Raw genomic sequence first — 133,081 nt, forward strand, 5'->3', positions numbered from 1 at the left:
CAGGGCGCTGGCCTCTCAGGGGTGCCCCAGCGAATGAGGGAGCTGTGTGGCTTTGCTGACAGCCTCCCCTTTCCCTCCTGCATGCCTGCCAGCTGTGCCCTGTCAACCATATGGCTGGTGGGCATGAAGCTTGCCTCCCAAGCCTCCGCGGGAGGAGAGCTATCCCTGCAGAGGCTTAGGATGGAAGCTGCACCCCGCCAACTATATGGCTGGTGGGCATGCAGCTTCCTTCCCAAGCCCCCACAGAGGCTTGGGAAAAGGTTGACAACTCTGGGAAACAGGGGGTGGGGCGCCGGAGGGATCTTTGCACCAGGGCGCTGGATATGCTTAAGATGGCCCTGCTTCTCCACCCTTTTCATGCCTCTCCTGGTTCTGGGAAACCAGGTGTCAGGATCTGGCCGGCTACTGGCTTAAATAATCAGCATGCAGTCATTGTTAGTTACAAGTAGAATTATTGTGCACAGTAATTAAGCTCAGAGACGCTCACACTAGCGACCGTCCATCATGATGACGTCGAGGCATCTGAATTCAAAGTGCGTCTCCAACAGGAAACACGACAGCGCCCCCCTCGTTCTTCTTTGATTCGACACCTTTCTCTGACCTTTGCTCGTCTGTGAGCCCAGGGACTCTCAGAGTCATCTCCCACCTCTTCCTTTGATGAAGAGTCCCCCGTCCCCCTAGAGGCTGCTCTTCAGAGAATTGGCCTCTGTCCAGCCCACTTTCACTGTCCTGATAATTTAGTCTCTTCTCCTCTAGAGAAGGGGGTTGTGGCCTACTACCTTCAGCTGGCTGGGAAAGATACCAGTCTTTTTCTCCCTCTTCTGACTGACTGCCCCCCCCCCCTCAGAATCCTCATTGTGGCTGTGGGAAGTCATGTCCATGACACCGGGGCAGAGGAGGGGAGCTTGTCACAGCAGAAGGGGGAGACACCTATGGCTTTTCAACAACTGGACTCATTGCTACCTCTTGGCTTCCCTCCTCTCTTGCTTCAGCTTCTGCCTCTAATTCTGGACTTCTCTCTGCCACAGACTCTCCCAGCTCACTAAGTCCTGTTACCTCTCCAGCTTCCAATACCTCCTCCTCCCATTCTTCTCCCTCTGACCTCTCATGGTTCATCCCACCACCACTCCCTCTGCTCTGAACTTTCTTCCCTTGGGGGTTCTCCAACTGGTTCATCCCACTATTCCTCTGCATCCAGCCAGTCCACGACAGGGGCTTTCATTTGTTTAGGCTGGTGCACCAGCTCGTCCCTGTCTTAGATAGAAATAGCCTGACTACAGATATCCATGCTCTAGTAACCTCTAGGATTGAATATCTTCATGCATTGGACTGCTGTTGATGTCTGTTCAGAAACTGCTGCTGGTTCAAAACACAGCTGCCAGGCTATTTACTGGGACCAGTTGAGGGGGAATATACATTGCCAGTATGAAAAGAACCTCCATGGCTTTCAGTTTGTTTCTTACCTTTGAAGCCTTATGCAGATAAGGTTCTAGGCTCCCTAACAAACACCTTCTCTTATACCAACCCAACCACATATTGATAAATTTTCCCTCTGTCTGCAGCATTGCATGCTATTTGCATAGTCAGCCACTAGATGGAGGTCAATAGCGGCTTATGGTATTCAAAAAATTATTAGACTGAATAACCAAGTTGATTTCTTCACAACCCTGTAATAAGCAACAAGAGGAAGCAAAATAGCATAGCGTCAGATTAAAACTGAATCAACTGATTACATAATTAAAAGACTTTTTGAAGCAGGTTCTCTTGACTCAGGGTCAAACTGGAATGTGTGCAGAGGAGGGTAACCAAGATGATCAAGGGTCTGGAAGCTAAGCCTGTTGAGGAATGGTATGTGCTGGGCATGTTAGCCTGGAAGAGAGGAGACTGAGAGGAGATATGATAGCCATCTTGAAATCTCTCAAGGGCTGTCACATGGAAGATGAGCAAGCTTGTTTTCTCCTGCTCTGGAGGGTAGGACTTGAACCAATGCCTTCAAGTTACAATACAAGAGATTCCAACTAAACATCAGGAAGAACTTTCTGATGGTAAGAGCTGTTTGATATGGTCCTTTCCAACTCTACAATTCTTTGAATCCATGATTCATGTTTTTTCTCTTTCTCTTCACTCACTTTTCCCTTTCCCTGGTTAAATTTGCACACCTGTAAGCACACACACATACACACACACACACACACACACACAATCTAATAAATCAATTTGATTCACGATATAGTGCCAACCTAGCAGTTTGAAAGCACATCAAAGTGCAAGTAGATAAATAGGTACCGCTCCAGTGGGAAGGTAAATGGCATTTCCGTGCGCTGCTCTGGTTCGCCAGAAGCGGCTTAGTCATGCTGGCCACATGACCCGGAAGCTGTCTGTGGACAAATTCTGGCTCCCTCGGCCAGTAAAGCGAGATGAGCGCCACAACCCAAGAGTCATCCGCGACTGGACCTAATAGTCAGGGGTCCCTTTACCTTTATAGTGCCAAAGAGAATGATTTTTTAATTTAAAAAAGGACAATAAGACTCAAGTTGAGTAATTTCACTTATTTCTTGAATCTATTGTTTCGTAATTAAATCATTTCTTTATTAAATAAATATCACACTCTAGTACGGGCCAGCATGATAGGAAACACACAAATCAGGATGCAATTCAACTGCTTGGGCAGTTTCATGGTTTTCATGACCTCCTATTATGGTCCCTGATGCCTTTCTGTGTTGCTTATTTCGTGTTAAACCAGGAAAGGTGAAACCTGGCAGCATCTCCATCTTATCAGAATTGAGTCTCAGTTTGTTGGTCCTTATTCAGTCCATCACTGACCAGAGACAATTGTTAGAATCTTCACAGCTTCATCTGCATTTGAAATAAAGAAGTAATGGATTCGGGAGTTATCAGCATACAGAAAGATTTTTATTTTAAGTCCTAGGAGTCACACTTTATGTCCTAATTAGAATGGTCAGTGCTATAGATGGGAAGAAAAATGAATTCAGTCCACATTTAAAGGTGAATCTACCCAATTCACACTTTCTGAAACAGTATGTAAACCAGACAGTATGTAAAGACAGACAGCGTTCAAAATACACACTCCTCCGAATTTCGAAGTAGAGTTCTCCAGTCATGTGTGCAAGACTGCACATACCCTATTAAAATGTGCATGAAAATATTTGTGAAAATAGCATACAAAATGCATTGAAACAGGAGGAAATGCTTTGCCCCCAAAAGGTGTATAATATGAAAAATTAACACTAAAATAATGATGAATTTTCATGACTGCTTTTTTTATAAAAAAAAAATCACAAACTAAGGTAGAAAGGTGGAAAACTGGGCTTAAGACAGGAAAAAATGAAAAATGCAAAGAAACAGAAATTGACAGATTCGCCCAACCCTAGTCATCACACAAAGCAACCCGATCATCTCCGCTGGCACGAGAGCCAAAGTGAATGTGTGCATTTTTCATTTGCTCCTGTGTAAACAGATAAAAATTAGAGTCAGCTGTCAGAGTAGCCCAAATTAAAGGCCACATGTTGCTTTAATGTCAAAATTGAATCCAGATCCTTTAAAAAAAAAGCTAACGAATGTAAAGGAACAAGTTATGCCTTTAAAAGGTCGCAGGAAATGTATTACAAAGTACAAATACTATGGAAACCCTAAGTCTGGACTCCGGATGCAATGGATAACATTGGTTTTTCAGTTAGGATACAGTTAATTCTGATGGATATTAATCCCCCACTTTCAATTTGGCATAAGCCTTTCCTTGTCTCAGGACTGGGAAATGAAATATAATGTCATATAATGTCAGCAACCTAACTCATGGTAGAATTTTGAAACAGATTTGAGGATATACTGTATTTTTTCATCTATAAGATGCCCCCATGTATAAGATGCCCCTGTTTTGGGGAACTCCTATTGAGTCCCCTATTTTGGGGGGCTCAGATTTAAGAAAATGGGGGGAGATATATCCATGTATAAGATGCCCCCTAATTTTTGACATTATTTTTTAGGTAGGGAGGGGACCTAATATTATACACGGAAAAATACGGTACATTCTTGTCACCTTCACCTTTCCCTGCTGGTGAATTAATTTATGAATGACGAGGAAGCTATTAGGTGGATTTGACTGACCAAAGTCAAAGAGTACTTACTAATGGTAAAAGGGGAAAAGTGACAAGTTGTGTGGTGCAGGGTCCTATCCTGGGTAGAGATGGGAAGGACCGGGGAAACAAATGGAAAAATGGGCGGGGGGGGGGGACGAACGACCATTTTTTCAGGTTTTTCCCAGGCCTTCCCATCTCTAGTCCTGGGCCTGTTGTTGTTCAATGTCTTTATAAATGGTTTATCAAATCTGCAGATACAGAGTGGTAGCTAATGCTGCAAAAGACAGAATCGGTATTCAATATGACCTTAGCAGATTAGGGAACTGGACCCGAATTAACAACATGAATGTAAGGTTCTACACTTAGGCCGAAAGAACCAACCCTACAAATATAAGATGGGGGACACCTGGCTTGCTGGTAGTACGTGTGAAAAGGATCTAGGGGGTCTTAGTAGATCACAAACTTAACACAAGTCAACAGTGTGATGCAGCAACAACACACACAAAAAGCTAATGCTATTCTAGGCTGCATCAACAGAAGTATAATGTCCCGATCAAGGGAAGAAATAGTCCTGCTCCATTCTGCCTTGGTCAGACCACACCTGGAGTACTGTGTCTAGTTCTGGGCACAATAATTTAAGCAGGATATGACAAGTTGGAAGCTGTGCAAATGAGGATGACCAAGATGATCAAGGGTCTAGAAACCAAGTCTTATGACGAACACTTGATGGAGTTGGATATGTTTAGCATGGAAAAGAAGAGACTGAGGTAAGAAGAAGCCACTGATGCTGGGAAGTCAAGTAAGCATCTCTGTCTCACCCTGACCATCCACTACTATACCAATCAGATGCTTCTTGGGAAGGCATCCATATAATGGATTCCCCCCCCCCCCTTTAAGTTCCTCAGTGACATGGCATCCATATATAAACAGATGGACCTTCTCTTACTATGTCCATCAATGTGCCTGTCATGGTTGGAAAAACAGATCCAGTTCATCTTGATTTGATTTATTGGGCTATATTCTACCAAATCCTACCCAGAACTGACTCACTGAAATGAATGGGTGGTGTGTTAGTCATGTCAATGAATTACTGCTTGGACTACTGCAATGCACTCTATGTGGGGCTACCTTTGAAGGTGACTCAGAAACTGCAATTAATCCAGAATGCAGCAGCTAGACTGGTGACTGGGAGTGGCCACCGAGACCATATAACACCGGTCCTGAGAGATCTTCATTGGCTCCCAGTATGTTTCTGAACACAATTCAAAGTGTTGGTGCTGACCTTTAAAGCCCTAAATAGCCTCGGTCCTGTATACCTGAAGGAGCATCTCCACCCCCATCTTTCTGCCCAGACACTGAGGTCCAGCGCCGAGGGCCTTCTGGCGGCTCCCTCACTACGAGAAGTGAGGTTACAGGGAACCAGGCAGAGGGCCTTCTCGGTAGTGGCGCCCGCCCTGTGGAACACCCTCCCATCAGATGTCAAGGCAATAAACAACTATTTTACTTTTAAAAGACAATTGAAGGCGGCCCTGTTTAGGGAAGTTTTAAATGTCTGATGCTGTATTGTTTTTAATATTTGGTTGGAAGCCACCCAGAGTGGCTGGGGAAACCCAGCCAGATGGGCAGGGTATAAATAATAAATTACTACTACTGCTGCTACTACTACTACTACAGTGGGCCTACCCTGAGAAGAATGAACATTGGATGCAGCCCATTATTTTTACCCAGCTTTTCTGTTCATCGACCTATGAAGCAACTTAGAAGGTTTTTTAAAAATAACATGTTAAAACGAAAATAACCAACTATCATAAGTTAGACAGCAGCTGATGAAAGCCAACCATTTTTCACCTAAGCTACTTTTGGTAATGGTCAAGTTCAGCCAGGTTCTTAGTATCACCAACTGCATTGTGACATTTGGAGGAGGGCAAACCTAGGTAGCTAGGCAGTTTTGATCCATACATTAATCTGAGTGTTGTGTATTCCATCTAGGAATTTGCATTGAGTGGATCCCTTGGCAGAAAGGTCTTTCTGTACCCTGAGTTACCAATGTAAAAAATGACCAGTTTGGCTTGATATGTGTTCACTTGACTGCTCACATTTCTTATAGCACTGAGTTGTAAGCCTTGGCCAGAAGCAGGAAAAGGCCAAAAACAAAGGAGAATAGACCTCTCCCAGTTTTGTTTCTTTTAAATAAAAAATTCTGTGCTTGATGGTGCCAAAACTAACTCCAATTTAGAACAGAAACCCAAATCTAATTAGACAGATTTTCAATTCAACTTGAATTACATCTATAACCTGGCCTGTTAAAGGACTCAAATTCATTTTCCCCTCCAAACCTACTTGTTGAGGCTTTGGAATCTAGAAAGCCTGAATTCAGGGTCAAATCTTTTACCTTGCCAATAAGAAGGTTCTTTTTTGTCTATCAAAAAAAGAAAAGAAGAAAGCCAACATTTGTGAACAGTGCCATGGATTTGATCCACTGAAAACAGAATTGTAAAACTATGATAGACATAACTTTCCACATCGTGCAACATGTGTGTGAGCATTTCTAGTGATGTTGGGAAAACAGCTAGAAGAGATGCAGTCTGGTACTGCCAAGAGTTTGGGAACTGGTCTGAAATTGTTGGCCAAAGGTTGAGTTCCATCACTCCTGCAAAAGAAGAAAGCCCACCTCCATATTCATTCAGTTTGTTTGTAAAGAACATAAGAATGTTACAAACACCGCATTTGAACTGACCTTCAGTTGGTAAAGTTCCTGCATGTAGATTATACCACCTCAAAATCATCCCTTAGAGTTATGAATGTTCGGACATTCTAAACCACGGATAGGGAACACTTAACCCTACAAAAGTTGGGCTCCAACTTCCATTGCCCTGGATCCATGCTGGTGGGAGCTGATGGTAGTTTGGAGTCCAGCAGGTTCCCCATTCCCTATCTAACCTAAATCCATGCTTTAGAAATAGGAGATCCACTTTTTATATTTAGTAATCGGGAACAGACTGCCCAATGCTGCATTCCATCTACAAGCAGAACCATCAAATGCTTTTTCACCTTCTCTTGAGAACATATTTGAACAGGAAATGGCATCTAATGTTCTCCTGGTACGAACACACACAAGGCCAACTGAGGGGGAAATGTCTGAAGGTGAAGACAGGGTATTGTAATAATGTATCTAAAAAATAAAAAGACAACCTCAAAACTCAAAGCCAGCTTTTCCAACTGTGGTGCAGCTCTTTTAATAATAAAATGTTTTATGAGCTCCAAGTTCTGATTCTATTAGAAGCTGGGCAGATAATTCTCCTCTGTGCAGGAGATGGAAATGAGTACAATTAAGCATCATCTGTACTGCACATTTAAATCAGTATTGTGCCACTTTAAACAGCCATGGTTTCCCCCAAAGAATCCTTGGAAGTGTGGTTTGTCAAGGGTGCTGAGTTATTAGGAGATCCATTTTTTCCTTGCCAAGGAACAGTTCCCAGAGTTCCATAGGAAGAGGGATTGACTATTAAACCACTCTATGCATGTTTTATTCAGAAGCAATTCTGGCAGTGTTTGATGTGGCTTACTCCCAGGTAAATGTGCAGAGGACCGCAGCCTTAATTGAGCATATGAATCCCTGGATAGTGCAGTCCGTTTCACTTTTTCATCCCTGATTGAGGTTGACAATTTGTTCCAGTTTAACATCATCTGCTAATTTAATTTACTGGTTAATATTTCTACCAGATCTTGAGTGAATGTAAGGGGGAATTGATTCCAGTACTAGTCCCTGTAGTGGCTTCATGGTAGAACCGAGAGAGAAATCCAGGAAATATATGTTCAGGTTTAATCCATTTTAGCTCCAACTTTTTTGGTGCCGAGTATGTATGTCTGAAATGTCAGTATCCCATCAGTAATGTTATTCTAAACTTTGCTCGGTACCTTTTCAGTTGCATTTCTGGAACATTCTAGAACAATTGACACAACCCAGGCCAAATTAAACTCTTTGCAATCCCAGGTACTTAAGGAAGAAGGAAAAAATTTGGAGTTTTTCTTATGGACCAGCACAGCTTCCCTTTTGGTTGACCACAAACTTGACATGAGCCAACAGTGTGACGCGGCAGCTAAAAAAGCCAATGCAATTCTGGGCTGCATCAATAGGAGTATAGATCAAGGGAAGTAATAGTGCCACTGTATTCTGCTCTGGTCAGACCTCACCTGGAGTACTGTGTCCAGTTCTGGGCACCACAGTTCAAGAAGGACACCGAGAAACTAGAACGTGTCCAGAGGAGGGCAACCGAAATGGTCAAAGGCCTGGAAACGATGCCTTATGAAGAACAGCTAAGGGAGCTGGGCATGTTTAGCCTGGAGAAGAGGAGGTTAAGGGGTGATATGATAGCCATGTTCAAATATATAAAAGGATGTCACATAGAGGAGGGAGAAAGGTTGTTTTCTGCTGCTCCAGAGAAGCGGACACGGAGCAATGGCTCCAAACTACAAGAAAGAAGATTCCACCTAAACATTAGGAAGAACTTCCTGACAGTAAGAGCTGTTCGACAGTGGAATTTGCTGCCAAGGAGTGTGGTGGAGTCTCCTTCTTTGGAGGTCTTTAAGCAGAGGCTTGACAACCATATGTCAGGAGTGCTCTGATGGTGTTTCCTGCTTGGCAGGGGGTTGGACTTGATGGCCCTTGTGGTCTCTTCCAACTCTATGATTCTATGATTCTATGTGCCTTGAATAATATTGAATCTAGCAATTTGGAGAAGATTCTGCAACCAGAGGAAGATACTTTTCTACAACCTGGAGATGGACTTTATAGATTTTGAGGGTTACATCCCATCCTTGGCTTAATTGACTCTTTTACATATTATATCATCTAAAATTAGTATCTGACTTTCACTCTATTGCTGGCCTCCACCTATCCACAAACTTCTGTGTTTTGTTTAAGGCAGAGGTGGGGAATCTCAAACCTCTGTTCCAAATGTGGCCCTCAAGGCTTATTTATCTGACCCTTGCAGACCTCCCTAGGTTACACCTCCTCCTCAACCACATACCCACCTTTCACCCTTCTTCAGTAAGTTGGCTGAGTGGAATATGAACTTGAACTGTGAAAATGACTCCGGCTTGTCTGGCTGGAGGATAGGGAAGGCTGTGTGTGTGTGTGTGTGTGTGTGTGTGTGTGTGTGTGTGTGTGTACAATGTTTCTGAAGGGAACATTCAGATTTGTTGTTCCACCCACCACCAGATGTGACCATCAGAAGATTGTCCAGAAGCAAATGAGGCCCTTGATCTGCAAAAAAAAAAAGGCTCCCCACTCCTGGCTTAAGGCATGGGGCAGCTCTGGGTTACAAGCAGGGGTGTAAGGAGTCAGCAATCTCCATCCTGTCCTGTGTTTGTTGCATTCAGCACTGTTTCCATTGCAATTCACCTTCTGCTAAAACCTACATTCTTTTGTCTCGCTTTCCATTCAGTGCATTTCAATGGAAGTGAAATGTCAAAAACAATGCAGAAAGTGTCATGAATGTTAAACATTTATGGACTAACACACACTCTGTATAATAAATACTGCTCATGTTTGCTTGTGTGATTTCCACTTCTGACCTCGGGCAAGCTTGGGAACTGTGGCCATTTCCACTCCCATTTCCATTTCTGATGGAGTTCTCCAACATCTCTAGTTCCAAACCAGGCTTTGTATTCCCAGAAATTAGAAGCCATGCTTGCTTTCTTATCCCAGTTCCAAGGTAACTTGTTAACTCTAGCACCCGAGAAAGACTACAGTCTCTATCTCAGGACTGTGTCTCCAAGCTGACCTTATGGCTATGAAGAGTTCTGTGGAATTTGAAAGCTTGACAGGAGTCCATGACATTTTAATTTGTTCTACATAAATGTATTACCCAACTGTGGATTTCAACCAATTTATGGATTGGCACTGCTATCTTTGCTTTTTATGTTACTTGGGAGTAAACCTGATTAAACTCTGCAGTATTCATTTCTAAGTAAACATGTCCAGAATTGAGCTCTTACTCTTTCCTACAAAGTCAATTGGTGTTACTTACAACACAGCCCACTCTGCACTCTGAGTGTGTATTGGGAGGGGGCTGGATCCTGGCCCTATATAAGGGATAGGTGGTAATTACGTAAAGCAGCTATCTACAAAGCCAACATGGCATTTTTGTAAAGCTTAAATATTTACTCCACTTCCATATGCTTCACACTCCAAAAGCATTTCGATACCAAAACATTTTTCTGATTTGCTCTGAAGTGGGTCTTTAGGTCTCTGCAATTTCAAAAGGGATTTGTTGACTGACAGGTCTCAATCTCGACCCCGCTCTGGTTAGCGAGTAGCAATCAAACGTGCTTGCTGCTCTTGCACGTCTTGGCTTTGATTTGTTTGCCTGAGCACACAACTATTTCTTTCAGTGCAAGGGGGAAAGAAATGTAGAAATTAAAGGCTTGTTGAGTTCCTGAGACCCAAGCAACAATTATCAAGGTCACGGTGATCTAAAGAGTTGCTTGCAATTAGGGATGGAAGGATCTGTCAATTTTGGGTCTCTCCGTTTCTCATTTTCCCAGCCTTAAATTCAGTCCTCCACATTTCTGCAACAATATCGTTAAGTCAAATGGACTTCCTAACAAATTGAGGCTTTTTTAAATCACAGGGATGAGAAATGGAAAAGACTGCTTTAACCTCCCCTCTTGGTAGAGAGGACGCCACCCCCTAAACCTTAGTAACATGGCTATCAAACTGTGTGGGTTGCAAGAAGAGCCATTTTGAAGGCCAGCATATTTTAGTACCACGCCTGAGTGTTTAGCGTGTGGAAGAATGTAGCCAGTGGTGGTTTAACACTTCCAAATGGGAGAACTTTGAATCGAGGCTCTGAAAGGTTAATGACAAGGCACACCCTAAAAGCTGGTCGGGCTAAATAGAATGAGTCCTTGATATTGATGGTTTAACTAGAAGGCATGCTTCCTAGTCATCCATTTTCTCTTTTGTGATTCTCCCAAACGAGCAGCAACAGCAGTTTAAAAAATAAGTTGAGGTACACATTGTTAGTCTCTATGTTGCATTTTGAAAATGGTACGGATATGTCTGTAGCTAATGGGGGGATGTATATGCTATGCAGATTTTAAGCTCTATGCTGCCGTCAATGGTAGAACAATCCCACTTGGATGGAAGTTACTTGTTTCGCTTTGCTCTTTTCATTAAACAGATGGGATCAGTTCATCCCATTTCTTCACACATTTGCAGACATTGTAAACAAATCATTTCTCATAATTCTACACATTTGTCCACTATACGCATTGCTGCACATACTTTTCACCAATGTACACATTGTACAGTGGTGCCTCGCAAGATGAAATTAATCCGTTCCGCGAATCTCTTCGTCTTGCGGTTTTTTCGTCTTGCGAAGCACGGCTATTAGCGGCTTAGCAGCTATTAACGGCTTAGCGGCTTTAAGAAAAAGGAAACAAACTCGCAAGAACTCGCAAGACGTTTCGTCTTGCGAAGCAAGCCCATAGGGAAATTCGTCTTGCAGAACGACTCAAAAAACAGAAAACTCTTTCGTCTTGCGTGTTTTTCATCTTGCGAGGCATTCGTCTTGCGAGGTACCACTGTAATGCATGTTTTGGTCAGAGATGTGCATTGCAAAATTCGGAAAGCTGGAAATTCCAAAGTGTTTTCGGCTGCCCTGCTGGTTCAGGAACTGCAAATTTGGTTAGGTTCACATTCCACCACCCCACCCAATCCCTAACTGGAACCAAAGTGACCCGACACTGAAGATGAGTAATGACTTGCACATACAGAAAAACAGACACAGGCGTATTGTAAATAGGTTTATTTATACGTAGACAGCATAATATGTACACATGGGAACTGCTATGCTCCAGAAATACTAAGCAGCAGCTCCTGTGATATATCAGTCGAGAGCAGTTTGACTATACAACTGTTCCAATACAACAGGTGCTGAGGACAAAAAGTACATTATCTATGAATATCTGCTTAGTGTTATTTACTCTTGAAAAATGTACAAGATGAGAAACGAGAGGACATATATGCAACGCTAAACTCCCCCGAGTTCCTTTCCTTATATAAATATGCACAAGTCCGTCATCACCCAGCGATGATTTGCAGCCCGAAGCTCCTGCTGCAACATTCCATGCCAAGACGCTGGCTGCCTCCATCTTGCAGGCACCGACTGAAGTCAAAACAGAAAACGAAACAAAAAGAAGAGCTTTTTGGATACCCACACTTACTGATTCAACTCAGTGCGCTTGTTCTGTCCCTGGAGTCTCCAGGGGTTTTTTTTTGGGGGGGGGGTAAACCAACGACGACGGCAATAACGACAACGACAAAAGTATAAATAACACACATACAAACAAGCTTGTGGACATATCCTCTCTCTTTTTTCCCCTCCACAAGTTATTTGCAAACCAATACTGTCAAAGCAGCAGCTGAATTGCAGTGCATCAGTGTGCAGGAGCATTTAGCAGCTTCTGTGCATTTTGCAAAAAAATAAAAATAAAAGAACAACAGAAACACATGACCAAAGTCTCTATTGGCCGGCTCGGTCTGTAGCTAAGAAGAGGCTGTGCTGCTTCTGTGCTCGCTCCATTAAATTCTTTTTCTTCTTCTTCTTGTCTTTTATCTTCTGTGTCCTCGTTCCTATAAGAAAGAGCGCACACACATCGTAAGCCAACTGTGAGCAATTAGAAAAAGACATACCTTTTTGAGAGACTGGGAGAAGAGAGAGAATGACTACAAAAAAAGTTTGTATCAGGCAGCTGGAGCCCATGCCCAAAAGAAAAGAGACAATGCCAGCGACAATGGACTCCTCACAGCAACTGATCCTCATCCATAGCTGCTATAATGAATGGAGTTGGGGCATCACGTGGCAATCCTCTACACTCCCTCCGATGGGCACCAGGAATGTGGAGAGGGAGGAGGATCAATAAGGTCATGGTCAAGTTCCATGCAGCGCTTTTAAAACGTTGGGAAGCCACATGAAAACCAGTCACCGCAGGGAGGTCATCTTTAGCAGCTTTCAAGTGTGCTCCAACTAGGAATGGGCACATCTGTCCGTTTTGGTTCCACCAGTTTCTTCCCATCTTAACTTAAGTTTTCAACATTTCTACAACCATTTGCATTTTTAAAAAACCCATCAGCATTTTAGTACCCATTTCTCCTTAAAAATACATTGTTGTTTTGATTGATGTATATACATTTATGCAAGCAATTTCCCTTAATATAATGCCTTTTTGTGGGAGTGTTCCATGGACTTGTCCCATCAACACAAAGTTTTCCACTTGCATAATGGGACTTTCCCTCCTCCTCCTCCTCTTGCGCATCCACTGTACCCTCCCTAAATCTGCTCTAGAGGGTTTGGGGGAACCCCTAGAAAATATATATATATGGGGGTGCATAGGAGAAGGAGGAGGGAGGGAGAGAGAGAGAGAGAGAGAGAGAGAGGGGGGGGGAAAACCCCAGTGTACTAGTAGCAGTCCTTGCACTGATAGGACCCTGCACTAAATACAACCCACTGTTTGGTTGGACAACTGCATTGCAACATTCAGCAAAAGTGCAATTTCCAAAGGATGGCTGTGTTTTGGGTCATGTGTTGCTTCGAGAAGTGTGCATTTGTTAGCATCTCAATAAAATGCAAACAAGGCCCCCACCATTCCTAGCTCCAGTCCTGAATGGTATTACTGGTTTGGGTGGGAACGGGGCCAGATGATGCAGCACAACAATGACTGCTCTTCCCAGGAGTGCCAACTTGAATAAAATATGGGGGGGCAAGGTAATCCCCACCCCACATTGATTATGCCAGGCAGGGCTTACATGCCCACCCCATTATTATTTTTCAAGTTGCCACCTCGCCTGGGATCTTCAGATAGGGCTGGGAGAGCCCCCTGTCTCAAAACCCTGCAGTGCTTCTGTAATTTGGTGTAGACAGTACTAGATATGACCAATCGTCTGACTTGGCATCTTCCTTTTATGGGAAGGGCCATAGTTCAGTGGAACAGCATCACCTTTCCACAACCCAGGTTCAATCTCTAGGTAAGGTAGAGATAGCCTCCCATCTGAAGACCCTGCAGACCTGCTGTCATTCCAAAGCTGAGCTCAGATGGACCAACAGGCTGACCCAATATAAGACAGCTTCTTCTGTTTAAAAACGCATCAAGCAGAATTTTATGGAGTAAAGAACAAACTCCGCTTTTTCCAAGGCAGTCCCTTGAACTAATTAAGCCAGCAGTTCAGAGCACAGCCCTCCATTTTTTCCAAGGGGAAGCAGTCTAATGTCATTTGTTCCTCCTCTGAGTGAGAACTGGATCAAATTGCCAGCATGCTTTTGAAAATACGTCATGTCCCCCGTGAAAGGGCAATGAAACGCAGTAGACTTAAGAGACTCTAGATCACAGGCTATCCCAGCAACCCACAGCAAACACTATTCTGGTGGTGTTTCCCTATTCCAAATGCACCCTCAGCAAAGGCATATTTGAAGATGCTAAGACTGTCCAAGCTTTGAGGGCCTGGGATGAAAGGGACCTCCTTTTTGCAATTTGGCACAGGGATGTTGTTAGAACTCAGCTTAAGCAGAACGGCATAAAAGGACAATGAAAGGGGAGAGAGGAGAAATAAGCAAATTCAGGTTTCATGCTGCTCCGTAATAGTCACACAATTGGGGGCAGAGTCATACAAACTCCTTTACACACTGAAAGAATTTGTAGAAGACGCTGCTGGACCATGTGGCCCAAGCCCTTCAAAGGCCACATTCACACATTTAAAGTGGTATTATACCACTTTGAACAGTCGTGGCTTCTCGCAAATAATTTTGGGGACTGTGGTTTGTTAAGGGTGCAAGGAAGGTGGAAAAATAATAGATTGCAGCAATTCAGAGAGTGGATGGATGCACCAGAACAAAAGGCTGGTGCATATATTTTATAATGTTGTTGGACAAAGCATCTCACACTTACATAACAATTCTTTATTATAGTACAATTCAATACCATGCATGGGCAAGGCCTTCATCTGCTTGGCAACCTGTAGTTTCTTTAGGTTAGAATATGCACCCTTCAGCCACATGAGGGCACTAGATATTCACATTTAAAATCCGGAGTGGTAGAATTAATTTATTGCTCTCTTATTTTGTTGTGGTGGTATTAGTTGAAATGATTTGGATCCCATGTAAAGTGCTGTATCCAACTAAGTTTGACTCAGAGATGGCCCAGTGAAATTAGTGCCCATTAATTTCAGTTGATCTGCAGCATTGCTAAGTAATACCCACAATTTTGGAAGGTGCCACACAAGCTATTTTTCCTACTAGATTTAAAAAGAAAAACATGTCAAGGGCATGATCCAGCCAAGCCTATTCTGTTGGCAGGAACGGGAGCTGAAGTGCATCCTTAGCTCTCCCACAGAAAATTAAGAAAATGTGGCTACGCCTCATTAAGGCTCTGTCGGACCCCATTTCCCTTCCTAAAAATCCTTCCTAAACACTCCTATCCTTCATGCTAGGGCTACAATTCCAAGTTTCCTTGTGGAAACTTGTTCACCTTTGATCTTTTTCCATCCTCCCCATTTCTACTTCTCTTTTCTACAAAAGGTAACTAAACCGCCATCTCAGTTACAGATGCAGGAAGATCTCAAGTTGTTTGTTGATTTGCTTGTTTGACATTCTCGGGCTCCCAAACTGGCTTCCATATAGCAGTCCAAACAATTATCTATTAAACACAGGGTATAATGTGAAACATCAGCAGTAAAAGAGCAGGCCAAATAATAAAACAGTGGAAGCCGGGGCTGAGGCTGACGATAATCTAGACATGGCCTCTGAAACCTCGAGGGATCACAACAGTATTTCCAATAGAATGGAATCCCATCAATATTGGGACGTTCAATGCCTCTAAAGCAGGTATGCAGTCCTCTATATGTTTCTGAATGACACCCCAATATTTTGGGTCAGGCTTGCTGGGGCTGATGGGAGTTGTAGTTCAGCAACATCCAGAGAGTCAATGTTTCCCCCAATTTTATCTGGACATTGAGCAGAAAACTGGGAGGTGGGCTTATTTTTCAAATGTCAGATTGGCTTAGAAAATCGATGGAGCTATTCTAATTTATTTTGTGAATAACTCGGATCATTTCTCAATCAGCCCAACCTAAGAAGGGTCAAAGATGCTCATCCATCTGTACCTGCAATCCACCTCTGATGTCTGGCTCTAAGCAATGCCTAGGGGACGGGGGAGAATTTCGGTTTGGTTTGCATTTCCCATTCAGAACATGCAAAGTGAAATTGGCAGTTCTCCAAATTTTGCAATGCAGTTCTCCGACGAGTCAAGATTGCTCAGAAAGGTGTGCATATTAGGACAAAGGGACACGTAAAACGCTGGTGAACTTTTGAGAGGGTTTCTTTTTTGTGTGGGGAAACTGATGTGGAGAACTGAAGTCAATATGGGGAAAATGAGAAACTGACTTGCTCATCCCTATCTTCACCCACGTTCAAAATATATGGAGTCCTGGAACTTGATTGGGCTCCTTGAAGACGAGTTTCCATAGGACAGGAGTCCCAGAAAGAAAGCCCTGTTACTAGAAGAAGCCAATGTAATATATGAAGGGAGTTGCATCAGAACAGGGCCTCTCCAGATCTTAGGCTATGGGGAAGCCAATGCAATGGGCTATGCAGCTTGAGAGCAGGTTCATCTAGGTCCTTGATATTTCCAAAAGGGCAAAACCTGCTCTCCACACTCGACATTCCCACATTTATTCAGTTACTGAACTTCAAAATCATTGCCTTCAAATTCCTGTTACTCCCACCAAGAGCATCCACACACAACTCCTTAAGTGCAATTATACTACAAAGCCATTCGGTGCTTCAATGGAGATCAATAAAGTAAAGGATGGAGATGAAAGAGCTCCACACCATGAAAGGGTTTATTAGCCTACTTTGGGTCATTACCTCTAGGAAACTACCAAGGTGGATAAGTGGGCTGTTCAAACACAAAACAATGACCACCAAGGTGCTTTGTGATTAACAAGCAGAGCTTCGGGGTGCTTCTTTGAAAGCAAAGTAACTACTACTTAACAGCTGTGAAAATGTTCGGTGCTCGCAGCGGACCACTAAATTAAAAGCAACTTGCAGCTGATGGTTAGGGATCAGTTAAACAGGTCTTTAGACAAAACATCAGGAGAGCACAAAAAAATGCACCACGTCCCGCATTCTGGCTTAGATTTCGCCCTGCTTAACGTTTCAAAAGCAGATACTTTGCCTCCCTGTGTTCTCACCAGGCTCTGCTTGGCATACCTTCTCTCTCTCTATTTCTCTCTCTCTCTCTCTATTTCTCTCTCTCTCCCAATGCCGCAAAGAAGGGGAGGGGAATCCCGTGATTGTGGCGCCGGTAAAATTTAATTTCCACAATGTAAATCAGATTATGCTCCATTAAGGACCTTTTCTACGAAACATCAAAATGTTGGGAATGTATTTGCTCATAGCCAGTTTTTCATTTGCAGAGTGCTACTCGTTAGAGAGGTGTGCGATAAATAAATAAGATGAAGGACACACACAAAAACCCCTTCCTCCTGCAAAAGCGCAGAAAAACAATACTATACTTGTAGTCAGGGACTTTTTTCCAGCCGTAACTCACCGGAACTAAGTTCTGGCACCTCTCATGTGGGCGCCATTGCCATTATAAGAGAACAAGGGAGGCGTTCATGGTGAGTTCCAGCACCTCTTTTTCTAGAAAAATAGCACTGCTTTATCATGTACAGTGGTACCTCGGGTTACATACACTTCAGGTTACATACGCTTCAGGTTACAGACTCCGTAACCCAGAAATAGTACCTCAGGTTAAGAACTTTGCTTCAGGATGAGAACAGAAATTGTGCTCCGACGGCATGGTGGCAGTAGGAGGCCCCATTAGCTAAAGTGGTGCTTCAGGTTAAGAACAGTTTCAGGTGAAGAACAGACCTCCGGAACGAATTAAGTACTTAACCCGAGGTACCACTGTATATAGAGCAACTGACACATTCTGCACTCTTGTAGTGCTTCAGAACACTTTAATTCAGTGCTGTCCACTCTGCAAGCAGACAACTCTTCAAGGTCTCAGGCTAAGGTCTGTCCCAGCCCTAAGATGGGGAACCCCGTGTTCCTCCTAATGTCATTGGACTACAACTCCCATTCAGTGAGTCCTAAGATCCCTTAAAGCTGGCCAGGACAGTCTGTTGTACATCCACATGTTGTTGGAACTCACCAGTTCCCCATCGCCCTTGGCCACTGGTCATGCTGACCGGCTTATGAGAGCTGGAGTTCAACTACCTTCAGAGGGATGCAGGCCACCCACCATTTAAATACAGGTACTTGCCATACACAAATCACTAAGCTATAGCTCCTGTCCAAATATACACTTATACCAAAAGAGACCCATTTCAAGTCTTGCACGCTCAACAATCGCTAGCTAGAAGCTGTCATGCAACTTACAATGCAAACAGGAAAAAGAAGATCATTTGTACCGCCAGCAGCTATTTGTATTAGTATTTGTTTAACTTAGAAGTCTATCTTTATTCCATATGCCCTGAGCCTAGAGCTTTGCTGTACTTCTGGCCCGGAGTCTGCAGCTATGTCTGGCGCAGAGACACCGCCTGGGGAGGTTCACGTCATGTTTGGATGGGTCAACATGAAGGTATTCATCATTGCTTCAGAGTTACTAAACCAGTCATGCTCACAGATTTTTCCATAAAATATAAACCTCCAACTTGATGATAATTGTGCAGACATAGATGTCCACAATCACAGGTGAAGTTTACTAAGCTTTGCTGCTGTGCCATTTTAAATTCATTGTGGTTTCTGTGGAACTGAAATACTCTCATAAAAACCCAGGTTGGCACAATTCAGGAAAGCAAATCATTTACTATCAGTTTTTCCTAGGAAAGAACATTATTTCCAGACTTTAATGTCCAGCAAACTATGGTTTGCACTAGATAATGGAAGAAGAGTACCTAACAAGCTCATCACTTGCTTGTTCTCAAAATCACCACCACCACCATAGTTCATCCAGCAACAATACTCAGATCTGAACCAGGTCACTGGGACTTTGCAATATGCAACCTTGGTTTGTAGGGAGTGCTTAAACCAGCCTTCCCTAAGCAGATGTCCTCAAGGTGTTTTGGACTGCAACTCCCATCATCCCTGACCATTTGCCATGATGTTAGGGGTTGATGTGAGTTGTATTTCAGAACATCTGGAGAGTACCACATTGGGGAAGGCTGGGCTTAAACCAGAGTTTCCTGGTCTGGACATCATTGAGAAACTGTGGTTTAACAAACCAGAAAGTCTTCTCTGCCATTTGGTGCATGAGCACCTGTTCTATCAAATCATTTCTGAACTGAGCATGTATCAGTGTCTTAAAAAAATACTGAAGAAAGTGCAAGGAAGTTTAACAATTTACCAGTACTAAAAAGGAAGCTGCTACTCATTGTCAGCCCAAAAGACCACCATTAAAATTGTTTTGTTGTTGTTTTTTTTAAAAAACTGCCTCATATATTGTAAAACCTGAAGTGAAATACATATTTTTGCTTTCAGTTAAGCCTAGGCGCATCTAACTTAGTCTGGAATCAATGTCTCCTTCAATCTGTGCTTTAAAGACAGAAAGAAAGAAGAGAGAAAGGATACCCAGGTAATGTTATAGTTGGCATAGCTATTTTTATTCGTACAGATAAAGACAGGTTTGATTTATTCAAATTGTAATGTATACTCAGATATTTCTGTCTTCTGGCAAAAGATTTAGCACACGTATTAATGTCTCTGCTTTAGTCTCCAAGAAGCAGCCTGTTTCCTCATCATCTGTGGACTTCAGGGGACCTTGAAAATGAACTTTGCTAGGTTACTGTATTTTTTCACTCTTTTGGATGCTTAGTCGATTCCCAGATTTTATTCTGAACCGTGCATCACCCACTGAGACTAGGGATTGCAGGGGATGATTCATTCGGTCAGTACTTTTTTGCAAAACAATATAACTGGTACCTCCTGAACCCATACACGAACTGAGACTCAACTTCCTTCGAAACTCGCCCCTCTCCAGATGCTGTGAGGCAGTCCTGAAACCGAAAAATGCATGCAAAAAAATCTTATTTGGGGGAAAGGTTCACACGAAAACCACACTCACTGCTGAAATCAATGTACAAAATGCACTACATGGGAGGGAATGCTTGCAAAAATGTGTATATGAGGTAAACATGCATATAAATGTGTATATTAGAAGAAAAGTGCAGGAATGCGCATTTTGTCGGGGGAGGGGAAATCACAGAGTGAAACAGAAATGGGACAAATTGAACTTATGATTGGAAAAGGGAAATGGAAAAAGATGTTGAAATACACATTTTTAAAAAAAAACCGAAGCATTTTTACTTGGTATTATAGGAGAGGATATTAATACGCAAGATGTTAAATTTTTTTTATACGCAACAACAGCGGCAAGAGTATTGTTAGCCCAGAAATGGAAACAATAAGAGATGCCGACGAAAGAAGAATGGCAAACAAAATTAATGGACTATGCAGAATTGGATAAAATGACAGGAAGGATTCGAAACCTGCGGGACCAGAGATTTACAGAAGATTGGAACAAATATATGAACTATCTGAGGAACACTTGTAACCAACAAATTATGCTAGTAGGACTACAAGAAGCTGTGTAAGGAGAAATGTATGAAACATTGCAAATTAGAGAAAGAAGAGTGATAATAGTTATGAATTAAATGTAATTGAAGAAGTGGGAAATGTATATTTAGATATTAGACTGGAAAATTTTCAGATGAGATTGATGGAAGTCAAAAAAATTGTATAAGACATTAAAATATGCTTAATTACCGTTAAATAATGATATGCTGAAAATTAATTTTAAAATTATATTTTTAAAAAGGGAAAGGAGAAATGGAAAGAGATGGAGACTGACAGGTTTCTCCATCCCTAACTGAGACTGATGCTGCTGTTGTTTGCACATCACCTGCACTGAGATTCTTCCAAAAGAAGGTGGTCAGAAGAACACCTCAGAAGGTATTCACCTCCAATATTTTCTCAGTGTGAACGAGGAAGTGACCTAGCCAGGCAATGGAGTGGCATTTCTTACCCTTGACTAACACATTCTAGTCAGGCACAACCACTCAAGGGGGACTCTGGTTAGAACAGGTTCAGGATGAGGCATGAAGCGGGGACTTCACCTGGGCAGCATCCCAAGGACTAGAGAGGCTTGGGGTGGAGCACATTTGACCCCTGAAGTTCTTCACCCTGGCCCTAAAACAATCTAGCAACTTGAATCGTTGAGGTGACTGAACTCAATCTTGCAACTTGAATCGTTGAGGTGACTGAACTCAATCTTGCAACTTGAATCGTTGAGGTGACTGAACTCCAACCCTGTAGTTGGAGAGTCAGCGTGGTGTGGTGGTTAAGAGTGGTGGACTCGTAATCTGGTGAACCAGGTTCGTGTCTCCGCTCCTCCACATGCAGCTGCTGGGTGACCTTGGGCTATTCACACTTCTCTGAAGTCTCTCAGCCCCACTCACCTCACAGAGTGTTTGTTGTGGGGGAGGAAGGGAAAGGAGATTGTTAGCCGCTTTGAGACTCCTTAAGGGGAGTGAAGGGCAGGATATCAAGTCCAAACTCCTCCTCCTCCTCTTAGCGCCAGACCTCAAGGTAAAATGAGACCCACTGGATTAAGCCAGTGGCCCATCTAGTCCAGGATCCTGTTGTCACAGTGGCCAACCAGAGGCCTGTGGGAAGCCTGCAAGCGCAGCAGCATTTCTGTTCCTTTGGGGGGGGGTGCTTGGCAGAAATCTGAACTGGGGTGCTCTAAGTAAGTGCTCCTCAATCATGGAAGGATGACGCAGGAAACAGCAGCTATCATGTGGAGTCTTGCCTCACACCTTTCTTTACAGAGAAGAACCAGCAGGCAAATGCCCTGTGGAGATAGCTGGACAATTCTAAATTGTATTTACACAAGAACGGATCACCTTAATCTACAGGATGATGGAGAGGGGTGATGTAAGATATCTTCATGAATAACGCCATTAAAGGGTTTACTGCTGACGAGATATCCATAAGCCACAAGCTCATCTGTAAAGTTGGTTGTTGTTGTTTTTTAAAAAAAATGAAAATAAAAACCTGGCCTTGATCTACTTGTATTTCATCCCCCTTGGCCCTAAAATTCCATGTGGCAGTTGCTATTTGTTGCCAGCTTCTGAAAGCGGATCTGTTTTCTCATAAATGCAATGTTTACTTGCTAGGGAACTTAACATCCCATAGGCTAGAGTGGATCACTCTCAAATTCTTCGCTGATACAAACGCTATGTACGATCTCTGAACGCTGCTTAAAGCTAAAATAAAATAGATAAAAATACAGTGGTACCTCAGGTTACATACGCTTCAGGTTACAGACTCCACTAACCCAGAAATAGTGCTTCAGGTTAAGAACTTTGCTTCAGAATGAGAACAGAAATTGTGCTGCAGCGGCGCAGTGGCAGCAGGAGGCCCCATTAGCTAAAGTGGTGCTTCAGCTTAAGAAGTTTCAGGTTAAGTACGGACCTCCGGAACGAATTAAGTACTTAACCTGAGGTACCACTGTAATAAATAAATAAAGGGGGGGGAGGGGAGTCAGCCGGCAGCTGCTTCCAAACTTGAGCCAAAACCCATCTAGCTGATCCAATCAGAGGAACCACAGGCTGCAAGGATGGCTCTGGCCGAAGCAAAGTAAATTAATCATCTCGCAAGCCACATCTCACAGCCAACAAAAATCACTTTACTTATGAAATATGAAATGAAGATTTGAACTTGGCTCTTGGGAAACATAAGGTTAGCATAACAGCCCACCGCACCAGCGATTCCGGCACAGGACCCAGCAGGAATCTTAAGCATCACTTCAAGAAACATTTCCCTGCCAGCATGTACAATTTCAGTTTCACGACTCAGTTCCTAGAGCTGCACCCAGGTATGTGCCTGTTTAAGCACCGCAGGTGAACCTCATAAGGAAAAAATACCACCACCAACCATAACTTCTTTTTAAAGTTTATTGTTAGAACAATTGTGGTTGGGATTTGGAATTGCAGGTCAATAATGAATTAGTTTTTAACCTACATTGCAGCCTAACCCAAAACATGGAACAAGGCTACAGAAACCTAGCTTTGATTACTGGGGGGGGGGGGGGGACAGACGACATACTTCTAATTTTTCACATGTTTCCTTTCTTTTTCCACTTTGTCTCAGTATAATCCGTGCACATCCTCCCTCTCAAAATTGCTTATGCAGGTTTTTCCTAATTTCCTTTTAAAAATACTCACGTTTGCTGAACTGTTACAAATTAAGCAGACATCTTTTCTTTCTAAAATGCTCCATTTGTTGAACTGGTACAAATTAAGCAAACATCTTTTTTTCTTTCTTTCTTTCTTTCTTTCTTTCTTTCTTTCTTTCTTTCTTTCTTTCTTAAACCAAGTAAGATGCCCTGGGAGCTGTTGGCTAGAAGAAAAATTGGCCAGAAACAGCACTGACGCAGGACGATCTACATCAATCACAGAAAACTTCTTTTTTAAAAAAATCATTTGATTTTTTGCAGAGAAACCAGAGCAACAGTTTTCGGGCTATAATGTGGAACTGTAGCGATTCCTGACACCCACAGCAGATTGTACAAAGTGCTACAAAAGCAGGAGCATGACCTGACAGGTTTGGCCAATGGAAAGGCTTCAGCGGTCCTTTACGGCCAGGAACTATCACAGATAATGGATGGGGAACTTGTGGTTCCCCGGTGCTGTTGGACTCCAACTCCTATCAGCCCCCAGCCAGCATGGTCATTTATCAGGGGTGTTGAGTGTTCTAGTCCAAGAACATGTTCTGCATCCTTGCTTTAAGTTGTTGAGCTATATTATACCAACAATTGTATCTTCCAAGTCTACAATTCTATGATTATAAGCATTTGGTAGACAGGAAAATCAAAGCTTGATTGAAAATGTTCAGTAAGGTGCAGGCGAAGATTCAACCGTACAATTTAATAATAATAATGAATAATAAATTTTATTTATATCCCGCCCTCCCCAGCCGAAGCCGGGCTCAGGGCGGCTAACAACACTAAAACAGTGCAACATTATAAAAACATTATAAAAATTAATTAAAATCAAAATTGATGGCAACCATAATAATAATAATAATAAATTTTATTTAAATTTTATTTATTTATTTATTTTATTTATTGGGAATGCTATAGATTAGGGAGAAGAAGAATAGAATTGAAGAGTCGGAAGGGTCTTGCTATTGATATCATATGTGGTGGTCGTGTAAGGTAATAAAAGATTTATGGGAGATGATATACAGTATAATGAAATAGGGAAAAATCTTTAAAATAACTTTTGTTAAAAAACCAGAAGCTTTTTTATTACGAATTATTAGGTACCAACATTCCAAAGGAACAGAAAATACTTTTTATGTATGTGACAACAGCCACACGGATGCTACTAGCCTAAAGATGGAAAGAAGAAAGAGTCCTTTCCAGAGCTGACTGGATAGCTCAGGAACCAAGAGGACAAAAACGTTAAGAAAGAATGGGAAAAATTCATGATTTATTTAGGTGACCACTGTAAGCAGATGAAAACATTAGAAGGATTTTAATCATACTTGTAATGTAACAAATACGATGGATAATATGGATAGATATAAAATATGGATTATGATATAATATGCAGTTGAAAATGTTGACATTAGGACCCACGGAGGGGATGTGGGGAAGTTGCGAGATTCAGAGAAATCTCTGTATATGGGAATGTATTTGGTTTTGTTATAAATTGATATTTGAAGAATCAAATAAAAAAGATTATTAAGAAGAAGAGTTGGAAGGTTTATCTAGTTCAAGCCCCCGCAATGAAAGAATCCTGACCACAGCTGTCCCTGCGTGGGCTCAAATCACCAATCTTCTGGTTGACAGCCAAACACCCTGACCCACTGCTGCCAGCACAGCAATCAGAGTTACGGTGAAATACCAAGGGAAATAGAAATATGAAAGACTGATAGAAAAGAAGGTCGCATAACTATACATAGCTGTTCCATCTTGGAAGAAGATCACTAAAAGGATCTCTGGTTATAGCATCAATTGTCTGTATATGTGCAATGCATAGCTGTCAACCGTCCCTTATTTGCCGGGAAAGTCCCTTATCCCAGCGCCGTGTCCCGCTGCTGTCCCTATAGATGATGTCCCTTAAATTTCCTGGGTTTCAAAGGAAGCAGCTCCTCTCCCTCCCTCCCTGCTGGCCAGGGAGGGAGGCTCCAACTGTGTTGCTTTGCTCCGTTGCTCACCCAATAAGGAGTCTAAGAAAGACTGGGGGGGGGGGGAGCTTGCATGCCTTGTGCCGATCAAATCGGCCATGTTGCCTGGGGACTTGCCTTTGCTCAGCGCTTCCCAGCGGAGAGGTGACAGTGGTTTTCCTTGCTGCATCCCCTTTGCCGGGTTGCTGCGCTGTGGGAACCACCACTTGAAGCTTCATTTGGCTGCTAGCTGGGCTTTCTGCCTTTGGCTTGGAGGGGCTCAGAAGTTGAACATACCTGTGCTCTGAAAATGCCTTATTTTGGCTGCTGATCCCTTATTTTGGCTGCTGGTTCCTTATTTTCAAATCTGTAAGTTGACAGCTATGGGAATGGATGGATGGGTAGTGTGGTCCTACCATTGGACAGAGTGAGGCAGGTGCCTCAGGCGGAAGGTGCTGGGGGACAGAGAGCGGCGGTGAGGCATTTGAGCACAGCGCCTTCTCTGTGTTTGACACAGCTTGCAATGCACTACCTAAGCTAGCTGCTGCCCTGAGGGGAAGGGAGGATGCCTTGCCATTGCCAGGGTTTAAATAAGAGTCATCTGCCAGTCCAGCTGGCTTATGTAGTTATGTGGAATAAAGGGGCGATCTTGTACTTTGGCGGTCCCTCTTTCTTTGGCAAGAGAGGGAAGCTGCTAGCCTCACAACTGGCTGGAGCCTTCCCACATGCAACAGTCCCACCCTAACCCTGACCACGTAGAAGAAAAAATATGTCAAATGTGATTACACATTTAATGTAACATGTAGCTTGGCCCTAATGGTGCTAGCTCTAGCCAGAGTAGATCCAGAACTGACCTAGATTGCAATGGGTCTACTCTGAGTAGAGCTATCATTGCATACAACCCAATACCATTTAAAGTAATTTGATTGTGTGGTATTCAACTACGTTTTCTTCAGAAAAGACGTCTGGAAATTAATGGGCCTTAGTCATGGGCATTCATTTCAATGCATCTGAGAAAGTTAAATACAACCCACTGTATTTAATGTAAAATGAAATTTAATTTAATTTTTAAAATGTCAAGGAAGTGTACATTAGGGTTGGCTGAATCTATGTATTTGTGGTCTATGTCCATTTAATTTTAAGTCATATGGGTGTTGTTTTTTAAAAAAACTGTAGAACATTTTGAATATATATTTCATCATGACAGACATAATATAATAACTATTTTTATCTCAACGTGCATTTCTAAATTATTTTATCTTAAAATATTCATTTTAATGGATTTTTTGAGAAGAGAACTATTTTACAAAATTCAGTTTTGGGTTGTTTTTTTCTAATGAAAACCCAGTATGTTTGAGGAGTCCAGGATTCCACCTCCCTCCCCTTACACTTGCGGTCCTGCAAACATCATTGGAAGCAAATATTTCAATGGGGGAAGTTTCCAAAGGACAAAGCACTAGCAATTATCTCTGGAAACTTGGCTTGATCCCCGCCCAGGAAAGTAAAGGTCCACTTTAATGAAACTAGGAAGGTCCTGAATGGTCCCGAGCAGCTGCAACAATTCAAACATGCCATACAACAGTAGCTCTTTCTTAGATTGCACTCATTTCTGAAACAGGCCATGCTAGGTTCAGGCAGGAGCTTAGAAATTAGGTTAAAAACCCTCAGCAGTTCAAGAAACCATGCAAGTCAGCAAATGCCTTTCGAAGTCATTTTCACTTAAAAAATGTCTGCAGTAGAGATGCATAAGCCAAATGTGTTGGGGACTATAAAAATCAAAAGCCGATACGAACCTTGGCTCATGAAACAAAGAAACATCTCCAAATTTCAGAATTATGTCCATAATTAAATACTCAATTTCCTGCTGTTTTCCTCCCCTTTAAAAAACAAATCTAGGCGGTTATAAACAGGGAGCGATGCTTCAAGGAGGAGCGAACCAGATCTAATTATTATTCCCTGCTTTTATTTTCCAGGGAAAGTCCTGGCATGAAAGCACAGCAAAAAGTCCAAGAGAGGCAGGATACTGCTTGGAGTTATAGCTTACATTTAAAAAAAGAAGAAGAAGAAAAGACCTCAGTAAGGTCATTGCTAGCTCCTATTTTTAAAAGGGAAGTATGATTGTTAGGGGAAAATTTGATTATAAAACTTGCCTGGTATTAGCTTCGTCCAAACTAAGCATAAACAAACTTTTTTTTTAAGAAAAAAAATTAGTTACTGAACCATGCAACCACCAGCAGTAAATGTTATCACTTCATTTTCTGCAAAATAGCTCAGAAACTTTAAACCTCCCCTTGCTTAACCCATCCAGCTATTCTCTCGAACAATTATGTGAGCTGTTTGCATTCCCAAAAGGGAGAATTTGGTGGCTGGATGGCCCACGTGACCTGTCAAGAGCCCTGTTGAGCAAAAAATGCTGGAAGGTGAAGCTTGTGGCAACAGCTTATTAAATTGCAATGCTGGGCTTGCATGGAATCTGCTTCTTTTGCTTTCAGCGCTGCCATCTTAAACACACAACGGATGGTGTCCCCTTGAGCCCAGTGGGACTTACTTCTGAGTAAATATGCACATAGTTTACTAGTGAGTTTTGTAATAGGCCTGCTCAGCTGATGGACCAAGAAAGCCAAATGCAACCCAACAGGGATTCCACAACTGGGCCAAATCTCAATGGCAGTGTATGGTGGCTTTTTTGTGCAAATAGTCCCAGGTTCAATGTCAGGCATCTGCAGAAATGGCTGGGAAAGACCTCTCTGAGGAGCCCCAGAAGAAAGCTCCCAGTCTGTGTAGAGTGGACAATATGGAGCTAAGTGGACTACAGTGGACTCACAGGATTGTAAAGTTGGAAGGGACCCTCAAGACAACCTAAGCCAATGCCCTGCAATGCAGAAATCTCAACTGAAGCATCCATGACAGACAGCCATCCAACCTCTGTTTAAAAATCTCCCATGAAGGAGAGCCCACCACCTTCTGAGGGAGTCTGTTTCACTGTCAAACAGCTCTTTCCACCAGAAAGTTCTTCCTGATGTTTAGTTGGAATCTCCTTTTTTGTAACTTGAAGCCGTTGGTTTGGTTCCTACCCTCCGGAGCAGGAGAAAACAAATTTGCTTTATCTTCCATGTGAGAGCCCTTTAGATATTTGAAGATGGCTATCATATCTCCTCTTTGGCGCTCCTTTTCCAGGCTAAACATACCCAGCTGCCTCAACTGTCCCTAACAGTTACCTCATCCAACCCACATTTTACCAGCTTCTCAACAAGAATATCATGGGGTACTTTGTCCAAATATTGTCCTTTCTCCTTTCCTTCTGGAACCCTCAGAACTGTTTCTGAGGATACTGGGGAGGATGCTATAAATTGGCATGGCATGTAAATTGGATGAGAAGTTACTCAATTATTACTAGTCATGCTTAATCCCCATTAGGGTGTGACTGAGGCCTCCTTTAGGGGGTACATTTGTTTTTGTACTCCTGCAAACCCTGGAACTCCCAATGCCTGTTACAGTGGTACCTCAGGTTACATACGCTTCAGGTTACATACGCTTCAGGTTACAGACTCCCCTAACCCAGAAATAATGCTTCAGGTTAAGAACTTTGCTTCAGGATGAGAACAGAAATTGTGCGGCGGCACAGCGGCAGCGGGAGGCCCCATTAGCTAAAGTGGTGCTTCAGGTTAAGAACAGTTTCAGGTTAAGTACGGACCTCCGGAATGAATTAAGTACTTAACCCGAGGTACCACTGTACTACCTTGTGTGTGGATGGTGTTGTGTTGGTTACATAAAATAGGCCATGGGAAAACATTACTAACAACAGCCTCCTGATCACTTGTCCTTAGCCTTCATTAAGGGTTTTCTTCTCCAGAATTTCCTTCAGATTTGTTTTTCCTCTGTGGATCTCATCGTTTATCCGGGTTGGTTGCATACGTGGAATATGCTGCAAAAATATTAGCATTTGGAAGGAAAAATGAAAACCAGAATCACCATACATAGATTCGGTATAGCTCTCGGTTGCTTTCTCCCCACTGATATTTCCGTTGTTTTTTAATAATAAATCACATCTATAACATTTGTTTTAATAATACGCTGAAACAATAAATTAGAAGCAGTACAGGTCATTCGATAAGACACCCTCCCTTTCACACTCATGAAAAAAGGGAGGAAAGTAAGTTGGAGTAAGAGAAGCAAGAGAATGAGAACAAAATATGAATAAGAAAAAATGGGAAAAATCCACACAAATGCCATGTACACACCATTTGACCTGGAAAGCTGTCTGCAGACAAACACCAGCTCCCTCGGCCTGAAGCAAGATGAGCGCCGCACCCCATAGTCAAGTTTGACTGGACTTAACCGTCCAGGCAGCATCTTAAAAAGTAGTCCGTATAGTAAAAGCTATGGTTTTCCCAGTAGTGATGTATGGAAGCTGGACCATAAACAAGGCTGATCGCCGAAGAATTGATGCTTTTGAATTATGGTGCTGGAGGAGACTCTTGAGAGTCCCATGGGCTGCAAGAAGATCAAACCTCTCCATTCTTAAGGAAATCAGCCCTGAGTGCTCACTGGAAGGACAGACCGTGACGCTGAGGCTCCAATACTTTGGCCACCTCATGAGAAGAGAAGACTCCCTGGAAAAGACCCTGATGTTGGGAAAGATGGAGGGCACAAGGAGAAGGGGACGACAGAGGACGAGATGGTTGGACAGTATTCTCGAAGCTACCAGCATGAGTCTGACCAAACTGCGGGAGGCAGTGGAAGACAGGAGTGCCTGGTGTACTCTGGTCCATGGGGTCACAAAGAGTTGGACACGACTAAACGACTAAACAACAAAACCGTCCAGGGTCCTTTAGCTTTACCTAACACACCATACATTTAAAGCACATGTTGTCCCCCAAAGAATCTTGGGAACCATAGTTTATTAACTATGTGTTGGGAATTGCAGCTATGTGAGGGGTAAACTACAGTTCCCAGGATTCTTGGCGGGGGTGCAGTTTAAATGTATGGTGTGTATGCAGCCAATGCAAGTCATATTCTAAACCCATGGAAATTGATAGGACATAACATATGAGGCACAACCAATTATTCCCGCTAATTTCAACGGGGCTCAGAAGTGTGCCGGGTTAGTTCGGATCCAACACATGGGATATATTCCCCAGGATTAAAGTATTAAAACTAAGATTCAGCGAAGATGATAAAGTGAGATTAGTTTCAGTTGCCACATCCTGTCAAAGCTGCACAGCTTTAGGGCATGCGCAAAACACGTGACACAAACTGCCATTAAGTTCACAGCAATGCCAAGCGGCAGGCGATATTGCAGAACTGTCATTGTACCTGGTAATCACATTTATTCTGGGGGCCCTGCCAGCCAAATGGGGTGGCTTCTTTGCCCTCTTACAGTGGCTTAAATTATACCCTCTGGAAATGCTCAAAAAAACACACCCTAGATATGTTTGCGACAGCTGACAGTCCCTACTGAATGGTGTCAATTTGAGGACTAAAGTGTGGGCATGCACAGGCATTAGTGAAATTTTTGCAGTACTAAATGATTTTTTAGGTGCAGAATTACTACTCGACCCATGGTGTAAGCTCCCTCCCTCCCTCCCTCCCTCCCTCCCTCCCTTCCTTCTCTGCCCTCTCACATACACAGCTACAACTCCTCTGCCTTCTATTCTGCAGTGTCTACATCCTTGGATAATGTCTCTATTTCATCAGGTTTCTACTTCTTCACTCTCCCCATATTTACTCTTTCTGCTTACAACCAAGCACACCTCTCCTATCTTGGCTCAGAGGCTTCTAGGATTAGCAAAGAAAAAAAAAGTCACCCTATAGTTATTTATTTATTTATTTATTAAAACTGCATGCTGCTCTTCATGTAGACCTCAGGGCAGATCACAACATAAAGACACAAGACAAAAACACAAAATACATACTCAAAACAAGAATAGGAACAAAGGAAACCAAGAACCCTCCAAAACATGTAAAAGCCTATAGGATTTTAGTCAGCCAGTGGCCTGATTGAAGAATAACATTTTTGCCTGGTGCCTAAAGGTATATAACGAAGGTGCCAGCCTAATCTCCCAGGGAAGAACATTCCACAAACGGAGCCACTGCTTAAAAGGCCCATTCTTGTGTTGCCACCCTGTGGATCTCTCATGGAGGAGGCACATAAAGAAGGGTCTCAGGTGGTGATCACAGGGTGCAGGTACGTTCATATGGAGAGAGGCAGTCCTTGAGGTATCACGGTCCTTGCCAAACTTATAGATGCCACTTCCTTCGCCCACACACTTGCCCTTTCCCCATAGCTGTCTACCTATCAGAGCTCAGAGAAGTTACCACTGTTGAATGCCTGACCGTTAGTTCCCACTGAGGAAGTATCAATCAGTCATTTGGGGCTTCTAACCTATCACCTAAGAAAGGAATATTCAGTCAGAAGCCATCATGAAATGTCTTTGTATGTATAGCGTTGATTTCCAAAGTGACCCAACTTACAACTCAGCCAAAAAGTAGAGAAAGTCCTTACTTGGATGCTAGAGCTTGAAGGGAAACAGTTGAAAGGGAATGGAATTTGTTCGGCTTCCTACCGACGTGATTGCTCAGCCACACGATATCAGATTGTCGATACCTTATTCCAGTGGGCTTCCGGTTAAAGCCCCAAGGCTTCCCTTCCGTGAGTTCTAGGCAATGTTTTTCCTATTAGTCCTTCCCACTGCTAGACTTTCTCTGGGCCTCAAACCCTGCTTCAATCATCATTTTTAGCTGTTTAGGCCAGTAAAAACGCTTTGATACCTGATGTGCAGCGCTGCCTTGTATATCTTTCCTAGGAAGCTCATACCATTTGGCCCGAAAGCCTCTCCGCAGGCAGTGCTGATCAAAGACACCATCGCTCCTTCTTCTGCTGTAACCAAACCCCGCGAGTTTGATCCATCTAACAGCCCTATCAACATGACAGGCCTCTGTCTAATGTTAGCCTAAGGGCTTGCCTCTTCCATACCCAATCCAACTTATTAAATTCGCTCCCTTCTTCCTACGGTTTTGAAATGCGTTCAGCTTGACCGAAAGGAGGAGGAGGAGGAGGAGGAAAAGGACGGCATTTATCAGCAGCAGATGGCAAAACTGTATATATGCCAAGAACGGGCAGCAAGCTGTGTGCTTCCCCCCATAATTGTGTTGCGTTCGTCCCAACTAAGAAAGGAAGAGGCAAGCAGGAGAGAACAGGTGGTGCTCACCGACACTGCATTGCTCAGGCTGCCCCATTAATGACAGTCATACTATTATTATTTATTAAATCTGTATACCTCCCCCATACCTGCATGTCTCATGACTTCTCTTTCCATGATGGGACTCAACACTGGGTTTCCTGGTGCAAGATCCAGATCCACTTAGTTTCAGCAAGGTTGGTCTCCTTGCACCTTAAGACACTGTCGGCACAGTTGGAGCAGATACCCTCTGCTGATGCCACTATTCACGTTACAGCTTTGTTCCACGCGCCCAGAGCTAGACCGGGGCCATTGTGTTTTGACAATACTAACATTTATCTCAAGGTTTCCCAGACTTGGGTCTCCAGCTGCTGGCAGTGCTTTTTAAATAGCTGAATAAGTATGTGCTGCTGAATATCTGCTTTTTTGCTTTTATGATGCTGAGCTTCATTGAATTGGTTTGATATCATTGTGTGTGATCTTAGATTCAGAGGAAGAGTTCAAAAAAAAAAAAAAGTTTAAAAATGCAAAGACATATTTCTGCTCCAGGTGAGATTTAAGCAAAGTCTTAGTGCTGAACAAACTAGCCTTGATTGTAAAATCATTGAACTGTAAGGCACCCACACAAATGGTGATCTAGCCCAACCCTCTACAATCCAAGTCACACTTGTCAGAATTCACTGGCAGGCATTATTAATTAATTAAATTTATATTCTTCCCTTACTTTTGAAAAACAAAAGCATCACAATGGGCAAGCATTCAAGAGAAAAATGTCAATCAGCACTTCTCCCCTCCCCCAATATCCTGTACTGAACAATGTTACAAACGCTGTAAAAAGCAAATACTTTCCAAGTCTTTTTGCTATATTCTTTTTTTTTCCCCTTTTCTTTTTAAAGTTGCCCATCATTTGGATGAACTGTGGTTGCTTTTTTTGTTTTGTTTTCAGGGATGATGTCAATCACAAATGTGGTCAGACAGCAATCCATCTGCATGGAAATATTAACTGCCACGAATCTATTTGCCAAAATTCCTCCAACATGGGTGTCTGGAAGCCCATGCCCCTTGCTTGAACTTCTTCAAACAAAGTTCACAATAAATCTGACACCCCATAAAGCAACTGCTTCCATTAGCACCCTACGGTTGCTCTGGCCAAAACCCTGCAACTAGATACCTCCCCACTTGTCTGCTGCCCAGCCGAGTCTGACTCCATATGAGGTGCTCAGAAATTCCATCTTATACACACATCGCTCAATAGGTCACACTAAGTTATCAAGAAAACAGCATATTGCTTCTTCCCCCAAGTTATTTTGCTTGGAATGCAGCTGAGGCTTGAATTATCAGAAACAACAAAATTCAGGCACTTTTTTTTAAAAAAAAAAAGTTTACAAGGGGGAAGAACTTTCTGAAATTCCAGTAAATCAGTGAAATGTAGGAGCTACATGTCACTGTCATTTCAAACGACATCTAGACAGTGTAAAAGAATAAACAAAACTTGCTAGGTCGCATGCCATATACTCTACTCGAAAAAACATACACACATCAGAAAATTGCACAAATCCAGAACCCAAAAGAGTTAAATAGCCTAATTTAAAATATGCACATTTTGCTCATTTGCATATACTCACTATTTTCAGTTGTTTTAAAATGTTTTTAATATTGTGTTTTAACTGCCCTGAGACCTTAGAGTGAGGGATGGGGAATGATAACAATAATAATACATTATTCCGCTTCTGCCAGTGACGAAGGAGGACAATAAGCCACACATTGGAAAGAAGCCACATTTCCTAACTCCTGAAAATAAGGCTTAATCAGGTATCACCCAATACCTTTAAAGCCTATAGGCTGCATTCATGAGAACTAGAATTTCATATTATTAAAACTAAAAAATAAATAAATTAAGAACGTATTTGCAGGACAACCAATTCAGTGGTTTTTGCACACAGACTGCTATTAAACTAAAGCTGTTATAAGGACCCACTTCATTAATCTCTGATGATTATTTATTTCCTTCTCTAGCATAAAATATGCCTACACTGGCAGTTGTGGGATGTTTGTGTGGCTGTGTAATTCACATGGACAATTCTGCCCTGTTATTTCCACATCAGGGGGAAGCCTCCAAGCTAAGAGTTCTAGACAGCCTAACCAGTATGACAGCACCTCAGAGGTCTGGACGTCTGTAGGGGTGTCACAAATGGGCCGCCATCTGATAAACTAGTGAAATAGTGTTTAAAAGTGAACACGACTCTTGGCAGCTTTTGCTTAAAGAAATTAATTTCTCCAGAACGGATGTAATTCCTAAGCACATGTTACAGATGGAGACGCAATCCCTACTCCAAGCAAGGAACCGCAGTGCACACCGTGCTCCTTTTGAAGAGCTTACCAATAGTGTGAGGCGAAAAGATGAAGCTAATTTGACAACTCAAGCGATGTCACATGCAATAAAAAAGTATCTATTGATGGGCTCGTTTCTTTGCGTGCTCACTCACACACACACACACACACACCGGATCAAGTACAGCCGTGTTAAGAATAAATACTTCAATATGGATTAGTATCTGGCTGCCATTCAGAATTTTTAAATGTTCGTCAACTGCATAATTGCCCAGAGACGGCTCTAACTCGTGCTCTGGTCATTTGCAAGGATTTTTCTTTAAAAATCATTAAAAACAGATAATTCCAGAAGCAACCCACAGATCACACGATACTTTGAGGGGCTTCTAAAAGACAACACACAAGGGAATCTGTCTAGTCAAGGGAATTTGTGCAGTCCAACCTAAAGAAACTTGTCCAATTTCTTGTGTATATTGTGGGAAGGTTGGGCGTGGGTGAGATATGAACCATGTGAGAATCAAGCAGAACGAGGGCAGATTGTGCACCCATTGTCCAACCCCCAAAGTTAGGCTTAAGCAAGTTACATGTTAGCAGCTGCTTGCTTTGTATATATCACGTCTTCTCAATAAAACCCTGTGCTTTGTGAGGGTTTGACTTCATTTTATCTGGGGACCTCTACATTGCCCTGCGTTAAAAATGGATCTTCAAACAGGACTTCTCAGATGCAAGTGGGTTAGGAATACCAGCCATTCAAAGAAAGACTGTGTCTTCTGAATAAGTGTGACCTTTTTTAAAGTCAACTGTCCCAGTCAACAGTTCTTTCAGCCAACCAACCAGGGGGCGGAGAAAGGCTACAAGTGCTCGCTTGAAGAGGTTGTGTATCTTATTAAGATGCTAAAGAGCTTTTCTTCTTCTGCATGATGTGCCATGAAATTGATTAATTAACGTGGATCCATTATTGAGAATTCATTCATGCAGCAGTCATTACCTGATCTCTGCTTACATAGACTTAGGATAGATTATCCAATTAATGGGGGATTGCAAGCGAGGAGAAATGGGGCAGGGATTGTTGCGCCGTAAAATCTTAGTCCCTCCCATCCTCATACAGAAGATATGATCTAACTATTAGCTATGCTTGGTTTTTCCTTATAAGAACATGTTTACCTTCGCATAGTTGTCAAGCAAAAAAAAAAAAGCCTAAGAGAAACCCTATAGGAAAACTTTATATACCATGCTTTAAATTTACCTTATAATGCCATTGCACATAACATTATATGCTAGCTTTCCCACTGACCAATTTGATAATTTCCTCTAGATTTTCCAAATAAGGTAGACAGCATCCTTTGCATTCAGTAGAGCAGGGAACCTGTGGCCCTGCAGATATTGCTGGACTACAAATCCCATCAGCACCAGGCAGTACGGCCCAAGGCCAGGGATGATTGTGGAGTTGCAGCCCAACAAACAACATCTGGAGAATAACTAGGTTGGGGAAAGCTGCTATATGGGGAAAGAGGTGAGCATCTGTTAGTAACAGAACCCCTCCTTGTTCAAGTGGTTAAACATGATGTGTGGCTCTTCAGTTAGGAGGGACAGAACCAGCTCTTGTTAGCATATGGGCTGATTAAGGTGGGCAATTCTGTCCACTAGTCATCTGAGACCAGCTCTGTATTTGTCCTGTGATTATGCCCATATAATTATGGAACTGGCTAGTCCTTTTTTTGGCACAAACACACTCTCTTCGAGCCCTTCTCAAAAAGTCTTACCTTAAGCCTGGCAGGGACTATTTACAGACTCTGAGGGCAGGTCAAAATACAGGTTTTTATGAAGGGTGTGCATGTCTTCGTTTCTGAAACTGGGCACACATTTACTCGGGGCCATAGGAGCTGAATGTGCTCATGGAATTAGTGGGATTCTGCGGTCATGCAAGGACAACAATTTCTGTACTCTGATTGTTAGACTGCTGTGAACTCAGTAGCTCACCTCGTTCAATGCTGATGAGACTTTAGGTGGGGATTAGGATGGGTAAAGGAAGATTTGTATGAGTTGGGGTAAGGGCTGAAATTCCCTGCCCATTTTTGAGGGACCCAAGGGACGGTCTTTCAAAACTTCTGATACCACAACCAACAATGGAGGTTTATCATACCTTCAGCTCTTTGAAAGGACTCATCAGCTGTTGCCAGCTAAAACGAAACAGGATCCCCAATGCGAATGTCATAAATAAGTTTTGATTGGATTAGAGGACAACGCAACTAGATAAGATCAAAATAGCTGTGAAATTAGCACACACGCGGTCTATTGTCTGCTGTCCCTTTCTGTGATACTCAAACGTGCCCAGCCTTGAGGGTTGCTGATTATAAAGCAAAATGGGAGGTGGGCGTATTGTCTTTACAACAATGGGAGATTAGAAAGCAGCAAATGCTCCTCTAACCAAGATTGAGAAATTAGGAAAACTGGATTGCTGAACTAATTGCGGGGAAAAGAAAGAAAACGTGTGAGAGATTGCAACATTAGCTCTCCCCAGGCATTTATAATGCAACTTAAAGCAAACACATGAGAGAGGAGTGAGCCAGCTTGGTCGCATTGCTTTCACAAAGAGGCAGGTATCCTCACAGAGGCTCCCTGCAGAGTTTACAACCCTGGAAAAAAATTAGCTCTAAAAATCAGTTCTAAAACTTTCCAGGTCTTTTCCCTTCATTACTGCACCTGCGCTGCTTCAGCCAAAAACTAATGTGCTTTTCACCTGAGAGGGTGGAGAAGGGTGAATTACACCCTTATTGAGGACCTCTGTGTATTTTGCTTAATGTGGGCACAGAACTAACATATTTAAACCAATTCGCACATGCAGCTCTTCAGTTCAAAAGGAATCCTGCTTTGAGGAAGGGAGCAGAACAATAGCCATTGCTTTGTTGTTACACAACCGCTACTGACCTGTGTGTAACATCTAGCCTAATCCTACCCAGCCATTTTGTTTCAGCTGCAATGGCAACCAATAAGTTTCAAGGTTCATGTCAAGTTTCTGGTGTTTAATAATAATTCCCTTCAGTCCCTGGCTCCCATATATCTCAGGTCTCTTCATCTATTTGTCTCCAATGTGTTCTTAGACATATAGAGGGAAGAGCGCCCCACAACATCTCTGTCCCTGCTGGCTGTGCCTCAGACTTCTTTGCTCTGAGCAAAAGGTTTGCATGTTCAGAATACGCCACACTATGAGGAGCACTGTGTAGACTGTTTTCCTAGATCCCCAAACAGGGCCTGCATCTTTTTACAATTCCTGGATGTCAGCATCCAGTTTTCCCTCTCAGAACCTGCTCCAAGCTCCACTTCCATTAGAGTTGACATATGTCCAGAATTTCCCGGACATACCTGGAATACTGCAGTCAGAAGCAGTGTCCAGGCATAAATTGGCTAAATGTCTGGGAAAATCTGGATATATGGCGACCCATGTTGGCAGTGTCGTTTTTGGCAATTTCCCTTAAAAATAGCTCAAAAACTTTTGTGTCCGGATTCTCACTTTTTGAAATATGGCAACCCTAACTTCCATGCAAGAGGAATGACATGACAAAGAGAAGGACTTTCACATCAATTGTCCCGAGGCTTAAGAATAAATTCCCTTCTCAAAATCATCCCTTTTATTGGTCTTCTGCAGGTGATTCAAGACACATCTTTTCTGATTGGTCTTTTCTTAAGCTGGTTAATTTTATTTGTTCTTAACTAGTTCTTTAGATTGTTGAGTTTGTTTTGCTTTGTTGACCTATCTTTATAACTCTCAAGGCTGTGCACTAAGACAGATAAAACAAGCAGACTTCAGTAATAAATATATGAAGGCGAGAGGCCCGGTCCACCCTGCGCACACACCCCAATACTTGGGACCTTAGAACACAAAAAGCTTTGAAGACAGAAGAATTACATAAACTGGGCACTGCGAGGAATGGAGTTACCCCAAAACAGATGGCTGTTCTTAAGATATCTCACCAGCATGTTCAAGTTGATTCTTTCACCTAAAAAATGGACGGCTCCACTCCAGGTCACACAGAATCATCTGTTGGCAAAGCAACCAGAGTTTTGAGCTAGCCTTACACCTAAAAAAGCTGAGATTTCTCGTAACAGCAAGAGCAAAGATATTAACAAGCCTAGGCTATTAATCCTGTTAAAGTGTTTTCTTCCCAAGGAAAATCCGATTCTGGATGATATCCAAAACCCATCAGTTTGGAACGACTTGGAGTAGTTGAAAAAGCATTTAGGTAATACCCACTTTTCTTTTCTTTTTTAAATCAACAACATTTAATAGTTCCCCTAAGCTATTTGATGACTGAGAAAGTGATAACATTTTAAAATGTTACCTGCTCTTCCCGCAGTAGTATTTTAATTTTATGCATTAGGCTCATATTTGCTTTACTCTGTTATTTTATTTTATTTTTGGCATAAGACCCCAAAGATGGAAAGGAAAAGACACATTAATGATCCACCATATCAAAAGACCTGCTCAGAGGACTAGAACTTTTCTCATTTATCCATATTTTTGCAATCCCATCTGCCTCAGCTGCAGTCCCATTATAACAATTGTGAGGAATAGGTCCAGGCTAAAAACTGGCTGCACATTTCCTTCAAGCTGAGCTGCAGTGATGTCACAGAACATCTACAAACATTCCAACTACTGAGAGGTAAAGGCCAGCCACATGCTATAAAAGTAAAACAATCTAAAATGCCAACATTCATACAAATGAAGCCACTGTAAGAGGAGCACGAAGCTGGAGTGCTGCATGCTGTCGGAATCAGGAGGTTAAATGCTATGCTAGATACGTTAGGTACTCGAAAAGTTTCGTAAGCAAGATATCCTTCCAACTGACTGCCATGTATCATCCTTATCTCTTTAGCTTGAGTGGTTACTATACTCAAGAACTGTCACATGCTGGTTTCTGGCTCAGAACATTAATCTCCCCGGTGTGATATACAAACAAGACTAGGTGTCCTCATGCCGAGTGGATAATGAATACCCAGTGTTAAACAGTAGCAGTGCAAGATCAGGAGCACCATTTGCCTCAGTTTGTAAAAACTGAGATCAAGAAGAAAAAGAACAGGACATCCTACCACTTGTCTGCCTCCAAGGTCCCCCAAAACTTTGCTTCTCATTCTGAAGTTGCAGTTAAAACAAATTAATCTGATGGGTTTCGTTTCTTAGCTGGCAGTTCTGCTGTGTCTTCTGTTTATGAAATTAGTGGAAGTTTTTATTTCATTCCAGAGTTCCAGGGCATTAACTTTGGTTTTACTGCTGCTACGACTGTCATGCTGCAACTGTGGTGGATATTTAGAAAAGCGCTCCAAAATTTGAGGCAATTCGTGGTGTCCTCCTCACCTTCCAGAGAGCTCCAAGTCACTGTCCCAAATAGCATTCATTTCTCCTTGTAAACTCATTACTGGCCTCCCCTGTCTTCAGGCTCAGGAAAACTTGCTGTGAATATTTATCCCATCTGCCCTTCTGTTTCCATCATTTGGGAGTCATGAATATATTTGGCATAATTGCCATTAGAATAATATGGTCTTATAACACAGGGATGGACACTCATTCTGTTTCCAGGCCATTTCAGTTTTTGCATGAGTTCATTCACTTCATCATTTGAACTTATTTAAATACATATTTTGTCTCATTGCATCCACTTCTTTATTTATTATACCCTAAGATACATACATTTTGTTTATTTAGAAGCATTGCTAAACCACTTAATATTTGACAAATCTTTAAGCAATACACAAATAATACAACAACAACAACAACAACAACAACAACAACAACAGAATACTATAATAAAGAGAGAAATGCAACATAAAAGTACAGTAAAAGAGTGCATAATATAAAAACAAGACTTCAAGGATGACAGAATCCAATCTTGGAGGCTCAGAGAAAGTCTGGGCAAAAAAGATATGTCTCTACAAGATGTTCAATGCTATTCATGCATGATGCTTTACATGGCACAGGGAAGGGTATTTTACAATGCAGGAGCAATGGCAGAAAATGCCTATTTGGGGGGTCACTGCCCTGTAGTGTGCAGTGCCATGAGTAAAATTTCCCCAGATGATTTCATTGATCTTCCATGTCTATACAATTAACCTAGTCTTAAGTTGTCCAAGGATGTGGGTGGCGCTGTGGGTTAAACCACAGAGCCTAGGACGTTGCTCGGTCCCTGCTCCTGCCAACCTAGCAGTTCGAAAGCACGTCAAAGTGCAAGTAGATAAATAGGTACCACTCCGGCAGGAAGGTAAATGGTGTTTCCGTGCGCTGCTCTGGTTCGCCAGAAGTGGCTTAGTCATGCTGGCTACATGACCTGGAAGCTGGACGCCGGCTCCCTCGGCCAGTAAAGTGAGATGAGCGCCGCAACCGCAGTCGGTCACGACTGGACCTAATGGTCAGGGGTCCCTTTACCTTTACTTTAAGTTGTTCAGGGGTTTATATGATGGTAAAAAGACCTTTAACAAAGCCCTGTAGCTGATCGGGCTTTTGTACTCTTTCTGAGCTGACAATTGAAGCGCAATATTCAGAAAGTGTGAAATCCAAAGGTTTCCTGAATTAGTCCAGGAGGCGCAAACTATTTGTTGTTGAAAGTTGCTTTGAATTACCTTCAGCAAAGAATAGAAAAGTGGCTCACAAGTTTTAAAAATATTATTATTATTTGCTTACAGATGCGGACCGAACAAAATTAATTCCCACAAAGCCAAACAGCTAATTCAGAGCCAAGAGAAGAGGCAGAAGGTTTGCATTGTAATCCTTACTGTGGACTCCTCAAAATGACCCATCAGGAAATCTAACAACCGACAACTGCATTCTAGTGCAATCTTTTAAGATGCTGCACTCAACATGACCACAGGAAAAAACCAATGATAACACGAAGTTCTCTTGCCCTTGCAGCTGTCTTTCTCCTTCATAAAAGAGAAAGAGGTACTGCAAGGGGTCGTTCTTATAAAGCCACATGGGTATATGGATACACAGTAAGCATGGATGCAAAAGCATAAAACTGTCACTGAAAATCCTGAAAAAAAACCTGTCACTGAAATCCTTCTATGGCCATCAATTGCACATTAAGGCAGAACACAAAAATAGTAAAATGAAATGTCAACAAACCAAACAGAAATAGAAAGCATATGGCAAAGGCACACACACTTGACCCTGCCCCACCAAAAATGTCCTCGCTTCCTGATCTCAGTTTAATCCATCACAATCTACTACTGTCTTTGGTTACATAATGTAAGATTTATCCCACGTGTTGATGAGAGTGTATAGACTAAGAACATTAGGAAGGGGTCATTTTTTAATAGATTTTTATGCAGAATAGAGCTATCCAAGTCACAGAATATGACTTCCCTTACTACTTGCTGCATTTACTCCCTACTTAACAAGACTGATCAGACACTGTCCCATAGCAGGAGGCTAAAGTGAACACGCCAACAGACAAACTGTAATTAATTTCATTTTTCCCACATAAGAGAACAACAAAAAAAGGCACAATCTATCTCTAATCACATTTGAACCAGGCAGTATTATGACGGTAGAAACACATTGTCCCTACTTCACCTGTACATTAATAAGCTTGATCTAACTTCTTAGGCCACAATCCAGTGCCCTGTCCTGGCTCCCACCCCAAAACACACAAGCAAAGACTCTCACTTGTAGGAAATAAAAAAGATCTTTATTCAGGCAAGAAGTGGTATAGGCTCAGCAACAGACACAGGGCCCAGGAGCCACATCTCAGTTCAAGGTGGAAGTTCAGAACCAGTGGAAGCAACAAAGATGTCCCAACAAATTTCCCCACCCTGTTTGCCAAGCTTTCAAAGTCCAGCTGCGGCGCACTCACTCGCCTTGTTCACCTTGTGGGAATGTTGGGATAGAAAAAGCATGCTCTATAGGGATGGGATGGGCTGCTCCTATCTGTGAAGCCAGCGCCTGGTTCTCAGCAACAAGCTTGCACCCTACTTTTTGGATTCCTGTTCAGTCACTGCCTTCTGCCTCCTTGACTGCTCAAAGGCTTCCTGAGCCTTCACTGAGGCCCTTCACTTTGCAGGAAGAGCAGGGGTATGCAGAGAACTGGTCATCCCTGGTCCCCCTCCTGAAGTGGCTGAAGTTGCGGTGGAGATTCCTCCCTCCTCCAACCCAGGTTTCCCACCATTCAGGCCTTCTTGGGTTTCTACCTCCTCCTGTGTCACAGTCTACCAATTCCAACAGCATCATGGGGCTCATTATGACTGTAACCCACTGCTCTTCAGGTTTTTTGGACTCCAACTCCCATCAGTCCCAGCCAGCGTGGCCACGTTGTAGCCCCAAACATCTGCAGACCACCAGGTCTGGGGGAGGTTGCTTATTCACACACTTACCTGGTATTGAACAAAATGGAGTTTCTTTATGAGAAGAGATGTAGAGGTTGGCTGTCTTGAACTGCTCATGGTTTCAAAACTGACTGTTACCTGATGTTGCTGCAAAACAACATTCTATACAGGATCTCATAAACATGTTCTATATATATATATATATATATATATATATATATATATATATATACACACACAGTCACAGGCTGTGCTTCAGCACTTGTGTGCTAACAGAACGAGGTGGTGTGTAAGTTGGACGGTTCCTCCGGGTTTTTGAAAAACAAGAGACAGTGTTCTATCTATCTTAGTTAAACAAGCACGGCTTGAGTCAGGAAAAGAGCTCATAAAAACTTTTTGGCATCTGGCACGCTTACCTCCCGGACAGTGCCTCAGGGCCATTTTACATCTTCTGGACTCTGCAATGGTTGGGCATGGTATTGTGTCTTTTGCTGGCTTTTTCACAATTTGCCTCGTCCGCGTTTCCAAGCCCCACTTAAATCCACAGGTCTTGTTATTTCTGCTGCACGTCCCCCATTCACTCCAAGGGCCCACTTCACAGCCTTCTGAGGAAACCAACATACACAACACAGAGGCTAGTTAACATCTTCTTGTCATTGCTGCTCCAAAATACATGTCAATGAGGGGCAGAGGGTGGGGGTGGCAGAGAGGATGAAGAAATTCAAAAATTCATAAGTGGCAGATTTTACTGTTCAGTGTCTGATGGCTTTATTAGAGGAAATTTCCACAGGCTGGCCTTATTTAATCCCACTAACTCGAAGAGCTAGTTCACAAACAAGCCCTGAAATGTGTTGTGGGAAGGCAATGCAATTTCTAGTCTACCATGAATTCTCCACACCTCCTTCTCTCCCCATCTTACAGTTATCTTCATTTTCCTTCCAGTTACTTTTGAGGGGTGTTCCAATAATTTTAAATCAGATCTGGGGAACTGTTGCTGGGTTATAACCAGTGCTATTTTTCTAGAAAAAGAGGTGTTAGAACTTACCATGAACACTTCCCTCATTCTCTTAGAATGGCAAAGGTGAGAGGTGCGAGAACTGAATTCTGGAGAGTATTGGCTGAAAAAAAGCCCTGGTTATAACTCCCATCATCCCTGATCATTGGCATTGCTAGTTGGGACTGACTGATGGCGGTTGGATTCTAACATCGTCTGGAGGGCCACAGACTCACTGCCCCAATTTAAATAGTGGAAATCTCAGGTCTCTTCTCTGTTTGTTTTGTTTTTCTGGTTGAACAATAGGTTTAGATCAGAACACAGGAACGTAAGAAGACATCCAGAAGGATTATAGCAAGGCAACATTCATATCAATCATACATTTAAAGCTCTATGATACTTTAAGCTGCCCAGAGTGGCTGGGGTAACCCAGTCAGACTGGGAGGGGGTATAAATAATAAAATTATTATTATACTTTAAGTAGTCATGGCTTCCACCATTGCATTCTGGGAGATGTAGCTTGTTAAGGCTTATCAGAGTGGTAACAGGATCCATATTTCCCTTTCAGAGCTATGGAAAGATGGGTTCCCTACCAACTCCAAGCAGCCGTAACAAACTAGGCTGGGCACAGAAATCTTTCGCTTGTTCTTTTTTAGCATTAGGTTTCAGTCTGATTTGCAGACACGAGTCACCAAGCCACATTAGGCGTAGTTTAAAAAAAAGAAAAATGAGAAAGACCATTTCACGGCAACCTATGCCTCTCCCTTTTATTAAGATGCAAAGAAAAATCAAAGCGACTCAACTCAGGAGTGCTTCAGAGTATCCTTACTTGGAGAAAAGCCATCAGGTTTCAGAAACAGAGATTTCCCTAGGACCCATTATTTCTAGATTTATTAACGGTAAGAAGATGAATTGCATTGCTCTAACGTTATTATAGCACATTAGCTGTTTCCATCTAACTTATGTACCAAACACTCGCCAAGGTTTTTATGCAGTGAGGTAATGTGTGAACTTGTAAACCTATCTCGATGTCCAGAAAGGTTTAGACCATAAGCATGATAATTATTCTAAGTGTTCAAACAGAAACAAAAAGGCAAGTATGAGACAACCACATAATCACTAACGTTTCATGGTTGAAAATGTGGACATTAATTTTATTATTCTAACACTCCAATTATCACTGCCTTAGAATTCCCATCATTTGCTGCTGGTAGTGGTTGGGAGGGGGAATGCACAAGAGAAAGAAGTGGAACTGCATGCCGTAGAGGGGGAAGAGGAAAGGATACAATTTTTGAGAGCAGACAGTATTTTTCTCTGCTTGTTTTTGCCAGTTTGCATTTCTTAGTGCAGAAAGTATTGATCTGATGTGTAGAGATCTTTCCTATTCTAATTAATTAAAGAGGCTTCTGGAAGCTTCTTTGTGTGAGGGATACAAGTAAAAGGTTCGTGATGTTTGAGTTATTCCTCCAGAGAAGCTGAGTACAGCTGGTTTAAACTGGTTCTCTTATCTCTTTCTGTCAAGGTCATGCAGACTATAAAAGTAAGGCCAGAAGAAGCCTGGGTTTCACTTTCTCTTTCTGTCTCTCTTCCTTCTGGTGTGGTGTTGTGCATATAGTGTTAAAGCTTAGTCTTAGAGGTTATTGTAAGTTTAAGTTAAGTCTGCTGCAACTGGATTTCTTATGGACAGAGCCAATCCTGAATGTATTGGATTTGTAACCATTATGCTCATTTGCCTTCAGTAGCAGTAAAGTTCTACTGGATGAAATAAAATTGCCTTTGGTCTATTTTTTGGGAATCCTGCAAAGTGCTCAAATTTTCACTCTGCTAACTATACATTGGAATCTACTCTGGATCAATATTGAGCAGAATTTCATGACAATTTTATGTTCTGTTAACCAGAAATGGCTCACTGGGTGGCATGAATATATGTATATAAGAAGAGCTGGCTGGATGAGGCCAATGGCCCATCTAGTTCAGCTTCCTGTTCTTACAGTGGCCAGCCTGTGGGAAACCCATAAACAGGATCTGAGCACAAGAGCGCTCTTGGTTTTAAAAGGACATTCCAAAAAACAGAAACACTGACTTCTTGGGAACAGGTACCGGAACATCAGGACTGTTACTAGTAAATAGAGAAAGTTGGATTGTATACAAGTGGGTGGCACAACCTAATCAGGCAAAGTGGAAAATAATTTCAGAAACCATTCTGAATCAGTGAGAAGGATCAGAAAGAGGTAATATAGAAGAGATGTTCAATAAGCACTCACCCACACATTCCATGGTCTCCTCTAAAGGTGCAAAGCCGTCAGGACATTCTCCAAAGCAGCGACCCCGGTAGAGATAAAACCCTGGCTTGCACTTTGTGCAAAAATCTCGACTGAAGCAAGAATCACAGTTCTCTATTCTGCATCCTAAGAGGTTGGAATAACAAATTTATTTATTTATTTCAGGTTTGCAAATTCATTGAGTGATGCGGCAGCAAAGAACACAGCAGGACTCAACCATTTAAGAAGAATGGGTTCAGAGCTTACTCTTAAGAACCAAAGAAAAGCCCTGTTGGATCAGGCCAGTGGTCCACCTAGTCCAGCACCCTGTATTCACAGAGCTCAACCAGATGTGCTTGGGAAGCCCACAAACAGGTCCTGAGTGCAACAGCGTAGCTGTTTTCATCTAGGCTTTTTAAATATATATGTATCTTGAGCAGTTTTGTGGGAAGCTGTGAAATTGTATAAGTAACCAGCACATTAGATGTCAATGAGCTCCTGCTTCTTGACCCATCACACCAACCCACAAAAAACAAATGTGAAAAGGGGGTATTATCTCATCCATTGTGTTGTGAACTGCCCTGAGATCTATGGGTGAAGGGCGGCATACAAATTCAATTAATTACATTATTAACTACTCAATCATTAATTGATTTGCAGAAGATTTTAGCTAGTGACAAAGAGCAGCATGAGAGAGCATGATGAATTCTGCTACCTATAAGTAATTTGCTTTCAAATATGCACATTAAATGGGTCTTGGCATTCTGATGAGATGTGAATGGGTGGTCCTGTATCGCACAGCAGAAATGCTGGAAGGAAAGCTATCACTATATAACTGCTGCCTCGCATCCAAGAGATGCAACCATCTACAAGGTCAAGTATCAGTTGTTGATTCAAATATTGGGGGCGGGGCGGGATGTCTCATTCAAGTGAATCCCCCCCCCCCTTTTATAGATGGAAATCTTCCATTTAAAATATTAGGGCCTCTGCTATACAAAAAGGCTGCATGTTGTTACCTGTATCTTTGACTCAGTCTTGGGGAGTTTTGTCCCCAACACCTTCCTGTTTTAAATTGAATGGAGAATACACATGGTGTTTCCTTATGTGAAACCTTAACTTTCCATTTCTTGGCCACAGATCATAGCTAGATAGTCTGTGATACATTTCTTGTGTTTGCCTTTTCTGGCAGCCACTCTCTTATGTTTGGTAGATTCCACGCCACTGGAATGTTTATCATCACATTTTGAGAAAGGCTGGCTATTCTTCATATAGCAAGCACCCAAACCAAGTTTTCTATGGCCAGCAAGTTCTGCAGACAAGTGAATCTGAATGCTAGGACTTTGATTACTTATATTTCAGTTCCATTAACATGCACTGAATGCATATATTTAGCCTTAGGTATAGGGATGTAAAGAAAGGGAAAAGAAAACACTACAGGCAACATCACACTTATGGATCATATGTGTCATATCCTTGTTAGAATGCAGGGATTAAACCATAGTTGCCCTGTTATGATGCAACAGGAAACTATGGTTTAAACATAACAATTTATGTCTTAATACCAAGGTAGTCTCTAAGAGGTTTATAAAATTATTATGATCTCAGTGACAACACCAGACAGGCAAGGCAAGAGCATGCAGTTTGTTCTTTGGCCAACAACCCATGGCTTATTGGCCTCTGACTCTTACATAAAAAATGAGCCACAGATTATTACTGAAATCCTATACATGCCAGCTGAAATTTAGGTCCCACCAAGTTCAATGAGACTTTCTCCTGTTTACGTAGGTACTGCATTTAAGCCTAAAAAGGAGGTGTGCACATACACACTCAAGTTAACTAACAAACATGAGAACACGTCTGCACAACATATTTCAGTTTGCAATGAATTCCAGTTTTCAAAAAGCTGTTAAGGCCCCGTGAGTTTTATGGACATGGCACAGTGTACAAATCTAGAATGGTCACAACCATGCTTTTAAAAAACGTTATCTTATTGGGGAAATGGTATAACACGCAATAGATAGACCCAAAATGGCACATGCTTGCTAGGCCAACATTGGCACTTGCAATCCTTGTTAACTCAGAAAACTGTGGGAGGTTTGCGCTGATAAAATTTGGGGTGGTACACTGGCGTATGGTTCTTCCCCACCATTAAAAACGTAGCATGGGGTAGTGGTATAATCAATCCAAAAGCCACCGTTCCATAATGCAACAGGCCAAATAGAAGCATGAGAATTATAATCAGGGAGACTAATGCAATAATTCCCACATCTAAATGCACTCATAGTTTATCTCTGGGTTGTGTGAAGAAATAGACTCATTCTGTGTCCTGAATGACACTCCCACCTATTCAGCTGTATTGGACGGCTGTGGATTCTGGTAATATGAGGAAGGAAGAAAAAACCTTCTTTTCATCAATTTTTCCAATGCCATGCATAATATTATAGACTCCTACTATGTCCACCCTTAGTTGCTCCCCCCCCCCCCCAAATCTAAAAAGCCTCAAAGAGTGTAGCTTTTCCTCATAGGGGATTTGTCCCACCCTCCTGATTATTTTGGTTACATTTTAGTGCGTTTTCCCCAGTATCCTTTTTGAGATGTGGCCATCAGAATTGGACACTGCATTCCAAGTGTGGTCGCACCATAGATTTGTATCGAAGCATTGCTATGTTGGCAGGTTTATTTCCCAATGATCCCTTAGCATGAGATTTGCCTTTCTCACAGCCGCCACACACTGTGTTGACATTTTCATTGAGCTCAATATCTCTTCTTCGGTCACTCGCTCACCGCCGCCAAATATTTCTTATGAAAGTTGGTTTATAATGCTTTTTGTTTCTACCCAGAGTGGTTTCTGAGGCAGCATATAGTGAAACGTGTGAGAGGAGGCAGCTTTCCCCCTTTTTCTCTGCATTTATTTATTCTATTAAAGAGAATTTATATGCCTCTTAATCAGGCAAAACCTTTAAGCAGTTTGCATACATCCAAATTACTGATTAAAATCAGTCGTTAAAAAACAAGTTTGCCTTTACAAATTCCAAAATGAAACAACAGTTCTAAAAATATATGTTATAAAATAAAATTGCATGTTGAAGTTCATGTCAGATTTCCCATGTCTGGGTTGCCTTGCTTAAGCCAAATATATTTTTAGTAGGCACTGAAAATGGTGCAGTGAAGGCACGATCAATGAGCAAGGAGTTCCAAAGTGTAGCAGGTGTTGCCACACTGAAGGAGCTATTTCTTGCAAGTGCAAAGCAAACATGGCATGAAGACCTTCACCTGATGCTCCAGATCAGCAGTTCTCAACCTATGAGTCCCCAGATGTTGTTGGACTACAACTCCCATCATCCCTGAGCTCTGGTCTTGCTAGCTAGGGATGATGGGAGTTGTAGTCCATCAACATCTGGGGACCCACAGGTTGAGAACCGCTGCTCCAGAGGCTCCTCCAACTCTCTGGAACAAATGTGGAGGAATGCAAGGCAAATAAAGTTGGCAAAAATTGCCTCTCCTCTTCTGTTAATGGAGGTGTGAGTTGGACACAAAAGGAAACAACTGGAACCATCCCATGCCAAAAAGAGGGTTTTCAACACTGTTCATGCAGCTCTTGTTCTGCTTACATATGTACATTTATTAATGCATAATAAATTGCTATTCTACAGATATGTAAGGGGTGCTGCTGAAAGTGTCGGTTTTCTCCTTCTGCCTCTCTTTGCTGCCAGGGGAGCAATAACGATTAATTTTGTTGTTATTCCTGGATCAGGACACTCCACCAATGTACAGAGCCATAATCTGAAGTTATTTCCTTTGCTGCGTCACTGTTTTTCTAATAGGCTCAAAACTTTAGCCTGAGGCCATCTCCTGACTCCTGTGAGTCGTGCTGAACGTTAGCGTTGTGCATTTAACAGACCCAGAAGGGGTGTTCTCAAGTTATAGGCAACAGCAGTCCAATCTGTGCACACAAGGCGTTGAGCTGCACAGTGAAATGTTCAGTGCTGGCACAATCTATGTACCTGAACTGTTCCAAGCCAACAAGTGTACACAAAAGTTCACACAAATTCTTGCACATGCGTATAAAACTGTTTGTGTTCAGTGTAACCTGCGAACAACCCTATTGTCCAGCAGTGACTGGTGCCCCTTGGGACTGGTGGGGCCGAAAATAGAGAAACCAACAATAACTGGAGCCAGAGCCATGGATTAGCAGAGTCAACTAATTCTAATTTTGTCCTCATTCTTTCCCTGCTGAGTTCTGTAAGTGGGAAAACAGTTCAAGAGGAGGAAACTGTGCAGGCAGTGGATTGGTTGCAAGCAAGAATGCAGGCAGGTAAGTGTTAACGGGGACAGATGGACGTTGGTGGAGCAGTGCTGCATTTACCCAAATGAAGAAGCCTCTACTGCTCTCCATGGAACAACCAGATTTGGCAGGACCACTAAAACCACACACATCTAGGCCTGGTAAAAAGATTTGCTCATAACCCACAGAAGGTCTGGCTCCATGCATACTAATTCACCACAGGTGAAGGAGGGATAAAGAGGAAATGGAACCACTGCAAAAGAGACCAAAGCCTGAATCATAATCATAATATTTTTATTATTTATATCCAGCACATCTGGCTGGGTTTGTCCAGCCACTCTAGGCGGCTTACAGCATATCTAAAAACATAAAACATCAAGTGTTAAAAAAAATCTCCCAAAACAGGGCTGCCTTCAGATGTCTTCTAAAAGTTGTGTAATTCTTTATCTCCTTGACATCTGAAGGGAGGGCGTTCCTCGGGGAGGGCACCACTACTGAGAAGGCCCTCTGCCTGGTTCCCTGTAACTTCACTTCTCACAGTGAGGGAACCAGCAGAAGACCCTCAGAGGACAACCTCAGTGTCTGGGCTAAGCAATGGGGGTGGAGGTGCTCCTTCAGGTATACTGGGCTGAGGCCATTTTGGGCTTTAAATGTCAGCACTAACACTTTGAATTGTGCTCAGTAACCTTCTGGGAGCCAGTGAAGATCCTTAAGGACCGGTGTTATACGACGGCCACTTCCAATCACCAGTCTAGCTGTCACATTCTGGATTAGTTGTAGTTTTTGGGTCACCTTCAAAGGTAGCCCCACGTAGAGCGCATTGCAGTAGTCCAAGCGGGAGATAACCAGTGCATGCACCATTCTGGCAAAACAGTCTGCAGGCAGGTAGGGTATGAGTACCAGATGGAGCTGGTAGAGAGTTGCCCTGGACACAGAATTGACCTGCACCTCCACAGCCCAGGAGGAAGGAGTCCAAATTGACTCCCAGGTTGTGTACCTGATCTTTCAGGGGCACAGTTACCTCCTTCAGGACCAGAGAGTCACACACACACACACGGTCCCTGTCCCCCAAGAACAGTATTTCTGTTTTGTCAGGACTCAAGCTCAATCTGTTACCTGCCATCCATCTGCCAACCGCCTCTACTCACACAGGACCTTGACCCCCCTCATTGGTTCTGATTTGAAGGAGAGGTAAAACTGGGTATTTTCCAGCCTAAGTCCCCCGATGATCTCCGAGCAACTTCATGTAGATGTTAAAAAGCATGGGGGAGAGGACAGAGCCCTGAGGCACCCCACAAGTGAGAGTCCAGGGGGCACAGCCCCAGAGGAAGGAGCAGAACCACTGCATAACAGTGCCCGCTCTAGACAGTCCAGAAGGATGTCATGGTCAATGGTCTCAAAGGCCGCTGAGAGATCCAGCAAAACTAGGAAACAGCTTTCACCCTTGTCCCTAGCTCACTGGAGATCATTGACCAGCACAACCAAGACAGTTTTCAGTCCAACGATGAGGCCTGAATCTCAATTGGAAGCGGTCCAAATGGTCCACATCCTTCAGGCATGCCTGGAGTTGTTCCAGGTTACCTACAACAACCATACTCGCTAGAACAATCAGTATGTGTTAAAACACACACACACACACACACACACACACACACATAGGTATGGAAGTTGTCAGGTTGACCACAGCCACTCCTTAAGTATCTTATGTATCCCCATAACAGGTCTGAGGTATGGACTGAAATAATTTTTGACCGGGGGCAGCCCTACGATGAGGCAGAGTGAGGCAGCTGCCTCAGGTGGTGAATGCTGAGGTGTGGGGAGTGGACAGAGCTGTGAGCACCATGGGGTCCACCCTGCAGTCCCTACACTAGCCTGCTGGCCTCAAGTACAGTGGACAACACTGTCCCTTTCACCAGTATTGTGGCAAGAGTCAACTACCGGTCAAATTGGCTTTTGTATGCGCCTTGGGAGAGGGCGCCATCTTTTCCTTTGCCTCAGGCAGCAAAATGTCTTGAGCCGGCCCTGCATTTTACTATGTCCAAGAAAGAGCCCCTCTCTATCAGACCTACCATAGTGTTGGTTCAAACCTCCTGTGACACGCGGACCAAAACCCAAAGAATTCCTGTTGCCTTGGAGACCATGTGGTGCCCTTCATATATTACTGGACTCCAACTCCCTTCAGGCCTAGCCAGCATGGGCAACAATCAGGGATGAGGAGGAGCTGTAACAGTATCTGGTGGGTACCACGCTGGCTACCCCTACTTTAGAGGGTGATTAGTTTTCTTCCATCTGGCGAAAATAAATAAATAAATCCATGTATGCAACTTTAGAGATGAAATTACATGGCACACTGTAACCAGGAAAAAAACCAACTCTAAACAGTCTTGCAAATTTGAGATGCCTAGCTCATAGCTAGTGAAGAAAATTAGATTTGAAAATGCACCTTTTTTTCATAATTTTAGAGCTGCTGCGTTGAGCTGCGTGGCATTCACAGTGTTGTGTTTGGCAAGAGTGGCACTTTTCAATCCATGTTAACATTTCCCCTAAGATACACAGGTTCAGGCACTTTTCTATTGCAAATGCAAAAATGTTCCAGAAATAAGAAAAGGTCGAAGATTTCTTCTGCTCAAAGATATTCAGAGTGCAAGCGTTTTACACCAAACTCTCCTAAGAACCCCTCCTGTAAAAACCAGTAGGGATTTTGAATGCAGCCAAAGCTATTTTTAAACTGCAAAAACAATGTCAGAGCAACAGACAAAAAAATGTTCGGAGTCAGAAAGGGCATCCAACATCAGGGAAGAAGAATTTCATATTTATTTGTGTATTTTGAAAATGTATGAAAGATAGTAGGGCAGGGTCTTAATAACTTGCAGGATCATACTGAATAACACAGAAAAACACAGCAAAAACAGGGCCACCGATATCAGAGCTAAAAAAGCAAGATGGTGAGCTGGTTTGGGCACATAATATTAAACCATAGTTAAGTGCTTGTGAATGAGCTGCAGTGGCTCATATGCTGGTAAACTCCCCCTTCAGGGTGACCATAAGGACATTTTGGGAAGCTTCCACAGGTTTTGATTGCTTGCCATACCATCTGAATCCATACAAACTGTGGTTGATCTTAACTGTGGTTAGTAAAATCCAACCAACTTCAAGCCATGGTTTATGAAGCCAGCCATTAATCATAGTTAAGGTCAATCACTGCTTACGGTTCAGCTGACTTTCTAAATGGCAGTTAATCTAAAACGAAAGCAGAACCTTCTATCTCCCCCTTTGCAGCTGTGCCAGAGCTTGCTAAAGCTCATGTTCATGCTAAGTAGCAATGAAATGCAAAGTGGCAATTGCCAAGTGGAAAAGAAAACCAGAATACTGAGCCTTGCATGACCCTCTTACAAGCTAGAGTGTCCTAGAGGAGGACATAGCTGGAACCCGGAACAGGATCCTGTTTGGAAGTGAGAATACAATGCAACATTGAGGGATAATTCCCGCTTGCATGTCCTACCACTGAGCTTTGACTCCTCCCCACCAACACAACTTTTAAGACGAAGCTAGAGAGGCATTTGCCAGAAGTACTTTGCAAGGAAGAGATAGTAACTGGGTTATCTCATCCAACACGCAGCGCAGTGGAAGTGAAGAGAATCGCATCACCTGCACTGACCAGATTGAGAGAATCTGTGGCCCTCAAGACTCCAGCTCACATCAGCCTCATCCAATGGTCGTGGATGATGCAAACTGAAGTCCAACAACATCTGGAGGTCCATCACTGAACTAGCTAAATCAGGAAAGCATGGTTAACTCCTTCCCATCTTCAAAGGTCCCCCCAACCTTCATTGACTGCGGGGCCAGCTCACAGCAGGGGCTCATATATCTCTCCAGCCCCAATGCCACTGCTGCAGATAGCCAGGGCACCAATATTGCAGCTGTTGGTCAACAGGAGTCAGGTGACACAAATAGGATTACAGTGGTACCTCTGGATACGAATGGGATCCCCGTTCGCATCCTGAGGTGAATGCAACCCGCATCTGCGCGTGCGCAGGTCGCCGCTTCCGCACATGACATCATTTTGACCGTCTGTGCATGTGCGAGCAGCGAAACCCAGAAGTAACGTATTCTGTTACTTCCAGGTCACCGCAGAGCGCAACCCGAAAGCACTCAACCTGGAGCAACTTCAACCCAAGGTATGACTGTACAAGTAAAGGGTTCAACACAGTGCATTACTATGCTTCAGTATATCCTGACTCATCTACTGTCAGATCTTTCATTACTGCTTAATGGCCCTCCAGCTGTTTTGGAACTACAATTCCCACCATCCCTGGTCGCTGGTCCTGTTAGCTAAGAATGACGGAAGTTGTAGTCCAAAAACAGCTGGAGGGCCAAGTTTGGCCACCACTGGCTTAAAGACAGAAAGGAACTTGAGGGCTGAGACAGCTGGAATGAAGGAAAAAAATAAGTATAACAAATCAAATGATAATGATAATGATAATGATGATTGTATTTATACCCTGGCCATCTGGCTGGGTTGCTCCAAAATATGGAATATTCAGGAGGAAACAGACAAAAGCTTAATGTGAGAATTAAAATTCATTCATTTTTTTCTTAGGATGCATGGTTTAATTGCACTATACTACTGATTATATTAGATTTAGGGATGAAACAGGAAAACACACAGAGAAATACTGAAGTGTATTATTGCTTCATTAATAATACAAAGCATAATGTTGCTGTTATTGTATGAGGTCACATTATTTGGATTTAAAAGACAAAACAAAACAATCAGTACAATTCCTAAAAATAAATAAAGGGTGGTACTTAACTATGTTTTACTGAGAGCAGACACATTGAAATTAGTGGGCCTACTTTGATCATGCTTATCAGTTTCACTGAGTATACCCTGAGTAAGACACACCTGAATGGAGTCATGCATTTCACTCCCATGTCTCAAACATGATGGCAAGATTTATGAGTGCAGCAGTACCTCAGGTTAAGTACTTAATTCGTTCTGGAGGTCCGTTCTTAACCTGAAACTGTTATTAACCTGAAGCACCACTTTAGCTAATGGGGCCTCCCGTTGCCACCACGCCGTTGCTGCGCGATTTCTGTTCTCATCCTGAAGCAAAGTTCTTAACCCAAGCTACTATTTCTGGGTTAGTGGAGTCTGTAACCTGAAGCATCTGTAACCTGAAGCGTCTGTAACCCAAGGTACCACTGTATACAAATCCAAGCAGTCTCGTACCCTGAGATTTCAAAAGAGGTTATTATCCAGTACATTTATCCAAAGGCAGTTTCATAGACATAAAGGGTTTGTTTGCATATAATGCTAAACTGTGGCATAGCCAGCATTGTTCTGTGCACACAACTTAGGGAAACTTGTATCCAAACTTATTCTGCTGGTGTGAGAGCTTGACTACTTTGTGCTCTGAAATCAAAACATGAAAACTTCCAAGAATTTCAATAGTTTTGTGAGAAGTTATCCTAAAGTGAATGAAACTAGGCAGAGCTTTACCTGGAAACTTTCGCACCGAAGAAAAAGGACTGGAGCTAGGTTGCAATAATAAGTACACTTATAAGTACACATAAGGCCCGCTGGACACAACTGGATTTACTTCGGAGTCATGAACAAAATTACCCGAGTTCAAGTCCCACTGCCGCGCATGGGGAATTGTGGAGAACTGCAGGACTATCTTGGAAGCGACAAAAGGGCATTTCAAGTTAAGCAAGAAGTTCCAGAAAGAGAATTTAATTCATCATGTCAAACTGACATTTCAAAAAATGAGCGCATACTCAGCACCAGAACCAAGATAAATAAAACGGTAACATAAATCATGAGTTCAGAACACAAAACAGTGCAAGCTCCCATTGAAATTAAACAGGAGTTGCCCAACATCAGAGCTCAATGCACAGAACAGATAGCAGGTGTATCTCTTCTGCTCAGAGAGATGGGGAGAACCAGTGGCATTTCTTTCTGGAGGGATGCAGGGGGACGCATACCCCTAAACATTTTGTGAATCTTTGTACTTCTGTCCATTTACTGTATTTTTTCCCCCCAAATTGAACTATAAAATGGTGATTTTCTTGAGTCAAAATGAGAGTATCCCTAAACATTTTTTTAGAACAAAAGCACTGGGAAGAACAGATTCTGATCTCAAAAATATACAGTGGTACCTCGGGTTACCTACACTTCAGGTTACATACACTACAGGTTACAGACTCCACTAGCCCAGAAATATTACTTCAGGTTAAGAACTTTGCTTCAGGATGAGAACAAAAATCATGCAGCGGCAGCACAGCGGCAGCAGGAGGCCCCATTAGCTAAAGTGGTGCTTCAGGTTAAGAACGGACCTCCGGAACGAATTAAGTACGTAACCAGAGGTACCACTGTATGAACACTTACAAACAATTGTAAGTGTACCAAGCAAGAGGTTTGTTTCAGATAATTACCTCCCCCCCCCCATCAGCAGGGAACCTGTGGCCCTCAGTGTTGCTGGACTCCAATTCCCATCAGCCCCAGACAGCATGGCCAGTGGTCAGGGATGATGGGAGCTGTAGTCCAACAACATTGGAAGGGACACAGGTTTATGACCTAAGGGAAGAAAGAAGTTCCAATGGATAATAAATTTACAGACGATTGAGGCACTTGGAATTGCTTGGGAATTCTAAGAAATGGGAGGGGAACCAATGCACTTTTGACATCAGTGGTTCAAGACGGGACAGTTTTGAAAGGTTCAATCTACCAACTTGATTCAAAATAGCATCTGATAGCATCCAAACACCAGATGAAAAACTGTTCCTTGATCTCAGGAACCATCATGTAAAATGAATGCCTGGCGTGTTCTGGTCCATGGGGTCACGAAGAGTCGGACATGACTAAACAACAACAAATCTTTAGAGGTGTCCAAAGCACAGCGTCCAGACAACTGGAGATTCTTTTAGGAAGGAATGCCTACAATGTATTGGAGTTGTCTACAAAAGTATCATCTTATGTCCTCCACCCTCACCAATAACTTAGTTTTGAAATTACAGATTTTTAAAAAAGAAACATGAAAGGAAACTCACTTGAACATCTGTTCATGTCTGGGGCTCGCAGACCGTAGTACCCTGGCGGGCAGGAATTCAAGCATTCCCCATATTGCCTCATTCCTTCTCTTCGGAGAAAGAAGAACAACTTATGCTGACATCTGATGCATCCATTGTCCTTTGAGCAAGACAAACAGCCTTTGCAAATTGGATTTGGTCCATAGTTGGCTGTGGAATTAAAAAAGAAGACGACAACAACAGTATTAGAACCCAAAAATAAGCATGTGGCAATATTTATCTTCCCTTTAAAAGCCTGCATAGAGGAAAAACAACAACTGAAGGAGAGGGCAGGGAACTTCAGCAGACATGATAGCAAAGTGGGCACTTCCAATTTGCTTTGGAAGTGAAAGCTCCATTCTCTCCCCCCCCCCACGCCATGTGGTATAGTTTAACAAGCCAAAAATTATTACTATACGTGCATAATACTAAATGAAGTTGGAGAGCAACTTAAGCAGTCAGTGGACAGTGGTGGTCTTCTTGTGTACAAATGGTAACAGCAACAATAAGGATTAGGTTCAAAGGAGGAAAGTGGTTTTTACTTCAGCATAAGCCCACCTTTTCCCTCACTGCGGCATCTGCAGTCTAAATTTGAGATCAGTTAATCTGTCATAATATGGTGTAGCACTAAATTAATCTCTTGTTGCACTTGCAGAATGTTGCTGAGCACAGAAAAGCACAAGTTTTAAACTCCACCATCCGCTCTTGTGCTAGTGGACAGAGAACAGTGGATTTAATTTGAAAATTAAAACTAAGAGAACATTCTTTCCTTTTGTGATATTTTTAAAAGAATGTGTAATTAAAAAAAAAGAATCTAACTGTTCTTTTCTAGTTAGAAGATGGCCAAAAATAAAAATCTACACCTGTGAAACTAGCATTCCCCGTTGATTTCAGTGGGGCGTAACTTAAGTCTGGATCCAACCCACTGTTACGTATTCAGGAGGAAAACAAGCAAAAAATGGAGGGCTGAAAGTGGCTCCACATGGAAGCAGACGAATTCCTGTAGGCCAGGTCTATCACTGGCTATTAGTCATGATGGAAATATGGAACCTTCATAACCAAAGGCAGATTGCCACTAAATACCAGTTGCTGGGGAGGTAGGAGCAGAAAAGGACTATGACTTTCCAACTATGTTTCTGGGCCATAAACATGCCAGTTTAGATCTTGTTTTTGAGAGTTTCCTACCACCAATTTCACTTCTATATCCCAGCTTCTTGGTAGCCCTCCAAGGAATCTTTATCTTATGATGGGACTTTGGATCAGCCAGGGTCTTGAAAGGAGAATCCTTTAAGTCTTAAAAGTTTAAGATGTGCGCCAAGAAGACAACCAGATTAATCCATACAAGGTTTATTAAGTGAAATTCTAGCATAAATAGATCAGTGGAAATTAAAGCCGGCATTAGATAAGACTAATGAGCAAAGACAGAAGCTGCAAAAATAAAGGCTTATGGATTACTGGCTTCTAATGCTTATTTAACAGCAGACCGCATGTAGCTCTTCTGTGGCTCTTGCGCATTTTGAACATTACTTAATGCAGCTTGGAAAGCATTGCCTGTTAAGGGCCTGAAGACAAGACAACCGCTTGCTTAATGGGCATGTGCTGTGGCAGGATGAGAGAACCCACAGCCTGGAGCTGATATTCCAATTCTCTGTAGCCATAAAGATTCTCCCCAGGCCTCTGTACTCTCCTTGAACATTTGGCCTGTCTTTCTCTTGCACTATCTTCTCTCTGAGCCCCCCCCCCCCAAAATCAAGTGGTATATAAATTTTATGAAATAAAATAAACAAACGTACCCATCTCTGTAACAGAGCGTACACTACTTTTTTAACATCTGAACTGTTGTGCACACAGGTATACATACAGACTGTACACTTGTTGAATGTTGCATGTGAATGCTTTTATGAGTGCACAGCTTAGCTACTTGTGTACACAGATGGAACATAATGGAACACCTCTAAGGAAGTGTCACTTTGTAAACTAGGAAGGGGGGAAATGGAGACTGTTTTGATTCCCAGGGGCTGATGGGTTTTAAAACCTTTCTTCCACGTCCCACCTTGTACCTATCTTCACTTAACACTTTCAACTGGGAACTTGAAGGACAACCCATTGCAAAAGAAAGACAGGCCAAATCAGTTTCCTGACAACAAACCCATTCTTAAAAACCTTTCCTCTATCCTCATTTTTAACACAGAACTGTATTTACCCGATTATTCATGGCTATCGGTAGAGCATGGGTAAATAAGTAGTATGATTGTTCTTATGAGTATAAAATTAGTAACAAGTCATTGTGCTTCATATAAATGCATTCAAAATATCACTGTATTTGTCCATACACAATCTATGTCTTAAAGCAATCTCTTTGTATGTTGCAGGAGTAGTCAAGCCTTCTATCCATAGTACAAAGGGGGGCATGGTATTATCTTTCCAATGAATCAGTATCAGTCCTCAAGCAGAAGTAAGAGAGTTAAGAAACAGAAGAGGATGCTGAACTAGATAGACCTTTGGCTATCATGTTTTTATAGCATCCTACAGGAAGGCATGGATACACAGGAACATTCCTGCAGGGAGTTGAAGATCACACTGGGCCATTTGTTGCAGACAGCATGTGTGTTTCCTGAGGGAATCCCTGCATTTCTTGGGTGGTTGGAAACATTGGGTCTCAATGTTCGAGACATTTAAGTGTTCAGAAATGCACTAGCTGTCACTACAACTAAGTTTAATTGCACACATGTGTGCCTAGGGGAGATACACAAAGATTCGTCTCCAAAGTATACGTCCAGATCAGGCTTCCTCAACCTTGGCCCTCCAGATGTTTTGAGACCACAATTCCCATCATCCCTGACCACCGGTTCTGCTAGCTAGGGATCATGGGAGTTGTAGGCCAAAACATCTGGAGGGCCAAGTTTGAGGAAGCCTGGTCCAGATCAAGAGAAGTAATAGCACCACTCTATTCTGCCTTGGTCAGGCCACACCTGGAATACTGTGTCAAATTCTGGGCACCACCATTTAAGAAGGATGTTGGAACGTGTGCAGGAATGTGTGCAGAGCTAGAACGTGTGCAGAGGAAGGCAACCAAGATGATCAAGGGTCTGGAAACCAAGCCTTACGAGGAACTGAAGAAGCTGGGTATGTTTAGCCTCCAAAAGAGGAGACTGAGACAAGATAGAATAGCCATCTTCAAATATATCAAGGGCTGTCGCATGGAAGAGGAAGCATGCTTGTTTTCTCCAGCTCTGGAGGGTAAGACTTAGACCAATGGTTTCAGGTCACAAGAAAGGAGATTCCAACTAAGCATTCAGAAAGCCTTTCTGACAGTAAGAGCTATTTGGCAGTGGAAGAGACTCCCACAAGAGGTGATGAACTCTCCTTCCTTGAAGGTTTTCAAGCAGAGGTTGGATGGCCTTCTGTCATGGATACTTTAGCTGGGATTCCTGTATTGCAGGGGGTTGGAGTAGATGACCCCAGGGGTCCCTTCCAACTCTAAGATTCTATAATTCTATATACATGGAACTATATCCTGGTTGGCATTACCAATAACTATTGGCCTTTGCCTATTTCCACTTCTTCCATCACTACTCCCCACACCCTTCCATGTATCCCGCTAACTACAACCTGCACATTGTTGCCATGTACTTATGTCTCAAATATTGAAAACTAAATTTGTTTTTGTCAAGTCTTTTAATATCTGAAATATTTCAGCTTGCTGCTCTGGACCAGCATTAGTCTCACATGCAGGTGAATAAACAGAGATTTAATTTTTTCCCCTTTGATGGCTTGTTTATTTTGTCTTTTATTGTAAGTTTCAACTTTTTCCAAGCCCCAAAATCTGCAGGGATCCAAAGATGTGGCAGTCCAACAAAAACACAAGCCCAACACCAGATCTACCCAAACAGCAAAAGGCGAAAACACACACACACACGTTTGAAGCATTTAAAAAACTGAAGCAAAGTGAAAGAGAGCAACACTTAAAGTCAAGACGTGCAGTGGCATAAGGAGGAAACCCAAGAATATGAACTGGTGTTGGCTATTTTACGCTTGGGACTCATTAGTCATAAAGCTAAATGAGAAACTGAACAAAAAGCAGGCGGGGGTTGTACATTTAGGGAGGGCTGGCGGACACTGTTCAACATGATTTCATAGCTGCCCTCCAAAGCTAGATTTGAGTAGTTGAAAACACAGAGGAAAGGAGAAATTTGGGGAAATTGCTGCACCAGCTTGAGAGACTTCATGTATCCAGCTCCCCCTTCACATTTCATAAGAAATTAATAATAATAATAATAATAATAATAATAATAGCATTTCTATACTACCCTTCATCCGAGGGCAGTTATGTTTACAACATAAAAACACAAAAAACAAAGATTGTTTAATTAGCCAAAAGGCTGGGAGAAGAGGAATGTGCTTCATTTCATATCAGGCACCAGGGAACCCTTCCTGGGGAGAGCATTCCACAAGTGGGGAGACACCACAGAAAAGCCACCGTTCTCATGTTGCCACCCTCCGGACCTCATGTAGATGAAGCACACAAAGATGGGTGCACCTAGCAAAGTATTTGCTGCACTGCATAGAAGCAGGTGAGTCTTCTACATCAACTGTTACCTTGATCCTTTTAGTGGCAGATGACAGGAACTGAACATGTGGCATTCTTCATGCAAAGCTGAGAGTTATGGACCTTTCCCTTTGGGACAGAATAAGCCAACTGGGGGTAGGTGCTGGATGTATATCTAGCCTATTTGCCCATTCAGTTTTCACACCATACTGCTCTTGCCAAACCCGCACGTACTTAGTCTTCCCTAAGGGAGAGCAGATACGCCACTCAAACCTTCACACCCTGAAAGCTGCTCCCCAAGCAATGATGGACACCAACTTGGATGCCCGTAAAAGAAGACCAGACAAATCCCTGGAGGACTGTTGGCATCCATCTGTCTCGAGAGACAATAGAGTGCACCTCTAGGGGTGAAGTCAAACCACTGCATTAATAGCAATAGTGACTTTCCCGGGGCGCAAGCCTGGGCAGTGTGTATGGAGGTCCTGGCTGCTCAGACAACAAGACTTCTTTCTTGGCCCCACTGATGTGGTCCAAAGGAACACAAGCAATACACCTGGCACCAGCTTGGCTGCAGGAGTTGCCAGAAAGAGGCGTACAAGGTGCCACCCAACCATCTTAGGGACTCCACTCCAGATTTGTGCAGAGTTTACTCCTTAGCCTTTTCGTCTCCTGAAGGTATTCCGCAAGGCAGCAGAAGTTTAGGATCTGAGTTTCCTTCTCCTAGATGGGATGCCTTCCCACATGACAAGCTCCATCTGCCCCTCGCTTCCCTCTACACCTTTTTGACCATTCGACCTACTGTTGGTTTTGTCTGCTCAATCCGCCCGAGCCTGTCTTTGGGGTTTGAGACCCATTGGATGAAGGCCATCAAATGATTACCAGTCATGGTGGCTATGTTCTAAATCAACTGCCAGAGGCCTCTGATTGCCATCTGCTGCGATTCATGAGTGGCAAGAGTGCTGTTGCTTTGGGGCTCTCCATAGGCATCTGTTTGGCTACTGTGGAAACAGCCTGCTGGACTAGATGGGCCCCTAGCCTGATCTAGCAGGCCTCTTCTTCTGCTCTCATGACAGGTGCAGTTCACACTGGGGCTGAGCTATGTTGGCAGATGATTCTCCCAAACGATATCTATTCTATTCTTAGGAGGGACAACTTCCTGCATTTCCGTTTCAAACGATGCCAAACAGGGTGGTAGGAAGCTCACCGGGTGATGTGTCCTGCGTCTACACAGATAAAACTATACTATTCAAGTAAATGTAAATAATGGTTTTATTGTCATTGCATTAGGTCATAACAAATCAGCTGCAGAATTAGAGGAAAACAGATATGCATGGCCTGAAAACAGTAAGTAATAAACCAAATAACTGAAAGAGTAGGGTGTCCCTGGAGTTATTTATCACTAACAGGGGATTATTTCTGAGCATCATTGTGGTTCAGAAATAAGCTGAGCAACTTCATGATGTTTGTGGGGAAGTAGCTCAGCTGACTTACAAACCCGGGAGGGGTCATTCCTTGTCAGAGCGGTGTTGTTGAGGGTTTTTTTACTAGCTCTGCTATGGCTTTATTAGCAAAGAAATTCGAGATATTACCAGTGGATGGTGTAATGGGCTGCACATGAAGCCAACCACCATGGAGCTGAGTCAATGCAGTATACTGAGATGGAGAGGGGTGCGTCAGTGACGAGGCTGGCACGGTGCAAATTTGCCAGCAGAATTGGCTGCCCCAGTGCATCTGCGCTGTGCCAACCTTGCCAAAGCCGAACTCTTCGTCTGCTGCAGCAACTCATCTCGGATAGAGCTCAGGTCAGCAGTGCAGCCCCACTGCACCATCCCCTGCAGCCAGTTAGAAAACATCTACAAATAAAGGGGAAATTAAAAATTATGCATCTTTTTGGAAGCAGTGGGTTGCAACCAGCATTGCTGCTCCACTCCTGCAACCGACTTCTATAGTGAAAATTCCTAAGCAGTGCCCTGTGTCCCATCACAATGTTCTCCAGAAGGTTGGGAGGCCCTATGGAGCATGTCTGGCAGAAGGAAATACAGGGCGAGGAGAAGAAGGGGAAGTTCCACTGTGCAAGTGCTGGATATGACCTCGTCGTTTTTAAGTTTTTATTTTTAAAAGTGCTGCTAGGTTCAGACAAGGCATGTGCAAGTGTGAGACGATGTATCTGTTTTGTAAGGCTATAGCTGATAGTCCGTTGCGCTGGGGCTTTAGGCGGGCCAGAAAAACTAACACAAATCATCCTTACAGGCCAAGGAAAACACTGAAACAGCAGTTAAGCTTGATTACAAAACAGTGCCGAGTTAAAAGTGGGTAGCAAGTAAAAACGCTATCCCACTAGGACTCTAGCAAAATAAAATAAAATAAAATAATTGCTCCATTCTTAGGATAGCCTTAGACCCAACAGGAAATCCAAATTGCCCGATTTCTTTCCCCCCGCCTCACTCCACCGCCAAAAAAAGTTTTGACTTTCAGTTCAAAGTACTTCATTTGTATCAAAGTCAGGCTGGTGTAGATCACTTTGAAACTCCCACCCTTTTCACTAAGAGTCTAATTATGACTGCTTTGAAGCTAAATGCCATGGATATATAATGCATGGGCCTTCCCTTTGGATCCATCTTCCTTTTGAACTCCTCCTTACCTCTTGTGCACCAGCAGTTAAAGTGTGAGTGCAAAATGGAAGGGGTCTATAATTAGCAAAAGGGAAGGGAAATCCCTTGAGATGTTGTTTTTAAAAAGTGTCCTTGAGAACATGCGCTCCTTACAGCTTACTATTTAGTTAAAACACTCAGAACATGAGCTTAACACAGACAAGCTACATTTTTTAAAAAAATAAATAAAAAATTAGTGTCTCTTAAAACCTTTCTAAAGTCTCTATTTCCTAAAGGAAACAAGGACCTCGCCAACTTTAATTATACTTTCCTCCAACTGGAACACTCCGTAAGTCTTAAATCCCTTACTTACTTTTTATTGCCAGTAATTAGGCAGAGCAGAAGTTGCCTTTCCAAAAGACAAAAGCTGTTTAAACATTAGGAATTAGGAGGAATCAGATAACCTACTTCAGCTAATGCATCTTTTTCTAAGCTCTTTTAGACATTAAAAGCAACAACTTGGTTTTCCTCGAATGATATTTTAGGCCACAAACTTGTCCCGGATAAACAAAGTTTTAAATATTTGTGTATCATTTATATAGTCTTATTCCCGAGAGATATTTAAACAAACTTAAATCCAGGCTGCCTATTTGCAAGGAGTTAATCTGATGAGATGAAGGCTAAAATGTACTAATAAAACCTTTGTGTTTTTAAGAGCCTAATATTGTGCTAGGTGCATTACAAATTACAAACAAGACCCCGCCGGAATAATAAAACCTACAGAATGACTTGACTGGCACCTGACCTTAGAATAATTTAGCTCCCCTGTGCATGTGCAATGTCTGATCACAACTGAGTGCCTCATTTGTACAAGATTTTTAAGATTTACTTCCATACAGGAGAGAACCTCTATCCACATGTAACTGAACCCACAGAAAGCACTGTTCTGCATTGGAAACATTGCTCAGAACAGGTGTGAGCAGCCTGTGGCCCTCCAAATTTTGAGGACATCAACTCCCAGCATCCACAACCAGAATGACCAATGGCTAGGGATCATGGGAGCTGTAGTTCAGCAGCATCTCGAGGCCCAGAGATCACCCACCCTGGGAATGATTCCTCAGATTTCAAACAGCTCTTTGCTCAGTAACATGTTTAGAATCCTGAGGAACATACAGGGAAATGAGTGAAATAATTTTGGTCTTGTTTAAGAGAAATGGATGGGGATGGGGAGACTGTATACTGGACATGCTTCAATGGGAACCCCAATAACCTATGTTACATTTTTCATACTCTGTGCTAGACTTAAGTCTGTTCCGCTCTGCATACACGGTCTAACACTGCACCAATGCAACAGGAGAGATTTGAATAACTGCAGATGCAATAGCATCATAGTTATCCCCCCGGCACCTTGATGAATATTTATTTTATTTTATATTTTGCTCTCCCAAGAAGTTCTGGGTAAAATCTGCTGGAAAATAGAATTCATGAGGATCTCAAGTAAAAGCAATTGCCCAGTGGAAACCTCTACCCCAGAAGCCAGTTAATAGGTATCTTTCTTGGCAGGATCCAAGAAAGGTCGTTCATAAGGGACTGGCAATAACGTTGCCCGCTAAACAGGCTCATTAATGCAGGGGTAGCCAAAATGGAGCCCTATAGATGTTGCGGGGCTCCAACTCCATCAGCCTTAGCCAATATGGCCAATGGTCAGGATTGATGGAAGTTATAGTTTGAACAAATCAGGATGGCATTGGCTATTCCTGGATGAATGGCCCATACTTTTCCTGCATGCATAAAGAAGTCAATCACTGAATATAGGCCATCTGAAACATAAAGTAAGGCTGAAAAGGAAACTTCTGCAGTTCCCCAGAAGGTACTAACTTTCGACTTAATATACTTTATGATGCCCAAGTTATCTACAAAATCTCAGGATAGATGTGGCCAAAGCTGTTGGCCACATAACTTCAATTATAGTCTAGACATGCAGATGGGCACAGGTCACAGTGACATGATGTCTGAACCTAGGTGCCCGAGGGCACATTTTAAGTTGGCACTCCAAATCCAATTTTGAGAAAAATTTCAAGTATTGCCGTCATTTGAGACATATTCGGGGCCTATTCAAGAAAAAAACAGGAAAAGCTGACACATTCTTAGACATAGCATTGTAAAAATCTAACCCACCTGCCAACACTTCTGTACGTTAAGTGGGAAAATCTGGCATGGTGATTAAGACATTTCCTATTTACTGGCTCTTTCAATCCCTTTATACCTAATGCTCAAAGCTAAGCTTCGATTCAACTAAGAAAGGTAGATTCCTCCAGCCCTTTAGGGCAAGGCCTTGCAAAAAGCTCGGTTGCAGCGTACAAAGCTCTCAAGCACCAGGTTTTGGAAGCCATGCTAAAGATGGCTTTTTGGCTTCTCAGCCAAAGGATAACCAGCCAAATTCAGTAAACAATATTCCCGTAGTCAGATGTCCAGCTGAACAGCAGCTTGTGACGGGATAGAGCTGGCAAATGCCAAAATGTCAGGCAAATTTGGAAAAGCGCCAGGCATGTACAACAGATGCATTGGGGGAGATGAAGGATATTGACGGGAAGCCAGGCAGGAATGTGAAATATGGGGAGGATGGGAGGAAGGAAGTGGCACTCACATGAAAACAAAGGAGGAAGGGAAAAACACACACATAGTTTGGAGTCAATGAAGAATATGGAAAGGCAGAAGTGCTGAAAGCAGTGTCAGAAACTCAAATATATAAGCTAGGTGCCAAATGGCTCCTTAAACCACGGATACAGTCGCCAAAATGGAATGTCTAGTTGCCATTTTGGGGTAAGATGGCTCTAAAGTCTTAGATGATGGGGACTGATTATCAGTTAAACATCTGGCTAGTTCAGGTGACAACCCTGAGAACGTTAAGTTTAAGAACTATGAGAACTTTAAAAATCACTTGACAGTCCGCATCTATATTGGCCTATTCCTACCTCTTTTTCTTAATGGTGGCATGGACCATTCATAACATCAGAATATTCTTCACAACTGTGGGGTAAGTGAAGACAAACTGCAACAATTAGCTGTAATATCGTTCGCAGCTCCTGCTCAGGCTACACAGAATAAGCATGTGGGATCCAGAAATTCATTCACATTGTGCAGATAAAATATAGCTGATAGAATTCTACAGGATGGGGTATTAGTGTGTGAAAACAATCCAGATCCAATGATCCTCAGATGGTGCAGATGTCAGGCAGCATCCTGGAGCCCAGGCATCTTCACCTGGTCACAAGTGGCCGATAGCTAGGTACAAAAAGAGCCTGGCCAATTTTGAACACTGGCTGCAAGCACCATGGCTGTTTGTTAACATCAGGGGTGTTGAACTGGATCTGGGTGGTGGGCCAAGTCATTACCTCCCCCCCCCCACTCCATGCCTATGACCAAATATGGAAGAAGTGTTGGGCACCTGTCAGTCACCTGATCTCATAATGATGTAAAAGGTAGAAGAGGAAGAGTTTGGATTTGATATCCTGTTTTATCACTACCTGAAGGAGTCTCAAAGCGGCTATCATTCTCCTTTCCCTTCCTCCCCCACAACAAACACTCTGTGAGGTGAGTGGGGCTGAGAGACTTCAGAGAAGCATGACTGGCCCAAGGTCACCCAGCAGCTGCATGTGGAGGAGGGGAGACGTGAACCCGGTTCCCCAGATTACGAGTCTACCGCTCTTAACCACTACACCACACTGGCTCTCCAGCCCAGTCGCGAACGACTCTGGGGTTGCAGCGCTTATCTCACTTTACTGGCCGAGGGAGCCGACGTTTGTCCGCAGACAGCTTCCAGGTCATGTGGCCAGCCTGACTAAGCCACTTCTGGTTAAACCAGGGCAGCACATGGAAACACTGTTTACCTTCCCACCGGAGCAGTACCTATTAATCTACTTGCACTTTTACGTAGTTTTGGTAACTGCTAGGTTGGCAGGAGCAGGGACCGAGCAACGGGAGCTCACCCCATCGCGGGGATTCGAACCGCTGACCTAGGCTCAGTGGTTTAGACCACAGCGCCACCCGCGTCCCTAATATAATGATGTAAAATGACCCCTTTTTTGCTCACATGGTATGAAATGAAATCATGCAGGCGAATGCACAGCCGTAAAGCCCTTTGCAGTGACCTCCACAAGACCAAGTGATCAGGCGTCTGGGAAACCCCTTTGCACATCATGCCACAAACCATTGTGACAGAGTGCTCTGCAATGTGTTGTGGAAGACCTGACAATCAGCTGGTTTGCAGGGCCTTATAAAGCGAGGCATTGCCAGTGTTGCTTATCAGCTGGTGGGCTGTGTCTACAAACCACTTTTGACTGAGTCAAGATTTTACCTGCCTCAAAGTTGACACTGTCAACTTTGTCATCGGACAGGTGAGTGTGGCGTCAAAAAAATGGCCCCATGAGCCAAATGAGGAAGCAACTACCTAGGAAGCTGGTGGATTCTCTTTCATCTGAGTTTTTAAACAGAGGTTGGGTGATAATTTGTCAGGGATTCTTTAGTCAGCAGTTCTCAACTTGTGGGTCCCCAGATGTTGTTGGACTACAACTCCCATCATCCCTGAGCTCTGGCCTTGCTAGGTAGGGGTGATGGGAGTTGTAGTTCAACAACATCTGGGGACCCACAGGTTGAGAAAGGCTGCTTTAGATGGTTCCTGCATTGCAGGGAGTTGGCCTAAATGATCCATGGGATCCCTTCGAACCTTAAAATTCTATGGTTCTATTACATTACAGTGGTATCTCGGGTTAAGTACTTAATTCGTTCCGGAGGTCCGTTCTTAACCTGAAATTGTTCTTAACCTGAAGCACCACTTTAGCTAATGGGGCCTCCTGCTGCTGCTGTGCCGCCCCTGCACGATTTCTGTTCTCATCCTGAAGCAAAGTTCTTAACCCAAGGTAATATTTCTGGGTTAGCGGAGTCTGTAACCTGAAGCATATGTAACCTGAAGCATATGTAACCCAAGGTACCACTGTATTATGAAACTGTGCTTGGTCTAATTTTAGCTGTTTCCCCATTTCCTTTGTTTTAAACCAGTTTGAGCTGATGCTTTTTGTGGAAAGGCAACATACAAGTAAAACAACGATGATGAATGAGTTAATAAAATACATTTTGTCATTGCAGGATAGCCCCCAGACTGCATTTTGCCAGTATCTTAACATATGGAACTTCCATGCAGTTTCCCACAACTTCTGTGACAGTTTTGCATTTAACTCATGAGCTCTGCAGAATTAAAACCGGGCATCAGGATGTGTCCATGTTCACAGAACAATAGCCATTGCGTGCAAGAGTTCATCACTACAATGACAAACAAGTGTGACTTTAAGTTAAACCACTTCCTCGACCCGGCTTCTTGACTATGGGGATGTGTGGGAGAAGAGCCTTCATAAACAAGCCTGCAGGGGGAGGAGTCCACATGATTCAACTCTGAAACAAACTTTACTAATACTGACGTATCAACACACAATGAAAAGCTACGTTGAGAATCTTGACTGCAGCTGTTCAGAAGCGAATGCAAAATGCATCTATTGTATTCCATAAAAATCTAATGATACATATCACACATAATAAAGAGATAATTTCTAGATCACCACTGAACTGGTTGATTTATTCTATTAATCATGATATAATACTTTGAACAACAGTTCGTGAAGTTTAGCTTGCCAATACTTACTGGGCACCCGTAATCTCATCCGTTGATACATTCAGATACCACTTTGCAGTCACAGACATCAGTAACTGATTGTGTGTATAAAATTTCATTTACTGCTGGAATACAGGGAGCTGACCAAGTCAGACAGGCCATTGGCCCACCAAGCTCAATATTATTCACTTAAACTGATAGCAGCTTTCCAAGACAGAGGCTGTTTTTCATTTTATTCCTGAATGCCCTGTTCATTTTATTTTCAATTGTCACAGCAGGCACGTCCAACTCCCAAGAGACTGCAATCTACTCCCAGTATTAAAAAACTGGCAGTGATCTACCCATTATCACTGGAGTGAGGAGGAACGTGCATGGGGTGGGTGGGTGGAAGGAAGGGGGGGATTGCCCAGAGCTCCTGAAGTTTTTTTAGCGGGGAAAGGCCAGAGTTGTTGAGCTTGTTTTAGGGAGGAAACACTAACCATTAACTACAATGCTAACAAGTGCACAAAACAATAAAGCCAACTAATGTTGGCAGCAGACTATAAAAGACCGCCCTTTTGACGCTATGTAGGGACAGAGTGAGGGTGTGTGTGGAAACACTGCTTTTAATCCCGTGATCGACCATGATCATCCAGAGATCTACCTGTTGATCGCGGTCGACCAGCTGGACACCGCTGGTCTACAGCATCATTACTTTCACTTCTCTTCCCCTACTATATCTTTTTTGTTACTTTTTCATTTCTGTGGACCCGCCCAGACATCCTTTGTGTTCATGACGCTATTGGGGAATCTCTTTGCAAGTGCAAACAGTTTTCAATAATATTTGCACCTGCAAAACAAAAACAGGGTGATCATGCTGCTTGTTTCTGGTCGGTGCATATACCATAACTTCCTGATGAAATCCTGTAGCTTTTTCTACCACAAACATGCTGGCTTATTTTTGTCCCATGTTTGTTGTGCTATATAGTCCTCCAGTCAGCAATAATGTGGTTAGATTAGGGAATCATAGAATTGTGCAGTTGGAAGGGACCATGATGGTCAACTAGTCCAACTTCCTGCAGTTCAGGAATCTTTTACTCAACATGGGGCTCAAACCCACAGCCCTGAAATTAAGAGTCTCATGCTCTACTGACTGAGCTATAGTATCACAGAACAAACTAGGGCAGGATATAACCACTTGCTAATGCACTATTTTTGGGTTAGGAACCTGCTGCAGAATATTCATGCAATAAAACACCAGCCTAGAAGGGCCCTACTTTTAATATTATGGATACCAAGGCTGTCATTTGATGTCTATAACTCTGGTCTTTTCCATGTAAATGGGACACGTTTTTTAGGCATTGCATTACAAGATGTGTCAAGCTTCAGGCAGGTTGGAGACCAGGACACCATTTTATAAGCAATCAAAAAGGAGTGACATCTAAGCTTCCCAACTTGACAGTTTTCATGTCTTTTGAGCATTCAGATCTCTCCTACCTACAGAAGGTCCCCTGTACACATCAATTTGTTAAGCAATACAATGCCTCTTGTCTGTTTCAGAAACTCCTATGAGAAATGGGAGAAACAAAAATAAAAGATTTCCATTTGTTTCTTCCATTCATTTTGATATCATTATTAATTTTTGACAAACAAATTGGTTAGGCATCTGCTCTGTTTTTCATTAATTGCGAAAGTGAATGCACACCTCTCCTTCTGGGTTTCAGATAGGGAGAAATACATTCCACACTAAGTCTTAACTAGTGATGGAAACCCCCAATACAGTTTGTTGCCATCACAACCACACTTACGACAGGGTAACCATGATGTGGGTGGCGCTGTGGTCTAAACCACTGAGCCTAAGGCTTGCTGATTGGAAGGTCGGCGGTTCGAATCCCTGCGACGGGGTGAGCTCCCGTTGTTCAGTTCCAGCTCCTGCCAACCTAGCAGTTCAAAAGCACGTCAAAATGCAAGTAGATAAATAGGTACCGCTCCGGCAGGAAGGTAAACGGCATTTCCATGCACTGCTCTGGTTTCACCAGAAGCGGCTTAGTCCTGCTGGCCACATGACCCAGAAAAACTGTCTGCGGACAAACGCCAGCTCCCTTGGCCAGTAAAGCGAGATGAGCACCACAACCCCAGAGTCGTTCGTGACTGGACTTAACTGTCAGGGGTCCCTTTACTTTTAACCATGAATAAGATTGTACTGTTTGAGCAACTTCACTTACTCATTTTTCCACAGAGATTTCTAGCCACAAACATCTAGTCAGGATCTCAACTATTCTTCCTTATACTCTATGAACAGGAAACACCCATTTCATTTAAAGCATTATTCTACTCAATTTATGGGTGACAGGATTGCTAGAGCTGGCCACACAAAATGTTAGTTGTTTTCAGATCTTCACTGCCTCATATCTGATAAGACAAACTTTGCTATGACTTCAGATGCCTCCAATTAGGCTTTTATGAAAGCATCATTTTCTACCTGCCTTGTACAGAATGCCATGCAGCTCCCATTTCCATTCTGCTGCGCTGCATCTTCAGCTTATTTGTCCCATATGAGGAATGGAAATCAAGTAGGGAATACAATCGATATTCACTATTGCTGTTGTTTTCCGTCTGCAAATGATGTGCAATTACACTTTTCCTCTTTTGCATTCTGTTTCCTTTGCTTTGAAATAAATGGGGTGGTGTGACATAACTTACATAACTAATTGTGTAGATTGCACAAGTTATGAGATTTCACCACAGCGGACAATGAGACAAATAATGTAGTTTTTGGTGGAAGATGAACTGCAGTGGAATGGAAACGCTGCTGTATGCCACAAACATGGGATGGAATAGGAAAAGATTCCTTTTTACATCCCTGCTGAACAGACACACATTCCAGTTATCTGGCTCAGGCTGTTGTAGGTTTAAGCAGTTTTCCTTTTTAAATTGAATTTCCTGGCTTCTGATGACATAAGTGGGTCCCTCTGTGTTCAGTTTCTCTGTGCAATCACATATGCATTACAAGTGACTTTACTGTGCCTTATTATAGGAAATGAGGTGCTCTCACTTACCAAACACCAGCTTCTCGTTAAAACTCCATGAATGCACAAACAAGTGTGCCTTTGTCACAGGAGCTCAAGTTCAAATGCACAAGGATCAGATAATGGTTTTTGGTGTGTTTTTTTTAAGGAGTGTACATGGCAGCATGGTTCCACTTAGATAAGAAGCAATCTCAAGAAGTATCTAAATCAGATGCTCTGGGACTAAAATAGGTCCTAAGGGATATATATAGGATTTTTCTCCCCCATTTATTTATCATGCACTCATTCAGCCAGATAACTGGAGCATCCAAACATACACAAAACTAAGGGTTTTAGATATCCACAGTAATATTCCAGTGACGTTAATTGTATCATTAAACAATACCTTGTCTTTCTAAATAAATATATAATTACGACACTTCATACCCCAATAAATAAAAATCCCTTCTCTGATCCAACCTGTTATCGTAAGTAACATAACACATAAAATTTATAACACAGCATACTTCTAAAAGTACACAACATAGCAACTCACTATACAGTGCTACCTTGGTTTACAAACAGTCTGGTTTGCATACGTTTTGGATTACAAGTATGTCAAACCCCAAAGTGCATGTCCTGGTTTGCAAACTTTTTTTGGATTACAGTGGTGCCCCGCAAGACGAATGCCTCGCAAGACGAAAAACTCGCTAGACGAAAGGGTTTTCCGTTTTTCGAGGTGCTTCGCAAGACAAATTTCCCTATGGGCTTGCTTTGCGAGACGAAAACGTCTTGCGGGTTTGCTTCCTTTTTCTTAAAGCCGTTAATACCCGGGGAATCCGTGCTCCGAAAGACGAAAAAATCGCAAGACGAAGCAACTCGCGGAACGAATTAATTTCATCTTGCGAGGCACCACTGTACAACCCATTTTTATTTTACTTTTTTGGATTACGAACAATTTTTTTTTTTGAGGCCCCATTGGTGAAAGCGCGCCTTGGGTTACAACCTGTTTTGGTTTACAAATGGACCTCCAGAATGGATTATGGTTGCAAACCAAGGTACCACTGTATAGCAATTAACAAATTGCAACAGCAGCAGGTCTATGGCCATAGAGTTTTCTGCACGTGTTAGCTGTAGCATCTGTGCTGGTCCTACCTTTGCCCCATCCTAATCTCTTGCACCCAGCAGATCTAGGGGTTAGCATTGCTTTCAAGGCAGCCAGCAGGCAAAAAAAGTTATCTCCCCATTCTGGCTGTTGAGAAAATTAAATTCACTCAAGGAGCACTTCATTGCACATTTGTGCTCTTCTACCTGTATGCCCCTTCTCTTCCCCCTCGTTATAAGAGCATGAGAAGAGCCTGCAGGATCAGGCCAATGGCCCACCAAGTCCAATATCCTGTTCTCACAGTGGCCAACCAGATGTGGGAAACCTGCAAGCAGGACATGAGCACAAGAGCACTCTACCCTCTTGTGTTTTCTAGCTACTGATATAAATAAATAAATAAATAAATAAGTAAATTAATAATAATAATAATAAATTTTTATTTATATCCTGCCCTCCTAAGCCACAGCCAAGCTCAGAGCGGCTAACAACAGTAAAAGTAACACAGTTTACATAAAATCACAATCAATTAAATGAAATACATTCTAAAATCAATTCATTCTAAAATCAATTCAGAGTCAAATTAATGGCAACCATTGGGCTAGAGTTCTATGAGGATTACAGAAGGAGAGAGGGGGGTCAGACTGTGACTTGGCCAAAGGCCTGGTGGAACAGCTCTGTCTTGCAGGCCCTGCGGAAAGATGTCAAGTCCCACAGGGCCTAGTCTCTTGTGACAGAGCATTCCACCAGATCGGGGCCACAGCCGAAAAAGCCCTGGCTCTGGTTGAGGCCAGCCTAACCCCCCTGTGGCCCAGGATCTCCAAGATGTTTTTGTTTGAAGACCGTAAGGTCCTCTGTGGGACATACCAGGAGTGGCAGTCCCGTAGGTACGAGGGTCCTAGGTTCTATAGGGCATTAAAGGTTAAAACCAGCACCTTAAACCTGATCCTGTACTCCACCAGGAACCAGTGCAGCTGGTATAGCACCAGGTGAATGTGATCCCGCGGCAAGGACCCCGTTAGCTGGTAAAGGAATATCGGTGATAAAGTATGCAATACTTAGCTGATTCAGCAGAAAAGTGAATCGACCACAAATAATGATCTATTTAACATCATTGTGGTTAAAAGACAAATTAATTCTTCCAATAATAAAGGGCTGTTCCATGCTTGGTCAATGAATGAATGAATGAATGAATGAGAAGAGGGGAACAAAACTAAGACCTCAAAAAGGAGAGAACCAAAATCATTTTGAGGAACAATTTATTATCCCAACATCCCTGCATTTTATGGGCTGAATATGTTAACAGGAAGTGGTGAACTGTCAGAGGTATGTGTAACTATGCCTAAATTATAGCTGTAAAAACCAGCTACCCCAATTCTTAGAGAACTCCTAGTTAGAACCTACTCAGATTACACAAAGATAATAAAAGGGAATTAAGCTCAGAAGCCAAAGGGTTCCTTTGCCCACACATTAAACATGAACCTAATTACCAGTGTTCCCTGGAATGGCTGTCTGTCGGGCACAGCGCTCTTATGAAACAAAGAAGATTTATTCAGCCTCGTTGCAGGATTCCACAGGGCTGAAATGGCTATTGCTACAGTTAGCAGAGTGTTTTCAATGCCATAAAAATGGCAGCAATGGGGAGAATGATTTTTCTGAGCACTTTACTGGTAGAAGACATCCACAATAACATAAAAGCAACCCTGCTGGATCAGGCCAAAGGCCCATCTAAGGCAGCATCCTATTCTCACAGTAGCCAACCAGAAACCCATGGAAAGCCCAGAAACAGGATCTGAGTGCAAGAGCATAATCTGTGATACAACAGCTACTTGTATTCAGAGGAATGCTGCTTCCCAAGAGTGGATGGAGAAGAAAGTTATTGTGGCTACTAGTCAGTGATAGCCATTATCCCCCAGGAACTTGTCTAATCTCTTGTAAAGCCATCCAAGTCGGTGGCCATTAATACATCTTGTTGGAAAGAAATCCATTGTTTAACTGGCACTGTGGGTTAAACCACAGAGCCTAGGACTTGCTGATCTGAAGGTCAGCGGTTCGAATCCCCACGACAGGGTGAGCTCCCGTTGATCGGTCCCAGCTCCTGCCAACCTAGCAGTTCGAAAGAACATCAAAGTGCAAGCAGATAAATAGGCAGGAAAGTAAATGGTGTTTCCGTGTGCTGCTCTGGTTCGCCTGAAGCGGCTTAGTCATGCTGGCCACATGACCCGGAAGCTGGCCACATGACCCGGAAGCTGTACGCCGGCTCCCTCGGCCAATAAAGCAAGATGAGCGCCGCAACCCCAAAGTCGGTCATGACTAGACCTAATGGTCAGGGACCCCTTTACCTTACATAAAGAAGCCATTTATTTTTTGGTCTGCCCTAAAACAGCTCTCAACATTCCATGGGAGAAGCCATGGCTGAAGTCCCACCATAGGGCTTTAAATGTATGAAATGAATGTGTCCCAAGTTATCAAAACGTTTCAAGCTTGCTGGGGAACGAAAAGGAGTCCTCGACAAGACCCAGAAAACCCATTATGCACGCCTTGTTGGAAATAGCTGCTTTTTAACGGCCTGTGGCTAAAAAGGTCCATAAATACTTTTGCTTGACAACAAGGAGGTAAACAGCAAAGCATTGCAGCTTTCCAATGGGTGGGATTGGAGAAATGAAGGAGGAGGGGTGCACACTCAACTTCTGAAGACACTGGCTTTATAAAAAAGATGGCCAAGTTGTCCCAATGTAAGATCTCTAAGCCATGAAGTTTGCTTGGTGGAGCTGCATTGTTCTGCTGAGTGGAAAGAATGCTTGTTTGTCGGATGCAAGATGAAGAAGTGTATTATGAGCCATTCAATAGCTAAGGTTTCTGCCCCAGTTCTCTCTCTGCCAATTAGGAAGGGCTGGCATCTTCCATTCCTAATCTAAGTCCTGCAATGATTCCTGCCAGTGTGGTGTAGTGGTTAAGAGCAGTAGTCACGTAATCTGGGGAACCGGGTTCGCGTCTCTGCTCCTCCACATGCAGCTGCTGGGTGACCTTGGGCCAGTCACACTTCTTTGAAGTCTCTCAGCCCCACTCACCTCACAGAGTGTTTGTTGTGGGGGAGGAAGGGAAAGGAGAATGTTAGCCGCTTTGAGACTCCTTAAAGGGATTGAAAGGCGGGATATCAAATCCAAACTCTTCTTCTTCTTCTTCATATGCTTCAGAAATCGTGCTTCAGGTTAAGAACTTTGCTTCAGGATGAGAACAGAAATCATGCTTCGGCGGCACGGCGGCAGTGGGAGGCCCCATTAGCTAAAGTGGTGCTTCAGGTTAAGAACAGTTTCAGGTTAACCTGAGGTACCACTGTATACAGAAGCTGGAAGCATTGGTGATGTCACAAGACTGCTTGTCACTTATTATTATTATTATTATTATTATTATTATTATTGATTTCATTTCTATACCGCTTTATATTTCTAAGGGGGGGGGTGACTCAAACCAACATGAAAACATCAAATGAAACAATCCAAAATAAAACATTACAAAAGAAAGTCAAATGTAATGATGATTTCAGATCATCTCCTGGTTCTGTTTAGGAGCCGTTTCTCCAGCCATGCAGGTGGAAAGGGCAGCTCCAAAAACAGGACTCCCAAAGGTCTCCAAGAGTTGCATGTGCAAAAAGTAAGTACTGGAATTCAGCAGCAGAGAATGCTGGTGTGATGCCACACGCACACACATCCACACACAAAAAGTGTTCATTGTACATGCTAGGAATCCTCAAAGGCACTATCCGACAGCCGGGTGTCAATGATATTATGCCTCAACTGATAAATACAGAAGCTACTTCCACTGCCAGAGGCTAAAGTATCTAAATTAATAAATATTTCTAAACTACATGAAGGCCGCTCCTTTCAAAGGGCTTTTGGTTTGTTCCCCAAGTAGTTCTGTTTTCATTAGTAGCTCTTTTTCTTTTTCCTTCACTGATGCAGTTTTGGCTTTTAAGCCGTTGTAATACTTGGGGATTACAACATGTTTGTGTTAAAATTATACCCTGCTTTCCTTCAGAAGCCCTCGGAGCAGCATCACATGTGGTCTGCAGCTGATCCCTAAACCAAGGCAGCGTACAGGACCAGACCTACTTAGCTTCACCAGTCGGACCTGCTTGCCACTTGCCTGCAAGATCAACTCCTGGGTTCCCCCGAGAACCATTTCAAAGGGATGCGGATCACATCTGCAGATGACACAAAACCTGGGAGGGAAAGGAACTCCCAAAGAACAGAATCGAGATTCACAATAATATTGAGAGGCTGAGAGCACCAGGCCCAAACTAACAAGATGAAATTCAACAGATATCAGTGTAAAATATCCTACATTGGTACAAAATTATCCAAAGGCAAAAGCAGAGGTCCTGATTTGGCAGTAGTATATGTGAGGGCGGCGAGACATTGATGTCTTAAGTTCATCAGTCTCCATCTGGTGGGTTGGTAGCAGCCACACTTTCCACCATTGCAAAAACTTGGGTGGTAATTCAATGTTTCCCAAACTTGGGTCTTTTGGGACTATGACTCCCATCATCCCTAGCTAGAAGGACCAGCGGTCAGGGATGATGGGAACTGTAGTCCAAAAACAGCTGGAAACCCAGGTTTGGGAAACACTGAGCTAGAAACTTGTGCTAGCTCAAGGATTAGTGCTAGTGCGTCCCATGACATCCCTGATTCTGCTCCAGAGAGCGGGCAGAGCAGAGGGGGAGAACTTTGCAATGTCCATGGAGAAATCCTTGCATAAGACAGAATAACTGCTTAGTGCTACAACACATACGACTCGTTGTAAGTATTAAGAATTGGTCCCCACATGCATGCTTGGGTTTAAGGTGCGTCTGGGTCACAAAACGGTTGAAGACAGCACCCTTAAAGAACTTAAATCATCACTGTGATTGCTAAGAAAGAAGATGCAATCTTAGGCTTCATTGATGGAAGGGGATTGTTTAGACCATAGGTCCATTCAGACTTGGTGGATAATTGCATTTGTTTTCCTGGTTATAATGCGAATGCTTCTGTCCTAGTTCCTTACATACCTTTTTACACTGTATTTACCTGCCGTATCATGGAGCTGTGGCTTTTTGAACAATAAACCACCATACTGTACTAAACATCATCCACACCAGAGGATATGGTGCGATACAACAGCAGACATCATCTGACATGTCACAAATCAACTTGACACCCTTTATGCACACGCACATGCTTTTGAATTATGGTGCTCGAAGAGACTCTTGAGAGTCCCATGGACTGCAAGAAGATCAAACCTATCCATTCTGAAGGAAATCAGCCCTGAGTGATCACTGGAAGGACAGATCCTGAAGCTGAGGCTCCAATACTTTGGCCACCTCATGAGAAGAGAAGACTCCCTGGAAAAGACCCTGATGTTGGGAAAGATGGAGGGCACAAGGAGAAGGGGACGACAGAGGACGAGATGGTTGGATAGTGTTCTCGAAGCTACCAGCATGAGTTTGACCAAACTGCGGGAGGCAGTGGAAGACAGGAGTGCCTGGCGTGCTCTGGTCCAGGGGGTCACAAAGAGTTGGACACGACTAAACGACTAAACAACAACAACATGCACACGCACGCTTCTGTTCCCCTATGATCCAGCCAGGAAAGCAGCAGTAAAGAAGCATATACTAGAATATTCCCCCAAATTCCGACTTCCGGTCGGCGCCAGCGCTTAATGGCGGTCCGAGCCTCGAGCTCCGAGGCAGGACTGCTCCGTTAGTTCGGGTCTCACCCGCTACGGCAAGCGGGGGACCCCTAAAATCACAGGCGCGGAGCCTGTGAACAAAGGAGATTCGGTGGGCACCCTTTGCGCCCCCCGGTACTGTGAGGGAGCCTTTTTAAAGGCTTCTGAGCGGCATCGGGGTAAGCGCGGTGCTGAGAGTCGTCACCCAGCTAGCGGAGTGAAGCCGCGTCGCCATGAGCGGAGAGCGCCGATTCCTTCCTGCAATTGGAATTTGACCACAACACCCGTGAGTAAGATTGGAAAAGCAACGGGACTTTTAAAAAATAAATTTGGCTGAAAACGGGAAAGGCAAAAATTAAGGAAGTCTGCCTCCCCGGAACTGCAGAAGGAATAAAGCAACGAAAATCAAGCTGCACTTAAAGGGAACCTTTCTAATTTTTTTAAGCTGTCAAACTGACATCGGACTTAAAATCTCCCCCCAGACTGGCAGGAGAAGGGGGGAAGGGATTGGAATGTTGTTAATCTGCTGGAAAATTAATGGAAATTAAGACCTTCCATTGCCAAATCCCCTGGGGTCGGGCTGCCCAAACAAGACACCTGGGACGTGGACTGTCAAACTTTGAGAAGCGGGGACTTGTTTGCAAAAAAGTTATCGGACCTTAGATGTACTTTGCTGCATTTTGGCCACATAGAAAAATAGAGACTTTATAATTTGGACATTCGAAACTTTTGGCTACTGTTATACTCCCTTGCTTCTTTGTTTTTTTCCATCTTTGCCATTTGGATACAATTGAATGCTCCCTCTAGAGGGCTCTATCTGAAACTGTTGCACTTGAAAAAGTAACAGTGGGATTTTCCACTTGGGAATCAACTCTGTGAAAACGACCTTGAGGATATGAGTGCCCCTACAGAAGAGATAGTAACAAGACAGAAGGCAAAACAATCTCACAAGAAAAGGGCCTCTATATCAGGAACTGCAGCTGTGCAGGAAAAAACACCAGCTTCTATGGATCCTATGACTCAGGCTCTACTTAAAATAAATCAATCCCTGGAAGCATTGACAAAACTCTCGACAGAGAATTCTAAAAAATTAACAGAGTTGACAACAAGGTTGGATGTGAATACGGCTAGTGTCGCATCGAACACAGATTCTATAAATAGATTAATTCAGGAAAATTCAGAAACACGAAAGATTGCAGAAAGTGCAAAAATAACAGCTGAAGAGACAAGGGAAAAATTTGGGCCTATTATTAAAAAAGTGAATGAGCATGATGCAGCCCTCTCCTTACTGGAACTTCAACGTAAAGAGAAGAATTTAAAATTTAGATTGGTGCCTGAAGTGGAAGGGGACAACCTTGTGAAATTTCTCACAGAGAATATCATAACTTTTTGGCGGGAGGAATGGGAGGAAGATGAGGAACTTGAGATAATATCAGCCTTTCGACTGGGTAGAAGGCAGGACAAAAAACCAAGGGACTGCCTAATTACATTGAGATCAAAAGAAGAAAGAGATAGAATATTGAATTTGCATTACCAAAAGGCACTGGTGATTCAAAATTGTCAGATACAGATTTTTAAGGACATTCCTAAATACATTTTAGAGGTGAGAACATATTACAAGAGTTTAGTAGACCTGCTGAAGAAAAATACTATACCATTCAGATGGGAATTTCCACAAGGATTGTCCTTTAACTTCAATGGAAGGAAGATTAAAATAAAAACAATTCAGGACAAAGAACTATTTCTAGAGAAGTATCTGGAGGATTTGCAGAAAGGAACCGTGGAGGAGAGGGAACCACCCGATATAGCAAATTTGTCATTTGGACTTTCATTACCACCATCGGAGGAAGAGCAGAAGCTTGGAGCAGTTGGAGGAACAGCTACCTAAATACAAAATGTCTCTGCAACTCCTTAGTTGGAACTGTAATGGTTTGAACCTTCCTCGGAAAAGAAGACAGGTTTTTCACATTTTGAAGAAAGAACAATTAGACATAATATGTTTGCAAGAAACCCATATTGCCAGGATACACAGGAAATTATTAATAAATAAGAGACTCGGTCAAGAATTCATTTCATCAGATAAAGTAAAGAAAAGAGGTGTGGTGATCTATGCAAAGGAAAAGTTGGTTCCAAAATTGATATTTAAAGATGAACAAGGAAGATACCTGGCAATTGAAATACAAATTCAAGGAGAAAAGATATTAATTGTGGGAGTTTATGCCCCAAATGAAGGGAAGGCTGAATTCTTTAGGAAGTTGCATGAGACATTAGTTGACTTTTTAGATTATAAAATCCTAATGATGGGAGATATGAATGGAGTTGTCTCAACAAACATGGATAAAGCACAGAGACAAGTGATCTCGAAAGAAGGGAGACTACCAAGGATCTTTTTTGAAATGACTGAAACAATGGACTTGATTGACATTTGGAGAACAAAGAATCCTTTAGAGAGAGAGGGAACTTTTTTCTCAGAAGCAAAAATGACATGGACAAGAATAGACCAAATTTGGATTTCTAGCAGTCTGGCGTCAAGAACAAAAAAAGTAGAAATCTGCCCAAAAACGTGCTCCGACCACAACGCGGTTAAGATGGAGATGAAACTAACAACTACTGGTTCCTTTAGATGGAGAATGAATGACACCCTATTTTTAGGACGAAGAGATCCACAAGAAGGCCCTTAAAACATTAAAAGATTATTTTGAGATCAACAGGAAAACAGATGTGGAAAAAAGAATAATTTGGGACGCAAGCAAAGCCGTGATGCGAGGTTTCCTAATTCAACAAAATTCTATTAAGAGGAAGCAACAAAATGAAAAGAAGGAAAAAATTTTAGAAAAAATAAAAGAAGGAGAGAAGAAGTTGAGGTCCAAACCAAAGTCTCATGAGATTTTGAGAGAAATAAAGTTTCATCAGATGCAATATATGGAACTCATGAACCAACAAATAGAATGGAAGATAAAGCAAATGAGACAAAAAACTTTTGAATCAGCGGATAAATGTGGGAAACTTCTGTCATGGCAATTGAAAAAAAGGCAGAAAATGAATACGGTAACAAGTTTAGAAATGGATGGAAAGATTATCCACAAACCCAACGAGATCAACAATTGTTTTCAAAGCTTTTTTAAGAAATTGTATGCACAAGGGCCAACCAACGAGCAAGAAATAGAAGAATTCATCAGAAAATACGGTTTACCAAAAATCTCAGAACAAAGTAAAAGGATCTTAAACGAGGAAATAACAGAACAAGAAATAGAGGGTACCATTCAAAATATGAAACTGGGAAAATCACCAGGACCAGATGGCCTGACGGCCAAATATTACAAAATGCTGAAAGAATGGCTGATACAACCATTGAAGGAAGTTTGCAATGAAATTTTGAAGGGGAAAAAGGCACCTGAATCGTGGAAAGAGGCTTTCATCTCACTTATACCGAAAACAGAGACTGAGAAGAACCAAGTTAAAAACTACCGCCCTATATCTTTACTCAATGTGGATTACAAAATTTTTGCAGACATTTTGGCAAAAAGATTGAAAAGAGTGTTGGTAGAAGAGATTCATAAGGACCAAACAGGCTTTCTCCCAGGTAGACATATGTCAGACAATGTGAGGAACATTATAGACATTTTGGAGCTGCTGGACGTTGACATTAATAGGAAAGCAGTTTTGATTTTTGTGGATGCGGAGAAAGCCTTTGACAACATTTGTTGGACTTTTATGAAAAAGAATCTCCAAGGGATGGGGGTAGGTCAAGGTTTTGAAAACGGTATAGGTGCAATATATTCTCAACAAAAAGCCAAATTAATTGTAAATAACGTGGTAACAGAAGAAATACCTATAGAAAAAGGTACACGACAAGGTTGCCCAATATCCCCTTTACTTTTTATATCAGTCCTGGAGGTTTTGTTAAACATGATCAGAAAGGACCAGTTGGTTAAAGGAGTTCAGGTCGGAGTTAGACATTATAAATTAAGAGCATTTGCAGATGATCTAGTATTGACCTTGCAACAGCCAGACACTAGTACTAAAAGAGTTTTAGAATTAATTGAAATATTTGGTCGAGTAGCAGGTTTTAAATTGAACAGACAAAAAACGAAAGTGTTGGAAAAAAATTTAACAATGGAAGAAAGAGAGAGTTTTCAGAATGAAACAGGCTTGGAAATAACAAAAAGGGTAAAATACCTAGGGGTAAACTTAACATCTAAGAATGTGAATTTATTTAAGGATAATTATGAAAAATGTTGGTCAGAAGTTAAAAAGGATCTGGAAATTTGGTCAAGGTTGAAACTTTCCTTGTTAGGCCGAATCGCTACTATTAAGATGAATGTATTGCCTAGAATGCTGTTTTTATTCCAGACGCTGCAGATTGTGGACAAGATGGATTGTTTCAAGAAGTGGCAGAAAGATATATCAAAATTTGTCTGGCAGGGCAAAAAGCCCAGAATTAAATTTAAGATTTTAACTGATGCAAAGGATAGAGGGGGGTTTGCCCTGCCGGACTTAAGACTCTACTATGAATCAGCAGCTTTCTGCTGGTTGAAACACTGGCTACTTCTTGAGAATACTGACATTTTAGATCTGGAAGGGTATGATAATAGCTTTGGTTGGCATGCATATTTATGGTACGACAAGGTAAAGGTGTACAAAAGTTTTAAAAACCATATTGTAAGGAAAGCATTGTATAATGTTTGGATTAGATACAAAGATCTGTTGGAAAGCAAAACCCCTAGGTGGGTGTCACCAATGGAAGCTAGGGAAGTAAAAAAGCTTAATATGGATTCTAAATGGCCAAAATATCATGAGATTATAGAATACGATGGTGAAAGGGTGAAACTTCAGAGTTATGAGAAACTAAAACCTAAGGTTCGAGATTGGTTGCATTACTACCAGATAAATGAGACGTTTAAACAGGATAGGAAAATAGGATTTCAGAAAGAGAAGTCAAAACTAGAAACAGAATTGTTGGAACCCAATACTAAGAATTTATCAAGAATGTATAACTTGCTGTTAAAATGGAATACACAGGATGAAACGGTGAAATCAGCTATGATTAAATGGGCACAAGACATAGGTCATGATATTATGTTTGCTGACTGGGAACAGTTATGGACCACCGGTATCAAATTTACTGCATGTAATGCTTTAAAAGAAAATATTATGAAAATGATCTACCGGTGGTACATGACCCCAGTCAAGCTTGCAAAAATTTATCATTTGCCTAATAATAAGTGTTGGAAATGTAATGAGACTGAAGGCACTTTCTACCACCTTTGGTGGACCTGCCCAAAGGTTAAAGCTTTCTGGGAAATGATCTATAATGAAATTAAGAAGGTCCTTAAGTGGACTTTTCCTAAGAAACCAGAGGCTTTCCTCTTGGGTATGGTGGGCCAAGTGGTGTTAAGGAAGGATAGGACATTCTTTATGTATGCCACTACAGCAGCAAGAATTCTACTGGCAAAGTATTGGAAGACGCAAGAACTACCTACTCTGGAAGAATGGCAAACAAAGGTGATTGACTTTATGGGACTGGCTGAGATGACGGGCAGAATCCGGGACCAGGGGAAAGAGACAGTGGAAGAGGACTGGAAGAATTTCAAGATATATCTTAAAAATAACTGTAAAATTGAGGAATGTTAAGATGTCAGGGGGTAAGAAGTAAAGAATTGCAGCAGTAAACAAAAAAAAACTTAAGAAATATTTATGAAAAAGAACTAAGACAATGGACTTAAGGGTTGCTAAAGAATTTTAAACAAGGATGCAGGGATAGGGAGGTATGGGGAAGTCAGAGAAAAAAGGTTATGAACCGATGATTATGAAGTTATACTGTGTTACATTGTTCTTTATTTTATGTGTGGAAAATTAATAAAAATCATTATAAAAAAAAAAAAAAAAAATAGAATATTCCCCCAAATTCCACAATTTTCTGGGTTAACGGGGTTGCAAACTGATTTTCCCCTCAAGCAATTAAGAAGGAAAGGAGAGCTAAACTTGCTCTAGATCACGCTAGATTTCCAGAAGTGGTTTTCAAATCATGTGAAAGATCGCATAACACATGGAAGTTATCAGATAAGGAAACATCAAGGAAATACAATAATGTGCTTTCTGAATTAAGCCAATGAGTGGTGATAATTCTACTCAATTATGCACTGATCAGGACAAACCTGGAGTGCTGTGTATCCACCTACAGATGTCACATTTTAAGGTCACTAGTAAACTGAAGCCTGTCTAGAGGAAGGCAATGAGGTTGGTGAACCTAGTTCTATGGGAAATTGGGGGCACTGTATGAAAATGGCAATACAGTCGTACCTTGGATCCTGAACACCTTGCAAGTCAAACGTTTTGGCCCCCAAATGCCGCAAACCCAGAATTGAGTGCTCCAGTTTGCGAACGTTCTTTGGAACCCAACGTCCGACGGTGCTTCCGTTGCTTCTGATTGGCTGCAGGAGCTTCCAATCAGAAGCCACGCTTTGGTTTCCGAATGTTTTGGAAGCCGAACAGACTTCCGGAGCGGATTCCATTCAGCTTCTGAGGTACAACTGTATATAGGTATATTAACAGAAGAAAACCTGCATGTGTCAAAATACCTCTGGGGTTTGCCATGGATTGTAAGCAGCTAAATTTTACTATGACTTGACGCACTGAAATTAATGAAACTATGTTAGTCAGGTCTATGCATTTCAATGGATCTAATCTTAGCAGGAGAAAGAATGGTATTTAAACACCCTTCTCAGGGGGATGTATCCATACTGTACTTAAATATATTCTTCCTCTCCAACCCTCACCACCACCTCAAGAGGCTACATGACAGGCAAGAATTCAACAGGTACAGTTTCCCCAAGCATACAGATGGGGAGGGGAGAAAGTGACCCCCTTTCAGGCAAGCTATTAAATGGCCCAGATACTTTCTTGCCAGAAAAAAAGTGGAAACCATTTCCAAAATAAAAATAAAAATCAAGAAGCTGATGATGTGTAGCATTTATTTCATGTGGCCAAAAAGAGGTCCCATTACCGCTCCGCATTTAGCTGTCAGGTGTATGTTTTATCATGTTTGGGGGGAAAGGTGCAAAGACTTTATCAGCAACATACTCAAGAAATGAGGGCAAGCGTGTCCCATCAGCCTTGATGAAGCAGGGAAATGCAATCCCTGGCTTTACAACATGAGCTTCAAAATGTACTTGCATTCCATGCCGAACTATTGTTACATGCTACGTACATACAGAAAACTTCGCTTTGAAGTGGCTCTCCACCCAGAAGCGTTGGAAACAACTATTTCCAAGTGTAGTTAATACGGTACTTGATTGCAAACTGCTTGTTTGCCTTTTCTTTTTCTTTCTTTCTTTAAAAAAGAGTGCTAATTCCTTTAGGAATTACGAGCTGTTTCTTTCAGCTGCACAACTCAACCGGTCTCTGCCTTACTTGCTGCTGGCTTAAATCTTGAGTGAATTAATCTTGGATAGAAGGGTGTCTATAAAAGAAGGCACTTAAAAGCCCCCATGGATGTTATAGCGCTGATGGTTTACCATTATGTGGTATAGCAAAATTTTATCCTGCCATTACTAAGAGCATACATATGGAGACCATTAAACCCCTTCCTTTCTTGTGGTGCAACCCTGAATGGCTGCATTATGCCACTATTTTTTTTCCCTTTTTTAAAAAAGAGATTTTAACCTTCACCAGCAGTTCAAAAAAAGAGAGGCGAGAGACCTCATTTGGCATGTCAGAGAAAAGCACAAGAAATATCAGCACTCAAAAAGAAAAAAGAAAGCCATACCATCTTGCCTGTAATTCTTTTAACAGAAGTTGCTTAAGGGTGTGGATTTTCCATAATAAGATTATTATATATTATTAATCATATTATTATAGTGATGCTGCACACACAATGGGTGAACTCAAGAGACTCTGAATAACAAAACATACTTTAACATGTTTTAGTTTAAACTTAGGACAGTTGGGCCAGGTTTAGACATAACGACAAACTATGCTCAGTTCCATAGTGATGTATGGAAGTGAGAGCTGGACCATAAAGAAGGCTGATCACCAAAGAATTGATGCTTTTGAATTATGGTGCTGGAGGAGACTCTTGAGAGTCCCATGGACTGCAAGAAGAACAAACCTCTCCATTCAAAGAAAAGACTTCCTGGAAAAGACCCTGATGTTGGGAAAGATGGAGGGCACAAGGAGAAGGGGACGACAGAGGACGAGATGGTTGGACAGTGTTCTCGAAGTTACAAACATGAGTCTGACCAAACTGCGGGAGGCAGTGGAAGACAGGAGTGCCTGGCGTGCTCTGGTCCATGGGGTCAAGAAGAGTCGGACACGACTAAACGACTAAACAACTACAACAACATGCTCAGTTTAAACCTGGAAGTAGATGATTTCCTCCTCATACTCACAGCCATGCAAGAAGAAGAGAGTGAAGGAGGAGAACGTTGGCATCTGAGGCTTGAACAGGACAGTTTCTGCAACACTTCAAAAAAATCATCATTCTGCTGGCACATGCACCTAAACCATTACCAATAGCCCAAAATCCACAGTTCCAGACTGAATTTGAACTGCCGACACACCTACGTGCCACCGTTTCTAAAGGTGACTGTGTGCTGTGTTCCAGTGTGCTTTTCTCAATCCATAAAGAGCACAGTGGCATCATCAAAACTCTCAAAGAAGTAGCTTCAATAGTAAAATGGCAATTGTTTCTCAGATGCTGTTGCCAACATTTTCCTGACATCTCCCTGCAGGAAAAGAAGCACAGAATCATAGAATTGAAGAGTCGGAAAGGACCCTGGGAATCATCTAATACAACTCCCTGCAATGCAGGAATATGCAGCTGTCCCATACAGGGATTGAACCTGCAACCTTGGCATTATCAGCACCACGCTCTAACCAACTGAGCTATCCAGAAGGGACAATTCAGAAGGTGATGTTTTCCCCAGCATGGAGACACATTGGTGGGGAAAGGTGTGGCTTGCTGACCATGGATGACATCTGTTGCATTTATTCATTTGACAATAGTTATAAAAAGCTTTATTGACAAGCAACAACAACAACAACTTCTAAGTGCAGCTGTTAAGGACACAAGTGATCCCCACCAGAGAGTAATGGAGGCTGCATTTTCAGGTAGAAAGTGAGGCTGCCACATGCTTGCCAATGCACAAGCCCCTGCGGCAGTGCTGCTGCTGTTTTCTTATTCCCAAGGGGATGCTCACCTCCGATGGGCAGATAATCAGTTTTCTGGGTTAGCTACTCAACTCAGCAAGGAAAAAGCACTCCGAAATTGGCACGCGATACAGGCATACTTTAAGTCACAATCGCTGAATTTTATCTTGGACATCGCTACCTGGGCATCCTGCCAAGAACATTCAAATATTATCGTGATAAATCTCTCTCTCTCTCTCTCACACACACACACACACACACCCCACAGTGTGGAAGTTGACTCCTGCCACAAACCTAGCAAGAGATGCATTCACAGGGCAAATACACACACACACACACACACACACACACACACTATTATTAGTCAGATGCCATTTTTAGCTTGGGTATTTTATTTTATTTTTAAAAAATGCATATTCTGCGATACCATCCACATCCACGGCACCATCAGCACAAACTACTGCTGGACATAATTTAACAATAAAGGTAAAGGTAAAGGTACCCCTAACCATTAGGTCCAGTCGCGAACAACTCTGGGGCTGCGGCACTCATCTCACTCTATAGGCCAAGGGAGCCGGCATCTGTCCGCAGACAACTTCCGGGTCATGTGGCCAGCATGACTAAGCCGCTTTTGGCGAACCAGAGCAGCACACAGAAATGCAGTTTACCTTCCCGCCGGAGCTGCACCTATTTATCTACTTGCACTCTGACGTGCTTTCAAACTGCTAGATTGGCAGGAGCAGGGACCAAGCAATGGGAGCTCACTCCATTGTGGGGATTCGAACTGCCGACCTTCCCATCGGCAAGCCCTAGGCTCTGTGGTTTAGACGACAGCGCCACCTGCATTACTTCATTAAATAAAAAACCAAAAACCTTTTAAACCTCCTGTGAACTACAAACTTCAGAATATTTATCCAGCTTCCCTCCCAAAGTTAGCTAATGAAAAGAGGTGATAGTTTTTGAGCAACCTCTCTCTCACTGAGACGCAACCATATTGGATGCTCATCACACCACTGGTGCATGACTTATTAAATCTCAGCAACGGATCAGGGAGGATCATCTGGACTGTGACTGAGGGGTGGGTGTGTATGTGTGTCACTTGATCACCACAGACAATCTGGAATTCCACAGAGGCTAGTTTGTGGAATTCCCGAAAGGTGAGTGATCAAGCGGGTGTTTTTAATGTTTTACTTTAAATCAGGCTTCCTCAACCTCAGCCCTCCAGATGTTTTGAGACTACAATTCCCATCATCCCTGAGCACTAGTCCTGCTAGCTAGCGAGCAAAAACATCTGGAGGGCCGAGTTTGAGGAAGCCTGTTTTAAATCATTGTAACCCACACCTGCTGGTGAAGAGTGAGCAATAAGTGTAATGATGGTGATGATACTGATAAAAGTTTTTTGGTGAGTGCCTTTTATATTGTGGTTCTGTCGGTATGACTGCCCTACTAAGTATGTTGCAATTCACATACAAAATTGCCTCTTGATCTTTGAAGTGGAAAAGCGGGCAACATGCTCCTTTCTATTTGCTCTGTCAAGACCTGCCAACAGGTCTCACATCCAAGCTTCCATGCCAGGATCTGCTGGGGAGAGCCATCCATTTTGTTGAAGGTATTGGACGCAGGCTATATTCTCTCACCCCAGCTTCCCAATAGCCCCTGGTGACTGACTAGGTTAGAAGAGTTTCCAAGTCAGATCTTGGCCCGCAGTAGTTTCATGTGTTTGCTTTTTCACCTCTCCATGTTCCTGACTTCTGGCGTCCTTCTCTCCACTCACATATAACAAGCACTAGCAACGTGCAAATCCCACTCTGCTCAAATTGGATTCAGGTCATCACTTATGAGCAACCTCCATGAGTGACAGAGAGAGAGAGAGATCTATCTTTTCCAAGATTTCTGAATTGGCTTAAAACAACGTTTTCGACACATGCCTGTTCTCACAATTGCAACTGTAGCACAAGAGCCAACAGGCAACAGTGCACTACCTAAGCCAGGCATGGCCAATTCCCATCATCCCTGACCACTGGTCCCGTTAGCTAGGGATGATGGGAGTTGTAGTCCCAAAACATCTGGAGGGCCGAGTTTGGCCATGTCTGACCTAAGCCATTGCTCAAGTCTTGGCATTACTTACACAGAGAGAGAGAGAGCAATTTGGTGTTGGAAGGTATGTGTCAGGGGTGGGGAGCCTCAGGCCCCAAACGCAAGCCAGGCCCCTCTTTCTGATCCTCTGGACTCTCCCCAGGCTGCATCCTATTCATATGCATCCCATGAGAGCTTCATGCCCTCCTTGGACATCTTTGCCTGGGTGGAATGTGTTCTTGACCTGACATCGCACCCCTTGCTTGCATGAAAGGAGAGATGTGTAGATGTAGATGCCTAGAAACCTCTGTGTGTGTGTCTGGAGTGTAGTAACTGTACAAAGTTCCACCCAAGTATGTCTCCAGCCCCACCTACTTCTGGCACACAGCTCTCAGTGGTTTCCCCATCTAAAAATGTGACCCTCAGGCTGAAAAATAATGTTCTTCAGCTCTGGCATAAGTGGTGTCATTCATCAGATTTCGTTGTGCAGACTGAAAGACCCAGGATGAGGCCTCTTGTGGGGCCCACAAGCAGGATATGGGTGCAACAGTATTCTCCCCACTGATGCCCTACTAGCAACTGGTGCTCAGAAGGATACCATCTCCAGTATTGTAAGACACTACAAAACCATCTTGGCTATTGACAGAAAGCCATTTTTGGCTTTCCTTCCAAGAATTTGCCTAAGCATTTAAAGACACCCAGGTTGGTAGCCATCACTGCATCTTGTAAGAGAGAATTCCATAGTTGAGGAATGCACTTTGGCCTGTCCATAGTCCTACAAAATTCAGCTTCATCTGATATTCCACATTCGGATTATTATGAGAGGGAGGAAAATGCTATAAACTTGTAACAATTCCCTGCTTCCTTGCCTTTTTTCTCTGAACTAAAAAAATCCAAAATGAGTAACCTTTCCTTGCAGGAGGAAGTTGCTTCAACCTCTTTATCATTTTCAGGCTTGACATACACTCCCCATCAGTTTTCCTTCCCATATGGAAATGGCACCCGATGGCACTAGGTGACAGCGTGGGTACCCAGTAGAAGCAGGAATGATGGAAGGACTTAGATCATGAATGGAAGACACCAGCCCTTTCCATCAATCAGGATGCTAAGGACTGGAATAATAATAATAATAATAATAATAATAATAATAATAATGCAGTATTAAGTAGGGTAAGGACACCCGGCTAATAAAGCTAAGTATTATGAGCAGCAAAAATTTGTATTATGAGGTCAAATGATGCTGCCTTAGACTGAATCAAGCACTGACCCATCTAGTCTAGTATTATCTGTTGTCCGGCAGCAATCTCCCATGGTCTCAACTGGGGATCTTTCCAAGTTTTGCTACCTTGCAATACTTTTAACTAGAGATGCTCTAGCTCTGAAGCCTTACTGAGTTCTAGCTTCTATTGGGCTCTTCTCCTTATCCATAAGATATTATTTCACCCTTCCTGTTCCATGGACAAATTCTGCAGCACTGACAGAACAGTCTGCTGGATCTTGAGCAAGGACTGTCCTAACAACACAACCCTTTGTTTCAGATGGCGTCTCTGGCAAGTCTGGAAACTCCTGCCCCCAATTGGCTCAGGACTTCCTACATTTCACAACAAAGATGGCCACAGCTTGGTTGAAGATCAGCACTGCTGCCAGACCGATTGTCATTACGTGAAGATCACAGTGACAACAATGGACCCAAACTGGCACTTGGAACAAAACAGGGCATTTTTCTTGAGTACCAATACATGGTATTTAACATCTATTCTGCAACCATAAATCCATAAATACTTCACACAGTAATCACATAATTCATAAGTGACAACCACACGTTTAACATGTTGCAAATGTTCTCATGAGTCACTATCTTTTTCTGTTGTTGTTCTTAATTTGTGGGATTCTTTGAGAACATAATCATCATTCTAATTACAAGACTAAGTATAGAACACTGGAATTGTTACATCTGCAAGAACATTTGAGGGGGGTGGAGAACTGTTCATTAGTGCTGCAACCCTCAGATTCAAATTGTAATGGAGGCAAGTTTTAAAAATAAAACATAATCCAATAACTATTGCCCAAATTCCAGCCTTGCTTATTAAGAAAGCCTATCACATTTCACAATTGCCAGCAATCTGAGAGGCCTTTTGGTACTCTGCAGACTTTAAAGACACTGGCTAATTAAGGTTTTGCATCTTTCCTATATTTTATCCATTAGAACAGGAGGAGAGTGTTTCAAATTTCCACACAACATTTTGGGTTTCTGTTGTTCTAGCACCCGCAGTTCACAAGGTTTTGGATAGGTTACAATCTTCTATAGGACTAAACAGTGCAACCCTATAAAAGCCTAATCAGAATTAAGCTGCACTAACTTACTCCCAGTTAAGTATATTTGGAGTTGTAGCTTAAAACTTAGAAATTGGAGAAAGGGAGAGTTGTTCAGTTCTACTCCAGAAAAGCTTTTTGCAACCTGGATTTTGTGTGCTTTTGAACTGATAATACCAAAAGAAGTGTTGTTGGATCAGGCCAAAGTCCCATCTACTCCAGGTACATCACCTTAGACAGGAAGCTCTGAAGCACAGGCACCACCACCCAGATATCCATGTCCAATATCCTGCTTCAGCTGCAGAGAACCTTTGGCCCTCCAGATGCTAATGAACTACAACTCCCATCATCCCTGGCCAATGGCCATGCTTTCAGAGACTGCGGAGAGCTGTAGTTCAGCAAACACCTTGATGGCCAAAGCTTCCCCACATCTGTCCTTTCTCTGGTAAAACAAAGAAACGTGGAGCTTAGCCACATCCATTGCTAGCAAATGATGGGTAGAAAAATGTGGTACAAAGTGTTCTCCTAAAGTATAATACTAATCCAGCTACATTATCAAGGTTTAATCCTACAGAAACTAGTAAGGCAGGTAGAAAATTGGAACTACCTTGTTGCAGACACTATAATTCCACTGACCACCGTGGGGCTCAAGGGCCTTTTACTGCGATCACCGATTGCAGTCAAACATCATCACTCCACTGGGCTTTGGGTGGTGATGTAGAAACTGCTTTTACCCATGCCGAAAGACACATCAGAGAACATGACATGGCAAGAGCCTTTTCCATTGTCTGAGCAGAGCTGCGCAGTTTCACTGATTTTAAATGGCTTTACCCAAGAGCGCAAGGCGTAGCAACTTCTGCCGGAGCTTATCACAACTTATGCAATCAATTGCAAGCTACCTGCTAAACTCATCACGGCCCCAGTATGCAATGGTAAGCCACGTTGCTACAAAAACAGCGGTCTGCAAAGGTAACCAGCCAGCAGAGGACTGGCTTTTGTTCAAGGACAACAATATATATGAGTATGAATATGAATATGAATATGAATATGAATATGAATATGAATATGACCAAGACCACCAAAATGTTAAGAGGGATTCAGAACAGTAGCAAGGAGCCCTTTTCGGCTGATAATTTCATTTTTAAGAGGCATCACATGACTCACAGCAGACACTGCTGTTAGCACAAGCTGAAGAATTATTTAGTCCTGGTAGATATTAGAAATTCAGTGTCTAATTTTTAGGGTTGTTGTTGTTTTTTACAAGACACAGCTGAAAGCTATTAAGAGACTTTACATGGGAGTTTCAAGCAGGGTGGGTGGACCATTGGGTCCCACAGCCTAAACAACCATTCTTAACATAATGGACAAATGAATTTCCCCAAACCACTTCAAATGCAAGAATGTCCTATTGAATCTCCGCAAAGGCTGCTTCTAAGTTTACAGGAAAGCTCAGTAAGATTTATTCTTTTTAAAAGGCTACTCCACACTCACAGGTCCGGTTTGGCATAGGACAGCTTCCTAACCACTTTTTGGGCATTGCCTCAAGATGCGGTAATGGCTAGTAGCTTGGATGGTGGCTTTAAAAAAGGATAGGACTGTTACCAGCTATTAGCCACAACAGAGAAATGCACCCTCTGTGTACAAAGGCAAAGCATTTCTGAATACTAGATGTTGGGGGGAAAGCTACTGCCATTAATGCATGCTATGTTATGAGCATCATAGAAACAATGGGGAAGAACCATAACTGAATGGTGGGGCGTTTGCTCTGCATTCAGTATGGAATCATAGAATTGTGGAGTTGGAAGGGACCACAAGGGACCTCTATAATATAGGAATCATTTCGCCCAATCCAGGGCTCAAACCTATTACCCTGAGATTAAGAGTCCCCTGCTGTACCAATGGAGCTACCTGGATATTCCAGATGCAACCCCCAAGATCTCCTGGTAGGGCTGGGAGAGACCCCAGGTTGAAACCTTGGAGAGTAGCCAATCACTGCAGACCAGGGATGGAAAACCTCAGCCTTCCTTGTAGTTTTCCCCAGGCCACACCACTCCATTGAATAATGCCTCCTGTTTGCCTGAATGGAGGAGAGAGAGGGGTGTGTGGGAGCGCGAGAGAAACTAGCCTGCTGTGCCAAGTTAAGATCTGCATTCATCACCCTGCCCACTTTCACTTCTGGACCTACAACTGGCATGCAGCGCATGGAAGGTTGCCCAGAAGGAAATGTGGGTGGGGAAAAGAGGCAAAGCAGCGCTATACTAAATGGACCAATGGTCTGACTCTGTATAAGGCAGCTTCCTTTGTTCCAGAAGTCAGGCTAGGTGCAAAACTGCCTGAACCAGTTACATTATCCTTATAACCTCCAGAGCTCTTCGTCAGCTTGCCGGGTTGCTTGCAGTCTAGAAGATGGAGGCTGTATCACTTTAAAATATTGTTACGTGTTTGGATGCCAGAGTCTGTGGGTGCAAGGGCACCCATAATTCTTGAATTTAGTAACAGTTAGAATTAATCAAGCTTTGGTTAAACTGTGCCAAACATATAAATCCGTGGATGTTGCTTATGCCAATGAGCCAGGTCAGCTTGGCAGAGCTAGCTGAGTTGGGTCATGAGGAAGACAAAGGAAGAAGACGACAAAGTTGCGAACCCATCAGGAAAGCCACAAAAGAGGCCATCGGGAAATTCAGTGCCCTCCAGCTGTGTGTCAGAGAGACAGGAAGGGGTTTGGGATTTCACTCTGGATGAGGTAGGCTGCGGCGGGGAATCGTTTCACTGGGTTAGCAGTCAGAAGGAAGGAAGGAAGGAAGGGCAGATCATTGTGTGAGCTCCCTGGGACAAGGAGACACAGAGATTGATTTTGGGTTGTCCTTGAATCCATGCTGCACTTATGGGGAAGACGAGACCCTTTTTGAGATGTGAACACTGGAAGCCCCTCCACTGTAGACTCAAGTTGTATATATGTGTAAATAAACCATATATCATAAAGACACCATAGTCTCCGCTGTACCTCATTCCAAAAGGAAAATCAAACCCTGAAATCTTGGACACTGCTCAGCAGAGACTGGGGTGGCATGTAACAATATGATAACACTGGAAACAAGACAACTGCACGCGCTCCTATAATGTCATAAAAAGTTTTGCTCCTAGGTTCTACTGAACAACCAAGGACCCATGCACTTGTTTCATCTTCCTCCTTCAAAGTTACACTTTGGTCAGGAGATTGAGTGATTGGGTTAACTTATTTGCCACTTTTCCATAATGAAAAGCACCCAAAGCACCATACAGCAAATATTCAATACATCAGAATACAAATTTACGAAATACAGAGCCTGTTAATGACGAAAAACAACTATTAAACAAACACAGAGTAAGTTCAATATTGCAAAAAGAAAAACAACCCAATCTAGGTTTAAGTACATAACTAAAAAGAAAACAGGAATTAACCGACAATATAAAGTTTCTTTACAATTTGTATAATTGGGTTTAAATTTGGAAAATCAATTAAAAAAGAATTGCAAAGGCAAAAAAAAACAGTTCTGGTACTGGTCTTCCTGCACCTCAAGGAGCCTGGTTCAAGTACAGTTGAGGAGAGAGGTGTTCTCTTCCCAAGCTAGATGACATGCAGCTGGCTCCCATATCCTTACTGCAGAAGAGGCTGGCAGCAGCAAAAGAAAATGTTGGGGTGGGCAATGATGGTCAGACTCTTCCCCAGCCTCCTGGAAGTACCAACTGCTGTTGCAGGTCTTATTGAGGCACATCTTTTTAGAAGAACGATGTCAATCAACATTTGATGATCTCCTTCTAGCGGTCAACAATAGAAAGTGTCCTTTCATACTGCATCACGGTGTGGTACGCTGGTTTGACATCATCTGATAGGAAGTGCCTACAGAGGGTGGTGAATACAGCACAAGATATTATGGGCTGTCCCGTGAATCCGCTGGATGAAATAGCGGAAGAATGTTGCCTCAGGAGAGTGAGGAAAATTCTCAGGGATGATTCACACCCTGGCCGGCACTTTCTTGATCTCCTGCCCTCAGGCAGAAGATATAGAAGCATGATTAGTCACACCAACAGGGTAAAGAACAGCTTCTATCCGTGGGCTGTTAGGCTGCTGAATGAAAAGATAACAACAGGGCAACTGACTTTCAGGTTTGGTGGGTGTGCGTCAGTAAACAAGGGGAATTAAGACTAAGAGAGTTGAGTGGGGGGTGCTCGTGTAATCTCACTGTATACAAGTTGTACAAGTGACAATAAAGTATTTCAATTTCCATCTAGCAGCCAAGCAAAGCCACAGTCCAACTACTTGCCACCCAGAAAGTAGGTGCAGAGGAAGCAAATTATGGGTGCTATGAAAGCCAACTTTGTCCATTAGGGCTGGCCCTAATTTCATTCAGCCCACAGAGATGAGTGACACAGGGAGTCCTTCCATACTGCAACCGTAAGAACATATAAAGATCCCCTGCTGGATCAAGCAAAAACCCCATTTCATTTAGAATCCTGTTCTCACAGTAGCCAACCAACACCCCAAAACACGTTGCTTCACAAAAGCACCAGTTATAATTGCTTTGTGATGTAAGGAATGCCCCCCAGAATACTACAGTAAAAAGGGGTGAATCTCTGGTTGCTCCTGTTTTATTTTATTTGAAATTCAAAGGAAAAGAAAACCCACCCTTGCCAAGTGACTGCTTGGGCATTTAGGCAAGCCCTGAATGGATCTACTTTATGCAAATGTACACTCAGTTTCAATAAGTTTTGTTGGTACAGACGGCAAGCTCTTCACCCATTTTAATATCTGTTCATCAAGTTATGATAGGCATCAGTAAGCAACACCGAGCACTCAAAACTTCAAGAATTTCTTGCTCAAGACTCCAGAGTGAAATGAGCAACAGATGATCCTTGTCAACAATTTGCTAGTTGCCTACTGCATTCTGACTACCATATTACAGAATGCACACTTCATATCTGGTTGGTATTAGAGTGCATAATGAAGAACATATTTACATCCTGTATTTTTCCAACTCCATCCACCACGTTATAGGATTAATGAGTCTTGAGTTCACATCAGGAGCCAAATTGTTCTAATAAAATATGAAGCAGTGCTTATCGGCTCAAGAGGCTGGAAGGGGCATAGTTCACATGGTCATCGTCCTCTACAGTATATTTCCAACTCAGAGGAAAATTCAAACAAGACTGTGTTTGACTGCCATTTACCTCAGAAAGCTGCTGAGGACAGGTTGGGTCAGAGTTCCAGGCATTACCAATTTTACAAAGATCTATGTCAAAGATCAATTTGGTGAGGTTTTTTCCTCCATGTACAGAACATGTGGTCAGAATTATTAAAAGCTAAACTAGTTAATATATAATGTGAACCTAAAAGGACTCTCCTACAATCCTGTGAGTCATTTCCACACTGGTAACGTTGGGCAAAATATGTAACCAACCCACTTCTAAGGACCAGTTGATTTGGTTGGCTCAACATCACATAGGCAACACCAGCATACAACCAAACCAGGAATTTGTCCCAGATGTAATTGCAGACATAGCGATTAAGATGGGGGGCGGGATGTATTAACACACCAAGTGACATTTCATAGTAGTGGGTATTAAGTCCAGTACAGGCAGTGTGCATCAGAGACTAGCTGAGGATTAATTCTGTTCTTCCAAAGTAGTTTGGACACCCACCCAAATGACAGAACAACCAATTGCCTGAAGGTTCTTATTTCCAAAGGTGTCCAGTCCAGTGTTCAAAACTCGCATTGTTCTAGGCACATTTTGCGACAAGCAGTTTCTGAGCTCTGGGAGTAGTACTGCGCCTAAGATTTCAGATTAAAACTGCAGAGTGGAAAGAAAGGAGGACCTTTTTCTGCCTCCCCACTTCCAGCTACTCTCTGAAGACTGGAGAAGAGACCCTCTTAAGAATATTAGGGGATGGGCAGGGAAAGGACTAGACCATGTGAAAAATGAACATAATATTTTAGCTGCGGTTCCATCATTTTCAGCTTTGTATTCTTGTTATTAAAAAGCGTGCCTAGACTTTCCGTTGTTGTGCCCATAACCTAGGTTTAAGGTGCCATCTAGCTCCTAGCTTTCTTATCTCAGTTTCTAATATTGATCCAGTCATAGCTATGTCCATGCACTGTAGTCAATAAAGTTGTGGCCTGATCTGATCCCATTTCAATCATGCCGTGTCTGTTATTTTACCCTCTGTCAGTGAGGTCGAGGAAGTGCAGAGCCTGGATCTGAAAGTGGTTGAAAGTGGCCTGGCTAATTTTGAACACTGGTTCCAGGGCTGCGACTCAGCGATTCCCTTTGCATAATGGCCTTCTCATCCACATTAGCCTCTTAGTTTCATGGGGATACCTGGCAACTTATGAATAATAATAATAATAATAATAATAATAATAATTAATATCCCGCCCATCTGGCTGGGTTTCCCCAGCCACTCTGGGTGGCTCCCAACCGAACGCTAAAAACAATACAGCATTATGAAGTATACCTTGCAACAGAAAATTCATAGAATCCTTATTTAACGAAAAATTCCCAGGACTGGGAGACTGGCAGGGATGCAAGGTGTGGGGTGTGGGCCTGAGATGAGACTCAAACTGGCATAAAACAAATATACATTTGTAGCAAAGATACACAGTAAGTTTTCGGTTAGCTACCGAAGTGCCAACAATCTAAGGATTTCCTAGACGACTCAAAGCGAAACATATGAGCTACACATGCAATAGTGAGAGAGCAGCGGGGGAGGGCACACATATTTTCGCTCTAAAGTGGAATAAAAGCCACAGAATATAAATGAAAAAGAAGTTAAGACTTTTGTAATTAGAAAGAGCCAGCTGCAGCTAATAAGGGGAAGGAATGTCAAACTGGGGAGGAGGGTTGTTTAACTTTACAGCAGAGGAGACACTGAACCCTAGTAAATTAATGGGTTCTTTCATTGTACGAATTCTGGTTAGAAAAGCTACAAATTTGGGGGGGGGGGAGGGGAGAGAAGAGTACCAGGAGCTGATCTGGTAAGAACACAACTTCTAAATGGAGGTCTCCCAGTCAGGTAAATCTTTGGCAAAAAACACTAATCCGTGTCAGGTGACGCTTCTTGTATTCAACCACATCCAGTTGATCTCCTCAAATATTTTCCTTCCTCTCCTCCTTAATCTTTCCAGAGTGTGTTTAAGTAGCACAGACTAATGTTATTTTACCCAAAGAGCCTCAGATTACAGCCGGCTGTACATGCCGTAAGTTTCACTTACTGGCTGCTTGTAAAAGCTATTAGGAGAAAACATCACGAGATCAGGCCCAACTTCAGATTCAGGTTGGGAAAGGTTGCCTTTCGGTGCTTTTCCCCAAAGTGGAGAACTGCGTGTTCATTCCTCTGCTAATGTTTCAGTAAGTCAAATAAAGGTTGAAAGCTGCTACCTCACCCCCCCTCCCGCCGCCCACCCGCTCCAAGACATTTGATGGAAAGAAATTTGGAAGGGAATGAAAATGAGAACTTGAATTCCAACTCCAACTGGCTGGAGAGTGGAGACTTTTTAAAAAAAAGAATGGTAAAAGTGACTTAAGAAAGGAATTGCTTCTCTGGGTGCACAGACACATGTATTTTGTCCCACAGCCACAACTGCCCCTGGGCAAAAGAGGGAATGCAGGTTTTGGAAACAACAGGAAACCCTGCAAAACCTGTTTAGGGTCACTGAAAAGCAAAACCTAGCATCTATTGAAGAATGATCATCGCAAGAGGTGCAGAACACCCTCAGCAAGGAAATTTCTTCAGTTTCAGAAGACTGATGGCCAAGAGAGAAACTGGCCCGATTTTTAAAATTATGAGCAAACCAGAAGACACTTTGCATTCAAACACACAGACACCCAACAAATGTAAATGATGCTGTGTGTTTCAACACTGTCTGCAGCTGGCCTGGAGTATTTTCTTCCGGTTGATGCATTTCTGACATCAAATATGCTCCTGCCATAACTGAATTTGGTCCATTTGCTACAACTCACTTATATGTAGAGAACACAGCTATGTATCAAGGAAAGTCAAGTTAGGAGAAGGGATGGGGAATAAATTTTATTCAGCTCGCGACTAAATGCAAACCTACATCATTTGCTCTTTCTGAAACAGTATCTGCACTGAAAAACAGCTAACATCAGAAATTCACGTTTCCTCCAAATTTTGCTGTGCTCCAGCCAAGTAATGTGAACAAACATATTGCATTTACTGGAGTAAAGTGTGCATATAAACGCATATGTTAGGGATATTAACATACAAAAATGCATTGTTATCAGGGATCACTGCTTTGCAAGAAATGTGTATATTATGCAAGATTGCATACAAACATGTGTACAGTCGTACTTTGGATCTCGAACACCCTGGAACTCAGACGTTTTGGCTCCCAAACACCGCAAACCCAGAAGATATTGTTCTGGTTTGCGAACATTCTTTTGGAACCTGAACGTCTGATGGGGTTTCTGAGGCTTCTGGTTGGCTGCAGGAGCTTTCTGCAGCCAATTAGAAGCCGCGGTTTGATTTTCGAACATCTTGGAAGTCAAACGGACTTCTGGAACAGATTCCATTTGATTTCCAAGATACGACTGTATATTAGTAGAAATTCATGGGTGAATTTTCATGAGGGCTTTAAAAAAACAAAACTGGAAGTGTGGAGAAATGAACTGAAGGCTAAAGAAAGACAGAAAGCAAGAGAAAGAGTAATTGTCAAGTCCGCTCATCCCTAGCTATCATGCCTATAATGCAACAAGCAAGCAAATCAGATCCCAACAGTGGCGTAGCGTGGGTTGTCAGCACCCGGGGCAAGGCAAGTAATTTGCGCCCCCTAACCCGTGGATTTGCGCCCCCTAACCCGTGGATTTGCCCTAACCCCAGATGTTGCGCCCGGTGCGGCCGGCCCCCCCTGCACCCCCCACGCTACGCCACTGGATCCCAAGGCTTCTCTGCTTCCAAACCCTTTAGCGCCACAACTACAATTTTACCTCCCAACTCTACAGAGAGTACTCCATCTATGCAAAGTGGCAGGAGTACATGAAGCTGCCTTATAGCAGGTGAGGCTATTTATCCACCTAACCCCAGTGCTGTGTGGGTGGGCAGAGGTCTTTCTCATCACCTACCTGATCTATTTACCTGGAGATGATAGGCACGGCAGCTTATTCCATCTCTCTGATGTCTCCCCAATTGCTAATTTCTGCATCACACTATATTTGAGATTGCACACAATGTAAAAGCCACTTCCAGAAAACTAAACAAAGGCAGAGAGGGGAAGTTCTGTTGAACAAGCAGAAACCCTTGTGCTTAAAAATCATAGTTTCTGCTTAAAAATCATAGTTCTAATTCTTGCCCAGATGTCTAAACACTGAACTCCATTAAAAAGGAATGTGTTCAGGTTACTTTGGGATGTGGAGAGTCCTTTCAAATGTGGAGAGAACCACCAAATCAGCCGCCCCATTTTTGCAGCGATTTCCCCTCCCCTTCAACAGTTGACAAGCCTCCCCCTGAAATTAAGCCCCCAAGTGAGACCAACCTCAAATCAACAATTATATCTAACAGTAGGAGGGAGTTGTGGCAACCCCGTCTAATTCAGCAGGATTCCAGTCCCACAACAAAGAAACCACAACCCTCCATCATCTCAGCATCCTCGAGTTCTCTGTGCCCAGCTGAACTCAACATTGATTTAAATTAAGAAAGGGGGGGGGACCCTTAACTACTTTCAGACACTTATATTTGCCAATGAAATATCCATGCCAGATTGCCAGGAAGCAGATCCCTGGCTGGAGAGAGACCATGGTTTTAAGCAATCTGTTAGGTGGCAGAACTGAGCCATCCCTACCCGTAGTGTGAACATTCGTTCATTTTGTCTCACTGTCAAATAGGGTTTTCATAAGTTTTGATTTCATTAAAAATCAATAAACTAATTTTATAGGGAAGGAAGAATGTGCAAAAAAATATATCTAAGAACGGGAACATGGCAGGAAATATAGAGTCAGTATATCACAACAATGGGATTTAAGTTATTTAAAAGCCTTTATACTGTGTTTACATCTGATCAGAATGATAATAATACAGTTGTACCTTGGTTTTCAAGCAGCCTCATTCTCGAACATTTTGGCTCCTGAACGATCAAAACCCGGTAGTGACTGTTCCGGTTTTCGAACATTCTTTTGGAAGCTGAACATCTGATGGGGCTTCCACAGCTTCTAATTGGCTGCAGGAGCTTCCTGCAGCCAATCAGAAGCCGCGCTTTAGAAGTCGAACAAGCTTTCAGAACAGATTCCGTTTGACTTCGAAGGTACGACTGGAATAATTTTATTATGTATATGCCGCCCATCTGACTGGGTTTCCCCAGCCACACTGGGTGGCTCCCAACAAAATATTAAAAACACAATAAAACACCAACCATGAACAACTTCCCTGAACAGGGCTGCCTTCAGATGTCTTCTAAAAGTCAAATAGTTGTTTATCTGTTTGACATATGATGAGAGGGCATTCCATGGGGTAGGTGCCACTACTGAGAAGGCCCTCTGCCTGTTTCCCTATAGCTTCACGTCTTGCAATGAGGGAACCACAAGAAGGCCCTCGGAGCAGGACCTCAGTTTCTGGGCTGGACAATGATATAGCTCTCACAGGGAAACATGTAACCAATAGATCATTATTTACAAGTAAAATGAATATATACACGTACTTAACACTTGTACAGGGCCTGCAAGCACGTCATCTACAATATCTAGTTTTAATCCTTCCAACAAACCTGTGAGTTAAGTCAATATGATGGCTCCCCATACTGCAGATGAGAGCACTGAGACAGAAAGTTGCCTTCTGAAAGCCAGCGTATGAGCTCCTTGCTGATGCAAGATTTGCACCATGTTTTGACTCACAGCTCAGCTTCTTTGCCACTATGCTAACCAGATGAATGGGTATCCATTCATCCATAAAAGGATCTGAATCATCTCACTTTTTATAGGCATTCCTTTGTTTTGTTGGTTCATTAAAGCCAAGGACCACATCTGTCTACATCTTGTTCTACTGTAGAAAAATCCTGACTTGTACACTTGCACGCTATGTGATATTAACGGCGTGAATTCAATTAACATGCACATCTTTTGTTATCCTGTGCAAATAGCAGCCATGGGGCAATCTGAGCAGTTGCAGACAGTAGGGATTGGGCTGTGGCAGTAGAGTGTCACTCTATCCTCCAGACAAAAATTGCCTGTGTGGTTGCCATTGCAAGGAAAGCTCCCATTGGTTCCAATGGAGGCTTCCCTTGAAATGCAAATAGCAGCTGCAGAGAGTAATAAATAATAATAATAATAATAATAATAATAATAATTTTTATTTATACCCCACCCTCCCCAGCCAAGGCTGGGCTCAGGGTGGCTAACAAGCAATAATAAAAATAAGTTGAATGAATACAACTTAAAAACAAGATTAAAATACAACATTCAAATATTGAAACATTAAAATATTAAAATGCAGCCTCATCACAGGAGGAGAAAGGAAAAAGAAAAAAGAAAGAGGGGAAGGGAATCAAATTGGCTCCAAGCCAAAGGCCAGGTGGAACAACTCTGTCTTACAGGCCCTGCGGAAAGAAATCAGATCCTGCAGGGCCCTGGTCTCATGAGGCAGAGCGTTCCATCAGGCCGGAGCCAGTGTTGAAAAGGCCCTGGCTCTGGTTGAAGCTAATCGAACTTCCTTAGGGCCCGGGACCTCTAGGGTGTTGCTATTTATGGACCTTGAGGCTCTCCGTGGGGCATACCGGGAGAGGTGGTCCCATAGGTACGAGGGTCCTAGGCCGTGAAGGGCTTTAAAGGTCAAAAGCAGCACCTTTAATCTGACCCTGTACTCCACCGGGAGCCAGTGCAGCTGGAAAAGCACTGGGTGAATATGCTCCCATGGCAGAGACCCTGTGAGGAGGCTCACTGCAGCATTATGCACCCGCTGGAGTTTCTGGGACAGCTTCAAGGGCAGCCCCGCATAGAGCGAATTACAGTAGTCAAGCCTGGAGGTGACCGTCACATGGATCAGTATGTTTCTGTAAGTGTATTAAGGACCATAGAAACCTACAAAACATATGAATGGAGTCAATATTGGTGGGGAGGAGTGTGCACACCACAGGCAGGAATGCCTCCACCATGCTGCCTTCGGTTCACATGCAACAATCTGGTTTGAATGCAATCCATGGTTTATGAAACTAAGATCAAGTGCTGTGCTTCCCCTCCTCTCACTGCTGCCCGGCTTTGGCATTTGAGTCCTGGTTAAACCATTTCCCCATTGTGTCCAAAACAGGAAAATTACTTAACATTAGTTTACTAACCAGGATCTGGAAGCATATAATGCAGTAACAGGCTTTCCTGTTTCATCATTCATAGATAACATTTGTACAGAGTGACGAACTTGAAAATATTGCTATGGGAAACGTTCATTCTTCTGACTGTAGCCGAGTGTCTTTTGCTATCCATACAGGCTCTTTTGTGGATGGTCACAGTAGGAGAACTTGAGTTCGGGAATAGACTTTACGTAAGGGTGAAGAACTGGCGGCTCTCCAAAAGACATTCAGCTCCCAACAGCCCCAGTCAACAAGGCCAAAGGAAAGAGATGATGTAGTTGTAAGTCATAAGAACCTCTGAAGAGGTTCCCCATACTTGCTTTACATCCTAAACCCAAAGAGAAATGAAACATCAAAGCTGGGACCCTTTCTCTCACAATGGCTATGTCTGATCCTCAGGTTCAGAGACCGGATGCCATTGAATAGCAGCTGCTGGGGAACAACAATGAGACCAGCCTCTTGCCTTCAGTCCCTGCATCCGGGTACCCAAATTGATAAATACGGATGTGGTACAAGAGTTACCTTTAGTCCAGTCCAGCAGCTCTTCTCATGGTGGTGTAGTGGTTAGAGCAGGGGTGGTCAACCTTTTTACACCTACCGCCCACTAATGCATCTTTCTTGATGGTAAAATTTCCTTACCACCCACTCAATGGAAGGAGGATTCAGCTTGTGCCGTAGAACCCCCTACTGCCCACCTAGAATCCTGAAACAGCCACTAGTGGGCGGTAGGGACCAGGTTGACAACCCTTGGGTTAGAGTGTCGGACTAGGACCTGGGAGAACAGGGTTTGAATCCCCACTCAGCCATGAAGCTCACTGGGTGACCTTGAGCCAGTGTGGTGTAGTGGTTAAGAGCGGTAGACTCGTAATCTGGTGAACCTGGTTCGCTTCCCCGCTCCTCCACATGTAGCTGCTGGGTTACCTTGGTCTAGTCACCCTTCTCTGAAGTCTCTCAGCCCCACTCACCTCACAGAGTGTTTGTTGTGGGGGAGGAAGGGAAAGGAGAATGTTAGCCGCTTTCAGACTCCTTCGGGTGGTGATAAAGCGGGATATCAAATCCAAACTCTTCTTGAGCCAGTCACTCACTCTCAGCCTAACCATCACAGGGTTGTTGTGGGGTGTTAAAGGGAGGAGGAGCACTATGTATGCCCCCTTGAAGAAAAGAAGGTAGGGTGTAAAAATGTAAGAAGTAGAACCATAAATAAGCAACATTCTTCTACAGTACTGCTTTTAAGCTGCTGGATCAATGGACTAAGGGGAAGGTTAGGTGTCCCTTCCCCCTTGCTTCTTTGCCCCCCCCCCCCACACACACAGAGAGAGAGAGAGAGATCACAATCCTGTAAAGATTTACCAGGGAACAAGACCCTGACCACAGTGGTCTTATTTCTGATAATGCGCACACACAGGATTGCATTGTGACACCCTTTACATGTCAACAAGATGGATATCAATGCCCTCTACTGCAGCCTCGAGGCTCCTAGCATCTGAGATCACAAGCCAACTGCTCATGTTCAGTGAGCTAACATAACTTAAAAGCACTACTTTCCACCTTGACAAGCGATGCATCTTATTGATTCGCTTATTCTTGGCTGTTTTTTTATTTTATTGTAAATATTGTATTTTATTTTAAATTTTGATTGGAAAAGTTACAGCAATCCTCACTCAACATCCAAGCTCTCAAAAGTGCCTGTCTCAGAACCCTTTTTTTAAAGCACAAACAGGTAGCTTTTCTCAATAAATAATCATTCACCCTCATCCTCAAAATGCTGCTTTCAAACTGCACAGATCCTACATCCTGCCATTCACATGGGGGGTGGCTATAGTTACATGACACATGTTTGAAAACCCTCGATTAGGTTATCCACAGCCTTTTTCCTCCCTGCACACATGCCAGGTGAATAAAGGAAAGGGCAGTTACGATCTTGGTATATGCCCACCTGCAATGTGGATACACAAACATACACAGTGCCGGGACCACCTACATCTGTTTCCAAATCTGAATACTGTGGGGTAACACAGACTCAAACTGCAACAAGCTTTTATTTCCAGGATGAAACCAGTTTCTCAAAACGTGCTTTCCAGGGACAAAAAAATTAAGCAATGGATCTAGATTGAGTATGGACTGCATAGAAAAAAGCAAGTGCTAAGTCTCCACTGATCCCACAATGAAATGCGGTGTGCACGCAGCCTAAGAAGCCGTCGAATGCATTTATCAGGCATTACAAGTTCCCCAAGCAGTGCACTGCACTGCCACGGTTTGCAGAAAGAGCCAGGTTATCCCCATCCAAGAATGCATTAGGAGATCAAAACGACATCAGTGCATTAGCAATCTTGGAAAGCCAGCTCCTGAAAGTGCTATCAAAACACGAGCTGAAAAATCAGGACGGGCTTTTCCTCGTAATTGGTCTGCTGGCTTGCAACCCACATACGTTTTGAAATATTTGCAAGAGGTTTGTGAGGGGAGCACTATCCTTTCCCAGCTCTCCAAGATCTGCGATGACACCTACCTGCAATGCCAGCAAAACAATTTGAGATGTTGGGCTGGTTATCCTATGAATGGAGGTCATCAGAGCGGGGCCTGTTAAGCACGGCTGAAGCACGGCTCTTCCAAAATTAGCCAGAAGCTAAATTTTTTTAAAAAACTTACCGCAGAAGCACAATTTGATCTAGCAGTGCCCTTCCCTGTGGCCGAGACCTTCCTACCTGGTTGCCTAAAGCCACACATATGAACACATGTACACCATACATTAAAAGCACCCCTCCAAAAACCCAGAGAATTGTAGTTTACTGGTGCTGGGAACCATAGCTTAATAATAATAATAATAATTTATTATTTATACCCCAGCCACTCTGGGTGGCTTCCAAAAAAATATTAAAATACTGTAATACATCAAACATTAAAAGCCTCCCTAAACAGGGCTGCCTTCAGATGTCTTCTAAAAGTCTGGTAGTTGTTGTTCTCTTTGACATCGTAAGGAGCAAACAAAGGCTCCCATGATTCTTCGGGAGTGGAGTTCTGTAAATGCATAAAGTTTATGCAGCCTCAGACGTCCAAGCCCCATTCAGCAAAGGTTCCCAGCAACGCTCTGCCTTGTTTGCAAGCAAATGCTAAGTTGAACTATGGTTTAGCACGCTGGTGCATGGTGAGAAAGTCACAGCCACTTCGCTTATCCCCCACTCCTGCTACGCCTCTGGAAGTTAAGCCGCGGTTTGGCTTGGCATCATATCCCAAACCCAGGCTCTTCGTTTGTCTGCCCCCAAACAAAACAAGAATAGCCCTTGGTAACAGAATGTGGCTTGTTTGGAGTAGGACAAGCTATAAGCCCAGGATTCAGATGTAAGGCTAACCCAAGCACCATGGCTTAGTTCTTGGTAGCACAGGAGAAACAGAAATGAAGCAACCATGATTTTATGACTTGCATCCATGCTAAGCCATGGTTTATTTTAGCACTGTGTACAAACCAAGCCACAGGTTTTTTTTGCATAGGTTCAGCCCATTTCCTATTGAGCGTAGGGGAAGAATGAGTAATTAATGCTTGAACAGCCTCTCTTAATTGCCCCAATGTCATAGTCTGTTCTATTGCAGGGGAGGGGGTAATTACCGATTCCTCTGATATCCTCCCATTTTTATAACAAAATATATTATACTACTCTCTCGCTTTTTAAGAATAATGCAAGGCATGCATTCATCCTCATTGCAGGGATAGAAACTGATATGAAGGTGAGTTAAGAGAAGGCGTTCCATGGGTAAAATACTTACTCATCACTGATCCCACACCCATCAAGAAGCAATCAATTGGGCTAAACCTGCCAATTTAGAATAACAAGGCACAGGATCCACAAAAGACTCAAAAGTGTGAATTCATATTGCTTTGTTTAAAAAGGAACTGGGAAGAAATGCATTAAATTATCACAACATTAAATCTGGGATGCCCTTTGAATAAGGATGGTGTCATGTGGACAGGGCAGAAAACATGCACACATGGGATGCACATAACGCACTGCAAAGTAGGGTGTGCACAGCAGGGATGTCCAACCAGTCGACTGCAATCGACAGGTCGATCCCCTGGTGCTAGTGGTCAATTGCAGTTGATCACAGGCTCACTTTGAAGGTGACCCAGAAACTAAAACTAATCCAGAATGCAGAAGCTAGACTGGTGATTGGGAGCAGCCGCTGAGACCTCATAACTCTGGTCCTGAAAGACCTACATTGGCTCCCAGTACGTTTCCGAGCACAATTCAAAGTGTTGGTGTTGACCTTTAAAGCCCTAAACAGCCTCAAGTCCAGTATATCTGAAGGAGCATCTCCACCCCCATCATTCTACCCAGACTCTGAGGTCCAGAGCCGAGGGCCTTCTGGTGGTTTCCTCATTGCGAGAAGTGAGGTTACAAGGAACCAGGCAGAGGGCCTTCTTGGTAGTGGCACCCGCCCTGTGGAACACCCTCCCACCAGATGTCAAAGAGAACAACAACTACCAGACTTTTAGAAGACATCTGAAAGCAGCCCTGTTTAGGGAAGCTTTTAATGTTTGATGCATTATTGTATTTTAATATTTTGTTGAAAGACGCCCGGAGTGGCTGGGAAAGCCCAGCTAGATGGGCGGGGTATAAATAATAAATTATTATTATTATTTTCCTCTATGGTGGAAGAAGAGCATCTGGCCCCACCTCCTCGCTCTGTTCTTCAATTGCACACAATCTCGCAAAGATGGAAGAGGGAGTTATTGCTGCTGGCTATTGATTTTTTGCTGTGCCCCCCCCCTAAAAAAAGCTCAACAACTTGGGGTCCCTCCCTCCCCCCCAAAAAAAATGGGTAGATCACCGGTGTACAGCATTAGTGGGCTTTTGCACTGTAAGGGAACAAATCATAACATATCCACAGAGAAAGATTAGCAGCTTAAGGCTGCAATCCTATACTTGTGTCTATTTGGAAGCAAGTCTCCTTGAGTTCTATGGGGCTTACTCCCAGGCAAGTGGTTATGGGATTGCAGCCTGCCTCATAGAATTCAAAATACTCCAAAATAATTCTTAACATGACTGTCCCATAGCATGAGAGTTCTGGATTACAGCAGAACAGTATCCATGTTCCTTCGGAATAAAGTTCCACTGTGCTCAGCAGGGCCCAGGATCACATCCATTTTCCCTCCCCTTTTTTTTCCATCTCTGCAGATCTGTGAAAAACCTACCCCAACACAAAAAAGGGCACATCCAATATTAGAAAGGCTTTCTTTGAGGAGGTATTCCACTTAAAAGCCAAACCACTTACACCACAGCGCTCTAGCGCCGATGCATTAAAACAGCACGAAAAGATTTGGATGGGCAACGTAGAGCCTAATTGTCAGGCAGTGTTTGTTTAATAAAAAACTAATTTTGACAGGGCAGGGAAGCCGAGCTTATTTCTCAAGTTTGGAAGGATAGAGCAAAACGCTGGAAATTATTTGCTCTGGGCTTGCCTGACTATGCAATTGTGTCTGTTCCGCTTAATCCTCTGCACACATTTTTCCTGATAGCAATAGGTATCTATCACTATCCTGTCCAAACCTAATTTTGAAAGGGCAGAAAACATGGAACTGTATAACACACACACGGAGTTGTGCAGATTACAGAGATAAATGTGTGTAAAGCCCATCTGAAAAACCAGTAAGTGGTTTATAAAAGAACTTTATTTAACTGGGAACTGGATTGCATTTGTGGGGCTGCCCCTGTATGTTTTAAAGCAACATGTGGAAGTGTGTCGCAACACTTTTGTTGCTGTTGCTGTCAATGCAAAGCTACTTTGGGAGGAGACCATTGGGAGCAGAGAGGGGTTTAACCCTTTCGCACAAAGCCCGTCTTCCCCACACAATTCCAAATGCATGTTTCCACACATTTGAAACCCAACACATTTGGTGGGGGGGACTGGGACAGGCAAAAGAGCAAGAAATCCATGGATGGGATAAAAATTAAGCACCTCTTCATTCTTCTCTGTTGTATATTTCATCATCCCCGAACTCATTTTCTTTGTTTTTTAAAAAAGGCACCGATACACTGTTGCATGCATAAATGCTTAACATGTACCTTGCCCCTTAATAAAGCTTGTATTTCTTTCCTCCCCAAATAACTCAAGAGACCCAGCATATTTTATGAATTCCAGAAAGCCCCTAGTGTACATGGCTAGGAAAACAAACAAATTGGATGGTTTGTGAAACTCTATATAGCACAGCCACCATAACCTCCCAGAAGAATATTTGCTAAAATCCAGCCTTGTACATACAGACATATGAATATATATTTCATTCTGCCTGTGTGTGTTTTTTAAGCTGTATTTTAAATACCATTAGTCAAAAGAAATGACAGATTTGCTTGCCATTCTCGACTGGATGCGACTCCACAGAGGAGACAATCTACGCCAGGAATTTTATTTCATTAAGAAAGTGATATTATGGAGCATCTGAGATCACATAAGAGACACAAGAGAGAGCCAGGAAGGTTCTACATGCCAGTACCCCACAGTGTGTGCCTGATTATTTGCAGATGGGTGTGTGTGTGTGTGTGTGTGTGTGTGTGCAGGGGAAATTGTTACAGGAATCTTAATTCCATGTTTCGGCATTCTAAGTTAGCATCGCTTTTACCCTCCGCTATACGCAAAGATTAGCCATTAACATCCTAGTACACATTCCTTTAAATTAGCTGAACACTTTGCATTTTCATAGACCACAATAAAAAGCCCAGGAGTGACAGCACAGACTAACTTCAATAAGTCAGCTGTCAACACCAATTATTATGCAGCCAATATCTGAACATCCAACAAGAAGCTAAGCTTGACTCAATCTCTTTGGGGCAAGCCAGTCATCCCATAAACACAACCACTGGTCTAAGATCAACTCGGGAACATGGGATCAATTAAAACCAGCTTATGGGACTTTCTTTTTTCTTTTTCGCAGGAGGGGAGTAGAAGAGGGGGATAATTCGCACAATGCGGGTTAGATTTAGGTTCTCCTGCTACGCAGTTCTTAAGCCGTCTTGCAAAAGACCGTCTAGCCTGGGGTCTGAGGTAGTTCCACATTTAGTTAAAGGCACACACTACAGCTTTTATGTTGACAAAGGAAATTCAACTGGTCACTAATCAAAAGAAGAGTATGATGTTTTAACCACTCACTACCAAAAAGAAAAAAGTTTAAGCTACCTGGTAGAAAGTGGAGGGGGAACGTCAAAAAAAATAATCTACACGCTACACTTCTACAGAGAACACTACTTTGCACAATTTTGCCATCCCAAATTTCTCAGGACTACTCGATCCTCAGTGCAGTTTTCACACACTCCTGAAAACCTGCAGTTGTATTTCACAAAGCTTTAGCAAAAAAAGCAACCGGGTTTTAACGTTACCCGACAAAACCTGGAAAAACATATAGGAGGAGGAAGAGAGGACTACATACAAAATTGATTTTTAAATGGTAGGTGGATTTTCGGAGATAAAAAGCGGGAAAGTATATGCATTCCCTACAGACCTTTTCAAAGCGACGCAGGTGAAAAGGTGCAGTGTGTGTTTCTGTCCACATGGGTGCTGTTATATCAACATTTCACTTGTTCTGTCAGCTACGGCTTCTTGCTGATGGAAAGAGATGATGAAGCGAAACATTTATTGCGCCTAAAGTTTCGGTTACTTCCCTGTGTATCCTTGTTATGCCCAAATACCTGCTCATCCGGGGGTTCAATATTATACACCATTTGCTGAAAGGATGTCACCATTCACGACAGTACAATCATCTCACCGGGCAAGATGCATTGTTCAGACACTCTAAAACCATCCACACAGAGGAAGCAGCGAGATGGGATAATGTGAAAACAGTTACTTTGGCTTGTTTTTACCCACTGTGCTCATGCGCAGAGCACTAACATTAAAAGGTTATTTCTGCTACATGGCGGACTTCAACAAACAATGTACAATTGAGGATTGGGGGTGTGTGTATTATAATTATTTTGCCACAGGCAAAACTAGCACCGTGGTCCTTTCCTTTTACAGTATAGGAAAGCAAAAGTACCCCTTGCATACATTTTGAGACAAAACCATCAAATTAATGACATGTCAACCAAGACTTGACACTGGGTTACATAGCCTCCTCTTCAAATCTAACAAAGATCACATCCACAATATACATTTAAAGCACATCACTTCTCCCAAAGAATCCTGGGAAAGTTACAGTTTCAAGTACTCTTAAACTAGACCCCAGGACTTTTATGGAGGGAAAGTCATGTCCTTTAAATGTATGGTATTAAACAGTATTAGATTGGTGAGCATTACTGGCAGGGCCTTTTCAGCATTGGCTCCATACATACATATATATATATATTCAAGATATATACATAGTGCTTTTCTTTTGGAACGCCCTTCCTAGGCAGGGGAAGGAGTGGCCCCTCCATTGGTGTTTCCTTGAAACCGACACTGAAGAGCTTTTTATTGACATTTCCACTATTCTGCATCTAACTGCTGTTGTTTGCGTGTTTTAATTCTTTATTCTTCACTGCCAGTTTTTAGTGCTGTTTTTCTGCAGACTTTGTTTAACCGCTGAAGCTATTTTAGCTGCTTTCCAGGTTGTAGTTTGGATGGGCTGGATCCAGACTAAACTAATTGCACTTGAAATAAATGGTGCTTCAGTTACATCATTGCAAACTCCTCCCCTTGATTTCAATGGGTGCCATCTGCAATTAGCAGAGCACAGATATAACTCAATATGTCTGATTAATTTCATTTTAAAAAATTCTGTCGTGACCCACTATGGAAGGATTATTCCTTTCAGTTTCAATAATATGTTTTAGTGCACAAATTACCTTCCCTTTGCTGTTTTAGCATGATTTTTATATTAATTTCATGTTGGTCAATTTTTAGACTGTTTTGGTAATATTGATGCTGTTTGTTATTTTTTAAGAAAAAAAACCCATTTGTTTTAGGGATTGAGTTGTCTTTGTATATTTTGCTGATTTCTATAAACTTTGGTAAACAAACAAAAAAATCTAGAAATAGCACAATTTAAAAATCCCTCAAAGACACCCAATAAATACTTATTTACATAAACAAGCTGTCATTAAATCAAAGGCCTAACCAAACCCAAACATTATAAGGCTAGAAAGCAATCAAAGCAAACTCCACACTCCAAGGAACAACTTTCAAGTCATTAGCATGATACAATTTAATCTATATAATCCAAATCTACTACCACTTCCCTTCAGGCAAAGCTTAAAAGAAAACAGTTTTATATTAAAGTCGCTTGGTCAGCTTCAAGGCAACCAGCAGGAAAGAAATTGAGTGGAGTCTTTCTTTTCTTGAGGCGAGACAATGGGTTTGAGTGCTTCAGAACTTCACTTGGGACACAAACTGCAATACGCACAAAATTTGAACTGCGGTGACAACTGTGGCAACTGAAGCCAAGGATCGGAGTGGTGGAGAGTGATCACCCAAGGGAAATAAAAGACTCTTAGTACTCTGTCACCGAACAGGAGCTCAAAAAGGATAGACTGAAGATGCAAAGACTGGTCTGTTTTGAACAGAAACAAGCCATCTCACCAACTGGAGATGTTTGATTAATTCACTTGTTAGGCTTAACACTGATGCAAGAGGTCTCTATAAACACACAAGCATTTGTGAGAAATAACAGATTCGTTGATCTGTACAGCTCAATTGTTGTGTACATGGACAGTCAACCTGTCGAACACTACCTGTGAAAAACCGTACAAATAAATGTGCAGCTCAAGCTGTACACAGGTTGTACACCCGTTGACCATAATGTGTGAACACAGCCCAACACATGGGTGTTTGTTCCTAGAAATATAATCACTGCAACAACTAAGGGTGCAAGCCTGTGGTTATTTACCCAGAAGCAAAACCTGCTGAATTCACAATTAGGGTTTTCTCTCCAGTGAGTATTTACAGGACTGCAATCGAGATAAGAGAGTATGAAGGAATCACACTAGTGCTGGGAAGGGACTGAAGACAAGATGATCCAAACAAATATTCTGGCCCACAAACCAGGATACCACATCAGCCACACCACAAAGTAACTCACACCATTCCAAGCAGTGTGGTTAACAGGAAGGGCAACCAACTTCTATTTCCTGTTTCACACTTCTTTGCAGAATGCCACATGTGAGGCTGGTGCATCTATTCTGCGAGGAAATGCATATGCTCTGTGCAATAATAGCTAATGCATCCCCCTGTGAAGAAGATGTGAAAAGATAGAAAAAAACACGAAACAGAAAGCAAAAGTAACTTCAGGCTTCCTTTCCTCCCTTGCTCCTCTCTCCAGCTTAAAGTCTCAACAGCAAGGAACACAAAAGACCCTTAAAGTCAGAAGTATATTCATGGAACAGCTTACTAGTCACCTAGTAAATAGTCACCTGTCTAGTTGCCCACAGCAAATTCAGATATAGCTCTAGGATCTTAGTTAGATCAGGAATAAAAGTTGCCTCTTGTCACCCCCCCCCCTTTTGGGGGGGCCATTAATGTGTCAAAAATGGCAAAGTTTTAAGCCTGTGTGTTCCTTTTTTTCTTTTTACAGACTCCTTTTCAAGGCTGCTTTAATAAAGCAAACTCAAGCGAGTGAGTCAAGCCGCAGAACACTGAGCGAGGGGACAGGGGGGAAAACCAGTGAAAATGGGTTAACTACGTAATCGGACCTGGAGGAAAGTGACTTGCTGTACTCAAACTATCAAATTTTCCCCAAAAAGCAACTTTCTACATCTGCTGGCATACGTCTTCTGGAAATGATAGGGCTCAAGTTATTAGGTAGATCTCAATGAATAACTACTGAGCTGCAACCGTCTTCTTGGAGCAGCAAAGAGTACCAACAGAGAATAGATTTCCCACATTCTCTTGATTTCCCAAACAGGAAAGGCACAGCAAATGAGTTTGTTCTATAAGCAACAGCATCAAAACAGTCCTGTCATTCTATGCTGCGAACTGGGGAGCAACACACTAAACTAAAAAAAGAGGTGAAATGAATGCCAGCTGATGGAGGGACTAATGGGGGCCACCATGCCTGGCTAGCTGTAGAATTCTCCCCTATTCAGTTGGAGTGAAAATTCCTCGCAACCCTTAAAGCAGGAAAGTTACAAGGTACACTTACAAAAATGCACGGGAGTCGCAAGTTAGCACAGATCAGCCGTGAAAGTGAGCAGCATTCAGTTGTGAGCACGTATAGCAGACAACCACTATTACTGCCCGCATTAAAGGATTTACTGTCACTCTTTGATCACTATCTAGAAATCAGATGCTAATGCTGCAATCCACTGCACACTTAGCGAGAACAAAGTCCCACTGAAATCTGTGTGACTAAGCATGTACAGGATCAGACTCTTATTTCCTACAAGACAACCTACTGCCCAATATTCTCTAGGTCTAGGAGATCCATTGCCAATGAATGGATTTATGCTGCAAACTCAGACTGTCACACACCATCCCTTACACACACACACACACACTCTCTCTCTCTCTCTTATTTATTTTTAAAGACCTTATTCAATGGCTCTAATTGAAAAAGTTAACCTCTGCCAATCCCCCAGAGGGACTAGCCTAGAGGGAGGGCGGGCATGTTCAGCTCAGAACACCTAGAGCAAAATTATTATCTGCAATTAGCTCATGTTTCCTTCGCTTGGCCCATGAGCTCTCTACATAGAAAGGTCACATCCTGTACTCCATGTAAACTTATTTGCAATCATTATCATCCTCCAGCTCTGATTCACAATCGCCAGCACACCGGGGGGGGGGGGATTGTTTAACAACTTTTTAGCCCACCTTGACTGCCGTTCCAACAAAGCAACTAGAAAGCATTAAAGCATAAACAGGCCGTTCAATTTCAAGTGGCTAAAAATGCACTTTTCCCACCCCAATCCTACACCAGCAAGCCAGGGGCAAAACTAGGCAGACCCAGTTTGGCACACATGCAATCCATGTGCATTTGCATGTACACACACAGGATAGGAGTCTCAATGGCACCCTCTGGAGACTTCACCAGGACAAAAAAAAACCCTGGCCAGCCTCCCCACCCCCACCTACGGCTCTGCAGCAAGGCTGTGGTCCTATGCACACTTACTGCAAAATCCACTGAGTGCAGCACAATTTGCTTCTGTGTGAAGGTGCATATATATAGGATCAGCCTGTTACCCACATGCCTGGGACCGATTTATGAATGACCCTAATTAGGATTAGAATGTATGAATCAGACAGGAAGGGCTCAAGGGCTTTTAATGGGGTATCCCTCTACTGGGAGGGGGGAAGCTTGTGAGAAAAGGAACTTTATTTTTTCCGCCATGGAAAGGGAAGGCCAAATGAACCAAAGTAACCCTATGCAGCCTTTTAAAGATGGGAGAGATTCGGATGCCATGTCAGCTACTGGAGGCCACAAACGGGCAAAACCAAGTGGGGAAAAGGGAAGCCAGCCAGCTTGAGGAAAGATGTAGAGCCGGGAGGTGGGGGGAGGTCCGGAGTAGCCTGGGTAAGACGCTACTCACCTCTCTTGCTGCGTCTCCAGCGGCCGCCTTGGCAGTGACTGTAATCCATACAGTTCAGGATGATCAAGGCAAAAGAGAAGAAACGGAACTGCATCCTTCGGCTCCGGGGACTCGCGGCAGAAGCAGCAAAAGGACGGGGGCTGCAGGTCGCCGGCAGCGGCGCCGGGGAGTCACCAGAAACCGCCCTCCTTGCAGGCGGCGAGGGGACAAGGCAGAGCGAGGCGCGCAAGGCAGGACCGCGGCGGCGGCGGCGGCAGCAGCGGCAGCCAAGTAGCTCACACGCCTCCGGAGCCCCTTAGTACATCCAACGAAGTCCCGGCAACTTCCAGCATCTCCTCGGACCTGAAAGACGGAGGAAGGAAATAAACGTTAAACACGCGCGCGCGCACAGACACATAATACGGAGCGATCAATAGTTTTAAGGCTGCCTGCAACCCTGTATACTCAATTACACGGGAGTAAGCCCCGCGGAACTCTACGGGGCTTACTTCCGAGTAGACGCGTCCAGAACCGCCCGTTGGGCTTTGCACACTCTTGGGAGTAAGCAACCTTGACTCCGACAGGGTTTACTCTAGAGTAACCAACCAGACAACGGGCTGCATCACTAGTAACCAAACCTATTTCGAAGGCTGGATCCGCATGAACGCGGACAGTATAGATCTAAGCCATGCCTCTGCTCCGGCTCCCCCCCCCCCGCCCGCCCGCCCCCCAGTAGATCAACCTTTAAGGTTCCCTGGAAGCAAGGTGGGATCGATGCCGCCCGATCCTGGTTATCTTCAGGTTGGGTCCGTTCGATTCCGACGAGCCTCGCAGCCCGATCCTCGACGCGCGTTCTCCGGGGCGCAAACCTCGCGCGGCGTTTGCCTGGCCTTCCAGGTGAGCGCGATGCAGACGATCCCGCGCACGTGTTTTGGGGAAGAAGCCCCGCCGCTCGCAACCAGGGCCTTTTAAACCTCGTGCGCAGGAAGCGCGCCCCGGCAGGAACGAAACCGCGCTAACCCCAAACGTAGCCACACCCTGCCCCCAATTCAAGAGTCGCGCTGATTCCACTCGACAGGCCAGCCGGGCTCGCCCCCTTAACGACCGAGACGCTCAGAGGTGCTTTAAATAACGCGGGGGTGGGGGAGGAAGGGGGGGGGAGGAAAAGAGGAAGACCGAAAGAGAAACCTCGCTTTGAATCAGGGGCTGGAGAGGCGCAATCCCTAGTCGTTAGGCGCGCAAAAGCGGAGTTTACCTCCCCTGACGGCGGGCGCCACCCTGTGCACGCCGCCGGCCAGCTCCTTCGCTCCCCCGACGGCAGGTCAGCCGAGCGCCTCGCCTCTGCTGCCCACTAAACAACCTGGAAACACGTGGGCAGCCCGGCGAAGTTTGGGGATTGCAGCCGCGCTGCAGTTGCTGCTGCCCGGCGCGCGTTTGGAGAGCCGCGTTCGCCCCGGCGCGCTGCTGCTGCTGCTGCTGCTGCTTCTCCACGGAGGGATCCCGGCGCCAGTTCCTACCCAGCTCCGCTGCGGCACAGAGGTGAGCGAAGTTCCCGTCCTCTGGGCTCAGCAGCCTGCTTTCCCGCTACTTCTCTTATAACAGCGTCGCGATCATGTGCGCAAAGCCAGCCCCGCGGCTGCTCGGGGTGATTCCTCCGGCGCTCGCCCGGAGGCAGCGGTAAGCAGATGGCGCTGTGCGCCACAGCATTTCCCCTTGGACGCCGCCGCCTTCTGAGGCCTTGCTGCTGCTGCTGCTGCTGCTGCTGCTGCTGCCTTTCTCCCAAAGACCCAGGTCAGGCATCTTAGAAACTTGTTTCCCAGCAGCAGCTGCTGCAAGAGGCAGTGAGGTGACCCAGGCTTCACCGGTGGCATTGCTGCCTGTCGTGTGCATACCAGTTAAGGAAGGTGGAAGTCGGTGCTTGCAGGTCACTGGCACGTATTTTGGCATATCCCCGTTTCAAGCCCACAGTCAAAAGAGTTGTCTGAAAATGCTGTCCATCAGAAAAAAGACGCCTCGCTCATATCATTGTCCCATGAGCTTGGTGGATTAAGTGATCTGATTTATTGTGAACTAGGTTTGAACACTACCCACTTAAAACACGGCTAGGCCATTCTTTTTTCTCAATTCTGATGGAAGCTGGTTTGGGGATAAAGGCACGAAAACATGGCATTTCCTAAGCAATAACAGGATAGCTTTGAATTGTAGCTCCTTTACTGTGAACACTGCTTTTCAAACCATGAGGGATGTAGAGACCATACGACACATATAAAGACCTACATTGGTTCCCAGTACATTTCCGAGCATAATTCAAAGTGTTGGTTCTGACCTTTAAAGCCCTAAACGGCCTCAGTCCAGTATACCTGAAGGAGCGTCTCCCAGGGGTGTAGGAAGACAGGGGTGGGGCAGCCCCAGGTTCCATCATGGAAGGGAGTGACAAATTATCAAGGAACAATTACTGCCCTACTAGGGTGGTTCATAAAAAAAACTTTTTTGAAAATGCCTGCTCCAAAGGTCTTATCTTACTACACTAGGGATTATATAGCTATATATGACATTTCATGCACATCAGTTAATATCTTGACCCTCCTCCATGAAAATAGCTGTTTACTTGGACAGGGCTGTCTTTAGATGTCTTGTAAAAGTCAGATAGTTGTTTATTTCCTTGACATCTAAAGGGAGGCCATTCCACAGGGTGGATGCCACCACCCAGAAGGCCCTCTGCCTGGTTCCCTGTAACCTCACATCTCGCAGTGAGAGAACCGCCCTCGGAGTGTGACCTCAGTGTCACACAAAGGAACAGCAATTACAAAAAAATAAAATAACCTCAGATAGCAAAAGAATGGTCAGTATCCAACTAAATCATCTGGTCAGTTCTTTTCCAGAGCGTTGTTTTCAACTAAGTCTTATTTAGAGTAGACCCACTGAAATTAATGAACCTAAGTTAGTTGTGTCTATTCATTTCAGTGGATCTACTCTGCATAGATAGGACTAGCATTGAAAACCACCCAGATTGAGTGGGAGGAGATGGGCAAAGTTCTGCTGCACCACCTCCCGCTGGTGGAACAAGTGTGTTGGTCACCACACAGTGCCTAGCAAAAGTTTGAGATGTTTGATTTAACAGCAAAATTAACATATAAGTAAAAGGGTGGGGGGAAAAGATGAGGTTATGTTGAAATGGAAACCAGTTTATTCATTATTCCAGAAGAAATACTTTGCTTCCCCATTCCCAGGGTGACTTCATAATGTTTTAAGGTGTTTATCCTACCATGCATTTATGTTATATAATTACAGTGTTTTAATGTCAATAATGTGAATTATTTAATAAAATGCTGATTAATAAGTTTGAGTTTTATATATCTCTTGTGCAACAAGTTGACAATTTTTCATATCTTTTTAAAAAAGTCATACTGAATCTTGAAGCTGGGAACCTTTCTTTGGCTGAAGAGATGGGTAAAAAGATTTTGAATAAATAAGCAAATTAAAATCCCGCTACAATCTCTGGATATTTTAAGACTGCAGTCCTACACACACTTAGGCAGTAAATCATATGGAGTTCAGTCAAGCAATTCTATGTACTTAGAATGGCACTGCATGTCATACTGAAAGAGATAAGCACATTTAAAAAAATAATAATTTGCTTCTTTTTGGCCTCAAAAGCAGCAGATACCAAGAAAATTAAAATGTAATACATTGTTGTTGGTCTTGGCTGTGAGCTGCATTTTTTTGAGCAGTGACATAGTCACCCTTTAAAATTTTTTGAAACCTTCCCTTTGGATTGCAGTCTTTGGGAGCAACAAACCCCTTGTAGCATAGCTCCACCAATTATGCTCTTGTGGAAGAACTATGAAACAGAAAAAGATTAACAATGGATTGAAAAGTCAAATGAGGGTGTCGGAGGATCTACAGCTGCCATCTGAGAGAAATTCTCCATTTTGTTCTGATGATAAATGAAACAGGAAACAGTCCAGGAGTTATCGCTGTCATAATTTGTTTGGAGAAATTGTTACACAACTGTGCTTTTCACTCCTATACATGATCATAAGTACAATCGTACCTTGGTTCTTGAACGTAATCCGTTCCAGAAGTCCATTCGATTTCCGAAAATGTTCGAAAACCAAGGCGCGGCTTCTGTTGGCTGCAGGAGCTTCCTGCACTCAATCGGAAGCCGTGTCAGATGCTCAGGTTCCAAAGAACATTCGCAAACTGGAACATTTACTTCTGGGTTTTCAGCATTTGGGAGCCAAAACATGCGAGTACCAAGGCGTTTGAGAACCAAGGTACATAAGAAGAGCCTGTTGGATCAGGCCAATGTCCCATCTCATTCAGCATTCTGATCTCACAGTGTCCTGAGCAGTTGCATTTGGGAAATCAGGGAGCAGGACCCAACAGCAAGATCCTTCTCTTCTCCTGTGGTTGCCAGCAGCTCTTATTCAGAAGCATTGCCTTCTAAAACCGTCTTGTTTTAGCTACTTATAAATTGTTTTCCATTTTATTTTCATGGTTTAGGGGGCTCCTGGTGACTGACTATTCTTATTCAGCAGCTGAAAGGGGCCATTGAAGTAAATGTCTTCTCCCTGCTCCTTAGATGTTGTCTCCGTTGCTCTTGAAGTCAACCGCACCGAAAGCCATTGAATTGTGTCTGGATCCTGCCCGTTCATAAATGTTTCCTGCTGACTTGTCAATTAGTGACCTCCCCGTCTCCATCTAGCAAGGGTTGTGGCCTTTGTTCTGTGTGTCGTGCCAATCTGTTGGCACAGAATAAATGCCAAATAGCCGGAGTCATCGTAGAAAACGGCCAACGCAGCCAAGTAAAGGTCAGCTTCAACATTTGAAAGTATACTCGGAAACCCTCCATCCATCTGTGTTGTCTGTTTGGCTAGGTTAATCAAGAGCCTGCAGTTCCAAACATTCAAAGTTATCAAGGTTTCAGAGCACGTTCCCACCCAAAAAAAAAATAAATACCTTCATTGGGGAGTGTTTATAAAAATATGTCCCAGGGGCATACGCCCTCAGGTTTTTGTGTATTGCAACATTTTGTTCCAAAGTGTGATTGTAATTCCTCTCCCTGGGAGCACTCAGCTAATTCATTCTGGAGGTCTGTTCTTAACCTGAAACTGTTCTTAACTTGAAGTACCCCTTTAGCTAATGGGGCCTCCTGCTGCCGCCGCGCCACCACCGTGCAATTTCTGTTCTCATCCTAAAGCAAAGTTCTTAACCTGAGATACTATTTCTGGGTTAGTGGGGTCTGTAACCTGAGGTACCACTTTATTTTATAGCAGTATGGAAGAGGATTTGCAGTTCTGCAGATCAGAAATGTATTCCCCAGTCCTCCATCCCATTCCAGATGACTTGCTATAAACCAAAGATGAAGAGACTTTGGCCCTTCACATGTTGTTGACTCCAGCTTCCAGCATCTCTGACCATTGGCTCTGCTAGCTAGGGGTGATAAGACTTGGGAGGCCAATGTTGGGGGGGCACAGGCTCCCCATGCCTGAGGGGCCCTATGCCAGTTCAGTTCCCCCTTTTCTTCTACCTTCCTTTTTTTTTCAGCTGCCTCATCAACATTTCATGATTCAAACTGCGTTCACTCAAACATTTGACTTGTAGACTTGGGTGAGTGAAAGTCTCTCCAAGTTGTAACATGACTTGGGAATTCAAAAGGTATTTGGGTTAAATTAATATAATTTAGTTTTGCTTGGTTAGTAGAATGTGTTTAAGAGTGCATAAAAATCACTGAAAATGATTGCCAAGTTCTTGCAGTTATATATTGTTACTATTTAGCAATACCTAAATTAAAATTCTTTGGCTTTTGGAAAGCAGCTTATGTGCTTCTTCATCAAATGTAGACTTACCAAGCTAAACGTTGTCCAGTCACAAAAATAATAGCAGATTTGAATTCCTCACACTAAAAGAGATATTTTTAAGACCCCCACACTGGAGAAATGTGCAAAAATTTAGTTTCACCTCCTAAAATGACACAACATACAGTGCCATCCATATGTTCCATGCATGCAAGAAGAACCCTGTCTGTTATTAGTTCCATTTATTAGTTGCCATTGGCGACTTGGAACAAGATTGGTTAAAAACATCCAATATTGTCAGCACCAATTTTAAATGTATAAAAACAAAATGACAACAAACTGGAAAAGCCACAGAACCTACCTTTTCAAGCAAAACAACAAGCAACCATCAGAGTTCTACTGAATCCAGTTTTTCTTCAGGAAAAGCACTCTCTGTGTGTGTGTGTTTGTGTGGTTGTGTTTGTGAGTTTTCTCTGCCAGGAGTGGGGAGGGGAGAGGCAACCAGAAGGGACAATGCCCACGACACTCTCTCAAAATTACAAATTTGCCTATGGGTCAGGAAGGGCCGACAATGTGGTGTGCTGAACATGCCTATACCAGAACATCCCTGTTTTGCAAAAGAGAACTTGTAATGCCTCACTGGACAGTGAAATGCAGATTTTTGCCAACTGATAATAGCAAAGGGAGTCTGAAAAGAATCTTGGACAATTAACAATGTTTGATAAGCTCCTGACAAAGTGTTTTGACAAAGAGGCTACAGGCCCTGTGGGGCTTGCCAATGGATTTTTTTGGGAACTGCAGAACTATATAGCTTCAGCAGTTGAGCAAGCAGCACAAAGTGAAGTCTCACAGCTCTGAAAGTCTAAGACCAGTTAAAGGATATCTGTGAAGGTTACAGCAGGTAGTTCACCCTGAAAAACTGACCCATCACCGCAAGTTCAGCATGATCCAGACGTATCAAGAACACATAGAATCAGAGAATTGTAGAGTTGGAAAAGTTGTTTTTCTTCTGCCTTAGAGCAGTAATTGTGGTTAAACAAGACCAGAATGGCAACAAAAAAATATGGACTAGTGAGCAAAGGGGTGGTGTCAGAAAAACAAGCAACATACTGGTTCTAATATTAATACGTAAAGGTAAAGGACCCCTGACAGTTAAGTCCAGTCACGAACGACTCTGGGGTTGCGGCGCTCATCTCGCTTTACTGGCCGAGGGAGCCGACATTTGTCCGCAGGTAGTTTTTCCAGGTTCTGTAGCCAGCATGAAACCAGAGCAGTGCATGGTGAAACCAGAGCAGCGCATGGTGAAACCAGAGCAGCGCACGCATGTTGAAACCAGAGCAGCGCATGGAAACGCCGTTTACCTTCCCGCTGGAGCGGTACCTATTTATCTACTTGTACTTTGGGGACTCCATTTCTTATATGCAACCAATGACAATTCCTGCTCTTCTTCCTGTACTTTAACCAGTTAACAGTTCATAAGAGGTCATGTCCTAAGACTGCTAAGTTTGCTCATGAGCATTTGGTGAGGGACTTAATTAAAAGTCATTTGAAAGTCCAAGTATACAATGTCTAGGAGGTCATCTGTATTGACATGATAACTAGCATGTTCAAAGAAATCTAATAGGTTAAAGATCCACCTTATTTACAGAATCCACACCTCCTCTTTAAGAAGATTTGTTCTTCTACGTGCATCAAAAATATATATATATATATATATATATATATATATATATATATATATATATATATGTTTTCCATTAGTTTACCCAGAGCAGACATTATGTCAACTCATCTTTATTTTAATAACATTAATAACCCTCATCTCCCTTTTTAAAAATGGTGTTTGTCCACTTCCTAGTCTTCTGGTGCGGAGACTGGTCTAAGGTACAAGTTATATGTTTTTATTAGATGATCAGCAATTAGATGATCAGCAGTTCTGCCTACCATGCAGATTCCTAAGTGGGGAATAACCAATATATGCTGAAGTCAGAACTGCTATTCTGTTGACATCTAGAGGGAGCATTGCTTTAGCAAGAGTGATAAAATTCTTCATTCAGGCTTCAGTGGTTGATATGATAACACTAATAAATGCAACACATGATTTTCCAGCATAGATACGGTCTTGGCTGTAATGGACCATGCATCTCCACTCTCCCCCCCCCAACTACCAAGCCTTTTAAAGTATTAAATGAGATATTTTGTACCCCTTCCTTTCATTAACCATGTGACTTGGCTGTTTGCATTCCTAGCTGATCCAAACCCATCTCCCCCAGTCTGAGACTGGTTCCAATGCATCCCTCACTGCTCAGTTCTGTGGCATTTCTTTCTTGGTTGGCTCTCTTTGGAAGCGCCAGCCAGAGAGAGGTGGTCTTTTGTTGTCTTGGAGGATCTGCTTTCCCAAATGAATTTTGCTAGGCTGCCACGTGGACATCTAAGAGGATTGGCTTGACTTCTCCATGACCAGGTGCACTGAATGAGCAGGAAAATTCTGTAGGGAGAGAGTACCATCCATTGGCATTAAAATATTTAAAATCACAGGTGGGCAAACTGCAGCTCCCAGAAGCCCTTGGAAATAACCCGTTATTTAATCTCATCAGAGTTCCTTCCTCTTGATCAGTTCCTTTTTTATTATTCTTTTTTTAACAGTCTGCTTTCCCTTCTTTCTATCCAGTTTCAGAACAATCGGAAGGGGCGGTGTTTTATTTGATAAACCGCCCGTTTTATATTTTCTTTTTCTTTTATTCCTGATTGGTATGGCTTGGGAAAAACAAATGTTTCCTCCCAGCAGTCATAAGAACAAATTAGGTAGGAAACAAATTACTTTGACTTGCTTTCTGGAGCAGTTGCCGTATTGGTCTCTTGTAATAAAAACACAAAAGAAACTGCTCCTTACTGGAAAGCAACCTGATCAAATTTAGTTCAGAATAGATCTGCATAGGCTTGAGAACTGAAGCAGGGTGCTGTCATAGCTGTCCCAGATCAGGAAGGCATGTGTCTGATAGTTAGCTCTTTACTGACAAGAAAAACACTTAACAGCAGCTTCCATAGTGTTGCAGATACATACGCTTCTAGCCTCCATGCAGTGGTCTATAGGTCTGGGTCCTATGAAGCAGTTGCATTAACAGTGGGGTGCCTCCCCTCTTCCTGCTTATATACCCTGCTCTGACAGGATGCATCATTGCAATCTGAGACTGCCCCTGCATCAAAGTTGTCGCTGCTCTACTCTTTTCATGCCCCTTCTGGTTCTAGGAGATAGCAGGGATGGGGAAGATGAGTTTATGGACTCATCTGTCAGCTGAACAGCCTCGTCTTCTTCCAGTGCATCTGGTGCACCTTCTTATGCCTTGTTATGCCTTAACTCTTCCTCCTCTCCTGGCTCCAGCTTTGCGGGCGATGCCACACTCCATATATCACTGGTCCCCTCTTATGGGCACTACCCTGGTTCCCTGCCTCTGCCACACACTCTGTAGAGCCCTGCCAGTCCTTGCCAATCGTCGGGCTTTTGGAGACAGAAACAAGAGTGGAAATTGCTGGTGTTTGCTTATTTGCCCCATATCTGGGATGCAAATCAATCCTGCTAATACAATTGGTATTCACTGCTGTTGCTTTCAGTCCATCATTGATACACAGTTGATTATAACTCTTCCCTGTTTGTATTGCACTGAAATGAATGGAATGGGATTGCCACAGTGGCAGTGTAACTTATGTAAGTTGCATCGTTTTGCCTCATCAGACAGTGAGGCAAATAGCATCATTTTTGGCAGACGAAATGCAGTAGAAGAGAAACAGCGCTGCGGGCGAGAAACGCAGAGTGAAATGAAAAACAATTCCTTTTTGCATCACTAGCGGGATGAACTTTGCTTAACTTAGTTATTCCAGACCACTTTTGTCTCAGGCTCTGCCCATCATCAGCCATGGACTACCATTAGCATGCAGCCCTCTACAGATCACCCATAAGAGGGAATGACAGGTGAGGGGCTGCCCACCTGTGCTTTTGGCCAGAAAGCTGCTAGCCAGTCAGTATATCTGTTGGGCAAGGTGGCCTAACATTTTGCTCAATACAGGCCAGCTCCCTATATTCTTTTGGTTGGAAATAGCACTTATCATGGGCCGCCACCTTTGCAACATTTGTGTATTGCACATGCCTTGTTGAGTGTGTGTTGGTGACAGCTTTCCTACTGCTCATTTTGCATTGAGTACTTTGTTTAAAAGCTTGTATATATTTCTCTATTTCACTTTTGCTTCAAACAACACTTCGGCAAGACTTCCCTCCGACTTCACAATTTGTTTAATACTCCCGCACCCACCGCAGATACCTTTCCGGGGGAGCACAGGAGTTACTTAAATAAATGAATAAATAAAGCCCGAAGGCAACAATTTTGTTGGCAGTGGGTGTTGCTTTTCAGCTCTGAACTGGCACACAGATGCTTCAAGTAATCCAAGTCTTCTCTTTCTGTAATAGAATTGAAAGATAAGCTATATAACAAGATACTGTTTTGATTGAAGCCTTCTCTTGCAGTTTGCGGAGGGGAGGGCAAAGCACTGAGCCAAGAGCAGCTGCCAGGGTGCTTGTCCAAAGTCCCAAATGGACCCCACCCAGGGGTCACATGACTTTATGCTTCCAGATTAGTTTAGTCAAGGAGATTCCAACTAAACATCAGGAAAAACTTTATGACAGTAAGAGCTGATCAGCAGTGGGATGATCTCTCTCCCTTGGGAGGTTATGGACTCTCCTTCCTTGGAGACTTTTAAGCAGAGGTTGGATGGCCATCTGTCATGGAGATTCCTGCATTAAATGGGGTTGGACTAGATGACCCCTGGGGACTTTTCCAACTCTACAATTCCATGATTCTAATAGCTATATCTGGTTTTGTAGAATGCACAAGACACTTGGAGGGGCGGGTGTGTTAAATAGTGGGATCAAGGAACATAAGAGATAGCCCTTGCTAATGAAATTAGGAAAGCATCTGTCTATACAGAATCGACACATGTAGAAAAATGTATTAGATTTTTTAAAAACCAAGACAGCAGTGCATCCAATATTATATCTGTTAAAAGCAATTGGGCCCAAGAAGATTCTCAACCACTACCATATGCAGAACTTACATGTAGGAAGTCAAAACTATCATGAATACTACAATCCCATGCACACTTAGTAAAGCGTTATGTTGCTGTTGCTATTATCAATTTCATTTATGAATTGCTTCCTATGAAGCATCTCAAAGTGATTTCACAATACTGTACAGTATATCACAATTGCAGATATAAAAACAATTTCAAAGCCAATACAGATGCTGAGCGGGATAAAAATATCCACTTAGAAGGCTTATTGAAAAAGGATTGTCTTCAACAGACGTCCAAATGACCACAGAGATGGCAACTGTCTGATATGTAACAGGAGGGAGTTCCAGTGGATCAGTGCTGCCACACTAAATGCCTGATTATGGCATTTCAGGACCTCCTGAAAAGATGCTATCTACAGGGTACAAATTGGAACAAAGAGGAAGCATAATCTTTCCCCACCGACTACTTCTCCATTTCAACCCCAATAGCATTCCCTCAATGGGATTCTAGAAAGAGCAGGATGGTCAAATAGCCATCAGTCAGAATATTCAGTCAATGCAATCTAGACCTTCATGTTCCGAGTTCAAGAACATGCTCTGAGTTCAGCTCTGTATAATTAATTATGATTGGTTTTTATCCCACTGAAGAGATCAGTGTCTGGCGTCTTGTTGGAGGGAGGGAAAGGGGCAAACTATTGGGGTGATGGAGGATGGTAGATCTCACGCAAGACTGCATCAGGCTAAGCTAATAAACCTCTCCAGTCAAGCATCTCTCTTGAAAAGCATGACATACCCCAGAAGTTTAAAGCTGATTCCATACCCTTGTTTGAGAAGTTCTGACTTTTACAATCTGTTTTCCTTGCTTATCTTTGCTCGTAATAAAACCCATCTCTCAACACGCTCATGAATCTATTCGTAGTGAGATCATGCATTTCTAACAAAAGATTACAAGCAGGCTTTCTTCTGCACCAGACATTTTACTGTGCTGAACACTGACTAAGATGTTAATCACTGCTCTGAAGACCTCTTTTTTTTTGACATTGTTGTGGATATCCTCGTCAGCTGTTTTGACTTCCCTTCCCCTTGGAAAATGGCACACTTCTTAGATGTTAGTATCCTTTTCTTCCTTAAATAGACAAAAGAAGTTGGAAGCACCTGTTAACTAAAAAAAAGATTGGCTATTAGTCTAGACATCAAAGAAATATATCAGGACCTGCACCTTCTTCCATACCCTTAGTTTTGTAGACAATCACAATACCATCATGTTATCTACTGTATTTTATGCTCTAATAGACGCACTGGACGATTGAACACACCCAGTTTTTAGGGGAGGAAAACAAGAAATAAGAAAGGAACGCAAAGCATCCTGAGCTAAGAGGGAGTGCTTCAGGCTACCCCTGAAGCCAGGAGAGCAAGCAGGATCAGTGCGCACCAATCCCACCTGCCCTCCTGGCTTCAGCGAAAGCAAGCCTACTGGCTTTCCTCCCGCAAGAGCCGCACACTCTTTAAAGGGAGCGCGGCTCTTGGGGGCTTTTCTGGGAGGTGGGGGAAGGGACAGAACTGCCCCCCCTCCCAGGGATAGCCGCAGGAAGCCTCTGCAGGGGAGCGGGATGAAGGCTCCCCGCTACCCTGCGGAGGCTTCGAGCGGCTAAGCCAGAAGCCAGAACAGCGGGATCGCAGCACAGCCTCTCCGGCATAAGCCAAGACAGCCAGCGGGATGGATCCCACTTGCTGTCCTGGCTTCTTCTTTAGCTGCGCGCAGCCTCTACCGGGCAAGGGGAGCCTTCATCCCCTGCCCGGGAGAGGCTGCATGTGGCTAAGGCTCCCCCAAGAGCTGTGCTCCCTTTAAAGAGCATGTGGAGTATGTGTGCAGCTCTTGGGGGCTTTTCCCTGAGGAGGGAGAAGGGCTGCCCTTCTCCCTCCTCGGGGAAAAGCCCCCAAGAGCCGCACACACACTCCACGTGGCTCTTTAAAAGGAGCGCTGACAGAGCCTCCCGCCTGCATTCGCTCCATAAGACACACACACATTTCCCCTTACTTTTTAGGAGGGGAAAAGTGCATCTTATGGAGCAAAAAATTCGGTATGTTCATTGTATTTCTATATCACCTTTCTACCCTCACCACAGCCCTGTAAAGTAAGCTAAGAGTCAGTGACTGTCTCAAGGTCACCCAGTGAGTTTTATGGCTGAATGAGAATTTGAATACCGGTCAACTCCACTGGCAGATGAACTCTGTGTTACAAAGATGTCTGTAAACGTGACATGGAGGCTGGCAGCATCAACCCCGCCATGTGAGAATCCCTTGCAGACGACCGCAGTGCTTGGAGACAAACAGAACGTGTATCCACAGCAGCGACCAGAGGAGGATTGACTGCCGGGAGGAGCGCAGAGAGAAATGCCACGGTGCATCTGCGGCAGCACAACCAGACATCTTCATTTGCCCCAGCTGCAACAAAACATGTCTCTCTCATATAGTGAAGTGCAGTGGTACCTTGGTTCTCAAACGCCTTGGTACTCAAACAACTTGGAACCCAAACACTGCAAACCCAGAAGTAAGTGTTCCAGTTTCCGAACTTTTTTTGGCAGCCGAACGTGCTCCGTTTTGAGTGTTACACTTCTGATTTGAGTGCCACACTTCCAGTTTGAGTGTTATGCTGAAGTCTGTCTGTTTTTGCTATTTATTTTGTGTTTTCGTTTTCCGGCTTTCTTTGTGACTGTGCGGAACCCAGTTCAGCTACCGATTGTGTGACTGCAGTACATAGTTTCTTGCTTTCATTTTATGGATCAATGGTCTCGTTAGATAGTAAAATTCATGTTAAATTGCTGTTTTTAAAAGTCTGGAAGATTAATCCATTTTTCCTTATTTTCTATGGGAAAGCACATCTTGGTTTTGGAACGCTTTGGTTTTGGAATGGACTTCCGGAATGGAATAAGTTTGAGAACCAAGGTACCACTGTATGTGAAGATGTGTGTGTGTTCAGATGAAGGAAAATATCCTTTCAAATGCCCATGTTTCATATCTTAATAGTATTTAAAGTCATTATTAGTGTGATTCAATTTCAGTTTAGAACGCTGTACTTCTACATTAACAATTTTGGTTTTCTGTCTTGTGCTTTTGGTAGTGGTGCTCTTCTCATGTTAGGATAGTAACATGAACATGAAATTTATTACAGTCAGACACCAGCTTGTGATAGCATAGTAATAAATTCCACCTTTTAATAAAGGCAAGGGTAACACGTAAAGGCTCATTCAAATGCATCATTATACGCTGTATTCATTTCGTCTCATGTAAATAACCCATGAACAGGTGGGTTTTGCATAGACAGTTTCTCTTAGGCAGCATACAAAAGAAAACCTCTGAGGGCCCTGAACCATTCAGAGCCTAGCACTCCACTCGCCAATGAAGATGAGTCGGAATTAAAAATTAGAGGAAGTGGTGAGGGCTTCAGAGTCTCCTTAGTGTTGATTTACACCTGATAGAAGATCAAAACAAACAGGGCAGTCTTTGTGGAAATGT

General features: G+C 43.0%; 1 protein-coding gene across 3 annotated transcripts; it reads right to left on the reverse strand.

The window, feature by feature from the left end:
• Positions 1 to 11,896: 11,896 nt before the first annotated feature.
• RSPO2 (R-spondin 2) lies at positions 11,897 to 120,371 on the reverse strand. Of its 3 annotated transcripts, none has more exons than XM_079984526.1 (6): positions 119,957 to 120,371; positions 118,723 to 119,064; positions 57,755 to 57,943; positions 46,420 to 46,563; positions 43,578 to 43,766; positions 11,897 to 12,738 (listed from the first exon to the last, which is right to left on the reverse strand). In XM_079984526.1, the coding sequence occupies exons 2-6, from the start codon at positions 118,814 to 118,816 to the stop codon at positions 12,629 to 12,631; spliced, it is 726 nt and encodes a 241-aa protein (XP_079840652.1). In that variant the 5' UTR covers positions 118,817 to 119,064; positions 119,957 to 120,371; the 3' UTR covers positions 11,897 to 12,628. The 3 variants fall into 3 exon arrangements, with proteins under 3 accessions (XP_079840652.1, XP_079840651.1, XP_079840653.1); XM_079984525.1 differs by lacking the exon at positions 119,957 to 120,371 and adding an exon at positions 119,444 to 119,785; XM_079984527.1 differs by lacking the exon at positions 119,957 to 120,371 and adding an exon at positions 119,211 to 119,335.
• Between the last annotated feature and the right edge of the window lie 12,710 nt (positions 120,372 to 133,081).

Source organism: Podarcis cretensis (assembly GCF_951804945.1).
Source record: "Podarcis cretensis genome assembly, chromosome: 7".
Lineage (NCBI taxonomy): Eukaryota > Metazoa > Chordata > Lepidosauria > Squamata > Lacertidae > Podarcis > Podarcis cretensis.

Excerpts from the sequence above, each read along its gene's own strand:
- RSPO2 (XM_079984526.1), bottom strand. The coding sequence starts at position 118,816 with ATGCAGTTCCGTTTCTTCTCTTTTGCCTTGATCATCCTGAACTGTATG. Across the intron at positions 57,944-118,722 it reads CTGGAGACGCAGCAAGAGAG|CCAACTATGGACCAAATCCA; the intron begins GTGAGTAGCGTC and ends TTAATTCCACAG. Across the intron at positions 12,739-43,577 it reads CCTGAGGCACTGTCCGGGAG|GAACGAGGACACAGAAGATA; the intron begins GTAAGCGTGCCA and ends TCTTTCTTATAG.